The 144179-nt window shown below is 47.6% G+C and overlaps 1 protein-coding gene and 2 pseudogenes across 1 annotated transcript; all 3 read left to right on the forward strand.

Moving 5' to 3' along the window:
- The first annotated feature begins 998 nt into the window (after positions 1–998).
- LOC146177413 (neprilysin-2-like) lies at positions 999–66289 on the forward strand. The gene is made up of 6 exons (XM_084581554.1): positions 999–1031; positions 1713–1885; positions 30515–31574; positions 54907–55338; positions 60338–60523; positions 65388–66289. Exons 1-6 carry the CDS (start codon positions 999–1001, stop codon positions 65574–65576), a joined length of 2073 nt encoding a protein of 690 aa, XP_084437680.1. The 3' UTR covers positions 65577–66289.
- Positions 66290–89716: 23427 nt separating this feature from the next.
- Positions 89717–100436, forward strand: LOC146177414 (uncharacterized; annotated as a pseudogene).
- Positions 100437–127834: 27398 nt separating this feature from the next.
- The window catches only part of LOC146177415 (uncharacterized), an 18081-nt pseudogene continuing 1736 nt past the window's right edge, over positions 127835–144179 (forward strand).

A 144179-nucleotide genomic window follows, 5' to 3' on the forward strand; every position in this document is an offset into this window, starting at 1 on the left:
TTACTTTGCAGAGATTTAAAGCTTTCGGTTATGGTGTGTATTTACTGTCATACGGCCGAGAAGCAGACCCAGCAGACTGGTTACTTTTGGCAAAGACTGTACACCATCGCTCCTGTCGCGTGACGCTCCATGGCGCACGTTCAAGTGCGGGATCGCTAATGGCAGCAACGCTAGGCAAGAACACATCTCGCAGAATGTCGCTAACAGATCTCGCGCACACGAGATTTTGACCTTGAGCGAAAAAAAGGCTTTCGCCCTAAAATTTGACAGGTGGTAACAACTTTTATTGCCACGAAATGAAAGGAATTATTTCGGGCTGGGGCGAGTCTAGGGTGGCCTCCAGTCGGGAGCGACCTCTTGAGCTCGCGTGACGAGGGCCAGTTGCGTAGTTTTCCTTGGGCTGGCCAACAGCTTGTCCCATTCCTCCGCTGAGGGAGCTGGCAAGAGTGTCTTTGGAGGGGGATTGCTGGCGCATTCCCACAGTATATGGTCTTGAGTGGCCTGCGTCCCGTCACCGCAGTGCCGGCATGCAGGGTTGAATTCTCCGTTTGTAATTAACGATAGTCGGTAGGGGCTAAGAATGGCCTTTGTTTGTAGGCGTCTGAGTGTCGTGGCTTGCGCCCGGTCGAGGTCGGGGTGAGGGGCGGGGTACACATACTGTGACTGTTCTTTCCTACAAACCAGCAGACAGTCAGCGTGCGACTGTTGCTAGGTTGTGTAGGTGTCCACAGAAATTCGCAGGGAAGGAAAGGCGTATTGTCTGGTGCACCTATTTTTGTGGACAGCTGAAGGAGTCATTGGCATCGCTACTATAATCATAACTGTAGACTAGCAGAATTATGATGTGCGTTTCACGAGCCCGGGCTGGCTCGTGAAATGCACATCTCTACCGGGGATCTCAGAAGTACGATTTCCGGTGGAGACAAGGTTTATAAATTTATCTTATTCCATTCAGACAATTTAATTACGGAGCTGGTTACAAAAGAACGCAAACAATGATGTCGCGAAACGCAGGAACAGGCGCCAAGGAGGTGAGCTCTAAAAAAAGGACATCGTAGAATTAAAAAAAATGATGCGAATATGCTACCAGATATTACCCGGCGCAATAGCGCAGTGGTTAAGATGGCCGACTTCTGTTCCGGAGTGCTCGGATTCAGACAGGATCGCTGGCGGCTGCGTTTCGTTATAGGTGGAGCGGAGAGGCATCCTTGTGTTGTGCGATATCAGATTGGTTAGTTGGTTCACAGGAAGAGAAAGGCGCAGTATCTGTCACACTTGCTCTGTGGACACCTGAACCGCGCCGTAAGGGAAGGGAGGAAGGTGGAAGTGAAAGTGGAAAGAGAGAAAGGGGAGCCGTAGTGGAGGGCTACGGAGTAATTTCGATCACCTGGGGATCTTTAACGTGCGCTGACATCGCACAGCACACGGACGCCACTTCGTTTCGCCTCATGGTAAGATCCCCAGGTGGTCAAACTTATTTCCGCATCCCTCCACTATAGCACCTCCTTCTCTGTTTCTGCTTTCACTCCCACCCTCTTCGCTTCCCCTGCAGCGTAGGTCAGGTGTCCATGGGGCAAGTGCGATAGATGCAGTACCTTTTCTATCCTGTCCAATAATTATTTTTACCAAATTTGCCGTCCGCAGGAATCTGGCGTAACCACGGCTTACAGTTCACATCTCTTGCCTCTGAGGATGCGTTCTCATTTTTGCAGCCGTCGACCTCATCCAGGCTGCCCCGTCGCACTGAGTGGAAGTGGCCGCTTGATCCAAAGGTGGTTTGCATCGCACTATTTTGCGGTGCTATCTTCTGCGTCACCATTTTCCTGCTTCCACGAGGCCGCCAGACTAAGGGCCGGTGCCTGACCATGTCCTGCGTCTCGCACAGGTAAGGCACCAATATAAAGTTCTTTGGTCTAGGATGTAAAACAACCAAAAGTTCCAGCGGTCACATCCTCCTGAAATTCCGAACCAAGCTTCAGAAATCACATCTGACCATAATTTTCTCACCAGATGACATTCCCATTCCCAGCACTCTCCTCCGGTTCATGAACATTGTCCGCATTGTAATTTCTGCAAGAGGCTTAAAGCTTATATGCAAAAGGAATTCACGAAATACCTGCAAGGTAAGATGTCATCACTATGCACACGATGAAAATTCGAAAATAACACTTGCCTCAATAAATTATTTTGTTGCTTAATTTGACTGAAGCTAGGCTAGATGAAAACACATTTCTTGACATATATACCAAGTCTTGACCGTTTTTCACTTGTGGGAGAATATAACACCAGGCTCACACAGTTGTAGTGGCCACTGAACCAATTCTAACGGGCTCCTGGCTGATCACCCCCCGACAAGTCCACCACTGCATCACACTGCAGAATAGAAAAAAAAAAGTATCGTAACGCTAACGTTAAGGGAACCGTATTACCTAAAATAGACAAGAACTATTGTATGTAAGCAAACATACGATTCTTTGCCCTGGAAAGCAAAGTTTTCCGATGTGGTGAGGGTGGGTGGCCTCTCCGTTCGCCTACGCCGAATGCCTAGGCCATGGACTGAACATGTGCTAACTTTATTCACATTGTTTTGGGAAATAGCAAGTACCAATGCGCCAGTCCCAAAGGAGGCCGTATAGTCCCCATGTCCGAAGTCGTAAGGGACTCCCCAGCTGGTGAGGTCTGAAAGAAAAGCAGACAATTATGGCGAACCCACGGCCAGTTTTCAAACAAACCGAACTATGTATCCTTTGTACATACACGATTCTCCTCGTGCGAACATTCATACCCTTGGAAACATATATCAAACAACACCCAAGCGCCTCTGTAGAGAGTGTGGAGTCGGTACAAAAGTAGCTAGTCTTCGTCAACGTTGCGGAGACGATTGTGATATTTGGGCAGCCAAAATATATAATAACCGAATCGCAGGCAAGAAAACCTCTCACAGAGTATTCCATTTCATGTACGCACTATTGATGCTCCAAGTAGAGTAGAGCTAGACATTAAAAGAAATATATATTGCCATAAAAATATATTTTGGTTCCATTATAAATGCGAATATTTGGCAATAACGAAGATTATGCCACAGTCTTGGTATATTGGACACATTACACGCCATTGAACAAAGCTACGACACGCTTACACAATAGAATAGTTTTCCTCCAGAATGTGATCTGCATCTCATATAATCATCTCAGGTACAGTTCCCCCAAAACACAATGTGCAAGAAAGAAAACCTGGGTTTATGTTGAAAGTGCTGGAGTCAAGTGAAAGGGGTCGGGACTCAGACACCATCAACGTAGAGCAATACGCCAAAGTATTACATATTTAGGCGAAAAAATTATAAATGACAATATGGCGGCGTGAAATGCTTACGCCCATTCCTTGTGCACAGTTGCAGCGCACTAAGGATAGTGTTCATGCGGTTACCTTTGTTGAATATTACGGGTGCCGCCTCCGCGGTCTTCACTGCACGACATCTGGGCCACCCCACTGACTCCAGGGGAGGGACGTATACGGACTGGAATCGCCCATTCTTACCCAGGAGGTACGGCTGTATGCGCATGTGTTGTGTGTCGGTGGGTGGCGCGAGAGAGGGACGCTCGTGCGCGTGCTCCCTTCAAGTGTAACAGAGACTCGGCGTTTACGGAGCAGTGCGGTGCGGTAGTTCATGGAGACGCTCTCCGAACAGTGTCCATAGTGAGTGCAGTTTGAAGAATTAAAATTCATGTTGTTGTTGTTTTAAAAGTTCTCCCGAACGTCATGGAATAACGAACATATTTTTTGGTGCCGAAACCCGGGAGTAAGCGAAGAACAACGGCAACTTGAAACCAGCGTTCCAACTGCAACGGACGACAGCGATGGAGCGTCTCCAAACCAAGCGAGAAGTTGCGCGTGCCGAAACTCAACGAGGAGCTTGAGCGACTAACGACGGCTGATGACTTCGGCCCCCAGCAACAGAAACCTCCTCGCGGAAATACCAGATGGGTTGGACATTGTTTCGAGAGATTTGAAACAGCTAGATGCCTTGATTGAGCCGCATGTGCGTGACGAAGGGCTCGCGGAAGAATATAAAGGCGTTCGTCAGTGCCAAGCACTCATGACACGAATGCAGACAAAGCTTCGGCGTTTCAGTGAAACACATTATAACGGTGCAACAAGCGCATTGAATTCAGAAAAAACCGCGTCCGGATCATCTGCTGCCCGCTCGGGACAACTGAGATTGCCTAAGCTGGAGCTTCAGAAATTCAGCGGCAACAAGCTCGACTGGCAACCGTTCTGGCAACAATTCCGGCAAGCAGTCCACGAGAATAACGGCTTGACCAACATAGAAAAGTTCTTGTACCTGCGGACAGCGTTGACAGAAAAGGCGGCGGCCGCTTTGACCGGTGTCCAAGCGACGGAGAAGAATTACGACTACGCTGTAAAGACACTCCAAGAGCGTTTCGGGCGTCAGGACGTGCTCGTGCAAGAACACCTTACGCAGCTGTTAAACCTTCCCCAGGTTAGAGCTCTCAGTGACTTGAACGCGTTGCGACGCCTCCACGATCATGTTCAGCGAAACATCGCAGGGCTTGAAACATTAGGTGTCAAATCGGACAGCTATGGTGCGATGCTGTGCGCGGCTTTGCTTCGGGTATTGCCGGCCGAATGGGCTGTTGAGTACCATAAGGCCCACAGTGCAAACAAGGACGTGCTCGACAGTTCGAGTCTCCAAGCCATTCTGCAATCAGTTCGCCTGGAAGTGGAGAGCAGGGAAAAGGTGTACGGAGAAATCACGAACACTCCTCAGCAAACGCGATCGGACCGCGCCAGTGAACGGCGTCCCAACAGCGTCTACGGCCAGGGCTCAGCGGCCAGCCTCCAGGTGGGTGCCAAATTGACCAAGGAAAGATGCCCTTTCTGCGCTTCAGAGAGGCATGAGGTGGCAGATTGCGATGCTCCGATATCAACTGATGAGAAGAAAAGAAAACTGCGAAAGGAAGGGAGGTGCTACCGATGCGCGAAGAAAGGACACATGACGAAAGGGTGTAAGAATTGGACACTACGTTGCGCGAAGTGTGGCCGACGACACATCACCTCGCTTTGTGATCCGCCGGCACCGAACGCCGAGGGCGAGACCGCTACTGGGTTGCACTCAGCAGCGTCTCTTAGCAACAGCAATAAAAATGCCGTGCTGCTACAGACGGCGCAGGTGTGGGTAAACGGACCGAAAAGAAAACGCCTCGTTCGCTGTCTGTTTGACGGAGGCAGTCAACGATCGTTTATAACAGAGAAGCTCTCGCGAATACTGGATCTTGAGGTGATCGGTGAAGAGGAAGTGACCATTTACCCTTTCGGGGGCTCGACCAACGTTATAAAGAAAAAACGACGCCGAGTGAAGCTCCGGCTACGAAGCCAGTACGACCGCAAGGAGCACAGCGTCGAAGCCCTCGAAATTGAAGAAATCTGCTCCGACCAACTGCTGCTTCCAGAAAACGTTGAGATGAGTCAGGTAGCCGAGTTGAAATTAGCGGATGTCACCATCTCACCAACTCGCCTATTCACACAAGGCATCGAAATTCTAATCGGCTGTGATTATTATTGGACGTTTGTGCACGCAAAAGTAAGGAAAGTGCAAGGGGCCTTGGTTGCGCTCAAGACTGACTTCGGCTGGACCTTGCAAGGGCCGATACCACTGTCTGCTTCAGGTGTGTCGTGTTCTACCATTGCCGTTTTGCGCACCAGCGTCTGTGACAAGCACGCCAACCTGTCAGACGAACTTCGAGCGTTCTTGGAGCTGGAGAGCCTCGGTATCTTCTCAAGCAGCTGTCTACTTGGAAGCGAGGAGCAGCAGGTGAGAGAAGACTTTACTCGTTCTCTGACTTTGACCGATGGGCGATACGAGGCGAGCTTCCCGTGGAAGGCACTTGACCGAGGGCTAGCCAGCAACGAAGTTGTAGCAAGAGAACGCCTGGCCTGGTTGAAGCCGCGTCTGAAACTCTGCAAGAGCAGACTAATGGTCTATGATGCAACCATCCGTGACTACCTAGATAAAGGTTTTGCTGAAAAGGTTCCAACCGACGAAATCGACAGCACCTCGTCTCGAGTGTATTATATGCCTCGTCGTGCTGTTTTCCGTTCAGACAGCTCTACCACCAAAGTTCGCATAGTGTTCGATGCATCTTCGAAAGCACAAGGCTGCTTGTCACTTAAGGATGCCCTCAGCACCGGCCTGAATCTAAACGCCGACCTGCTGCGGCTTATTATGAATTTTCGATGCCACAAAATTGCATTGACCGCCGACATTGAGAAGGCCTTTCTTCAGATTGGCATAAAAAGTGAGGACGGCGACGCACTGCGATTCCTCTGGTATTCATCTGCGTCATGTGAGGGCTCATCAGAGGGTGGTATAGAGGTCTGGCGCATGACAAGAGTGCCTTTTGGCGCCACAAGTAGTCCCTTTATGTTGGCTGCCACCATACGACATCATCTGGCTAACGTCTCTGAGGACCTCTCTCACTCCGCACAGATCTTAGGCAGCTGGCTGTACGTCGACGATTTGATAACCGGAGTCAGCAACACGGAAGAGGCGACGAAAATTTATGAGGAGACAAAGCAAATAATGAGCTCAGCAGGAATGAAACTGCGAAAGTGGAGTTCTAACAACGAACTCCTGCAACAACGGTTCGATGCTGACGGCGTTGGAAATGCCTGCGCTGACACTGCGACGACGACTTCAGCCATGGCAAGAGTGTTGGGGCTCGAGTGGGACCAAGGAAACGACGAGCTGAAGTATTCCCTGAAAACGGCGCTGGAGCTTCTTACTGTCAACAGGAACACTAAACGCTTCGTGCTCCAAGCCTCAGCGAGAACCTTCGATCCACTCGGTATGCTGAGACCAGTGACGATCACAGCAAAAATGCTGTTTCAAGAGCTTTGGGAACTTGGTTTAGACTGGGATGGGCCCCTGTTGCAAGGTGTGAGTGAAAAATGGTGGAAAGGACCCAAATGGCTTGAGAGGTCACCAACAACCTTACCTAACACGACGGCTGATATTTCGACCGAGAGCCAACGATGAAAGGAAAAGTAAAAGGCTAGCGGTCAGCCATGTTGCAGAACAAGCACCTCTGCAGGTGATAGAAATTACGCGCTTCAGAAATCTTAATCGCCTACAGCGAGTCACAGCTTGAATGCGACGCTTTGTTCGCAACTGTGATCAGAAAAAGGATCGACATGAGGGCCTGCTCTGTGCATTCGAAATCCAACAGGCGCAGAAATGTTCGCATCACGGAGGAGTTTCCTGGGCCAGTTGGACGAAAGCTATCCTGTATGATGCGTTTACCAGGTGGTACTTTTTGTAGCCGTTGGAAACCAGAAATTAATGAGCTAGCGCTCATTCGGCGGGGAGGATGTTGAATATTACGGGTGCCGCCTCCGCGGTCTTCACGGCACGACATCTGGGCCACCCCACTGATTCCAGGGGAGGGACGTATACGGACTGGAATCGCCCATTCTTACCCAGGAGGTATGGCTGTATGCGCGAGTGTTGTGTGTCGGTGGGTGGCGCGAGAGAGGGACGCTCGTGCGCGTGCTCCCTTCAAGTGTAACAGAGACTTAGCTTTTACGGAGCAGTGCGGAGCGGTAGTTCATGGAGACGCTCTCCGAACAGTGTCCATAGTGAGTGCAGTTTGGAGAATTAAAATTCATGTTATTGTTGTTTTAAAAGTTCTCCCCAACGTCATGGAATAACGAACAACCTTCTACTCCACACAGTCCCCATTAAAATATATTAGAATTAATAGAGTCAGCAGGTTAAAGCTGTCGTCGACGATCGTACAGGCAGATATACTGGTGTGTCTGTCTGAATTAGATGCTTAATGACTACTATTTGCGAGTTCTAATGTTTAGCAGTTTCTAATTGCCGCAATGTTCATCGCTAGAAGACCTCTTTAGGAATTCCGCCTGCAATGCACATCGGTCACAGCCTTTAACTCGTGTGCCTTTGAATTAATAACATATAACCATAATTCTCATTGCTGGTTGTCTCCATGGATTTATAGACCGTTTAGAGAGAGTAGTTCCACTCATCCCTAGCAGGTGGCACCACTAGGACGGCCGTCATTGCTGGCCTTCGGAACGTATCGATGCGCAGTGCGGACTGCTGCGCTGTGCGTCTTGTGTAAGAATGCCGGCAGACTTTTAAACACTGCTGCTTTGATGTAGATGTCATCTTTATTGTATAAGTATTGTGCGAGGAAGTAGAGCTAATGACCCTGTTGTTTACTGCGGAATAACAGACTGTGTTTTCGACACAAGGTGCACATCATGGCCTAGCTAGGCCGCCGTTTTTCTCGGAGGTGTATCACGAGTTCATGTTCCGTTCTGGAAAAATAAAGCGCTTGTGCATTGTGAAGAAAGGCGACGCGCAGTGCGGACTGCTGCGCTGTGCGTCTTGTGTAAGAATGCCGGCAGACTTTTAAACACTGCTGCTTTGATGCAGATGTCATCTTTATTGTATAAGTATTGTGCGAGGAGGTAGAGCTAATGACCCTGTTGTTTACTGCGGAATAACGGACTGTGTTTTCTACACAAGGTGCACATCATGGCCTAGCTAGGCCGCCGTTTTTCTCGGAGGTGTATCACGAGTTCATGTTCCGTTCTGGAAAAATAAAGAGCTTGTGCATTGTGAAGAAAGGCTATACCTCACGCACCAGCTCATTTTAGTACCGGCAGTAGCCATGGGAATGTGAGAACGACCCTGACGTTTTCTGAGCAGTTGTATATTGCGCCATTGATGCCGCGTTATTTTCGCATGGCGTTAAGGAGTACCTTGACGTGGCTATTAATGTATATGCATTTATAAGAATTGATTGTGCAGAGAAGGAAAGTCAGTGTGGGCATGTCAGTGAATTTGGTACTGTTCCCAAGATATATGCGGTATCGAATCCCGGCCTCGGCGGCTGCTTTTCGCTGGAGCCGAAAACCCAGGCGCCCGTGTGCTGTGTGATATCAGTACACGTTAAAGAACCTCAGGGGGTGGGAATTTCCGCATCCTCCACTCATAGCTTCAGTCGCTTTGGGATGTTAAACCCCACAAACCAAACCAAACTTTAATTAGACAAGCACTGCTGCAATTGTAATTACTGCTGTTTTTTATGAAACTAATGCACGGACCAATGATAAAATTTGCCATAATAAGAGTTTTTATATCCCCACGTGCTTGGGCTGCCTATACAGTGGGTACTGAATTCCGATGCAGTTTCCAGTCACTTTCGCCCGAGCGCAGGTGATTGCCACTGAGCGCCTGATGCGGCCATCAAGCAGCGTAATAGTCTTTTGAAGCCAGGACGTTTACATGAGGTAAAATTATACCTTATCAATTGTCGGGGATTACACGCGCGTCTATATTGAGCAGTAAATATTGTGCACAGTGTTAAATGGTGAACATTAATAATGTGTCTCAGCCAGCACGGTCTGAACATGCGTTCGCCCTCTGCGCAAGAGAATAAGAAAAAAAAAAGGCTTCAGGGGACAATCAGTTTGTAATCTATTCAGTTTTACAGAAAATGTTTTCCACTGAGAGCGCAAGAGAGGGAATTGGAAAAAAAAATTAAAAAAAAAAATGAGCCGACGGCTGACGGTTTGTCGAAACGTTCTAGCCAATGCAGATAGTTAGGAGGATGCAATAAATGAAATACGTGGTTAAATTAAACATTTTTTAGCACCTACACACACACTATGAGCATTCACAGGAAGTTTTTCGGCTGTCTACAATCTCGTTGTTCCCAGCGATAGCGGGTACGCCGCACCGTGCAGCCGAGTACTAGCGCGCCGAAAGCCGTCAAACCAGAAGGCCCGAGGCCAGCGATGGCGGAAGGGTCACATGATCAAATATGGCAGCGCCCATGCGCTCGCGCTGTAAAGGGTCTATACTTGTCATACTCGCTTTGTTCTATTCAAATTAGCAGTTTAACTACGCTCCCTTCCTCTTCTCTCAATGTTCTTTTGCCATGTCTGTCGTGTTCCGCAATTGGAGCCGACTGTTCGGCATGATGGTTCACCTAGACTGAACCTGAAGATGGTGGTTTAATACCTGCTGCGGCGACCACGTTTTGAAGAACGCTAAATGAATGGCTTTTATGTAATATGCCATGTCAGTGAACCCTTAGGTATCTCAGACAGCCATTGTGGCTTTGCTCTTAGTTGGAGTCTCTTTGAGGTTAAGCCCATGTAATATAGCCGCGCGATAGGCCACGGTAGGAACGGAATGAAAGCACACGCCGGGAAGCGAAGCAGGCAAAACGCTGGCGTTTATTGCAATAGAGGGTACTTATAAATATTCCAGGAGAGAGAGTAAATAGAGAGGGGAAATGCCGAAGTAGAAAGAAAACTTCACGCTTGCGCAGTGTGTAGCCCGCACTACGACAGAGCGGCTGATACCGTACTTCGTCCTCCTAAAATCGATCAACTCGTTTCCTCGTCCTGGTCGAGCACCGTAGGACTTCAGCGTGTTCACATGGCACTATTGCCCCGGATAACGGAAGTGCCGGGAAGGCTCTGTCAGCATGATGATTCCCAAATGCAGGCTGGAAAGCGAACTCTTCCACTGCCATATCGAGCCGTGATGCATATTCCTCTCGCCTGAATGTAGCGCCGTCCATGCGCGCGACTTTCGAAGTGTCGGATAACTGCGTTTTTGTAGACCGAAGACGTACCTGGTCAACGGGCCGTCGAACAATTCTTCCAGGCGTTTCTACTATAACAACTCTGGTCCCAGAAGTAGATGTCACATGTCCTGATATCAATTTGTCTTCTGTCCCAAAGTTGCTAAGGTGCATAAAACATTTTAGTAGGGCAGCCACTCCAGGCTATCAAGAGGTGCGTCTTCATACCCTTCGGAAAACACGTATCTAGGCGCGATCTAATCTGGTATGGCGGAAGCATTTCTGATGGCCACTTCCCTCTGTTCTGAGGCGTCCTTATGTAATTGAGCAGTAGGCGCATAAGTCTGTGCTCCAGTTTGCCTGCCTTCCAACTTCTTGAAATCATCGTTCACCGGTCGGACAGCTCTTTCGACAGCCCCAATAAATTTCGGGTGGAAGGAGGCGGTCCTAACGTGGGACATGTGCTCGACAAATCTTGCAATTCACGACTAGCGAGTTGTGTTCCGTTATCGAAACAATCGTTCTTGGCACGTCAAATAGGCTGGACATGTCGCGGAAGCAGCGGATTGCAGCTGTCGTGGTAGCTTCCTTCAGAGAAAGTGCTTCTATCCCTTTTGTGTGCGAGTCGATTACCACAAGCATCATTTTGCCTTCAATCGGTACGGCAATATCCCCATAGATGCGCGTTCACTTCTCAAACGTTTGGAGCCAGCTTGCTGGTGAAGCCGCTGGCTGCATTGGCAAATTATTCATAGGTGCGTAGAATTGCTTAACTGTTGTATGTAAGCACGTCAAGCACGACGAACTTGTGCCGCAGTGCCTGACAGCCCGGCTTCACCCATTGCGACGCGAAGAAAACGCACGGCGCGGCCGCGTCCTTAGCTTTCTTTACAACATCATCAGAAATGAACGAAAACCGGCACAATGTACGGTTGCGTCCACAACCAGTAGGCGTAGGCTTGAAGAACCGGCTTAATTCACAGCGCTGCGTACTGAAGATATAAACTCCCCCCAGTACAGCACATGAACACAAGCATATATACACACCCAGCAGCCTGACACATGCGCAGAACAGACATGATGGTGATATCATTATATCTTTCCACACAGCGGCAAACGCACTTGTCGCACCCACGATACCGGCACAACACTTCCTCCGGTGATAGCGCCAACGCTCAGTGGGTCGCCTTTCCCGGTTGCTCCTTCTCAACGAAATGGGTACATTATCAGATGGCAACTGATTTTGTGGGCTGGGTCCAACAGGGTCGCGGTTTCGCTCTACGTTTATCTGCAGCCAGTTTCACCCTTTCGCTGTTCTCTCTCACTGCACTTGTCAATTTTGGTTTCAATTAAGGAAGATCTGGTTCGCAACTTTCTTGATAATAACAATTTAGCCGGTGTCTTTCCGGTGAAGGTGGGCGGCGGTGTTCGTAACAAAATAGGAAGTTATCTATTCTGTACTGCGAGGTTCTTGTAGTTCTCTTTTTTCTGTCCACCCGCAACTGCTTGAATAGTCTTTGCAGTCGGTGCAGCCAGCTCCGCCGACCCATTCGACTATAGGTGGTATGGAGGGGTGAATATGTGCTTTACTCCATTTGCTTCCAGGAAGTTTTCAATCTCAGCAGCACGGAATTGCGGCCCATTATCAGTTATACCTTCGACAGATAGACCATGGGCAGCAAACATGGATCAGACAATTTCAACGGTCCTAACGGCCGTCTTCGTTGTACACACCTTCACTTCAAACCACTGGCTATATGCATCAACTGCTAAACGGAACATATTTTCTTCCTTTTCGGTGAAATCGAGATGAACCCTTTCCCAAGGGTGCTCGCACACTTTCCAGAGAGCCAAAGGTACTGGGTGGGCTGCAGGTTGAACCATTTGACAAATGCAGGAAGTTCGCACCGTTTGTTCCAGTGATTCGTCGATACCTGGCCACCACACCATTTACCTTGGGACCATTTTCATCATTGTGATTCCAAAGTGCTAGTCATGCAGCAAGTTAGTACAACACTGCGCAAACGCTCCGGAACGATTAATCTGTTTGTCCAACTAAAGCAGCCCGCTTCAAAGGAAAGTTCGAAACCTTAAACTCAGAAAGGCTGCAGGTTCTGAGAAACAGATTTTGGTCACCAATGCCATATCATGTCGCGAATCATAGTTAGCAGCCAATCGCACGTTCTTTCAAGTTCAATGTATTTTGCTGTCAAAAGTAGCTCGTTAAGTGTAGAAAAATAAAGGTCTTCAGTCTGTTCTGACGTTTCTGGCAAAGGAAGTCTAGATAAGGCATCGGCATGGCCAATTTCCGTACCAAGCTTGTGCGCTATTTTATAGCAGTAGTTCGCGAGCAACACAAACCAATGGTGCATCCTAGCAGTTGTCACAGCACTGCTTTTTCTTTTCGGGTCGAAGAGTATGGTTAGTGGTTGACCATCTGTCAGCACCTTGAATGTTCAACCATAGAAGTAGTTATAAAACCATTTCATACAAAAAACAATGCTCAAAGCTTCTTTTTCAATTTGCCCATAATTGTGTTGTGCAGGTGAGTGACCGGGATGCAAATGCAATCGATTTATCTTTTCCAATCACGACGTGCGACAGTACAGCACCAAGACCATATTCGGACGCGTCACATGTTAGCTGTATTTCTTTTTTGACATCGTACAACTCCAGAACATGCTCGTTAGTCAGCATTTCTTTACAGGTCATGAAGGCAGAATCACATTGGCGCGACCAGTGCCATGCAGTGTCTTTGCGCAGCAAGTTATGAGGGGGTTCGAGAACTGTACCCAGATAAGGCAAAAAGTTTGAGTAAAAATATTCTAGCACAAAAAGGCCTTTAGCTGGGTCATGTTTCCAGGTTTAGGTGCAGTATTTATGGCTGCCACTTTATCACCTGTGGGATGTAATCCATCTCTGTCAATTTCATGGCCCAGATGTCGTATTCGTTGCTGGAACAGATTTTCTCAGGGTTGACCCTTATTTCATGTTCTCTTAGACGTATGAGTACCTGCTCCAATCGGTCATGGAACTGCTTTTGATCTCTCCCCGCTATGAGAATGTCATCTAAGTAGCAGGCTGTGCCAGTCAGCCCGTGTAGGACGTTGTCAATAACAGCTTGAAACACACCTGGTGCGCTGGTTACGCCGTATGGCAAGCGTCGGAAGCGGTACAGGCCGAGGTGTGTATTGACAGGAGCAGTTCTTGCGCTCGCTCGTCTAACTCCTGCTGCAAGTACACCTTCAGTTCAGTTCAGTCGTTCAATCGTGTCCGACTCTTCATGACTCAATGGAACGTATCACGCCACGCTTTCCGGTCTCTCACTATCTTCCTAATATTACATAACTTCATCTGCAGCGCCTCGAGGATGCAATCTAACCACCGCGTTCGCTGCCTACCCCTTCTCCGGTGACCCTCAACCTTTCCCAACATCAAATCTTTCTCCAGCGACTCCTCTCTTCTCATCAGATGACCAACGTAGCTGAGCTTTAAATTTAGAATTTGACCCTCTAGTGAGCAGTCAGGGTTTATGGTCGACAATATCGACTGATTTGTTCTTCTGGCAATCCGAGGAACTCTCAAGAGTCTCCGCCAGCACCACAATTCAAACGCATCAATTCTCCGGCGGTCACCCTTCTTCATTGTCCAACTCTCGCACCATATATCACAACTGGAAAGACCATAGCACGAGTTATACGGATCTTGGTTGGCAGACTAATGTCTCTGCTCTTTGCTAGGCGGTCAAGGCTAACCATTGCTCTCTTTCCCAGAAGCAGGCGTCTCCTAATTTCATGGCTGCAGTCTCCTTCCGAGGTAATCTTGGAGCCCAAGAAGAGAAAATCTGTCACAGCTTCCACTTCTTGTCCATTGATGCTCCAGGACTTGATAGGGCAAGACTCCATGATCTTTGTCTTTTTAATGTTCAGTTTAAGCCCAAACTTCTCACTCTCTTCTTGTACGCGCACCTTCTTGTACACCTTAGACAAATCCAAAACAGAAAAAATTGACCAGCTTTGTAACATTGCAAAAATGTCCTGTGGTAGAGAGAGCGCGGGTACTGGGCAACCTCAGTTGCAGGATTTACCGTGACTCGGTAATCACCACACAGCCAAAACTCCTCATCGTATTCGTTGGAACAACCACCAGCGGTGTCGCCCAAACACACTGGCACACCTTATATATGACCCCAGCTTTTTCCAAATTAGCCCACTCCTATTCGACCCGTTCTCGCAGCGCATACGGCACTGATCGCGCCTCACATATTACAGGGGTCTCGTTCTCCTTAACGACATTGCTCGTCTTGCACCTTTTTATCGCTCCGTAGCCAGGCGTGGGCACTTCGCGATATTTCTCAATGTAATCAAGGGCATTTCTTTCGTCTGTGATTGAACGATTGCGCAAGCATCACTTCGTTCCACCGGATTTTGATTTTGATCACCCAGTTCCGGCCAAACAACGTATGCATTCTGGCGTCTTTCGTCTCTAGCAATTGCTAGAGGCAAGCGAAAACACTGATCATAGTACATTACTTGAACATCTATTATCCCTCTGATATCAACCAGCGTGCCACTGTACGTAACCAGTTTGACGTCTTCTGACCTTAGCTTACTGTTTGGAAAGTGCTTCGCATACTCTGCCTCCGACATTACGGAAACCGCTGCTCCTGTGTCTAATTTCATGGGTACGTTTTCTTCATTTAACCGTACACTGACTGCAAACGCAGGACTGGCCGCACGGTTGTTGGCGTGGCAAATGGTAAGAAGTTCACTGTCCAACGGTTCCCGCTCTAGCTGATGCACAACTCTAGTTTTTTTTTTTCACATTTCAGCAACATGGCCTTTCTTTTCACATTTGAAACACACTCTTCAAGAACGGACAACTTACAGGTGTGTGCCGCGCACCGCATTGATGGCAATTCGGTGTAGTCCATTGAGTCGTAGCCTTCGTGTTTGGCTTGTCGGATGCGTGAAACCTGTGCGCCCCTTCTTCGGAGACCGGTCTGGCTTTCGACGACTTTCTCTGCCAGAAGATATCACTGCCGCATGATGAGTGCTCCCCACTGGTCTCCGAATTCATTGCCACTGTGTCTCTCGCTGCCATTTCCATGGCCGTAGCGACGCTGCAAACCCGGTCCCAGGTGAGCTCAGTGTCGGTAATGGCAACAGCCGGCAACGTATCGCTTCCGAGTGTAGGCCAGCATTTAGGTGGTCCCGAAGGGCTTATTCCAGGAAGCGGCCGAAGTCGCATGAGGCTGCCGCTTGTGCTTCACCACGAATTCCGCGACACTTTTATGAGGTTCTTGCTTTCTTTGTTTAAAATTATTTCTTTCACTCACCACGGACCCCTTCGGAGTGTAGTGCTTATGCAGAGCCGATAAGACTTCCTCGTAAGTTAATTTGCTGAGTGACTTTGGAAGAAGCAAACTTCGGAGCGTCACATACGCTTTTTCTCCTATGGAGCTGAGGAACAGATGCAGCTTATTTTCTTCGGCTACTTTATTCTCCGTGAAGTACAACTCGAAGCGCTCAAAGAAGATGTCCAAGTTTCCGCTGTTAGGATCAAACTTCGGTAGCTTGCCGACTGTGGATGCCATCCTCAGTTCGTGTTACATCCCATCCTCGTCGCCAGTTTGTTGCATCCACAATCAGTAGGCATAGGCTTGAAGAAACGGCTTTATTCACAGCGCTGTATATGGCAGTTAGAAAGAAGCTCCCCCCAGTACAGCACATGACACACGCATATATACACACCCAGCAGCCTGCGCAGAACAGACATGTTGGCGATATCATTATATCTTATCAAGCAGCGGCAAACGCACGTGTCGCACTCAAGATACCGACACCACATGTACCACTTTACAATGCACTGCTCTGCGGCCGAAAAGTCTGGGGTGGGATCATATGGGAAGAAAAAGAGAGAGGGAAACGCGCTTGAAGGTGAGCGGTAGTTAAAGCACGGAGGAAAGAACAAGCAGCTTCACGACGCAGCGAGCGGCTCAGAGTCGAGGTCAGGGAGCACCTCGCCAGCACGTCTGCTGTCCGTCAAGGCTGAGTGGTGATTAATACGAGGGGAGAGATGTCTAAGTTAGGACGCGCGACCGATACACGACTGCTCACTCCTGAGTAATGCACGCTCGTGAAACACTGCCCAGTGACGGCCGCAACGTCTGCAACTGACATGCCCCTGTCTCACTGTCTTACTCTCTAACTGGTTGTATCTATGCGGCCGCTCCGCCACCGCAATTCTGAGCCGCGCGACTCTTACTTTTACTCCGCTTCAAGTTTATGAAGAGAGGGAGAGTGAGCGGCTTCGGGCAGACGTCGGGGCGAAATCCGTGATTGCGGCTAGTAGCGCTACGCACTAAAACGTTCTCCCGGCAATGGCGCTCCATACTATGACGGGGTGATTGCAGCGGAAGCCTGCGGAGGGCAACCGAGTGCAGCAGTTCCTTCCGGGAGTGTACTGGAGTTCTTAACTATATCCTCTGAGATAGAGTGACCAAAGTTGAATGCGGGCTGCAGCCATAGAGGGTGTGGAGTGGTTGGCCCTTAGCAATTCGAGGAGAGGCCGGTGGTGTGTAACCAAGGTGAAGTCATGGGCCAAGGTAGTCTCGGAATCTCGTGACCCCAAAAACTAGTGTCACAGCCTCACGCTTCTTCATCGAGTAATTGCGCTCGGCTTTCGTGAGAGTCCTTGAACGGAATCCGATCGGTCTGTGGACAATTCCTCCTGTGTGAAACAGTACTGCGCCAATAGCGTGTGGGGAAGCGTCGTACTCTAGTTTCGGCGCCTTTAACGTGTCAAAAGGGGCAGGCACTTCGGCATCCTTGAGATACTGGTCGGCCTTGACAAACGATGTTTCCTGGAGGTGTTCCTCGGCCATCGCGCATTCGTTTCTAGTAACCGATATAATGGCGAAAGCACGGTTGACAAGCTCGGCGTAAACCTTGCCTAAAATGTTCGCATTCCGATACACGAACGCAGCTTGGTCACGTTACGAGGGCTTGGTGCTTTCATGATAGCTTCCACATTCTTCTCCGTCGTGTGAAGACCAAGACGATCATGTACGGTGTGCGAGATAAGTAACCGATAGCTGGCTGAATTGCATTTGTCGCATCGCAGCTTTACGACGTGCTCCGAAATAGCTGCAGCACCCTTTTTAGCAAAGCTACGTTGTCTGAAGCTTTTACACGCAAAAGCACCTTATCTAAGTATGCCTGCGCTCCAGGCAAGCACGCAATGGTATTCATCTTGCTTTGAAATGTAGTACGAGCAGATGAAATGCCGAACGGCAGCTCTTGGTGTGTATTACTTACAGCTTGCGTGAAGCTTCGTCTAGTGACACCTGGTTCTAGGCTTATTTCAGGCCGAGTGTACTAAAGTTTTCGCCACCGCTTAACGATGCGAACATGTCTTCAATCACCGGAAGGGGATACTGCTCAAACACACAAGCCTGATTCAAGGTGGCCTTAAATTCTCCACAAATCAGGACGGTCATCTTTTGAAGCACTGGGAGTATAAGGGTTGCCCGAGTCCCAATATTTTCTGGGTGTTAATATGCCAAGCGACACTAGCCGATCCAACTCTTGCCACTCTCTTGCGGAGCGCGTGCGGAAGCTGTCTCGCCTTACAAAACGTCCTAACCTCACCATCCCTCAGCACAAAGCATGTTGGAGGCCCTTCATCAGGCCCGATTCCTCCGAGAAGACATCCTCGTAGTTACTTCATAAGGGGTTCATGCGACTGAGGAATTCTCCCGCCACTGGTACATTACTGACTTTACATTTACTGACTTGCAGTACCGGAACTCCAGTCCTGTCCAGCAGGGTAGCAGGTCTCGCTCTCGCAGGCTTGGTCCGGTGCAGTCTAGTACAATGAGTGTGGAATGCAAGCACGCCTAATGCAAGCAGCCTTCCAGCGTAGCACGAAAGTTTGGATGTGAAGGGTTCGAATTTCGCCAGTGCTTGCAATCCTTATCAAAAACTTGGTACGCTATATGACACATACTGGTGATCCTGTGTCTACTCCCATTGCCAGTTTCCATTGCCAGGCTGACCAACTAGAAGGAAATCGAGAGTCGCCTTTTCCTATTGTCACGTAGCCGTTTAGGCCCGTAACCAGAAGGTTGGGTTTTAATGGGGGGTTGAGCTAGCAGGCGCAGAAGAGCAGAGTCGGAGCGCCGAGAGACGGCAGCGAACTCCAGCTTCTTCTCCAATGCCACGAGGCACTTCTTCGAGTTCGTGCACGAGACTCTCGATGAGCAGCCGCCTAGCGGCTGCTGTTGCACACGCTACATTACCCCCCTCTCTAAAAAAATAAATGTCAACTTGATGAATTCGAAAGCAGAGATAAAAAAAATAAAGCAAGAAACATGCGGTAGGCGGTGCGCTAATTTCCTCGCGAAAAGTACGGCTTCATGCGCACGACATGGACAACCTAGGATTTCTGCTGGCGACGAGTAGAAGAAAAGCCGTCCGGAAGCACTTCGTACGTGACGTCGCTCAGCTGACGGAGCACTTTGTATGGGCCAAAGTACTGCTTCAGACGTTTTTCGGATTGTCCCCGACGTCGAATCGGAGTCCAAAGCCACACTCTATCGCCCGGTTCGCAAGTCACTACACGGTGGCGGTGATCGTAACGCTGGGCGTCTCGACCTTGCTGCTTCCGGATCGTGCCCTCGCCAGCTGTCGCGCTTCTTCTGCGCGTTGAGTGAACTCCTCGGCGCCAACTTCGAGGCCACGGCCGTCGTGGGGCAACATGGCTTCGAGCATTGTCGAAACTTCGCGGCCATACAATAAGGAGAACGGCGTCATTTGCGTTGTTTCCTGCTGCGCAGTGTTGTACGCAAACGTGACGTACGGCAGGACGTTATCCCACGACCGATGTTCAACATCCACGTACATGGACATCATGTCGTCGAGAGTTTTGTTCAGACGTTCTGTTAAGCCATTACTTTGTGGATGGTAGGCGGTTGACCTGCGATGGGTAGTGCCGCTTAGTTGCATGACAGATTTCAGTAGCTTGGCAGTGAAAGCAGTGCCTCGGTCCGTTATTATAACTGTCGGGGCGCCGTGCCTCAGGACGATGCGTTCGATGAAAATTTCGCTGCCTCGATTGCTGTACCGCGCTAGAGAGCCTTCGTTTCAGCGTAACGCGTGAGGTAATCTGTAGCGACAATTATCCACCTGTTGCCCGAATCAAAAATTGGAAAAGGACCCAACAGATCCATGCCCACTTGTTCGAATGGGTATCTTGGCACTTGAACAAGATGCAGTAAACCGGCCGGTTTCACAGGCGGTTTTTTCCGTCGCTGGCATGTCCTCACGTAATGTCGTACTGCGGCCGCAAGGTTTGGCCAGTAATAACTCTTTTTAATTCGGGCCACAGTTCGAGCATACCGCAGGTGACCCACGGTGGGCTCGTCATGACATGCCTGTAAGATTTCTTCGCGAAGAGACTCTGGTACGACGAGGAGGTAATCTCTTCCCGTCGGAGCGAAGTTGATCTTGTATAAAACATTGTTTCGCATGCAAAACGAGGTATGCGTTCTGGCGAAGAGACGGGGAATTTCTGTAGAGCGCGCTTCCAGAAAATTGATAAGTGGTGCGAGAGCCGGGTCGTCACGCTGCTGTTGCGAAACAGTGAGCGCGTCGACGGCTGCGATAAGGGGGAAGTCTGGTTCTTCGTCTTCCCGCGCAGCCTCGACAGGTGAACGGGACAAGCAGTCGGCGTCGTTGTGCTGACGTCTAGACTTATGCACGATGGTCATGTCGAACTCCTGTAGCCGTAAACTCCATCGTGCAAGGCGTCCGGAGGGGTCTCGCAAGTTCGTTAACCAGCACAAAGAGTGATGGTCACTCACAACCCGAAAGTGCCGGCCATAAAGATAGGGTCGAAATTTCATCACCGCCCATACAACAGCCAGACATTCTTTTTCGGTGGTGGAATAGTTCGATTCGGCACGGGACAAAGTCCGGCTGGCGTATGTGATAACTCGCTCGGCACCGTCTTGCCGCTGGACGAGTACAGCGCCTAGAACCACGTTGCTGGCATCTGTGTGGACCAGAGTCTCGGCATTCGCATCGAAATGGGCAAGCACAGGTGTTGTCTGCAAGCGGTGCCGTAACTCGTCGAATGCCTTTTGCTCTTCGTCCGTCCAGGTGAAGGTGACATCATCCCGGGTGAGACGTGTCAACGGAGCGGCAATGCGCGAAAAGTTTTCAATAAACCTGCGGTAATAGGCGCAGAGGCCCAAGAAACGGCGAACTGTCTTCTTGTTACATGGAGTAGGGAATTTGGTGACGGCTGTTGTTTTAGCGGGATCGGGACGAACTCCTCGATGGCTGACGACGTGGCCCAAGAACAGGAGCTCTTCATAGCCAAACTGACACTTTTGTGGTTTTAACGTGAGGCCGGCAGATCTGATAGCCCGTAGCACAACGGAGAGACGTTGGAGGTGTTCCTCGAACGTTGGTGAAAACACAACATCGTCCAGGTAGACTAGACACATCTGCCATTTAAGACCAGATAAAACTGCGTCCATCATTCGCTGGAATGTCGCTGGAGCGGAGCACAATCCGAAAGGTAGGACTTTGAATTCATAAAGTCCATCGGGCGTGACAAACGCTGTCTTCTCGCGATCACGTTCATCGACTTCGATCTGCCAGTAACCGCTCTTAAGATCAAGCGATGAAAAGTAGCGCGCATGGCGCAGCCGGTCTAATGAGTCATCAATGCGTGGCAGCGGGTAGACGTCTTTTTTTGTGACTTGATTGAGCTTACGGTAGTCCACACAGAATCTCAAACTTCCGTCTTTCTTCTTAACGAGGACAACAGGCGAAGCCCAGGGACTTCTCGATGGTTGTATGACACCGTCATTTAACATCTCGTCTACCTGTTGAGCAATGACTTCGCGTTCCCGCGGTGACACTCGGTAGGGGTTCTGTCGGACTGGTCGGGTGCGGTCGTCGGTTATTATGCGGTGCTTGGTCAAGGGCGTCTGTTTAACCGCGGAGGCGGATGAGAAGCAGTCTTGAAACTGACAGAGTAGCCCGACGAGTCTGTCCTTCTCTGCCGGTGATAGAGCGGGATTCACATCAGGGCCGAAGTTGGGCGTTTGGCTGGCAGACGTGTTGGTGTCAAGAACAAAACAGTCGTGGGCAGCTTCTGCGACACCTTCAAAGTAGGCTACCGTGGTGCCTTTAGCGATGCGTTGCCGTTCGTTCCCGAAGTTCGTAATAAGCACGTGAGCTAGACCATTAGTCAGACGAACTATACCGCGTGCAACACAGACTCCATGATGTAACAGAAGCTCTGTGTTCTGTTCGGCAACTCCGGCAGCACAGAACTGGTCGTCGCACCTGACTGTGACAAGAGCAGACGAACGTGGCGGCATAGATACATCCGCGTCAACGATGCGTAAAGGTGCGTGGCGTCGTTCGGAGTCAGCGGTCGTCGTTGCAGGCGTCGAAAACGTGACAGTACGGCGAGGAACAATAATAATGGTCCCATGCTCACGTAAAAAGTCCATGCCGAGTATGAGGTCCTTGCAGCAGTTGGCAGGATAACAAAAACGGCTACAAAGGCTGAATCGGCGATGGTTACTCGGGCAGTGCATCGTCCGATCGGCGTCATAAGGTGACCGCCAGCAGTACAAATTTGCGGCCCCAACCATTCAGTTTTAACCTTGGAGAGTCTATCTGCGAAATTCTTGCTTATTATTGAAAAGTCTGCTCCGGTATCTACCAAAGCGGTTACTGGGTGTCCATCGACGAGAACGGAAAGGTCGGCGCTAACAACGTGATCGGCTTGAGGTTGACTGGGAGTTTCGGGTTCATGGGGCGGCGGAGGCATCGTAGTCACAGCATCGGGCTGAGTCGTCACGGGAGGGTCTTCGGGACATCGATTCCGTTCGTCAGCAACCTGCCCCCCTGAGGTCGCCGCCTTCAGTTTCCCCGGTGTGGGCTTGGCGACCGGCGCCTCGGCACATGATTAAACTCACGGCGGCCGGGTGACGAGTAGCGCACGGGAGAAGACTGTGTACTGTCGCTCGAAGAGGTTGCCCGGGTTGCCAGATATTCTTTGATTTCTGGAGGGCGTTCGCCGACCCGGGAACGCGGGGAATCATGAGCAAAACCCCGAAGACCGAGTTCCCGGTATGGACAACGACGGTACAAGTGGCCGGGTTCTCCGCAGTGGTAGCACAGCGGCCGTTGGCGAGGAGTGCGCCAGACGTCTGCCTTCCGAACCGGTTGCTGCATGACGGGGCTCTGCTGGGATGGCGGCTGGTAGAACAGTGGCTGAGGAGCGGACGGCTGCATGACGAGGCTCTGCTGGGATGGCGGCTGGTAGGACGGTTGGTAGAACGGTGGCTGCAAAGTGGGCGGCGGCTGTGCTTCGAAAGGAAGCTGTTGCGCAGGAGGCACTGCAGGCCGACGAAGAGCCGCTGCGTAGTTCATAGAACGCGGCTCCGACAGTGACTCAACCGGTGACAATGTCTGACGTATTTCTTCCCGCACGGCTTCGGTGACAGCCACGGCAGTCGGGTTAGGCGATCCAAGATTGAACATGAGGAGCTCCTCGCGAACTACATCGCGGATCAGCTCACGCAGAGAGTGATCGTCAGTGGACCTGTTCAATGTGGCGCACTGCTGAAGGGCTGACCACAGGCAGACTCCGTGCGCCGGTATCTTTGCTGCAGGGCTCGCTCAATGAGGGTAGCTTCATTGGTGAAGTCCGCGGCGGTTTGCGGTGGACTCCGAACCAGACCAGCAAAGAGGGGTTCTTTTACGCCCTGCATCAGGTGGCGCAACTTCGCTGATTCCGTCATGTCGGGATCAGCCCGTCGGCAAAGACGCGTCACGTCCTCGGCGAACATGGCCACACTTTCGTTAGGTAGTTGCACACGAGCTTCTAGGAGGCGGCGTGCGCGATCACGGCGGTCGTGGTTGGCAAAGGTTTTCCGCAGCTGCTGGCGAAAGGAATCCCAGTTTTGAAGACTGGCCTCCCTATTCTCATACCACATTTTAGCACAGTCTTCAAGCGCGAAATACACATTGCGCAGCTTCTGAGCCGGGTTCCACTGATTAAATTGCGCCACTCGCTCGAACTGGTCGATCCAGTCGTCGACATCTTCCCCAGTACCGCCATGGAAACTGGGGGGCGTACGAGGCTGCTGAAGCAGCAACTGATGCTGACTTGCCTGGGCCATTGCAGAAGTCTCTAACTGCTGGTCAGCTGGCGTCGGTTCAGGTAGAGGAGCGAATTCCAGCGCCAGACCCCAAAGGCGAAGGCTGCAGCGATGAACGGGTGTAGATACGAGCGGAAGCCGATTGGGACTCGATGAGCGGCTGCGAGAGGCCCGAGACATGTAGTTCAAGGCCTCACCTCCACCAGTGTCACGTAGCCGTTTAGGCCCGTAACCAGAAGGTTGGGTTTTAATGGGGGGTTGAGCTAGCAGGCGCAGAAGAGCAGGGTCGGAGTACCGAGAGACGGCAGCGAACTTCAGCTTCTTCTCGAACGCCACGAGGAACTTCTTCGAGTCCGTGCACGAGACTCTCGATGAGCAGCCGCCTAGCGGCTGCTATTGCACACGCTACACTATACTCCCCTCCATCTTTCACCTTCCTGTCTTTTATCCTACAAATCTACTGTCCTCCACTCTATTCTTGGTTTTTTCGTACTTCCTGGCGGCGAAGGTTAACCGTGTGTGGAGTAACTACCCTGCGTTGCCCCATATTAGGTTATAGTCATGGTGTATAGCCCTGGGAAGGAACAGAAGGAACGTTAGGTAGCGGAGCACTGGAAGTAGTAGGCGAATATGTCTACTTAGGACAGGTAGTGAATGCAGATGCGGACCATGAAAAGGAAAAACAAGAAGAACAAGATTGGGATAGAGCGATTGGCAAGCACTCGCAGATTGAGACTAGCAGCTTAACGATATCGCTCACGAAGAAAGTATACAACAGTTGCATCTTACCTGTACTAAACTATGGAGCTGAAACCTGGAGGCTAACCAAGAGGGTTCTACTTAAGTCGAGGACAACGCATAGGGCTATGGAACGAAAGATGGTAGGGGCAACATTAAGAGATAGGACGTGTGCAGATTGGGTCAGAGAAATAACTCAAGTTACTGACATTCTAGTGGAAATCAAGAAGAAGAAATGGGCAAGGGCAGGACATGTAGTGCGAAGAGAGGATAACCGATGGTCGCTCAGGGTAGCAAACTGGATTCCAAGGGAAGGAAAGCGTAGCAGGGGGCGGCAGAAAGTTAGGTGGGCGGATGAGGTTAAGAAGTTCGCAGGAGTCAAGTGGATGCAGATTTCACAGAACTGGGTTAATTGGAGAAATATGGGAGAGGCTTTCGCCCTGCAGTGGGTATCGTCAGGTTGATGATAATGATGAGGGTGTATAGCTGACGGAGCCAAGCCTAGATCGCAATTTCCTGCCCCGTCTTCTTGTTGGGTTCCATGGTGGGTGGCTGGCACCGTGGCCCAACAGCCTCCTCAAAACTAAATGATCGCTTTAAAAAGGAGGACCGAAGCAGCATCTGACTTTTCGTTAAGTTTTCATTAAGGTCTACATAATTCACAGTGAAAATCCAGAAAAGCAAGCCCGTACAATATCTCCATTCCTTGTGTCTAAGACTTACCCAAACCCTAGGACGAGGATACAAAGTATCTAAACTAGCCAGCGAAAACCTTCTACTCGAAGTCCAAGACAATGTCCAATCCTCCAAAATTTCACAGCTTGAGAATAACATTATGTTCTGTATACCTTGAACCCCATGCTAATGTCACATTTCATGACCTGGAATCGCTTTTGTCTCATTGTCACATTGTGTCTCAGATGAAGATTCTCGGCCTTCTCATTAACAAAGCACTTGATGCAACTGCCACCCTTCAACTCTTGCAAAGACAGACCAAGCAGGTTGCTGGACTAATCAGGCCTGTGGCTACGCGCAACCATTTCCTGTCGGAACGCGAAACCGTCATTATGACCAATGCATTAATCATTAGCCGAATCACATACCTCCTACCATATCATATACTCACTCAGCGCCAAACAGAGCAGGCGGACATCCTAATACGCATGGCCGTAACCTCCGCCCTACGTCTTCTGCGGACGGTTAGCACAGAACGTCTGCTGGCCACTGGTACTCGCAATACCGTGAACGAATTAATAGAAGCTCAACGCACAAACCAATTAATCCGCCTGAGTCGCACGGAAACAGCACAATGCCTACTGCGACAACTCCGTCTCAATCCACCCATCGCCACCCCAGCAAGTGCTACACCTTTCATGATCTCTCAGGGCACGCAGAATCACATATACCAGAAGCCCCTACCACGCAGCATGGGCGCTTGCCTTTATCAGGGAAGGCGGAAAGTTAGAGCCAGCTATTACACCAAAAGATACCACAACCGCTCTGATATCCTCTATGTCGACGCGGCAGGGAATTCTAAAGTAGGATTTTTCACTGCAGTCGCTGCCTACGAAGATGGCAGAGTGGGGGCCGCTGCCACTATCCGAACTAATTCGCCTGCAGGAGCGGAAGGAGCCGCCATCGCACTTGCGCTTGCCCATTAAGCCATTGACAAATACATTACCGAAATTTGTACAGATTCTCTGGCGGAATACCGCTACTACCTAAACGGCGTGGCAACACCGGCCGCGCATCATATTCTTGCCACCGCCACCTCTCTCGACCGAACGGTTAATTTAACGTGGATCCTAGGGCATGCCTCGAACCCGGTAGTGAGCGCGTTCATGCGCTGGCTCGAGAACTCTCTACCCGAGCCCCGGATTATCAGGCACCCAACTCCGCGCAGGAGGCCGCATCGGCCCTTTCTACATACCACCAAATCACCACATTCTACAAACACAACCGCATGACACTGCCACCACTCCACAGTCTTGTCATCCTTATCCAGTGCTACATGACGATCACTGCATACGGATTGTTTCATTTCAAGTTCAAGTTCATTACACTACACAAAATGCTTCTTAAAATACAAAACTTCAGCTGAAAAACAGACTGTCATTAAGGGGGAGTCGAAATGTACCTTACAACTCCTTGCTCTCAGTACAAGAAATACATACCGTTCTAGCTGCTGGTAAAAAGACGGCGCCTGGGCCGGACGAAATACGCTATGAAATGCCAGCACATCTATCCACACCTGCGATAGTAGGCCTTCTGGATTTTTTCAATAATATATGGGCGTCTGGAAACAGCTCAGAGGCACGGAAGAAAGCATTTATTCTACCTTTCCTGAAGCAAAGCAACCTACTGCAACGGACCAGTTAGTCCGCCTTGAAAACACGGTCTGTGAAGCATTCGTACATAAGCAGCACTGTATTGCCGCCTTCGATATGGAGAAGGCTACGATACGGCAACCTTCGCGACCTAACGGATTTGGGCATCCGCGGTAGTATGCTGAATTGTCTAAAAGACTTCCTTTCGAATCGTACATTTCGTGTGCGCTTAGGCTCAATTTTTTCAAGAAACGTTCTGCAGAAAAATGGGGTGCCACAAGGCTGTATTTTTACTGCCAAATGTTATGCCATTACCTTAGCTGCGGAAACGGTAGTACAACTCTCTCTGTGGTAAAATGAATTCTTTAAATAAAATAATCCCGAAATCTGTAATGTATTCACTGTATATCGATGGCCTAGAGATAGCATACACATCCTCTAATATATCAACATGTGAAAGACAAGTGCAGCTTACCATTAACAAGCTGGCGATATGGGCAGATCAAAATAGATTTGAGTTTTCACCACAAAAACAGTGGCTGCTATATTCTCTCTGCGACGAGGGTTACAAACCGACCCTAACCTGCATCTAAATGAAACAATACTGCCAATAAAAAACGAACGCAAATTTCGTGGTGTAACTTTTGACAAGAAACTCACTTTTGCACCACATATCAACAACCTCATAAAGAAAGCTTCCCGATCCCTGAACATACTGAAAGTTCTATCACACAAACGCTGGGGCTCTGAGAGAACATGTCTGCGTGTCTATCACTCAGTAGTACGCGCTTTCCTGGACCACGGGTGTATTGTGTATGGGTCAGCAAGACCCTCTAACTTAAAACGTTTACATCCTGTGCAAAAACTTGGCCTGCGGCTTACAACCGGCGCATACAGAACATCCCCCGCAAATAGCCTACATGTAGATGCAAATGAACCACCCTCGCAGACAGAAAAACAATGCTTACGTGTGCTTACGTGCTAAAAAATACCGTCCATCCCAAACACCTCTGCCACTCAATAGTCCCAAAGTGCCCATCTAGAACACGTTTTGACAATAAACCTCATGCAATAAGACCACTAATTCTACGTTTTGAGCATACATGCTAGAAACTAAACCTACTTGATACACTTCCATATATTTTCCATAGTCCCGAACAAATTCCCCCTTAGTACAGCTTCCCTACTGTGCGCGACCTTTCACTAACACAGTTTGGTGAAAAGCAGACATGACATCACCATATAACACAAGAGTTCCTAGCCACAGACGAAAAGTACAAAACCCACACTGCATTTTATACAGACGGTTCTAAAACAACGTTTTACGTTGGTATTGGGGTAGTAGAAGAAAAACTTGAAATACAGTTAGACTGCATCTGTGTGCAACAGTTTTTACTGCCAAATGTTGTGCAATTCCCTTAGCTGCGGAAAAAGTAGTAAAGTGTAACATTCAAAAAGTATAATCTACACAGACTCAGTTAGTGTGATCACAGCACTACACGCCAGAAATGCAACACAAACCGTATTAGGAAACATAATGCATTGCATGAGAACAGCTGAAAGACAGGAACACGAAATTAAATTCTGCTGGGTGCAAAGTCACCTAGGGTAAATGGACATGTAAGAGCTGATACATGTGCTACAGCAGCCCAGAATGCAAAAATAGAACGAGTACGTGTACCTCATAGAAATGTCATGAAATATATGCGAAGAAAATTGAAAGAGAAATGGCAGGATTCATGGGACAAAGACATCCAGAGTAGGTTACATGTACTGAAGCCCGTGGTAGAGGAATGAAAAACATGTAGCCACCGAGTGCGTTTCATTGAAGTGGTTTTATGTCGCCTTCGTATCGGTCATACATATCTTACACATAACTTTCTACTAACGAAACACAGCCAGGCTACTTGTGAAGAATGTGGACAGGTGGTCACAATCAACTACACCCTAATCAGTTGTACAAGACTTGTAGACCTACGACAGAAGCACTTCCCACAACTTCACAATAAGCATATACCGTTCAAACCCAAACTTACGTTTAGGAGAAAGGTCATTCGTTGACATTTCCTGCATATTTTCGCTCCTAAAAGAAGCAAAGTATTTAAACAAGTTATACAGCCTATTATAACTTTTTAAAGCCCTTTAGCCAAGTCCAGGTTTTAAACCTTGTTTTTGGCGCATGATGGCCTTAGCTGCCTATGTGCCATAAAACAGTACACAACGACATTATCGCGAGATGTCCGCATTCACCACAGTGACAACAGCGCGATTTGGCCCAGCTGCAGCTGTTAGCGTCAATTTTCAAGCTTCCACATCTGCCGTAGTGCCGAGATGCTGCATTTTCGGCTCTTTATCTCGGTGTTGGCCAGCGTCGCACTTGCATTTTCATTAAGGGTGTTACTACTGACAAAATGTTTAGCGCATCGTACTCCGCGGCTTCAGCAGCTATTGCTATCCATTCCGCTTCCTCTAGCTTTAGCTCTTTCTTTGCCAGGAGTTGTTTCCGTACTGCCCTTGAGCGTACACCACAGACACTCCTGTCTCGCATCATTCTGTCAAGGCAACTGCCGAAGTTGCAGTTGTCTCCGATGCGCGGATCTCGACGAGGAAAGCCTGAATAGATTTTCGTTCCAGTTAGCAACGTCTGAAAATTTTGCTGTTTTCCGAAATTGTGTTCCGTTTAGGGTCATAGTATTCATTCAAGGCTTTCATAACTTCGTCATAACTCAAACAGTTCGGCGCGCGTGGAACCACACTTACGGCAAGGATCTGGTTTATCTGCGTGCTCAGTGCTTCCCATAAGAAGTGCCGTCTTCTTACTTGACTCAGCGGTGCCATTTGTTTCCACTTACCTGTGCTTTCGTCGAAGCTTGGGAGCGTCTGGAAGGCCATGTATGTTGCTGACCGGACTGTCTTCAGGGCCGAAGTGTCTGAGTCTGCTTTTACGGTGTGGGTGTCGTTTTGACTCGTCGCCACTGTAACAAAGCCACTGCCAAAAGGCCACTGTAGGAACGGAACGAACGTACCGTTTTTGTCAAAAGTAACCAGGCTGCATGTTTTGCTTCTCTCATGTATTATAAAGCCAATAAGGGTTTCCAGAGGATAACAACTAGTTAAGAAATCAGGAAAGGCGCTCGCCTTCACGTTGCAAAGATTAAGAGGTTCAGACATGCTGTGAATTTACTACCACAAGGCTAAGAAGCAGATCCTGCAGCCTGGTTACTTTTAGCAAAGACGGTACATGTCTGGGAAAGAGGCAGCTAAAAAGCCGGGTTGATTTCAACGGAGGTAGGTTACAAGGAATCGTAGAGAGAGAATGAAAAAAGATCATGGCGAAGTAGAAAGAAAACTTCACGCTCACTAGTGTGTAGTACGCACTATGACACAGTGGCCGATACAGCAGCCCCATAAATGCAAACATAGAAACAAGCCTTCAACGATGGGTGACCAAAGATCACCTCCTTTGTCATACTCCTTAAGCCGTCCATTGCACATTGTGGCGTTTGAAATCACATTGAACGTTTCTCATATTCCCTCACTCTATTGGATGGTTTTCTGAAACTTCCCATGAGTTTTTGGATTAAGAGCTACTCTTTCTACTGCTGCTATTGCAGGGAACTCATCGAGAGGCAGCTGGACAAGAGCGTCGACCCGTGCTACGATTTCGCTGCGTACGTCTGCGGTGGCTGGGCGCCCCGAAAGGAGTTCTCCGATCTCTCAAGCTCAGCCCTTGAGGATATGGTCGTAGCGTGGCTCAGCAAGCTGCCCGATATGCTGCAAAAGAGCGGCGCCCGGTTGCCCGTGGGAAGAAAAGCGGCAGCCATGCTCGATAGCTGCACGACGGAGGCGGGCTCGCAAATCGGCATCATCAAAAAGTTTATGCGCGAGCGTGGCCTATTTTGGCCAGAGGACCGGGAACATAAACGGCGGCCTCTGCAGGTGCTGTTCGACCTCTCCTTCAATTGGCAAGTGTACCTATGGTTCTTGTTCAAGCTCCTCCCAACAACCGGGAACAGTGACTTGAAACGCCGAGTTCTCTTTACTCACAGCGACCGCATGCTGTACTGGAGGGCTCTCTTCAAACGAATACCAAAGGAACATTTTCAGAACGTTTACACCAACATTTTCAAGCTTTTTGTCAATGACACGAGTCGTTCGCCCTCTCCTAAAGCAATAGAAGATGCCTACAAGACGCTCCAATACGCATTCGCCAACTTGGTTCGCGCGTCCACGTGGAAGCCCCCTGTTCCCGCGGTATATTCATTAAGAGAACTAGGCGGCCTCTGGTGCGCCTCTAGTGCGAAGTACTTTGAGTACGTATTTAACACCACGCTAGGAACCGGCCAGTCGTTCACCATGGAAGACTTGGTGCTCTTTAGCGACGTGGCTCTGTGGGACGGTCTGCGTTTGATTTTCAGCAATACAGACAATCGCGCCGTGCTCCACCACCTCGCTTGGCTGTTCCTGTTCGCGTACGCACCCGTAGCCAGCCCAAACGCTGCCCTGCTCATCCTGCACGGAAGCAACCAGCTAGCGAAACAAGAGCGGCTGCCCTTCTGCTCCCGCCAGGTCGAGTCCAGTTACACCCTCCTGGTGGCCTCCGCCGCGGCAGTAGCACTATTCACGGAAGAAGAACGCCACCGCATCGAGAATCACCTAACCGGCGTTCTTGAGGTACGTGAACTGTTTGTAGGTACCTGGGACACATGATCAGATTGTTGAGTAAACAGAATAAATCACCTTGTGACGCGATTTGGACGCTGTGGTATTTGCGGAGCGTCAGAGGTAGTCCAGTGGAAATCCAATAAAATGAGCTACACACGTTGCCTATCATACTCAAGCTCATTGTTAAATATTGCAAGGCATGCTTAAGGATAGCTGCGGGCGAATGGCAAAAATAACGCTAATATCTTAGTAAATAATGAGAACACACAGGTTTTTTGGGACAGGTTTCAATGATTGACCACATTACGTTCCTCATCAGGCTGTTGTGAAATATTCAAATAGTGCCGTCAAATATCTGTTGTTTTCATGGATATTCAAGAAGCGTACCATCCGAGTCGTCGACGTAGAAATGCAATTATGCACTGGCCCTGCTCTTAATAATAAAATTAATATTTCCACCTAGATTTACTACTGGAGAGGTGCGAAGTGTGTGAAAAAGTAATAATCCTTCCTGCTGTGGAACCTAGAGTTCGTTAAGATGATGGAGACTAACCACAAGAATAAAGGCGTCAAGTAAGTGGACAGAATGTCTATAGCGCTTGAATATCCGAAAAGGCGTAGACTTAAATCGATGGAACTTCCCTGTTTAAGCAGAAATATCAAGGCACATTGCTTTTATGAGTTGCGAAGGTATCGAACTTCCATTGCGCAAATAAAGATTTTATTAGCGTGAATGGACACTGAAAGGCTGAGTGTTCCATTCGTCCAATTATTACGTCGTCGTCATCATCATGAGCCGCACTGCAGGGCCTCGACCTCTCCCATTTTCCTGTACTTAATCTGGTGCTGTGCTAAGTGCGTCCACTTCATCCCTGCGAACGTCTTTTCCTCATCCACTCAACTAATTTTCTGCCGCCCCCTGCTACGCTTTCCTTCCCATGGAATCCAAATGATTACCTTTAGCCACCGTCGGTTTTTCCGCTCTTCACAGTGCAAGTGCTGGCAATGCCTATTTCTTCCTCTTCACTTCGACCGTATCAGTAACTTGAGTTTTTCTCTGACCAACTCTGCATGCTTACTATCCCTTAACGTTACACCTACGAATTTCCGTTCCATAGCCCTCCGCGTTGTCCTCAACTTAAATAGTTTTTTTTTTCGTTATCCTCCATGTTTAAGCCCCATAGGTCAGTACCGGTACACACTAAACAATTTCTCACCCTTAAGGGTGAAAATTGGCTTGTCCCCAGACGCTCACCCTTTCTTACCTAAAGAGTGCAACCAATAGGGTGCTAAAAATAGGGTGCAGATACCGCACCCTTAAAGAAGGGTGCCCAGCTTAAAATTCTCTAAGGGTGCACGTTTTCTTTTGCACCCTTACAAAATAGGTGGCAAAGGGTGCACCGCATAGATTCGCCCTGAAGCAGTAGCCTGGGACTGATATGCGGCAGGAATTGTAAGCATAAATATAGAACTCTGTGGGCCCATATTCTTAGTTTGCATCGTTTTCGCTCTCAACAGATTGGTACAAACACAGGAAATCCTTGTCAATGCTGACTGGCAACCCGACAGACACTTTTGAAATGCTTTAACCATTGCAAGAGAATGTGAAAATGACACTTGGGACAGGTCAAGGGTGCATGAAAACTCATATTCAAAAGTTTTCATGCACCCGTGATCTGTCTGAAGTGTCAGTTTCACTTTCCCCTGCACTGGTTAAAGCATTGCAGAGAAGTCTGCTCGGTTGCTAGTCAGCATTGACGAGGAGTTCCTGTGTTTGTATCAATAAGTTGAGGGCAAAAACAATGCAACTAAGAATATTGGGCCACAGAATTCTATATTTGTGCATGCATTTCCTGCCACACATCAATCCCAGGCTTCTGCTTCAGGGCGAGTCTATGAAGAACATCCTATAAGCATCTAACACAAATACTTTCCATGTTTAGGTATATGTAATTTTGATCAGGCACAATGACATGTATACTGCTCAATTTGAAGGTCTGTCTGTGCATGTCATGGAGATGCTTGGCAACTGTTCAGACAAGCATACTGAGCAAAAACATACCAAAAATAGGGCACGGAGATTCTTGAAATAATAATGGGAAAAAGATTGTGCTGCAAAGTTACTCAGAGGCAGCTTTACAATCATATACAAGTGACACCTACAGTTTTGGTAGCAAAGTTTATTCACACTATCAGCAAGTTATTTGGCTGGCTTATAGTGTTGGACAACTCAAAATTACTTAGGCTGGAGGAATGTCTACAATTTATCACAGTGTAGTATCACAACATAATGACATGTCAGAGCAAGAGCAAAATATTGCATCACTTATTTAGTGCATGGCACCCTCTCCTACACAAATGGCTAAGAAATGTGTAGATATCCAAAAAGGCATGTATATTTATGGCAAGACAGCAGAACATACAACTCCTAGCACATGAAAATTGAGATACTTTAGGTGACTGTTCAAGAACTTGGTAGCCACCACTCTAGGTACAATGCATAATGAAAGAAGAGGCACCTAGAACATTTGTTGAATAGCTTGCAGTCATACTGAATGTTGAAGACCATGTTGGCGGACACAACCGCTGCCAGTCACTCCACCCACTTGTCGCAGAGAACAGCTTTTCACGGTCCACCTGGATGCGCAGCAGGTCGACATCTTCAATATTTTCCCCAGAGTATATGCTGACAGGAGTAGCTGGTACACGTGTCCTGCAGTGGCAATAAAATATTACATCAGTGCCGATTGCTGAAGGGGTATTCTTGCAAAAGTTGAAAGTGCACAGGAAGACACACTTGAGTAAAGACGACACAGGACACGCACTGTCCCGTGTGTCCTGTGTCGTCTTCATTTGGGTTTGTGTCTTCCTGTGCGCTTTTACATTTCGTCAAGTTGCAATGCATCATCTAGCCCATCTTCAAGATTTGTTAAAGTATTCCTTCAAACCCACTTCTTTTATAGCTACTCAAATGCTACAAATTATCTCACTATAATACAAATAATGTTAACAATACAAACGGCTTGTTTGATATTGCCACCTGACGGTTCGAGGTAGCGCTTGAACGACAAAGAAGTTGGAGACTCTCGCGCGCTTCGGCTAGTTAACCCCTGTGGACTCTTGAGCTTGTGTCTTCGTGCTACCGTTTCTCGGGAACCTCTTTCTTGACTGTGTGTATCTGCCCCTGTTGCCGGTACCCATAAATCCCTGTCTTCGTGACAGTTTTGGTGGAGGTGCTGGGTAATTGTCCTCTCAATGTCGCACACCCCTCCGCGAACCAACGACACCGAGCTTTTGCCTGTGGACACGCCAGTTCATCGCGTCAGCCGGAGGAACCTGGGCCTTCCTCCCGAACACGGGCCCTTGGAGTCCACTTCAACGAGCCTCCGGCCAGCCACGCAAAGCACTACGACAGTCATGCAAGGTACTCCTGTTTACGTTCAAAACCCCCGAGTGCCGAAATCGTTCCATGGCACTGCGCATGAAGACGTTGAGGATTGGCTAACTCAGTTCGAACGAGTCGCATCCTTTAATCAGTGGGACGACAACTTAAAGCTACGGAACGCCACTTTCTGCCTGGAAGACCATGCTTTGACATGGTATGAGAACCGAGAAGGCACAATAACATCATGGCCTCAGTTCCGCCATCTTATCGTAGAGGCGTATATCAGCCTGGATAAGCGCGAACGAGCAGAACGTGTTCTACAATCTCGAAAACAGATGCCAAACGAGTCCGTCATGATGTATGTTGAGGACATGACGAAACTATTTCGACGTGCGGATCCCAACATGTCTGAAGAGAGAAAGTTGCGCCACCTCATGCATGGGGTTAAAGAACAGCTTTTTGCTGGTCTTGTACGTAGCCCACCAACTACAGTTACCTCATTTTTAACAGAGGCGGTCACCATGGAAAAGATCCTACACCAGCGCCGCTCGGCGGTCTACGACAGCCCAATCCTCGCTACGACTGCTGCCGAGCCTCTTACAGCTGCTGTAAGAAATACTGAACAGCTCCGAGATCTTATTCGTGCGATTGTACGCGAGGAACTGCAGAAGGTCTGTGGCACGTTCCAACCCAGTGGTGATTCTCTCGCACATATGATCCGCGAAGAGATTCAGCAAGTCACGCAGCCATCTCTGCATGTTGCTGAAGCTCAAAGTACCCCTGTTCCTGATTATTCTCGTCCGACTTACGCTGACATTCTCCGACGCCCAGTTCCCGTCCAAGCTCCGTTGTCTACGTTACCACCAACCCAGTGCATGCCCGTCGAGCAGCCAATGCAATACATTCCTGTACAGCAGCCTACGCGGTACGTGCGGCCACCGCGATCAAACTTTCGACGAACGGACGTCTGGCAGGCCCCTCGGAGCCGCCGCCTTTGCTACCACTGTGGGGAACCTGGTCACATTTTCCGGTGGTGCCCTTATCGGGAACTCGGCCCGGAGAGTTTTTACACCAACGCACCTAGACGCACTTTCGGACAACTACCTCGTGACATTGGAGACAACCTCGCACAAGAGAGCCTCCGGATGGCACGCCGACAATCCAGGTCTCCATCCCCACGTCGGCAAACCGCTTCAACAACTGGTAACTTCCCGCGAGCACCGCCTGGTCGCTCGCCAAGCCCCCACCGGGAAAACTGAGTAGAGCGACCTCCGGGGGCGGGGCCGCTAAAGATCAGCACAAAAAAGTCCCCCCAATGAGAACAGATATAGATTTTGGAGCAGAAACGACAGCATTTGGTTCACGAGACCGGCTATCGCTGGACATCCCTGTGTGCATCGATGGTCATAATGTCAGCGCTTTAGTGGATACCGGAGCAGACTTTCCGATTTTGAGTGGGAAACTGGCAGCGACCCTTAGGAAGGTTATGACACCATGGTGTAGCACGCAAATACGCACGGCTGGGGGGCATGTAATTACTCCTATTGGACAGTGCACGGCTAGAATCCAGATTCGTACGCCAACGTTCGTTGTCAGCTGCGTCGTTCTCCGGGAATGTTCTCGTGATTTGATTCTCGGTGTGGATTTCCTGCGGGAATATGGCGCCATCATCAATCTCCGACAGCGAACGGTCTCGTTCTCAACGGAGAAAGCGGCTGCCAGCCCCACCGATGGCCAACGTACGTGCGCCCTACGGGTTTCAGCCGAGTGTGTTTCAGTGCCTCCCCGCTCCAGCGTGTTTGTGAGTGTTGTGTGCGACGGGCTTCGTGACGGGCCGATAATAGCTGAAAGCAACCGTTCTCTTTTATTTTCTCATGGCATCTGTGCAGCTCGAAGCTTAATTATTCTCAATAATGGTCACTCTGATCTTCTCGTCACGAACTTCACGAATGAATCTCGCCACCTCTATCGCTCTACTGCCATCGCTTTCGGCGAACTGTTAAAGGAAGTTTCTGAATGTTTTGCGTTTGACGTTATTGATACTCCCAGTGTTCTAGACCGCATCATCATGCTTTGTGTTGGCTAGCTAGTCTTCGAGATCCATCAGGACGTCTTGCACGGTGGAGCCTTCGTATGCAGGAGTTTGATTACTCTATCGTTTATAAATCCGGACGTAAACATGAAGATGCTGACACACTGTCTAGATCGCCCGTGGAGTTGGCCCAGGACAGTACGGATGAAGACGCCCATTTTCTTGGCATTATCAGTTCCTCTGATTTAAAGGCCCGGCAACGGGCTGACCCAAACCTCAAAACTGTGATCGATCATCTGGAGGGTTTCGATTCTACAGTATCTCGACTGTTTGCTAAGAACTTGTCATCCTTCTGTACGCGCGACGGAATCCTCTACAAGAAAAGCGCCGGCAACAGTGACCGAGCCTATCTTCTAGTCATCCCTGCAGATCTCCGCGATGAAATCCTTCATGCTTGCCATGATGAACCCACCGCTGGACACTTGGGCTTTGCACGCACTCTTACCAGAGTGCGCCAGGCCTACTACTGGCCCAAACTTACCGCCACCGTTCATCGAAATGTTAGAGGTTGCCGCGAGTGCCAGCGACGCAAGACACCGCCATTGAAGCCAGCGGGTTTCCTGCAGCCTATTCCCCCACCGCTAGTACCATTCGACCAAATTGGTATGGACTTTCTTGGCCCTTTTCCTCTATCGTCAGCTGGCAATAAGTGGATTATCGTGGCTACAGATTATCTGACACGTTACGCGGAAACTATGGCGGTGCCACGTGCAACATCCTCCGAAGTGGCACAATTTTTCATGACGCAGATTGTCCTCCGCCATGGCGCCCCTTCATACGTCATTACTGATCGTGGCAAGGCATTTACGGCGCGTCTTCTTGAAGAAGTTTTCCAACTAAGCCAGACACATCACCGAAAGACTACTGCTTACCATCATCAGTCTAATGGCCTTACTGAGCGACTAAACAAAACAATAGCGGACATGCTCGCCATGTATGTCGATGTCCGGCATAAAACATGGGACGAGATATTGCCTTATGTCACATTTGCATATAACACGGCCGTCCAAGAAACAACTCGATTCACTCCGCTTCGCCTAGTATACGGACGCGATGTACAGACCATGCTCGACGCTATGCTGCCATGTGTGGCTGACGACCAGCTGCTTACCGCTGACGCAGAAGAATTCACCAACTACGCTGAGGAAGCTCGCCAACTCGCCCGTAATCACAGTACAAAACAGCAAGCAGCAGATGCACGCCGATATAACGACCGCCATCGCTATGTCGTGTTCCAGCCTGGTGACAAAGTCTGGGTGTGGACACCTGTCCGGTGCCCAGGCCTGTCAGAAAAACTTCTCAATCGTTACTTCGGACCCCACAGAGTGTTGCGTCGCCTCTCAGAAGTTACGTACGAGGTTATTCCAGACGGAACTGTACCGACTTCTAGTCGTCAGTGCTCGTCTGACCTGGTGCTTGTGCTTCGCATGAAGCCGTATTTTACCCGCTGAAAGTCATATTTGCCATCCGGAGCAGTTTTTTTTTTCTGTGAGCTTGCGGTTTTTTTTTTTCGAGGGGGCGGAATAATGCCACCTGACGGTTCGAGGTAGCGCTTGAACGACAAAGAAGTTGGAGACTCTCGCGCGCTTCGGCTAATTACCCCCTGTGGACTCTTGAGCTTGTGTCTTCGTGCTACCGTTTCTCGGAAACCTCTCTCTTGACTGTGTGTATCTGCCCCTGTTGCCGGTACCCATAAATCCCTGTCTTCGTAACAATATTTATGCACACAAAAGGTGCTTAAGCCAAATGTAAATTTGTGGGCAAAGGCCAGCAAATCTACAATGTCTAAATTAGCAGCTTTCGTTTTTTTGTAATTATTCCAAATTTACTCAAGTCAATATGTTTGTAATTTAATTAAACACTGATAAAAATACACATGACGCAATTTCTTTGCCAACTGTAATCTGCAAGTTATTTAGAGATGTCATTAAAAATTCGTTATGAAACACAAAAAAGTGGCACGAGTGCAGGTGGAATGCTGACAATAGGTATGTGTGTGAAGACTGCACATTTTAAAACTTAGCGTTTAGTTGAAAGCAGCATTTGTTTTTTTTCATGTTGTATGATTGGGAAACTGCTCCACGTGCAGACACAATGTGCCACCTGCTCTTGCTCACAGTTCTAGGGCTGTTTGATGCTTGTGTTGCTCTTTACCGTCATAGCTCTAAAGGAATTATTTTCTTCTGCACAATACAATTCTAAATGCTACATGGTAAGGCTTATAACAAATCCTGAAGACAGTAAGCTATGGAATGAAAATGACATTCAGCAGCTCTCCATAATATGTTTTTAGGCCTTTAGATCACCTTTTATTTATTGTTTTACTTTGCATGTAGATTGACAAGACTACTGTTAGTCTTTCAGATTATAGACTCCCTTTTGGGCAGTAGATGCCCATAGAACTGGGGCCATTACCTGCACATAAACATACTACTTGTTATAAGATGATCCAGGATAGAACAAGAGCAAGGTGACTACATAGCATGAAAGAGAATTGAAGGGTAGCAGAAAAGCTTCAGTCTGCAAGCCAAGCCAAAAGTTTGAAAAGGTGCTTGTCTATCTGGACACCATGAGCATCACTGGCAGGGAAGAATCTTTTACTTCCCAAGAAGAAAACTGAGAAAGGGAGGGAGGGGAGAGAAAGAGGGGCAGAGCGAGAAGTGAAATTATGTTTGCCTGGGTATTAACTTCTTTGACTTTGGTCTGGGTGGTCTATCACCAGAAAAACAAAAAAAAGGTGGAAGTAGCAGGGAAAACTACAGTATGGGGTAGAAAAGTCAGCATCTAAAGCAGGTTCAACGCTGGCACATGTTTCTTGAAAGGAACCGGCAATACAGCTGCAGTTAAATAGTTGTTAAGAGCTATTTGGAAATGGTTAAGTACTAGCATAAATGAAATGCTGAGGAGAAAGGACAACTGAAAAAATAAATTTTAGTAAGCCTTACCTGCCAAAAAAGGAATTATCAGAGGAAACATTCAAGGGGTAACCAAAGTCACCAGTGATAAAGAGGAAATGTTTAATAAACATGTTGAGCTTATGCTAGTGGAGATACACTTGCTGTAAATACATTGCACCATTAATGGTGCATGTGACTGCCTTGCCAACTTCTTATGGTGTGGGGGGATTGTATTTAAGGGATTCAAACGTTCCTTTCGACATATTTATTTTGCACTGCTCTAAATTCATGGATTATAAATGGCTCCCTATAGTTGGTTTTTGTAGAATTAAAGCTTACTCGAGATAAATACCCTAATTTCATCAAAATTATGGCCAATTTCATTTAAAGGCTGTATACTGCATTCAGGAAGGTTTTGCTTGTGCCTGCCCGACGACTATTTCATGTTATGCTCATTCATTGCCCTGTGTCTCCAATTTTTGTTTATCTAGACAGTAGGTAATGAATACTTTTTCTAATGCATGACTCAACGTGTTTACCCAAAGTTCTGTCTTTTTATATTTTTTTCTTCTAGATAATGTTTGATAATTTTTCACTATTCACGTGCGACATATAATTCTTTTTCTTTATCACTACACTCCTGGACACCTAGCGCTAATATATAATTCGCCACCACCGGAATGCTTTTCAAAAGTACTCTGCGGCTGCTGCTGTAGCCCAGCTCAGAGAAAACTATTTAAAAGATAACATTCTCTTAACCCTTAGCTCTATCCTCCTTCCCTCCTCTGCTTTCTTCTTGTAAAACAAAAGCATATGCAAGCTCCACAACTGATGACCACACTGCCAAGATGAGGACAAGTACCTTTATTGAAATGCTAGCTTCTGGACTCAGGCTCACGCTCAACCCTTGCTTAGTATTCTTGGAAACAATGTGTACAGATAATGCAAAATACAAAGGATAATCATTATTTTATTGTTTTTTAAGGTCCTCTAGTTGAAGAGAGGTAACTTTGAAGAGTGGCAGTAGTCTTACAGTTTAGATACTTCAGGCACCAAGAAAGAAAAGCCATATACACCTTTAATACACTCGAAAAATACAAATAAAAGGCAATGAAAGGCAAAATTAGCATGTGCTCATTCTCCAAGTGAAATATAAGCTGCCGACTGAACTTGGAAGGGCCGCATTTAATGAGAGAGTGGTCCAATATAATGAATTCTTTTCATCAGTGATAACAGGAGAACTCCATGTGAGAGCTGCAATGATGCTCATAGGTGGTAGTAGAATTATGTCCCGAACAGCAGAAAAAAATGGTTATAAAATACCTTTAAGTGAGAGATTTCTCTTCTATGTACTGTTGTGAGCAAAATTAAGATTATTTATTGATCTTATTTCTGTACTGTTTGCCAGGCATGGGTAAAAAAGTGGTAGTAGTAACTTTCCGAAAAGCAAGCAAGGTAACCTTATAAAGGGAAATAAATGTTGTGGTTCCGGTTACAGAAATAAGCCTAATGCATAATTGCCTTAGCAGGCTATGTGTCATAATTCCCAATACACCACAACATTGAAGCCGGTTAAGCAGCTTCATGATTTACTGAAATATAAAATAGCTATCATTGAAAAAGCAATCTACAATATCTTATTGGCGTATTCAGATAAGAACTGTAATTGAGGTCCTATGACCAATTTTTGTTTTCAGTGAAATTGATATATGTGGTGGGCAATTGTCTCTGCACAAATATGGGTTTAGTTTTGCAAGGTGTGGTGTAGTCTTTTGGGGAAAAAGTCGTATATCGCTGCATGTGAAAAATGCAGTTGTGCTATTTAAAAATGTGGAAAGTTTGGAGACTTGCTTTTAGCGTACTAAAAGCTTGTCAGCTATTCTTTTTATCCACTAAATCTATGCAAATTTTACTTTTATGGGAGTTATTAAAATCATATTTTGTTGTTGCATTTGATGAGTTGATGTAGCAAAAAATCCGGAACTTTGTTCCAGAGGCACTACGCTACAAAAAATCCATTTTCAACCTTAAATAAGGGCATGATGATCATATTTTTATCAAGCCTTTTTTAGTTTATAACTCTGATAATTTCCTTATTTTCAGGCAAAACAGGGAGCTCTAGATTGCCCTGCGTGTTCTCGCCAATGGATAAAATCTGCCCAAGATTTGAAAACCGCAAAAATGCAAAAATTTAATTTCAACTTTTTTTAAATGTCATTGATTTTTATGAAAATTCCTCTCAAGAATCCTCAGTACCTAATGAATATTACAGCTTGAAGAAGGGTTGCATTATATTGTTTAACATTATAAAAAACGTTCAAAATTAAGCATTGGTTTTGAAGCTTGTTAATATTCAACCCTACATTCTGGCACAACTAAATAAAGTGCTGCCACTAAACCCCTTTCTACACATTATCCTGGCCTAGTTCTCTATTTCTAAAAAAGTTGAAAGTTCTACACTTGCTTGTTATTCCTCCATATTATATTGCAATTGGCGAAAATTTGAAACTACAAAAAAAAAAAACAGACAACTGTGACTTGAATTTAAAACACTACAGCATCTTCTTTTTCATTGAACTCCCATAAAAACAATCCTTAGTACTTTATAAACATCTGGTACTAAACTGTGTTCTGCTATGTAAGCTAAAGGTATAAAAATAAATATAAAACTGAATGCATGTTGTCTCTGTAGAAATGCTTATGGCTTTCTCTTAAGAAGTAGGAGTCAAAAGTTCAATTTTTTTTTATTATTGCTTTTTGGTGCGCTACAGGAAAATAGGCAGGCACTGCTTGGACCCATAGCCAGCGGCTAGTAAAGGGTCCAATGAAAAAAGTTCATAGGTTGCAGGCACCCAATCGTCAAAGTAGAGACATCAGAAGCAGTTAACTTTACAATAAACATAAGAAAGTTAGTTATCGCTTATACATTCGTAAAGCTACCAATGAAGAGAAGAAAACATAAACTAAAACCTCACAAATCAAACAAAAGCGCGTAGAACTTATACAAGAATTAAAGCAAAGAAAGATGAATGCATAATGTCACCACACTATAACAATACATAATATCACATGTCGCGGAGAAATAACGCATCAGATAAAATACAGGTATATGTAGGGGTTACATGGGTAATACCAGGCGAACAATGTAAAGTTACAGTAGGCAAGTGCAAGTTTAGACTCAAAGTGTTTCATTCATTTGAAGGTAGTATTCTTTTATTGCAATGGAAAAGTTCTTGGCAAGCTTTACGTCACAGGGTAGAGAATTCCAGATTTTGACGCCCGTAAACAGCAGCATACGCTCGCCATAAACGTTTCTTTTTATGGGTAAATTAAAATTTCCGTAAGTGTGGCTTCGGGTTGCACGTGACGGGATGTTAAATATAGATATATCGAAGGGGAGGTTGTTACTTACTATTTTGTGAATGCATTCAGCAGTGTTTTTCTGACGAAGCAGGTCAAAAGGCAGCACGCGTAGTTTAATAAATAGTGGTATGCTGGGTCTAAAGTAGTCTGAAAACGAGATTATTCTAAGTGCTCGTTTTTGTGAACGTCTAATGGGTTCTAGGTAAGTATTGTACGTCCAACCCCACGACTCAATGCAGTATGACAGGTGAGTATGTACTAATGTGAAGTAAAGGATTCTCAGAATATTGACATCAAAATATTGACGAAATTGATGCAGAGCATAGCAACCCGATGCAATCTTCGTGCAAATGGAGTCAATCTGATGTTGCCAATGTAAATGGTTATCTAGGGTCACTCCAAGGTACGTAAAGACAGTGGTTGGTTCAAGCTGGGTCTGACTGATAGTTAATCTAATATCACTCGAGTCCAGTGATTTTTTCCGTGAATGGAACAGTATGTATTTAGATTTCTTAGTGTTCAATGTTAATTTGTTCGCGAGATACCAGTCTGCAATTTTTTTCAATTCTGTGTTTGCGATGCTTTCTAGTTCGGCAGTATGACAAGCAGTAACGATAATGGCAGTGTCATCAGCATACATGAGAGCACTGGCTGAGGATAATATCTGAGGAAAATCGTTGACGTAAAGTGAGAACAGTAACGGACCGAGTGTTGACCCTTGCGGTACTCCTGTGTATAAGCACCGCACATTTGATGTTAGGTTATTCATTGAGACAACTTGTTTGCGATCAGTAAGGTGACTAGAAAAAAAGTCGAGCACCCTATCACGAAATCCATATATTCTTAATTTATTAAGCATGATGCCGTGGTTCACTGTGTCGAAGGCTTTTCTTATATCCAGAAATATAACAGCGGCCAGCTCATTGTTATCTAATGCACTGTTAATTGCCTGGGTGAGTGTAATGACTGCTGAGCTAGTAGAGTGCTTTGGGCGAAATCCATGTTGCTGGGGGCAGATAATATTATATTTCTCAAGAAAAAAGAGAATACGTTTGCACAGATTTTTTTCAAATATGTTTTTAATAACGCTAAGTACGGAAATAGGCCTGTAACTAGAGGGGTCAGAAGGGTCACCATCTTTAAATACGGGGGTAACTCGGGCTACATTTAAGGGTGATGGGTATGTGTAATTCAGCAGGGAATGATTGAACAGCCGGCATAGTATGGGCCCTAAGATATCAATATTTTCTTTAATAAGCTTTGCAGGAATACCGTCCAAGCCAGCTGCCTTGTTTGTTTTCAACTCCATGACAACCAACAACACCTCATTGATTTCAACTTCGTGCAGAGCGAAAGAATTAACAACTGACGCTGGAAGATTATTGTCTGCACTGGCATCAGGAAGCTTTGCAGCTAGATCTGGACCGATACTTGTGAAAAATGTATTGAATTCATCAACAGTTTTTTCAGTGATATTAGAGGGAAGTGTGGGACATCTTTTCAAGTTTTGCGTGACCTCATTGATAACTTCCCACATTTTTTTTGGATTTCCAGCAGAACCTTGAATTCGGCTAGTAAAATATTCTTTTTTTCGGGCTCTCATTAAGGACACTGATTTATTACGTAAGCATTTGTACTGATACAGATAATATTCGTTGCCTTTATGATGTAGCCATTTATGATACCAATAGTCCTTTCTTCTTAATATGTTCATTATTTCTTCGGTCATCCAGGGACAAATTGGTTTATGACGCTGGGAAGACGCTACACTTTGGCTGCTGCGATTTATAAGGTCAACCAGAGCGCTAATCAAGTTAGAGAACTCTATATTGACATCTTCATGATATATTAAGTCAGTATTGAGAAATAACAATTTGTTACGGAATAATTCATAATTTAACTTGGTTGTATTTCTTGGTTTCATACCTTTTACTTTTGTAGGTGTGTCTACCTTAACAAAAATTGGCAAGTGGTCCGAAATTGGTGTTTGGTAGACACCAGCATGTACACCGGTGTCAATATTTGTCAGTGCATGATCAATAGATGTTGCCGAAAGGGTGGTTATGCGTGTCGGAGAAGCAATCAAGTTGCGGAAGTTGTATGATTGAAGAAGGTATGTGTAATCTGGGGCACTCGTGGAACTAGTATCAATATTCATGTCACCAACGATAATAACTCGGTTTTTGTAGTTTTTAGTTAAAGAGGACAAGATTGATTCCAGTTTATCAAAAAAATCGGCAAGATTTGAATTCGGAGGTCTGTAGACTACGCCCACTATAAGCCCGCATTCAAGTTTTACAAATAATGCTTCAAGTTCGGGTGAGCAACAAGAGACTGATGATAAGATAGTGTAGTGAAGGCTTTCTGTCACGAATAATGCCACACCGCCACCGCGAAACTTCGTGTCCCGCGGGCGTGATATTGTTGCATAGCCGGGAATTGATACGTGTTCATGTTTCCTGAGCCACGTTTCAGTGGTCGCTATGATTTCAAAAAACTCTCCATTGCTGACGATAAAAGAATTTAAAGAGTTCAAGTTTCTGTTTATGCTGCGAACGTTACTGTGAAGTACAGATATGCCTTTTCTGGTAGCCATCATGAGCTAGAGTCGGTGTAGCTAGCATCGTTTAGTAGCTGTTCGCCAGAAACATTGGCTATTCTTTCCAGATCTGCTTCACAGGTAACGTGGACTACTTTCGATTTTTCGGCTTTCCTCATTAATATTTTTCCGTCGGAGACCCAAGCAAACTTCCAGCCTTTAGCGCGTTTAGTTTGAATTGCTTTTCCCAACAGTATCTTATTTTCTGGGCATAGGTGTTCGTTGACGAATATAGGATCCGTTCCTTCAAATCCAAGCATCGATGTGTTCAGTCGCGTTTTTTCTTTACAGAGTTCTTTACAGAGTGTCTTTACTTCGGCCCTGAATTCTTCAAAGTTCTCGTTGATGTAGTTCATTCCTGTTCTGACCGATGTGAGTTCTTCCTGTATAGCTGTGTTTGATGACTGCAGCTTCTTTACCTCATTCTTTAGTTCTGTCATAACTTCCACGAATCTAGAAGTCATATTAGTCAAAACTCTGACTATTCCTTTTATACTACTTGGTGTTTTTCCGGCCAGTGTCTGTGCAAATTCGGTTAAAACATCCCTGGTTTTGCTTCCCATCGTTGCAGGGTGTACCGCTTACAGCCTGTGCGAGAGTACAACACTGGCAAATTCAGAGCAGCCCAGCAGCCATAAACTACAAAAACAGAACAGATAATAACTTCGCTTTCCCACCTGCAACAAGCGAGGGCAGCGATTTAGCAGAAGTGGTAGCCACGGCTGCCAGTACCGCTCTGAATGTGCCTTGGTCGATGATCCATGGCTTTATATAGGTGAAGGTGACGCCTCCAGACGTTGGGCCGCCGCAGTAGAAAGGCACGTGTCTTGATGATGACGTCCGTTGCGCATGCGCGTAGCTCCTGATGTCCTTGCTGTTGACGACCGTTTCTTATCGGATTTAGTTTAGTTTCATTCTAACATATGCAATATCCAAAGCCTTCTCAACGCTTATAAAGTCACTTTCTGCTTGTTGGCAGCGTTGATTGCTTGAAATGGATTAAATTCGCTATTGCTTAAAATTTCATGGCAGAACGCCAGAACGGTTTAAATTGATTTAACTTTTTTTCTATATCATATTTTATTTGATGAGCTCCCAATTTTGCATGAAATTAAGGAAATAAGCAAAGAATCTGAATAATAAACAGAAAAAGATTTTAATGCTAACGACATAATACATCGTGCCCATATATATGTTTGAAAATTGACTTTTTTGTACCGCGCTGTTTCTGGAGTAATGTTTGCGATCTTTTACTAACTCAAGTGCAACAGAAAAGCAGGTTTTTAATCATTCACATGGAGGTAAAGGTTTCATAGATTCAGTGGGTAAAAAGGGATGGATGAAAAAATTTCTGTACGCTAGCAGCTGGTCTCCAAAGTTGCAACTTTCTGAAAGGGCAAAAATGGCATTTTCCACCTGTAGTGATTTACGATGTTTTTTCCACAGAAAACTACACCATATCATGCAAAATTAAGGTTATTTTTTTTTGTATCGAGACATTTGCCCGCCACATATAAAGATTTCATTGAAGACAAAAAATGGCCATGGAGCCTTGATTACCGTTCTTATCTGAACACACCCTTATCCTCATCATATGTGCACATTTCCTAAGCTTCTCATCAGTGTGCCGAATGAAACAGGTATTCAATTTGCCCAGCCTTTTTTAGTGCGCCAGCACAAATGGCCAACAGCCACATGTACCTTCAATGTTTCATAGAGCAGGAAATAAGAGTGAATTAAGAGAGGATTTTGTATTCTGTAAGTTCCAACTACAATAAAGCTTTTCAGATAAATTGTACGGAAAGCAGGCAGGCTACTATGTGTGGTCTAGGGTTTAGTTCCACGTCTCCTGATAGGCCATGTAGGTGCATGAATTATCCTAATCGGCAACAAATGTCAAAGGAGGTGATTCATAAAAATTAAGAATTGTTTACCAGTCTCGTAACTAACCTGAGTTGAAAACGTGACTGCATGACTCCATTCTCTCTAGTTGCGGGCGGATGATGGCTTGAATAAATATACCAGAGCTCACAGGGCGTGCAGCAGGGCAGTCGAAAGGCAAGAAATAGTCTGAAGCTGGATCCACAGAATGCACTGCAGCTTGAGCCACCTCGTCCTTGTCAGTGATGGGTGGTGACAAAGAAGAGGGTTAAAAAGTAGGTGCAGGTAAAGTAGACAAGCCTGTATTAAAAAAGAGTGATCAGCAGTAATAATGGCTTTGGCATGCCCTAAAGTGCAATCAGATTTGGCAAAAAAGTATTTTGAAAAATGTAAAAGTAAGTTGCATATTCAGTTATATAACCACTGACTGAAATATACTTCACAAGAGTTCGGAAAGAAACTGGAGCACATTATGCAGGTTTTGATGCACCATTCTGCACAATATTGCTCCCTTTACTAAAATATTACAAGAGATAGCTTTTTGATTCCCAGAAAAAAAAAATCAGAAATAGTATTGGTCAGGAATTCTGCTAACTTTTAGCAGGCATTTTGCAGCTACATGAGTGCCAGTACAACACAGGCATTTCCAGAGTTCTGAAACATGCAGATCTTTGTATACTGGCCCACAGAAAGAATGAAAAAAAAAAGCCTATTGAATAAATGGTGTTTAAGAAAGTTGTTTTTAAATATCTTGGCAGAAACTGTGGAAGGAAACCAATTGATGAGATGTCATCCATTAGGTTCAAAAAACAATAATGACAGCATAAAATTCAAATGTGAAACCTAACTTTTGGCACCAAAAAAAATGGAGATGTGAATATCGGACGGTATGAATGTGATCCAAAGGAAATTTAGCAAGGGCCACTTGCTAAATTTCAAGTTTATGGGGCTTAGTATATTTCCTTTAGGAATCCGGTGTGTACCTATTTTTGTAAAATAATCTTTCTTTATTGCAAGGCTTACTATCACACGAAAGGAAGAAAAAAGAATGCGAGCCATAAAATTCAGGGATTGAACAAAAATAAAAAAATATAGAGAATATGCAATCTTTTTTTTTTTCTGCTTCTAGAGCAGTTTGTCAATTTTAATCTCATTTTGCTCGCAAGACTCATAAAGCAATGTTTTACTTACTACGAAATCCATAGCTTGTGTCGTGCAAGAACAGCTCCAGGAAGAGGCCAATTTGAAGCCATGACTGCGATCGATCGGCCTGTGCCCAAAGCAAGCACAGTATGAAAACAAAACAAAAAGAAAATGCTGATTCAAAACCAAACGCAGAAACTAGAAACAAAGAAACTAGCTGGCCTACATAATGGCTATTGTAACAGGCAAATAGAACTGCTCTAAAACGTAGATTTAAGGAAAAGAGCGAAGAAAGTGAACATTTGGTCAGAACAAAAAACATAGCAACACTGTCACAGCAACTTACTGCACGCTTTTTGGCCTAGAATCCAAGCTGTCAGCATCTACTTGAATGCAGAAGCATCACCTGCAAATATCCATTCATTGTAATGCCCACTACTGACAACACAAATATAAAGGACTGTAGTAAGCAAGTGTAAAAACCATAAGAAAAGCATCACAACCCAAAAGCGAGACTTTACTCTCCAGGCAAGCGAATACAAGACCCTCACGATAAAATCAGCTCATATTGCGATTAAAAATGCGATTAAAATAAAACAACCGGCGGTTCCTACAACGCCAGGGCATTTGCATCGGTTCATGTGTAGCGCCAGTCTTATGTAACATCTTTCTCGCATCTATTGACAACATTTTGGCATCACTAACTGACGACGGAACAGTCATAAAGATTTTTAGGTATGTAGATGATTTTTTAGTGATTTTAAACAGACATGACACAGGCCGCTATGAGGAGACTGCCATGAGAATATTAGAAATGTTTAAGCAACATGGAAATCGGCTCTCATTCACATTTGAGCTTCCCGAACAGGACTGCCTCCAGTTTTTAGACCTGAACATTAAGCTGGGGGACAGAAGTGTGTGCTGGCGCTACCTTCCTAGGGCTAAGAAAGATTTCTTGCCATTCGATTCGGCCCAGTCAAAAACTGTAAAGAGGGCTATTGCCGCCCTCTCTATGGAATCTGCACTCCTCAAGTCGTGCTCTCACACGATGAAAGCGAGCTTCCAGGGTGAGGTGAGCAGACTGCGCAAAGCTGGGTTTCCCGACCATGTTTTGGCTAGCGTGACCGAGGCATTGCTACAAAACCTCAAGGGCAAGCCAAAGGGGCAACGGCGAAAACAATCCTTTCGTGGAGCCAAGCCAGTGGTGATACCGTATATGCACAAAGTATCCCACAATTTAAAACGAGTTGGCAACAAGTACGGAGTCGCCATGGTCTTCTCCGCCCCCTGCAAATTGGCCAAGATGTGCCCCAAGGTTACCAGTAGGGCTCAAACAACATCTGGGTGTGGAAAGAAACACTAGTAGCCCTACGTAAAGTGTGCCACGGGAGTGGTCTACGAGATCCCCCTTACGTGTGGCAAGGTGTACGTCGGTCAGACCGGACGCTGCGTTAACGAGCGTGCCGGCGAGCATAACACGTCTTTAGGGAACGCATCAGACTCGTTCCAAAACCTACCCGCCCATTGCCGCTCTTGCCTTAATGAAAATAAAAAATTCTGTGAACCACGATTTGGAGAGATTAAAATTCTAACCAGAAGTAAAGACAGATTAGCTCGTGAGCTCGCAGAAGCCTTTTTTATCAAAGAGAGGGGGGGTAAGTGTGTCAGCACGACTTCTGTATCTTTACGCGAAAGTGAACACAGATTGTTAAAAAATACGAGATTATGAGAAGGTTTTTACCTAAGGGTGTTTTTTTCTAAGGGATTTTTTTTTCCTTCTTACTTTAGGGACATGCGCAAGCGTTCACTGTCTTCGGGTTATATATGTGCACATGAATCTTTCAATAAACTTAGTTGGAGTTAGCGCCTGTCCCGTCCGTCTTTCTGTGTGGTTCGTCTAAAACTTAGCGCTGTATTTCCTTGGTTTAACGCAATGTCACACCAACTAGCCCAGCAAGAGATACTGCTAAAAATGTAAATCCTGTTGGGGAAAAATAACATCGGTTGGGCATAGTAGCCGCTCAAAATAGTACTTTGTAAATTATGCGGTTTACCGTCCCGCAGAGGCAAATGGGATATGACCATACGGGATGGCTAAAGAATATTTTTAGACCTCAGTAAATACGCTACACGCACTCCCAAGGCACCATACCATGCGCTTCTCTATTTCACCTCTATTTAACCTGCTACCTAGGGATGATTAGAGGAGCGGAAAAGCCGCGATGACGGATGGGAAAGTGGTTTGAGTTCCTACGTCCGCAATGTGCGGTTTGAGTTCCTACGTCCTACGTCCGCAATCTCGAAAGTCAGCTAAACATTTTATGTACCAACATAGTGCGTTTCCTTTACTTTGCCCCATAACGAGAATTAGCACTAATAGAAACGAGCAGAACGAGGCCGAGACTTTGACAAATCAGCGCCCATCACCCAACTTCCATTCGTGAACCTCCTGCGCGCAAGGCAAGAAAGCCCAGCATGTGTATTTTTTTTTAAGGAAGGAGTTCTATTTTCTAGCAGCAAATTTGCGAAAATAATCACCGCGACATCCAACTTCATGAGCGTTATTTTTGCAGCCAGCAGAAATCAAGCGCGTTTCGTTCCAGCGCGTTCTGTCACGTTCCCAAACAAACGACAAACAGTGTAGCAATGCGGTAGGCCATTGTTACTGTTCCCGCACTGCCCGCCTCGGAATGTGATTGAGTATGCTTACCTTTACAGACGATTGCGTAAGCCGTCCAGAAAACTGTTCGCCTTCCAACAAGTGGGTTCAGTTGGTCACGCAGAAAAACATTTTCACGCATTCTTCCTTCGAACTTCTCACACTTGACACAATGAAACAAATCAATACGCTTGAGCAAAGCAAAGAGCGCGAACACAGAAAACTAGCCGGCACGATTTATGGCCGTTTGTCCGAAACATCATCTATCGATGGCACTTCACAGGCGTACACACTTCTGCAACATTTATGCACGCGAAACGCAGCACATTTCACGACGATTCGCAATCGATGCTGCAGATTAACGATCGTCGAAACGTGGTCAAGTCCGCAGTGTGCAAGCAGCCATGTTGGCGAGAGGAAGGTAGCCTGGGTAGCTACCGGCGGCCGCCTGGCGGTGAAAGGGTGAAAGCATAAAGTATAGTTCGTTTCTGTTTCAGTTTCGTTACAAAAATGAAGCTTCAGTGTTTTCTGTTTTTTAGTGTTATTTCTAGTGCCTTATTTTGGAATTAAGGCATATTGACCGCAGCAGAAATCGGAGCAATACCCAGGAAATTGCCAGTTGGGGGCAATGTGAAATAACGACCTGTTGCTTGCTTTGCATTGAGTTTGAAAAGTGCACTTGCCCGTTCAAATGACATCATTAATACGATTCTCATTTTCCGGTGGTGGATCAGCAAAGCCGAACAAAGTGCACATGAAATTTTGTTGTAGAAAATCAGTAGTTTCGAAAACGAGGCAACTGTCTAAAATATATAATCGGCAGCACAGCAAATGAAGCAGCAGAATTGGAACCCGAGTAGGAAGTTCGTTGTCTATTGTGCACAGAAGTGTCTCGCTATGCGTGCAGATAATACGGTGCTGAACAAAGCTGCCTGGTAGATGTGCTGACAAAGATCAGACGACGCAGATAACTTTCTCTTTTTCTCCTTTCTAATTAGTGCTGCGCGTCGTTTCCTACGCGTTTTAAAGGAGTATAGACACTTCATTTTTCAATTCGTGTTTTATCATTTGTAATAATGCGTAAGACATTAATGTATATGAATCGTCTTAGGATATTCGCTTACGCTCGCTGTGTAATTTATAATCGAATTTCTTTTATCAACAGTTTTGGTTTCGCTTTCAACAGTCGATTGATTGATTGATTAAAACTTTAATTTCCATCGATTTAGGAGGCCCCCTACTCCCCGCTCCTGGCATGCAGGCCTGAAGAACGGGGGCTGGAACCTCCGCGACTAAGGACTAAGGCGTCGAGCTATGGCTATGACGTCACAGTCAAGTATAGGTCACGTGAGGCATGAATAAAACAGCGATAAAATCGCTCCAGTGCTCTTTTAATTCAGCAGAAAACTAAAGCCATCTTTCTTGGAGGACAATAATTACAAAAGGTGAAGAGTCTGCAATTATATTGCTGTTTTTTTTTTTCAGATCGAGCGTCGCGTAGATTTGATTGTGATATCACAGCCATCTCTCAGTTGCTGAAACCAAAACTAGCAAGAAACGCAAAAAAAGAAAATACTGAGTGGTCGTAGGCAAAAGCCGATTGGTAACCCATATATAGAAATGTCTTGCGCACCTTAACAAAAAGAAAAATGCCAACATTTAGTGTCTATTGTCCTTTAAAAGTGCTTTATTCGATGTGGTGTAAGGAAATCAAATGCAGCTTTTTTAAAAACATCTATGCAGTACGTAATTCGAAGAGGTGCCGTACTAAGGTGCAAAGGCTGCAAACTCTTCACTTGTACGCAGTCAATGTGTTGATGAAATGTAGGCATTCTCTGCGGGGAACGTGTGTTACCGAGAACTTCGCAGAATGCCCATACTCAGTTGAATCTCTGCAATATAAAACCATGTTCGGAAGTGGGGGCTCGGTGCTCACATTCGCTTGACAGCTTCAACAGAAAACGCGCAAATATGTAATTATACAGAATTTTCAGTCAGCTGACTTAGTTTTAAGAGTACCTTCACACATTATATCTCCTCACCCAACCAAGATTCGGTTTATTCATTGTTGATTGTCATCCAACTCTAACAACCCAAAAATCCCAAATTTTCTTGCATGAACCCAACATCCCTCCAATATGACAATATTTCTATTCTCCCAAACAAATTTCCCACACTGCCATCAATTTTATAATCATAACAATTTTTCATGCACTCTCTAAACCAGTACTGATAGTATTTTGGTGATGCAAAGGTCATGTGAGTGATATGTGCATGCTAACTGCAATAAATTTGAAAAAAATAAAGAAATTGAACTAATCAACTTTCCTGACAGATTATATATTGTATACAAACGTTCAATATTTTCTGTGGTTACCGTCGCTTAATTCCACTTTATTTTTTCGTGATACATATTAACAACGACGGTATGTGACGTGTACACCATTCGAATATATACTGTATCTTGCAGCACTCATTTGTTGCCGCACCCTTTGGCGCCGTCGTTTGCCCCTTTTGGCAAATGCCCCATTCTGCATCCTTAATATAGGGCGCATCGGCCGAAATAAGGTGCTATTTGTAGCGCACCCTTTTTCTCACCCTTAAAGGTGAGATTATGCAATAAAGGGTGTTTGAAGGGTGCGCCATGGGGTGCAAATACGCGGCGCACCCATTTTCCCACCCTTAAGGGTCAGAAACTGTTTAGTGTGTAATATGCAACTGATATACTCTTTACTCTCGAGCGATACCGGTAAACTGCTAGTCATTATATGCCATTATATTAAAAATTAGTTCTTTCCCAAACCTATTCAATTGATTAGGCTTCGGGGTCCTGATGTGGGGTTAGTACCTGTCTTGAGAAGGCATATTCGCCTACCACTTCCAGTGCTTCTCTACCTATTTTAGGCTGCGTTACCTTTCCCAGGCTGTTCACCATTACCTTAGTTTTTTTCGATATTAATATTTAAGCCTACTTTACTGCTTCTTCTCTCTAGGTCAATAATACTTCGTTGCAAGTGTTCCCCTTAGTTACCTAGCAATACAATAACATCAGCTAATCCCAGATTTCAGAGATATTCTCCATCAACCTTCTTTACACATCACCTTAGATATCCTTACATATCGCGCGCAGTTTGCCGCGAATAAGGGCTGTAACTATGAAGTTTTCTTCTCGTTATTTTGTGACTCATGAATGATAATATTGCTGTTAAAGTAGATCTACCTACGCCTTTTCTCCTGTCCGGAACCTGGTTACCCAATGTTCTCTAGTAAATGATTGGTTTTCCTACAAAGCATACACACTATAGACACGGATTGTTCGCAGATGGCCACGGAAATGTGTCTCGCTGCGTCGTGGCTGGACAATCAGACTCAGCATGTCGCCGCCGAGAAGCTAAGGAATATGCGTAGGGTGCTGTGGCCAGCCGAGATGTTCCTCAAGGCCGAGGTGCTCGAAGAGGCGTACGCTAATTTCCCCGACAAGTCGCCATCGTTTGCGCATTACTGGATCGAAACCAGGCACTCGTGGCGCGCTCGCCTTGGCTCAGTCGCTGGCTTGGAAGAGCTGCGAATCCCGAAGAGCTTCTCGGAGCCATATATCCAGTACGAGCACGTGCTGAACCAGCTTTCTCTGTCATTGGGTGCCCTGGCGCCGCCTCTTTACTACAAGGACGGCACCAAGGCGATGTTGCACGGTGGCTTGGGGTACTACTACGCCAAGGAGCTGATCAAGGCTTTGGACGTACAAGGCTTGCAGGTAAACTTCGTACGGGCGTGGCATGGCTGGTTCAAAGGCTGCACCAGAAAAAGCAATTAGTGTAGATTAATACAAGTATCTCGTTTTAAGGATAACATGGCACTATGACTGTAAGCTGCAACAGAGCGCCTTATTGAAAGGTATCGAACCGAGGAACGTGCAGAATTGAACCAGTTTGAAAGCGCTTTTTGTGTTTTAATATAAATGCTGAATGTTCAGATATATAAATGCAGCTTCTTTTTATTATTTAAGGTTGCGGAAATCAATTATTATTAATAAAATTATCATTATGCGGAGTAACCAAAAAGGCTTGAGACGATGTACAAGCTGAATTCCTACAAAACACTTCTAGATTCCTCCTGATGTTTTTGTTAAGCAAACGACAACCCGTGATGTCAAACAGACGCGGTAGCACTGGCGAGATATGTCCCGTTTGTTATGTATCCAATATACCTGAGAGGCAGCATTAGATTATGCCACGCTTGTTTGTGAGTATATTTAGCGGTTTTATAGGAGGTTGAGCTGCGGGCAGATGTGCTGCAAGCCACAAAAAGATCGGCATCCGTTTCCCCCGGCTTCTTGTAGTTGGATAAAAGGGAAAGACATGGGCAGTGGCCTTGCAGCGCGCCAAGCATACCTCTTTCGAGATGGATTCCGTTCGCTTCGAGAATATCACTGTTGAAACTTATCAGTTGAAACATGATTAGTTCTTACGCATAGCTGCGTTTGGTGTTGCCACGACCAGAGAAAGAATAAATTCCAGCAGCTTGTTCATGTGTTCTCCTCTCAACAACAACGTTTAGGCATGATATGCCATGTGAGTGTGAACCTATTTGAGCTGTTGTTCCGGTGTAAAAGGACACAAACGTTACTTCCAGCCACCTTGAGCGTTCACACCATCCGCTAAACGCGATTTTGCCGAAGTCGAACAGGTGTTTGGAATTAGCTAAAGCTCCGCTTACATCTAACTCCGGAGCGGCGCGCACCACCAATGGTCGTAGCTGCGTCCCAGAGGAATACATGTAGGCATGGCGCTCTGTGAGAGAATGTTCGACAGAATTCCTGTTAAGGTTGTGTCCGCGCAGCTTCCCTCAAACACCTATCGTGCCTTTTGAAATATATTGTTTCCAAATGTCGCCGCATATTTTGCCACAGTGCTCTTCAAAATTTACGCCTACTGTGAACAAACGGCCACCTACTACGCAATGAAACGAAAACAAATATTCATAAACCTTTGTTTTCATGCTCATCTCAATGCGTCGCGTTCCTTTCCGGTTTCGGCCGCCTGTATGTATATGGGTATTATGTATGCAGACTGCCCGTAGTATGTATCGCGATGCTTTAAAAATACTTTGTCCTTGAAATGAGGTATCATATATATTTTTCTCCGCCATTTTAAGGGCCTACGTGACTTTTCTTCACGATAGGAAGGCATCGCATGTGCACTATGTAATAATAAAAATGCTTTCAAGGCTTTTCTGTACAGCCTTTGTCACAAATTTAGGGCTCACTGTGAAGCGCGGCGAAGCCGGCTGCACGGCCGAGTGGCGATGCTGCCTTGACACAAATGAGCAGCTAACAGGAGCCGGTAACTGTATCGTGTCATGCATTTAAAGGCGGGCCTTGAATGTCCGGTTGTTGGTAAGGTTTCCTTTTCACCCGTATAGTTTCTATTTCATCCTTGTTGTGCTAGAACTGCTATTTACAAAAAAGTACCTTGGAAACACACCTTGACCGCCAAAGGTTTGTGCCAACTTGTCTTAGAGCCTCGCCGTCAGTGCTTTAAGGCTGCAAAGCATCTCTACGCGGTTTGAAAATTTTGTCACTGTATCTTTTAACGGTGCGTTAAAGGCCTCGTTCACCGAAAATCCGGTGCCGGTGTTGTAAACTAAAATCACGAGCTTGGGGCTGCAATGGCGGTAGCTAGCAGCTGACATGGCCGAGCTCTGAGTGGGCGTAGGGTTATCTGGCGTTACATATGGCAGGAGCGGCCAACTTTGAACTCAACTTTAATATGACAGGACGACATTAGAATCGGCCTTGCAGGACTCCCTTTCACGTTTCCCTAAGTCACGCAGGCACGTTGATAGAAGTTTGTTAAAACGGTGCTTTATTTGTGGGCTGGTAGCTTACGCTATCGCGTCATACTTAAAAAGGTGGGTTTATTGTCCCCCGTAATATTTTATTTGTTATGGGACCCTTGCCAACAGTGTTGTGTCTCTAGAGCAAAATACTCCTACGATTTCAAGCAAGTACGACTTATGTGTGATAAGGCGCCGCTAATGGAGGCAAAATATCAAAACTGACTAAAAGATGTATTCCTGGTGCTGCTATTCAAACGCCCTATGAATTTTCGGGTACTGCATATGCTAAGAGTTACGATCATGTGCAGACCTGATCTGAGCCAGTTTTAAAGGCCTCTAAACGCTCGTGTAGCTTCTAGAACAGAACATTTCTTTTCTAGAATTTTACTTCATATGTCGCAATATATAATGCAGTGTTTGCGAAGACGAAGTAAGGGACGACATGAATAGAGAAACGAGAACTGCCTGTGCGTTTAGAAAAACAGCCTGCTTACAACGGCACACGACTAGAATTCTTGGGCATAATTGTGTTTTTTTATCTTCTAAGCGAAAAACAGCGAGATAGGCAGAGAATAATGAATCTGAAAACCTCCACCTGATGTTATTGGAAGCAATGAAGCAACCGGAACTGTTATGTTGATAAATGTCAGGCAGAAGGTATAGGCGACCTATAAAGAGAATGTGGGGTAAAGTAACGACGCCGTTAAATTTCATCAGTCTCAGCACGCGCTCTGATTTTGTAAGAGCTAAGAATGGATTACACTTATAGGTGTTACAGTCAGCACCGATAAATGCAAAAACGAATCAGTGCCAAGTTTCAGCCATCATTCAAAAAATGTGTGATGAGGGTGACTATTAATGTACATGTACGCATCCCTCCTCCCCTCCCAATTACCCTATTCCCACGCCCCCGTTGCGAACGTGAATCTGCCTAGAATTCCGAGGACAATGAGAAGGAGACAGACAATGCAGACGCTCAAGTACAAGCGTACATCAATTAAGTCAGTTGTTTATCGCGATGCAGTTGGCGCTTACTAGAGCGATATTAGCAATATGCAAGTTGTTCCAGATTGAAAATCTACCTGATCAGCAGAGATGCATTCATGCGTAGGTTGGAACATTGAGTTCAGGAATGGTTTCAGCGTTGAGTAAGGAACTAATCTGAAACACCTAATAAAGAAATAAACCGCTTTGAGGGTTTCTGAAGCGATATATATTCAAGGCAAGCAGGAAGCGAAAACTATCCAAGGCGTTCTTTTCAAGCGGGGCACACATACTTTGGTTCTGAAAATTCTTGGGGCATCATTAGGGGAGTTGTGACAGATGACTGGAGGAAGCATTGGCAACGTATGCCCATTTTATTACGTCCCTCCTACAACCTCCCACAAAGTACAAATACCGCACGTCGCTTACGAATTGGTTGTAGATTTGCCATCCAGGTGGTAGCAACAGTCCAGGTATATTTAGACACGTATGTCAGCCTTAACGCTCTGTTGTTCACTTTGACTACTCATAACTCAATAGCCTATGCAGAGCGCCAGCCACGCTCAGAAGTGTGATGATCGAACGCGGAGCTGAATATCATGCGAAGATGAAATTCGCCAACTTTAGACCGCACTCTCAGTTCAGAATGGAGATATTAACCTACCCTACGTCACAGACACGGTCATTTTGCGGTGCAAGAAACCGGCGAAACGCTGCAGGTATATCTAAATCGGATTATGGTCATCTTTTCTGGCTTGCACTGCTGAAGCTGTGCTCTGCAAAGCATAATAGCGCCAGTGACTTCATTTCAATCCCTACCATTCAGTAAATAATACAAGCAACAAAACAAAGTTACTTACACAAGGTAAGAAAAGCACAACCACACTGAGAAACGTGATCAGCAAAAACGAGAAGCAGAACAATCTGCCGTATTTTCCATCTGCATGAATCTTGCTCTTCTGTCTCATTTTGGTACTGGGACAAAATTATTTTTTAACGGAGCCGAATAAAGACTAGTCTTAGTTGAGAGAATCGTAGTCGAGATTTTGTAAAAGAACCAGGATCCTTACGGTTTGCAGGCAATTTAGCTGCCCTGCCTCACCTGCAGTGGTGGCCGCCGTAATCATCCCAATAATTGAGTGGCGCGGAGGCCACTAGGGTGTTCTAGAACCATGAAGAAAACTGGAGCGCATGTTGCCTATAGGAGACAATATTGACCTGCAGTGGACACTACTGGGTCGCTGCTCCTGATGATGTTGATATATGTACGAGAAATCGGTTTGGTTTTCTTAGTGTGGTTTAACGCCTAAAAGCGACTCAAGCTATGAGATGCCGTAGTTGAGGGCTCCGAAAATGTCGACCACCTGGGGTTCTTCAACGTTGACTGGCATAGCACCGCACATGGGCACCATGCTTTTCGCCTCCATCGAAAAGTGCCGCCGCAGCCGGGATTAGAACCCGCATCTTTGGCAACAGCAGTTGAGTACACTAACCACAATACCGTCACGGTAGAGCTGTTCCGAGAAATATGTGCATCTCAGATCAGCATTTGAAAGCAGTGATGGAGCAGACATTTAGACTTCGCTGCTGTTAACAGCGACTCTGGCGATGATCATGAAAAAGATGTAAAGTGCATGGTTTGAAGGGGCAAGTTAACATCATGGCCCCTAAAACCGATATAAGATCCTAAGGTAACCTCTATTTCACCTCTCTTTATCACTTACTGGACACTGCGTGTTACTCGAGCCCTTTCATGACAGTGAGATATGGCCGCTGCGTGTTTGCGCTGTATCAAACTGATCAATTTCTAGTTTTTACTTGAGATAAGTACACTTGAGGTTAGATTGAGAGCATGTCGGTTTTGCACCTTTAGTCCTGTCTGCAGCCATATAGCGATGACGTACTATTAAATACTGCTTTTTCGCCGACAGGTTGACCCTAAAGGAAAGATAGTGTCATCTTGGCTCAGCGGGACGGTGAAGCATCGCTACGCGGCACGCGTTCTTGGCTGTCTGACCAGCGCCGATTCCAGCATCTTTCCTGAAGTGCCTGCCTTGGAGGTGGCATACGCCGCTTTCAAACGGCACACTGACGAGAACGACACTCAGATATCGGAGGTATGCAAGGGATAATTCACCGAAGCGTCACTCAAAGGGATATACAACCTGTAAATTCGAATAACATATCATGTTTCAATGAGATAATTATCTGCAAGAACGCGCGAGATGACCGAGGGTTGAGTACATATATTGTGCGACTGAATGTTACTTGTTTTGGTACTAGAAGCAAAGTTGCTTTCGAAGATTACTCTATTGAGCTCTACGTAAACGTGCCCTGATTGCGGTGTTCATGTTTTAAGCATCATTTTAAACGACATCACAGAACACAACAACACCGCAGACAGACGTAGAAAAGGATTATGTTAAAGTGACAATTTGCTGTCGCTCTAAATTCTAGCACATTCTTATTCATGCCACAAGCCTGCTGATATTCAGGGGGCGTCCTTTATGCGGCAGCTACAAAGCTGGTGTGCTGGCACATTAGCCACAAGAAGCCCTGGTAGGTCAAGCATAAACAATCTTCAAGTCAGCTTATATTTGATGTCTTACAATATCAGCACATTATGAGGTGCAGCTGAGATGGATCTACCATGCTCGTCCAGCCACAGTAATTCTCTGTCGCCGTATATGTTTTTACGGCTACGAAATTATTATTACGAGGACTCGTATACAAAGCAACCTTTTCATCTTAGACGCGAAATTGTAAACACAGCAACATCTCTTTCGGTTCGCGCTAATTAGTGTTTCGAATTATTGCTGATCAGTGCTCTCTTGTTCAGTTGCTGACACATCATCCTGTTTGTGCTATATGATTGCCTCGCAACATGGAATTCTGATAAGCAATGCCCTGAATGCAATTCGCGCAATATATTTGGTGCACGATTTGTTGACTGCACTTTACTTCCTGACAATCCAAACGCTCACACGTTTTCTACCCTGTTTGGAGCAACTAGAATCATCATAATATATTTTCTTTTTCCATATTTTATTGCTGTGGTTCACGTCATGGAAATAGCGCACCGCAGGAAGCTTCTTTTCATAGCATCACGGGGTAATGTTTCCGCGGTCATCAAGGTGAAATAAAAACGAATTCGGATCTTTAGAACAGCACTAAACAAGGAAACAAACATCTTTACGCAGGTGAGTGGCCTCGGTAACGATTAAACATGCCAAATAGCACAACAAAGATCGTCCCCTGAGCTCTGTCGGGAAAATCTAGCACCAGCCTCAGAGTGTACTGGAAAGACGGTGAAAATGCAAGAAGCAAAAAGTCGGTCGTGAGGGTTTCTGGTGAGGTTCACCGAAGAAGGAGGTTGATAAGCAGCATCACGTTGCCGGTGTTGTTTTATTGTTATCTGGTGTGTTATTGCTGCCTCTTAAAATGATTCTTACAATGAAGCTCGCCGCGGCAGCATGACTTTGAGGGTCATGCTGAGAAACAATGAAAAACAAGTAAATTGTGTTCACACCACGAATCGATCCCCCCAACCTTCTATGCTCTAACCGAGGGCACTAGCAAGTAAAAATCCTGATAACGAGTCAAAAAATCTGCTTGTATAGAGTAAGGGCATCGGAGTATGTTGAAAGCATTGGTTCTACGAGGGTAGAGGTCATCAACCACCACGGTTGGAGCGTCCGCATGCCCAGTCCCGATTAGCTGTCACCCCGTGCGCACTGAAAGACGTCAGTGCGCTCAACATTTTATAGGGAGGAGAGATCCGCATAAGCGAAGCAATCCTCCAAGCTCATAAAGAGACATTTATTGAACGTAGTCCTCCAACGATACAAGCAGGCATCGGGTCCCTTGAGGTTGCGTCTGATGCATGCACAAAGTTACCAAGATTGCGCGCCGCAGGCACCCAGTGTCATGCTGCGATCTCTCTCACCGGGACTGTAGGGCAGCCTTTTGGAGAGGGTAGGTGACCAAAGCAAGGTGTGCCTGTGAGGAATCGCTGAGATGCGATTGACAGGCTCGAGCTGAGTTTTAAGGTATGGCCCCTAGCGGACTAGCCCGAGTGTTGAAAGATATACACGCATAAAAGCCGCCGGACAAGAACATAGCGTATGCACCTTGAGATATATCGGACGGTCCTCTCTCGACCAAAGGCGCTAAGCAAAGAGGCTAGTGGGACACCGGGACGGAGCTGTGGCCGAAGGACACAAGTCTTCAGCACACCTCTACACGTCGTCAGGCAGCAGAAGGGGATATAGGAGACTACCACTGGAATCAGAGGTGGCCGAGAAAAAGGCAACGGCGGGAAGTCCGAATCCCAAATCCCCCGCTCCTGAAATGCCCCATTCGTCGTTAACATAAATGAAGTTTTTAAATTCTCTTTCTTGGTCGCCAATGCACTAGACATTTAACGTTAAAAATAGGTCTTTTTATCTCGGGAAGCTTGCTTCTGGCAATGCACATTTTAAAAATAGCGTCATAAGGCGTTATATTGTCGCCTAAACGATAGGCTATGCTTATAAGGCATTTTAATTTGCACGTCGCATAATTCCAGGTGTCTAACCTAAAAAAAAATGTGCATTTCTGGCGTTACATACCTTTATCTGTAACTACGATAGACAGTAAAACAAGACAAAGATGACTACACAGTATGAAACAACACTGAACAAATGGTGATTCAGTTTGCGAGCCGAGGTAACGTTGTCGACAAGCGGACTTATCGAAACGTTGGCTCGACTTGTGAACTGAGACTAACCTTCAAACCTTGTTCAGTGCTTTTTAATATTGCTGACAAATGCAATTTAAAGACTGGACGCGGCTTTTCTGTTGACGGCGTTAATAGTCTTAATATAATTTAGTCCCTCAAAGAAAACAAATAAGTTAATTTGTGAATTTTAGTTGCTTAGTTGCTTATTTAAGGAGCTTTTTCATGTACAAAGCTTCCGCCTTGGTCTAAAATTGACCTGTGTAGACGCTGTTGCGCAACACACACTGGTTTAAAATAACCTGTAAACAATCCAAATAACCCCCAGTACAGACATGCCTGCAAAATTCTTTACATCAGCATATTGCAAAAGATTTAGCCAGTTTTACTTGACATCTGCAGGTGGTTCGCATAGTTCCTGTGGTAGCCAACTCAGACGTCAGTAAAGATTGTAAATCTGAAGAAAAATTTGCTTGCATTTGTGATGCACAGTAAGAGCTAAGATGTTGTAATCCGGAATAAACCTTAGTCCCTTCTCTACGGCTTTTCTACATCGAAATCTATCCACCTGTAGACTAGCCGTGGTGTTGCACGCTGGATCCCATTCGCACATTATGCGAAAAGGCCGCCCCATATAGACACAATGGCCTTTAACCAAGCCGTGTGGACGAGCCTGGGCAGTATAGGAGTGGACTGTGACTCAGGGTGCAATTCTCCCGGTCAACTCGGTTTTCATCTCATCCTCCCATTTCATTGTATCTGCCCATGTTTACAGCCCCTGGTACGTGATGTCATCTTGTGACGTCATGCAATCCGTTGGCCTCTCAATGTCCGTGATTGTCGCCTACCAACTACCTCCTGCGAGATATATATCGGTTATTGTGTACACATATACTCCAGCGTCATTTTCTGCCGGAGTGGCCTAAGGTAGCGTTGCGGAGACGTCTCTTAGACTGAGCTTTCCTCGCGACCTCACTCTAATAATTGCGCTTTACAGTATTTGTTCCTGACATTGCTGTGGCAGAAAAAGAGCGAAGCATCACATTGTTTTCGTGATATCTAGTAGGTGGCAAAGCAGAGACATTGAAATTCCTCTCATATTGAGTGAAGAGGGAAAAGCAGAGCTTGAAAGGCAACCGTTGATTTTGGTTATGACCAGAATAAAGGAATGCGCATCCAGGATGTTGTTGCCACGAAAAGAAGCCAGATGTCCACTGGCTACCATGGACAAAGCGTATGATGGGCTAAAGAATTTACAACTCGTAGGGTACTGTTACTAAGAGAATCCGTGGGTAGTTACTGTGAGGAAAAAAGGCTATGGTGAGAGTGGAAGAGGAGAGAGCGCAAGAGGAGGGCGTGAATGAAAAATGGACGATACTTACTGGTGGAGAGAGAGAAGGAACGCAGCAAATGAAAGACACGCGAAACGAGAAGATGAAAAAGTGGAGGATTGCGCAGTGAGGGAACGCTGAAGGGGTGGCACTAGGCAGGTGTCGCCTGTTGAGTAACATGCGGCGGTGAAACATCTTCGTTTGTTATTTAGGTTTGGTTTGGTTTGTGGGGTTTATTGTTTCAAAGCAACCCAGGCTATGAGAGACGCTGTCGTGGAGGACTCTGGAAATTTCGACCACACTGGGTTCTTTAACGTGCACTGACATCGAACAGCACATGGGCGCCTTCCTTGGGTTAGAGTCGCAGCGGCGACCTTTCTACCTAGAAGCAGTGAATACGGCGGACATTTTGGGTGGCCATTACGGTCCAATGGCTGGTTACATAGTGTTCCAAACGATTCATCGCGTTGAGACTATGCTTTTATATAGAGATAAGCCCCAACTGCAAATTTGTGTGAACCCCTCTGTTAAATTCTTTATCTGAGACTATCGCAGGACAAAAACACACAAAGAGCTGCCCTTAAATTTCGCATGCCGCTTGCCGCATTGCTCTCCCATGGTTTTTTAAATGACATGTTAACTGCTGCGGGAGGCTTCCTGTTTGCGAGCTTTGCTATGTTTGCTATTACAGGGGTCACCTATTTAGGTCTACTGATATATATTTTTATTCCTGTGTCAAACCTTGCCATAACTGATGCTGATAAAGGATTAAAATTCTTCATAGTAAGCTCGAGCTGATTGGAACACAAGATAAGGAGACAAATTAATGTGTTAAAAATTGAGCCGTCGAAATAAATGCAGCACCTCATTTTTCAAAGAGCAACGTTAAAGATCAATGCATTTCCCAATCGTTGAGTACTGGATCTTTCACAGGAATTGACTGAAGAGAAGACATTCTTCATCACCGCCTGCCTCTTCAGCTGCGCAAAGAGGGAGGCTGATAACCTCTACGGCGGGGACTGCAACAAGGCGATGGCGAACTTTGCACCATTCGCCAAAGCCTTCAAGTGCCCAGAAGGCTCCGACATGAACCCCAAGAAAAAGTGCACTTTCTTCAGATGAGCTACAGGCGTCCTCATTCCACACGGTTCTCCCCTTTCTTCCCTTCCCATGCTTCTATCATATTTCCTGTGCTCCGTCCACAGAACTGTGTTATGTGATTCACCCCGTTCTTCAGGTGTCATTTGTTTGTTCGCGCCTCGAGTGTTGTTACTTGGTATTTCTATTAGGCTTTATTGGAATCATCTTTAGGACTGTATATGCTTCAGTAGACCTGTAGGCTCATTTTGGGGTATGTCTTCCATAACAGTGGGGTAGCATAATATATGTGGGCATTTCGGTGGTAAACAGACCCAACGTATACCTCATGTTACATAATACAACCTGTTTCTTGGTTTTAACGTGCCGCTTGGCTATTGAGACACTGTCCGTTTAGGAAAGCTTGTTATTCTTGAAACGATGTTTTGCCCCAGTGCGTTTCAGAGTTTCTCCAGATTTCCTTTTTTATTATGTCGACTCATATTACAGTGCCGAATACCAGCTGCGTTGAGCACTTCACCTGTATCCTGGGGCTGAAGGATAGAAACACGATAGTGAGGAGAACTGCTGAAGTAGCGAATGTCATTTGAATAGCTAGCGTGACGAAAGCAAAGTGTGAATCGCCTAACTTAAAACTGTTTGTATATCGCAAGTGTATGTTTCTTCTATACGAAGACCACGCGGGTCGTACTTTGTTGATAATTTGGCAACACTGCAGCGCCTGCGAGACTGTTTCGATAATGGTGACTGGTAGCAATATCCATGTGATTGAACAGCAAGATAGTCATGCTGGACTTGAAGTTATCTCATTGCTGGCAGAGAGGCACGGACTAAAGCGTGTGTTTTCAGTGTGGATAATGATTGTGTGCTATAAAGCGGCATGTGCTATGAGGTTTCATATTATTTCACTGCTCAGAAAAAAAAAATTCGATTTGAGCGGCTAACTTGTGTTGTTAATGCACCTCGAACCGCACACCACATTTCTTTGCATGCCGGTTTTCACTGCTGTTGGTTAATGTTGCAGTTATGGAGTAAACCCAGATTCTGTGCAATCGACTGCGACGGTGAAATGGCGCAACGTCCAGCCCAAGAAAGCGCTGTCTCCATGACAGAAATATGTTCATGTTTCCTATATGGCTGGAATCTTTCTTACGGCCTCATACAATACCTTCTAAGATGAGCGAAAGTTTTCAAGGAAAATCTATGAAGTAAAGCAGATGAATGGCTCACATGGTGGCTTCATGCAAGCATCTATTGATACACTTTTCCACTAGATTAGAATGATTTTAGGCATGGACGGTTACGTGACTGCAAAATGTCGCCCGTTGTAAGAACATTGTTTAGTTCGCGAATGTAGACCGCGAGTGTGAGTCTGCGTATTCCTTTAACACCGATAATGCCTCCAGAAAATGGACGGCTGGCGTTGCCGGCGTTCTAAGTGAAAAAGTATGAGCATTCGCAAGCTGGGGGTCGCTGGTAGCTGTCACGGATGCGCACTTATATGACGCAGGAGCTGCCAACTCTGGCCTCTCCTTTCAGATTGTCACGTAGTGGTGACAAGCCCGTAAACACCAAAAGAAGGCACAGCCGTGATGGTACGGAAATTAATTTTTATTGGGCTGATTTGCGCCCACAAAAGAATTAAGCAACTCGGCGGCGGCGATAGCAGCAAAAGTGTTCGTCGATCGTCTAACCAAGAATGCCCGTCGCATTCATCTACGCTCAATTTGAAGGCTGCTCAGAGCCATCTAAATAGCGTCGCAAAATGCTACTTGCACAACCTGGAACATTGTAGAAACATAGGCCTGTGACTGGAATATTCGAGACAAATCTCGGCGAACCTTGCACAACAACGAAACTCATAAAGTTGCGTCTCGTGACATCGAGCATTAACAAACAAATGATACAGAAGTGATACGTCAGCCAGAATCAGAGTGATAACGCCGCATTGCGGCGGCTGCTAAAAAATAAACAGCAAATACATTTTTGAAGGTATCGCGGCGTTACTCCCTCCTTAAACATCGCCCCGATGTTTCAAATTAAACCAAGCAACTTAAATAGTAACATGTACAAAATATAAACACCACGGATTCTTTAACGCGCGTAATAAGGCTTTAGACGAACAACATGTACGATGTTTGGGCGCGCGCATCGCCGTTTGATGCTGTCGTACCACCGGGATTGACTTCATAATCGAGTTGCCCCACGCGGCGAAGAATGTTGTAGGGCCCGAAGTATAGACTCAGCAAAATTTTCACTTAGTCCATGGCGGCGAATTGGAGTCCAAACCCATAGGTCTCCTGGATTGTACTCTGCGTGGCGTCGCCGTAAGTTGTATCGTCGGGGGCCGGTGCTCTTTTCGTCTTTAAGACGCAGCCGTGCTAGTCGTCAGGCTTATTCTGCACACTGCAGGTAGGCCGCGACGTCAACGTTGTCCTCGTTGGTTACGTGCGGCAGCATTGTGTCGAGTGTCGTCGTGGGCTCTCTGCCGTACACAAGCTTGAACGGGGTCACTCCAGTCGTCTCCAGACTGCCGTGCTATACGCGAAGAGCACGTAAGAAAAGATGGCGTCCCAGCGTCGACGTACATGGCGATCATGTCCGATATCGTTTTGTTCAGGCACTCCGCAAGTCCATTGGTCCTGGGATGGTATGCAGTTGTTCGTTAGATGACTGAATGATTGTATTCTATAATGGCTTGCGTCAACGCTGCCATAACTGCCGTTCCCCTGTCCGTGATGAGCACTTCTGGGGCGCCGTGTTGCAAGAAAATGTGTTCGACAAAATATTTGGCGACTTCTGAGGCGGTACCATTGGGTAGTGCTTTGCTTCGGCGTAACGGGTAAGGTAGTCAGTGGACACGATTATCAACTTGTTACCCATAGACGAAGATAGAAAGGGGCCGAGGAGATCCATCCCAATTTTTTGAAAGGGCAGGGTTGGGAGCAGAATCGGGTTTAGTTGTCCAGCTGGTCTGATCGGCGGCGTCTGCGTCGTTGGCACTCGCGACACGTCTTCACGTAGTGGGCAACATCGGCAGGCAGTCGCGGCCAGTAGTACTTCTCCTGGATTCGACGCTACGTGCGTGCAAATGCAAGATCGCCTGCTGTAGGCTGATCGTGCAACGCCTGCAGAATTTCCTGCCGGAGGTTTTTAGGCACTACAAGAAGTTTCGCGCTTGTGTTGGGTGCAACGTTCTTCACGAGGAGGCCATTGCTTAACGCGAACGATGATAAATGTCGCCTGAACACACCAGGAGGGGAACCGGTCTTTCCTTCTAAAGAATCGGCTAGCGCTTTCAGCTCAGGGTCTGATCGCTGTTCTGCGAAACTGCTAGCGCATACCGGTCCCAAAAAGGCGTAGTCATCATCGTCCTTCGGGGGTGCGTCGACGGGAGCGTGTGATAAGCAGTCTGCGTCGGAATGCTTCCGGCCGGACTTATAGACTACAGTCAAGTCAAATTATTGAAGTCGTAGGCTCCATCTGGCAAGGCGGCAGGAGGGATCTTTCAATAGCCAGCCGGCAGAGCGCGTGCTGGTCGCATACCACCTTGAATGGTCCGCCGTATAGGTATGGACGAAACTTAGAATTGGCCCAGATGGTCGCGAGGCATTCCTTCTCGGTCGTCGAGTAATTGACTTCGGCTTTTGTGAGGGACCTGCTAGCGTAGGCGATTGATTACTTTCTCACCGTCGAGCACTCTTTTGGATGAAACCGGGTCTTAGGCCTACACTGTTCGCGTCGGTGTGAATTTCGGTCTCAGCGTTTTCATCAAAGTGGCCTACCACAGGAGGGGACTGCGCTTACGTTCCTCGAAGGCTTCTGCTTGTGGTGCTTCCCATTGAAATGGCCGGTCTTCTTTTGCAAGCTGCGTCAATGGTTCGGCGAGGTGCAAGATCTTGACGAATCACGGTAGTGTGTGCACAGTCCGAGGAATCGGCGCACAGCTTTCTTGTCACCGGGCTGTGGAAACTGTGCGATCGCAGCCGTTTTCTGCGAGTCAAGGCGAACTCCCTCCTTGCAGGAGATTGACCAAGAAATAAATCATTTTCGTAGGCGAAGTCCCACTTCTCTGCTTTCAATGCTAAACCTCATGACTTGATTGCATCAAGTACTGTTCGAAGCCTTCTCAGATGGTCTTCAAAGTTTGACGAGAATACAGCGACGTCGTCCAAGTATACCAAACAAATATGCCACTTTAAGCCAGCCAGAACTGTGTCCACTACTCGTCTAAACGTGGCTGGCGCGGAGCAAAGGCCAAATGGCAGCACCTTGAATTCAAATAGGCCGTCCGGTGTGATGAATGCGGTTTTCTTGCCATCTTTCTCTTCGACCTCAATTTTCCAGTCACCGCTCTTCAGGTCCATCGATGAGAAGTAACTTGCATTGCAAAGCCGGTCCAGTGTGTCATCGATGCGAGGGAAGGGGTACTGTCGTGACGCTAAGACTAAGTCGACCGGGCCTTCACTTGGTAGCGTGCAGAGACTTGAATCTTCGAAGTAGGTAAGATATATACAAGCAGTTTTAATGACACTTTGAGAAAACTTATTTAAATGAAAAAGGGTATATCAGCAAAATGGCAAGCGTTAAGAGTTCATAGCGAGAAGAGTCTGGATGAGCCGTTTACCCATGGCTCAGAGCCCCATTTCGTGTTCTGCAACGTCCTTAAAACCCCTTATGTCGAGCCCCTCTCTGAAGATGCTGACCAACCAGTTCCAGGGCACGCCCCTCAGATATCGGCATCCAATAGAACACATTACTGCACTGATGGTCTGATGCACTGACTGGTCCGGTATTGTTTCGTCGGGCGTTATCACTTGTTCTCGGGTAGAGCTTGGGAACGGTGAGGAGGTACATTTCTATTCTTCTGCAAAGATCCGATATGGTGGTTCCGGCAAGTGGATTTCCTTCTCAGAAACCGAAGTGTACGTGCGCGCCACGAATACTGCTCCCAGCATTGTCCCTTTTCGGAAACTGCAACTCCTTCCTGCATTCCCGGGAAATCCTCTAATGGCCGTACTCATCATGCTCCTTTCTTCTCCTGTAAGTCAGCGGACGTGTCATTCCGATCGTCTCCTTTGGACAATAGGCATTCCTCACTTTACAATAGCGCCTCTCGACGGGAAGGGTGAACAGTTGAACAAAAGCACTGCCGGCTATTTCCCACAGGGCGACATTTCTTTGTATTTTTCTTGACGTTCCCTTGAGAGGGCCAATTTGGCAGTTGCAGGGTCTAGACAAAGCAAAGCAGGCTCACACAAAAATATTCATGGAAACAGGCTCACTTAGAGCCCTTGCACCAACAGAACATATCAATACCATGCCCACAGGCGAACAATAGTGCGCTCAAGCGCGGACCATGCACGGTCACAACAGCCTCCTCCTCCGCCAGAAGAGTCACGGAGGACAGCAGTCGCAGCTGCTGCATGAAGAGACGACTTAACGGCCTGCACATGAACGCTTGAAGCTGGCTTTCGCCTGCCGAGTTGTCTTGATTGTCGTAGGCCAAATTGCTTGAGCTGTCTCTGAAACTCAACCACATGTCTAAGCAAGCACTTGGCTCCCGTCTGAAGAGACCAGGTCAAAAGAAAGCTGCCATCGTTGTCCGAGAAAAGGCCACACTCAAGACGCTCAGGACCCAGGTATGCCAAGAAAACCAAACGTGCTGCTTTACATAGTCACATATATACAAGCGCACAGAAAAAAAAAGAACCTGAGTATCAATTGGGATACATGGTGAGGAGCACCTCGGACCGCTCAGAAACAGCCGCTAAGCGCGTCCGCATTCCCATTTACCTTCCCCTTTTTGTAATTTTATTTCAAAATTGTACTGCTGTAAAATCAAGCTCCACCTCAGAAGGCGACTGTTCTTCGATGTCGGAGTTTGCAGCCAAGCCAGGGGACAATGGTCCGTCTCTTTGAGAAGCTCCTGAGCGTTGCTTTCTTCTCCGCTGAGGCAAATTAAGTTGTCACCCATCTCCTCGGGAAGGTTTAACGTTAGGTTTAGCACGGCTTCCCTTTGCACATAAGGCTTCATAAGATTGCAATGATAAATGCGCACTTCTTTACGCCTACCGGGGATTTTCACTGCGTAGTTAATGATAGAAAGCTTTGCAACGACTTCAGTAGGTCCTTCCCACTGTATTTTGAGCTTATTCGTCCTTGAAACTCTCAGCAACATCACCTGGTCACCGATACGAAACGTCCTTTGACGGGCTGACATCATAGTACACTTTGGAACGAGCCTGGGCTGACTTCATGCTGGGCTCAACGCGTTCCTTAGTGTTATTTAAGCGATTCAGGAGGCTCAGAATGAATTCTACTACTGTTGGATCTTCTCTGCGCCCCTCCCAGGCTTCGCGCACCATTCGCAAAGGTGAGCGCAGTGACCTTCCTTACACCAACTCGGCTGGGCTAAATCCAGTGGATTCGTGCGACACTGACCGCAAAGCGAAAAGTGCTGCAGGCAGGCAGGTATCCAATTCGCGCTTGTTTTCATAGCACAGTCCCCTCAGGACGCGTTTGAGAACAGAATGCCATCTTTCTACGCTGTTGCTCTGCGGATCGAGCTATGCACTACCTTAATGCCGCATCGCTGGAGAAATGAGGTGGTGAGGACACTTGTGAAAACGCTACCCTGATCACTTTGGACCTCGGAAGGGAATCCAACTCGTGTAAACACTGACAGCAGCGAATCCACTACACCCTCGGACGTCACCTCGCGCAGCGCAACAGCCTCTGGAAACTTTGTGGCTGGGCATAACATAGTGAGAATATAACGGTACCCTGACTCTGTCACAGGAAGTGGCCCAACTACATCTATTACTAACCGGTGAAAGGGCTCGGTAATGATTGCTATAAACACCATCGGAGCTTTCGACTTACCCGCTGGCACGTGTCGCATGACCTTACAAAATTTTCTGTGTCCTTAAAACATCCAGGCCAATAGTATTCTTGCAACAGCCTCTGCTTTTTTTCCTTATTCCAAGGTGACATGACCACGAGCTGCCATGGGAAAGTCGCAGTATGTCTTCGCGGTACTTTCGTGGAACGACTGATTGGTCCCGCTCTACTCCTCGCTTATCCGTGAATAAGCGATACAGCACTCCTTTTCTCATTTTGAAAGAAATATTTGCTGTCTTAGTGGCGCGGTGGCGCTCCCTTATCTCCTGTATCTTGGGATCATTGGCTTGCTTTAGCTAAGTCCTCTCGGGTTCCACTTAGAAGTGTCGTGAGATTACTAGACACTGGCAGCAAGCGGTTACTCTCAAGAACGTCCTCATTCCGCATCTCATCAAGCTCACTTTCAAGTTGACTTATCTGAGATGCCTCGCTCTCAAAGTTTTCTGACCCGCTATCTTCCGCATCGACCACTGTTTTAACTGCCGTTTCCTCCGCTGTGGAATTTTCTGGAATGAGCAGTGTAGCTAGTTCTCGCGCCTTTGAACGTGATAGGGCTTGTACAACTCTGTCTCCGAAAAGGATGCCCTCTTTCGCAGCAGCATGTCCGATTTGTTGGAAAACAAATACGGATAGCACTTAGGAAGCTTTCCTGAAACGGCAGCCTCGGTTGTTAGCTCGCCGAAAGGGCGCTCGATGACCACGTTCGCGATTGGCAAGCACACACTCTGTTCCTACACTACCTGGCGGATCCATGCACACTGTCCTGTAGAGTCGGAAGGCGACATATACGCTGGATGGACAACATCCATCGTTGCGGCCGAATCGCGCAGCACCTTGCAAGGCTTCCCGTTGACTACTAGGTCATGCATGTCATGCACGAACGCAGGAACGCGCATCTCTTGAATCATGAGCGGCAGAGAAGAGCGGTGCCAAAGTCTGATCGTTGCGTTGTTCTGTCTGGAACAGTTGAGGGTCAGGAAACGTTGCCGAGATAGGTGCCAGGTAGTCATCAAAGTTGTCATCATCACTACCAGTTGATGAAAGCGGCAAGCGTGACAGACAGTCAGCGTCAGCATGTTGGCGGCCGCTTTTGTATGCCACAACTCTTGCCACCGCAATGCCCATCGAGCGAGCCGGCCGCAAGGGTCGCGAAGATTTACGAGCCAACAGAGCGAATGGTGGTCAGTGACAATGGTAAAAACATTGCCATATAGGTAGGAACGGAATTGTTGCACCGCAAAAACGACTGCGAGGCACTCTTGTTCAGTAACGGTGTAGTTGCACTCCGCCTTGCTCAATGAATGACTAGCATAAGCTATCACGTGCTGATCGGTGCCATGACGCTGGATGAGCACAGGACCAACGCCCATGCTACTAGCGTCGGTGTGAACTTCGATGGGGGCAGAAGGACAGAAGTGACGTAGGATAGGTCCTGATGTCAGAAGGAACTTCAGGTGGCGGAAGGCAGAGTCGCAGTCAGTGGACCAATTGAACGGTGCATCTTTGTGCAAAAGGCACGTGAGCGGGTATGCGATGTCAGCGAATCTGGGCACAAAACGACGAAAATAGGAACACAGTCCTAAAAAGCTCCGAAGCTCCTTCACTGATTTCGGTGCTGTAAATCTGGTTACAGCCGCAATCTTCTGAGGATCCGGCCGAACACCATCCTTATCGACCAAGTAACCAAGAACAATTGTTTGGCGTTCGCCAAAGTGGCACTTCTTAGAGCTGAGGACGAGGCCTGCTCTCTCAGTGCAACCAAGAACGATGTCGAGGCGGCTATTGTGTTCCTGAAAGGTCTTGCCGAAGATCACAAGATCACGTCGTGCAAATAGCACAAACACATTTTCCACTTGAGTCCGCGCAGAATGGTGTCCATGAATCGCTCGAACGTGGCAGGCGCATTGCACAATTCAAAGGGCATTACGTTGAACTCATAGAGACCATCGGGGGTCACAAATGCCGTCTTTTCTTTGTCGCTTGGGTTCATCGGTATCTTCCAGTACCCCGATCTCAAGTCTACCGAGGAGAAGTATGACGCCGAATGAAGACAGTCGATTGCATCGTCAATACGTGGAAGTGGATATACATCTTTTTTGGTGACGGCGTTAAGGCGACGATAGTCCACACAGAAACGCCACAAAAAGGACTTGAAGATTCCTGGATAACGCCACATTGGAGCATGTCATGAACTTGTTCGTCAATAAGCGGACGTACGACCGGAGACACTCGATAGAGCTTCTGTCTGATCGGGCGAGAAATTCCAGTATCAATCGAATGATGGATGCGAGAATTTGGAATCGATGGCTGATGATCTCTGGCGAAGTCGAAGACTGAAACATGCTTGGAGAGCAGGTCTGTCAAAATTTGGCGCTCCTGCGCTCCCAACGCTGTGTTTATCATTGCCTGGATTCGAGACTCTGCAAAATGAGATGTTTTCGCTTCTGGTCTTTGTCACGCAACAATTCTTCCCGCACAATCCGGCGTATCAGATCAGCCATGGACTCCGGAGCACTGACAGCAACGCTCGCAACAGATGTGACGTTGGTCAGTCGCCCAAATTTAGGAGTGATACGGCGCAACTTCAAGGTTTAGAAAGCGCGGCAGTGCCTGATGAAGTAAGCTGTAGAGTTCAAATTGTCTTTGCTGATAAGAAAATTATAGACATCTACAGCGATACTTTTTAGCAAGTGCCCCACTTTATCTTCCTCGGACATCCGGCGGTTTACCACATTGCACAATTTCACAATATCCTCGATATATGCGGTGCATGTCTCGCCAGGTACCTGGGCCCGCTGCATCAACGTTTGTTCTGCGCGTTTCTTCTTCGCGGATCCGTCGCCAATGCAGTCCTTTATCTCTCCTGTGAAACAATCCCAGCTGGTAAGCGAGTCTTCATGATTATGAAACCAAACTAGGGCAGTGCCTTCCAAGAAGAACACTACGTTTCCTAGTTTCACGGTCGCGTCCCAACGATTGTACCGGCTTACCCGCTGGTAGTTGGTTAGCCACTCGTCGACGTCCTCGTCAGATTTCTTACCGAATGTGCGCGGCTCGCGGTAGTGCTGCCAGTTCCTCACCGCAGGTGTTGTTCGGTCAGAGTCGCCGTCTTGAGCCATGTCAGATGGTAGGGGTGGCAAACCAGCGAGCCGGCGGCTTCGTCGAAGACAACTGGGATCCGTGTTGATCAACACCGCAAACTCCACCACAACTGTTACGTACCCAGTACGTAACGGGGGTGTTTATTGGTAGTCTAAAGCGCTGCGAGTCACGCAAGGAACACCAGCACACACCACTGTGTCTTCCGTTTCTTCTTCTCTCCAGCCTCTTCTTCCTTTCCTGATGCCGCGAAGCACGTGACACTATTTTCATCGCAGTCACTGACATACGAGAAAGCAATCGTTTCTTACCGGAAGCTGACGGCAATGTGACCCTGCTCATTACACCTAAAGCATGTGAGCGGCTTCCTAGCCTCAAGCTTGTTGTTTGGTTTCTGCGCGTTGATCACTTCCCCACTTTTCTCACTGCCGTCCTTTCTAGGGAGTTTGCCTGAAGAAGCCTTCCTTTCTTCGTTTTCAACTCTAGCAAAGTGCCTTTCCTGACGGTTATTCACACTCAACTTGGGATTGCGGGGCCTATCCACTACTGGGTTGCTGAATTGTCGATGCGAAGCATACTCCTTAATGAGTTCGGCAGCTTCAGTTGCCGACTTAATGTCGCCTCGGTCCTGTAACCAATTTTTGTCTTTTTCTTGGAGGGAGTTATAAAACTGCTCCAAAAGAATTCGCTCGACTACAGCGTCCCTATCACAGTAGGAATCAGTGCTCTTTAGGCACTCGCCCAAATTGATTCTTAAATTGCACAAGAATTCATGGTAACTCTCGTCCCTGGACTTATTAGCGTTCCGAAAACGATGTCTGTACGCCTCGACGCTAAGCCTATACTTTCTCAGAAATCAAGCCTTGACCTTCTCGTAGTTGTCCGCGTCCTCCTTGCTTAACCGCGCGACAACCTCAGCTGCCTCGCGGGGCAGAACCGTCAATAATCTCCGAGACCAAGTGTCTCGCTGGAAGGACAGTTTTTCCCAGGTTCGTTCAAAGTTAGCCAGATACAGACCGATATCACCTGATATCACATTGGGCTGCATGTACTTTGACATCTTGAAATCTGTCTTCTTGTTGGGAAGAGGTACCGCTAGCTGGGGACAATTGCCCGACCACTTGCTCAACTCTACTTCTAATTTCCGGAGCTCAATTTCTTGCTCCAGCCTTTTTGCTTCTCTCTCAATTTCACGCTCACGCCTCTTTTCCTCTTTTTCCCGCTCTTTCTGCTGTCTGAGCTGCTCCTCCTTTTTTTGTCCGATGAGGTTCCATGCTTCAGTGAGCTCCTCATCATCGGTTCCCAAATCAGTGATAGCCTTTAAAATCAAGTGTTTTCGTGCCAAACCACTTGTATCAATTCTCAATTCCTCTTACAATAGCAACAGTTCCGGTTTCTGCAGCTTTTTTAGGTCCATGATCGTTCCGAGTGTCGGCTGCTTCCAAAACAACTGTGCAACTACCAAACCTAAAGGCGTTTCAACACTCTTTACCAGTTCTAAAATCTAACCCTGTTCTAGAACCTGGTCCACATCAGAAGAAAAGCCAAGCACTCACCCACACATGCGATCGATGTTCCGAGCTGCTCTCTTGTTGGCTGATTGTTGCTCCTGCTTGTTGCTTGAGATGCCACCTCCGATCACCAGATGTTGTGGCTTGTAGCTTCAGATGCCACCTCCGATCACCAGATGTTGTGGCTTGTAGATTCCGATCCACCTCCAATCACCAGATGTTGTGGCTGGTAGAGTCAGATCCCAACGCTGGTCACCAGTTGTCGTGACGCTGGGACTAAGTCGACCCGGCCTTCACTTGGTAGCGTGCAGAGACTCCGGGTTGATGAAGGATTGAATCTTCGAAGTTGGTAAAATATATACAAGCAGGTTTATTGGCACTTTGAGAAAACTTATTCACATGAAAAAAGAGTATAACAGCAAAATGGCAAGCGTTAAGAGTCCATAGCGAGAAGCGTCTGGATGAGCCATTTACCCGGGGCTCAGAGCCTCATTTCGTACTCTGCAACGTCCTTAAAACCCCCTATGTCCAGCCTCTCTCTGAAGATTCTGACCAACCAGTTCCAGGGCACGCCCCTCAAATATCGGCATCCAATCGAACACATCACTGCATTGATGGTCTGATGCACTGACTGGTCCGGTATTGTTTCGTCGGGCGTGGTCACTTGTTGGCGGGTAGAGCTTGGGAACGACGAGGAGGTACATTTCTATTCTTCTGCAAAGATTCAATATGGTGGTTCCGGCAAGTGGATTTCCTTCTCAGAAACCCAAGTGTACGCGCGCGTCACGAATACTGCTCCCAGCGTTGTCCCTTTTCGTGAATTTCAACTCTTTCCTGTATTTCCGGGAAATCCCCGAATGGCCGTATTCGCCATGCTCCTTTCTTCTCCTATAAGTCAGCGGACGTGTCATTCCGATCGTCTCTTTTGGACAATAGGCCTTCCTCACTTGACAATAGTGCCTCTCGACGGGAAGGGTGAACAGTTGAACAAAAGCAATTCCGGCTATTTCCCACAGGGCGACATTTCTATGTATTTTTCTTGACGTTTTCTTGACAGGGCCAATTTGGCAGTTGCAGGGTCTCGACAAAGCAAAGCAGGCTCACACAAAAAGATTCATGGAAACAGGCTCACTTAGAGCCCTTGCACCAACAGCACATATCAATACCATGCCCACAGGCGAACAATTGTGCGCGCGAGCGCGGACCATGCACGGCCACAACAGTACACATCCTTCCTTGTTACACTAATTAGGCGGCGTTAATCGATGCTGGAACGAAGAGTCCGGTCTTTCTACTTCACGAAAACGACTAGTGCAGCCCAGGGGCTCTTCGATGGCTGGATGACGACATCACGAAGCATTTCCTGAACTTGATCGCGTATGGCCTGGCGCTCTCACGGCGATACAAGGTAGGGGCTTTGACGAAGCGGTCGAGCGTTTTCGTACGTGATGTTGCGATGCTTTGGCAACGGAGTTTGCCGCACCTTCGACGCTAAAGAAAAACACTCACAGTAGTTATGAAGAAGAGTGCGGATCCGGTCCTGTCTCTCTCTGGGGAACGCTGGGTTGCGGTCGAAATTGGGCTGCTTCGATCGGATGGGTGCATCGTCTTCAAGTTGGCTGGTAAGGGCGAAGACTTCTCGGGTGCCCGCTAGCTCATCAAGGAAAGCAATCCTCATGCCCTTGTTCAGGTGCCGGTATTCTTCGGTGAAGTTTGTGACGAGCGTTTGAGCTTGTCCATGACATAATCGGAGGATGACTTGCGGTGCCAAGTCCTCTATCCAGCAACAACTAAGTGCTTCCTTCCACAACCCCGTCCGTGATTTCGACTTCTTTTGTAAACACAGAGACCATGACGGTTGATCGGGCCGGTACGGTCAAATCTCCGTCGAGGACGTTGAGAGCGACGTGATGCGTCGAAGTTCTCGTAGCAGGTATGGCTTTGTCCGTCGAGAGCTTGATGAGTTTGGATGGGAGGTCTATCGCTCGATTTTCGTTCGGAAAATCCAATCCCGGAATCACGTTGCGGGAAGAGTGCTGTAGGACGACAGCGCTGGTAAGGTAGGTACGTCCATTTACTGTAACCTTTAATGTGGATCGCCACAACGGCGTAATAGGGTTACCACTAGCATTGCGGATTAACAGGCCGCCCCAGCTGGTCGTCACTTTCTTTAGCTGGGCGGCGAAAGTTCCACTGAAGACAGAGTAGTCGGCTCTGGTGTCCACTAACGCAGTAACCATGCGTCCGTCGACAGCAACCTCAAGGTCACTTGTTCGCGTCCTAGTATTGCAGATTGGCTTCGGTGTTTGATCTCTTGTTTGTCTCGTGCTGATGTCGCGGTAGGGGCACACCGTCGTCATGAAGTCGCTGGGCGGCGATGTCAACTTGAAGTCTGGTCATGGTCTCGTCGACGTTGTCTTGTGGACCGACGATGTTGTGGCTTCGTCGTCGTCACTCGTCGTCGGCGATAGAGGATATTCGTGTTTTCGCCGTGAAGCAACCTGATCTCCAAAGTTTCTCCTGCGCTGGCTTGGGGACCTTCCGCGCGCACTGTCATCGTATTTAAGGCCTTGCGACGGAAAGCGGGCCCTGTACGGCGATGGGGACCTGAACCGACGGCTTGGCGGCGCAATTTCACCGCTACGCTGAACGGTGTCGATCTCTTGCGGTCGTTCACCTGGGCGTGGTCGTGGAGCGTCGACTGCAGATCCGCGGAGGCCGATTCGTCGGTACGGGCAGTGGCGCCGCAGCGGAAGCATAATAGCCAGTTGTTTGCTGTCCTCCAGACGTCGCACTTCCTGGTGCTTGGAGATCATTGGCCGGCTTGGCAGGCGGGGACCAAGGGGCGGCTTTCAGGAACAGGACGGTAGCGGCGAGGGCTTGGAAAGTCATCACGTCGGGGCACAGGGCGACGCAATGCAGCAGCGTAGTTCAAACACTGTTGCGTCTTGTGCTGGAACCGTCGCTGCTTTCGCTTGAGGAACGCCCAGCTCCTGCTGGACTTCTTCACGGACGACGTCCGCGAGCGTCGCCACCTGGACTTGTTGGGATGATGGCAGCAATTGGTGGTGCTCCTCTCGCACGATCTCCCGGATGAGGGCCCGAAGGTTCTCTCCGCTTGCAGATGCACTGTAGTGGCTTGAGTAGTCCGTTTGAATTGGTCGCTCGTAGTGGCGCATCCGGGTGTCTAAAGTCTTCTCGATAGTATATGCTTCAGTTTCGAATTCCGCCACGGTTTTTAGCGGATGTAGGACAAGAACTACGAAAAGCGACTCTTTAACGCGCCGCATTAAAAATTCGACTCTCTCACTTTCGGTCATGTTAGGGTCGGCACGGCGAAAGAGGCGCTTCATCTCCTCAACGTACGCCAGGACTGGCTCGTTAGAAGTTGAAGTGTTGATTTAATGAGGGCCTGGGCTCTTTCCTTTAGGACGACGTTTGAAAAGGCAGTGAAAAACTTTCTTCAAAATCTTCTAATCCTTTAAAGCTGCCTGATGATTTTCGAACCATATTCGGGCAGATCCATCAAGAGAAAAGTAGGCTTGCCTCTGCTTTGGTTTGTCGTTCCAGACGTTGAAAGTTGCTACGCGTTCGAACAGGTCAAGCCAGTATTCCGCATCCTCGTTCGGTCGTCCATGGAAGCAGGGCGGCTAACAGGGCTGGACGAAAATACCCGTTGCTGTAGGCTGGGCCATTATCAGTGTTGATTCCTTCCTAGATCTAACGGAGTCCAGCAGCAGACCGTGTTCGGGTTGGAGCCCTTGAAGTCGGGGGCTGGCTCGCTGGCCTGTTGGCTAATCCCCCCGGATGACAAGAACAGGACTGATGCTTGGCTTAAAGGAGTGAACCGGGGCTCGAAGAGCAACACCTCCACCAGATGTCACGTTGTGGTGACAAGACCGTACACATCAAAAGAAGACACAGGCGTGATGGTGCTGAAATTAATTATTTATTGGGCTGACTTGCGCCTCAAACAAACTAAGCTACTCGGCGGCAGCGATAGCGACACAAGTGCTCTTCGATCGTCGAACAAAGGATACCCGTCGCACTTGTCAACGCTGAATTTAAAGGCTGCTCAGAACAGTCTAGATAACGTCGCAAACTGCTACTAGCACAACCTGGAACATTGTAGAAACATACGCGAGTGATCGGAATCTTTGAGACAGATCTCGACGCATCTTGGCGACAACGAAACTGATAAAGTGACATCGCGCGACATCAAACATTAACAGAGAATACAGAACTGATGCATTTTTTTTTTGCTTTTCTTGTGCAGGCTTGGGAGAAATTCAGATTAAAATGAAGAAAAGAAATCTACCATGCCGCAATGCATCTCATATGTTTGTCAAATGTTAGCTGAGCGACAGTGTTTTATACACAGACTCGGTTCAAGTGTGTTGTACGCTGACGATATGCTGCTGCAGAATGTACCTTCCGGGTTCTTTCATTTCGGGGCTGCATTCACCACGAAACAAGCGAGCGACAGCGCGAAACCAGGCAAAAGCCACCCGGCGCCGCTGAAGTAGATGCGGAGCGAACAGTGAGCAGGTCGCGCCCCTTGTTGCGGCGGAGAGCGTAACTCAAGGAGAAAAGTTCCCATGTCTCCCGCCGCGATTGAGAAGGCCTTAAGGAAGAGCGCACGCTCTCCCTCGAGACCGGCCGTGGAATGAAAAAACGACGCTCTGGCAAGTGTAACGTGCTCTTCAGGGATTCGCAAGAATGTGATTTGAGAACCACGAGCCTGTTGTGATGGTTTGGGACTCTTTAAAGGCAGAGCTATTGAATTATTTTACTATCAGCATCAGAAAAAGAGCCCAATCCCTCCTTCAGTCAAGAATTCAGCTCTCTAATCAGTCATTGCCCAATTACGCAGAAGAAAAAAAAGCTGCTATTTCGCTACACAGACCCTGAAATGACTGAGTAAAAGAAAGTGAATTTTTAATACCAGGCCTCAAAGAATTAATTTTCGCGTACCTCGAGTCATAGCCACCACAAACAGTGGCTGAATTCGAACGAGAAGCATCCTTAATATAACGGGCGTTAGACGGCCCAGATTCAACAGTACAACCAGCCTTTCCAAATGTTCTCTGCAAACAACTGTCACGCCGCTACAAGTGGGGATAACCTACGTGAGATAATCCATGAAGTCGATCGAAAAGAGCTGCGCCGACTCCTTCATCGCCAACGCAGACGCAGGTTGCGTAGCTCACGAACGCTATCCTTGAGGAAGTACAGCAAGCATTGGGCGTTCCTAAAGCCACGGCGCCGACAGCTCGTAAACAAAAAGCAACAGCAATGAGCTATAGGGATCTATTGCGATGTCCTGCACCCAGACGCGACCCCCCAAGCATTCCTCGACGCCAACAAGCTGCACCTGAACGCCGTCACTTGGCTTCCGCCCGTCAAGGCTGCGAAGAAGATTCAAGCCCTAGGAAGAACGACACCTGGAGGAATTCAAACAACTACCCAATGCGCCGCCACTGCGGTGAGGCAGGCCACATGCTACGCCATTGCCCATACAGAAGCATCGGAGGGCGCGGTATCAGCATCGCCGTCCCACGACCCCGCTGGCGAACGACCACAGGAAATTGACCCCTACCTGCGAAAGGCGGAGCACAGGTTGTCAAGCCGCCTGTCCCGCTCTCGATCACCGAAATGCTCGCAATTTGCTTCGCCGGGCTGCAACTACGAGGTACGAGGGTCCCGTAGCCCCAAAAAGAGAAAAGAGAAAGAGAAAAGAGAACCCTTAGAGGTGGGGATGCTACACGGCGAACTAGCAAAGGTCCTCCACCGCCGCCAACGAAAAGTGATGACGCTTCAACGTTTACACCACCGTTTCGCACGACGACAGCACCTCCGACGATGCGACAAGTTCACACCGCCGCCCAGCGAAGTAACGAAGGTGTGCCCCTGCTGCGACCACAGCACAAGACGAAGTAGAGATTGAATATCAAACCAACATGCACTACGAAGAAGCGAGCAAATGACCTCAAAGTTCCTGTCGACGATAGCCAAGTTACCGCCTTCGTAGACACCGGAGATGATTATTGTATCATTAGCGGAGCTTTCACCGCCTAGCTCAAAAAAGGGACAACCACTTGGGATGGCCCGATGATCCGCACCGCCGACGGCAACCTTATTAAGGCGTCACAAAATTGCACCGCAAGAAGAATGGTGAATGGACGCACTTATCCCATCATATTTGTGGTCTTTCAGCAGTGCTCCCGCGACGTGGTTTCGGGCATGGCTTTTCTGAACGAACATTGGGCGATCATCAAGCTGTGATGAAAGCTCATCAAGCTTTCGACGGAAAACGCAATGCCTACTACGAAGACTTCGACGCAGTCTGCCGCTTTGAGCGTCTTGGATGAAGAATGGACCATCCCGCCTTGATCAAGCGCCGTAATCTGCGTGGGTAGCGCAGACGTCGAAACTTCCGACGCCGTCGTGGAAGGAAACGCCCTGTTGCTCTTGGAACAAGCTCTAAGCATTTCAAGAGGCATCGCCAATTTCTGGAGAGGAGAAGCTGATGTGCTGGTGACGAACATCACTGAAGAATACCGGCACCTTAACAGGAAGACGATAGCTTTCCTCGATCCACTAGCAGTCCTACCCGACCGGCCCGAAGATGACGCACCCTCCCAAGGAAATCTGCCGACGTTCGACGTCAACCCAGCATTACCCCGGTATAGACAACACCAGATTCGCATTCTTAAAAGATACATCAAGTATATTTCGATAGCGTCGCAGGTCCAATTCTACTCCCAAAACACCGTATTTTTACTGACGGAGATGCCCGACCTCTTCTTCAAAGCTCCTATGAAGTATCACTGCGAGAACGCCAAGCCATCCGCGAGAAAGTCGAGGACATGCTTTGTGACGACGTCATCCAGCCATCTCAAAGCCCCTTGGCAGTTTCCGTCGCCCTGGTGAAGAAGTAAGAAGGAACACTTCATTTCTCCGTTGATTAACTCCGCTTGAACAGCATACCGAAGAAGGATGTCTACCCGCTTTCCCGCATCAATGACACATTTGACCGGGTACGTAACTCTTACTAATTCTCGTCTGCGGACCAAAAGAGCGGGTACTGGCAAATTGAGGCCGACAAAAGTGACCGCAAGACCGCGTTCATCACACCAGACGGCATTTTCTGGTTCAAGGTAACACCAATCGGCCTCTGCTCGGCACCACCAGCGAGTTATCGAAAGCGTACCGGTTGGCTTGAAACAGGAAATATTTCTGGTATACTTAGACGGCGTTCCTGTCTTCTCTTCTAACTTTGAAGAACATATGAGAAGGCTTCGAACAATGCTTGATGTTATCTAGTTGTCGGGTTTAACATTGAAAGCTGAGAAATGTCACTTCGTATACGAAGAGATTTTGTTTCGTGGTCAATTGTATACGCCTGAAGGTCTTCATGAAGGTAAGGGTGTCAGAGACGCCTTGTCAGCTACTAGTCTCTCGGCTCTGCGCCCGCCATACCAAGAAACATCGTTCTCCAAAGCCTCTAGCGCTTCATATTCTCTGTGGCCGTTACAATATCCTTGTAATTTGACAAGGTCGTGGTCTACAAGTCTGATTCGAAGCATTCCGACGCATACTGCTTTTCCCGGGCCCCTGTGGACGCGCCCCCACAAGACGTCGACGATGCCTTCTTGGGACCGGTAAGCGCCAGCAGTTTCACACAACAGCAACGTTAGGACCCTGACTTGCGAAAATCTGTTCGATTACATCGAAGAAAAGACCGCGTCTCCTCCTGCTTTGTTTAGGCGTCAGTTGTGATCTTTCTCGTTAGAAAGTGACGTCCTCATTAAGAGGAACTTTGAGTGCAACAGGACCGCACACAATCTTGTTCCTGCTAACCTTAGAGAGGAACTTCTACAGGGGCTCCACACTGAACAAACGGCAGGGCATCATGGCCTTGCACGCATGTTTTACCGAATCCAAGAGACGTAGCTAGCCACGTCGCCCATTACGACAAAACGTGCCCCGAGTGCCAGCGACGCGACACCCCCACTGACGTCTGCTGGGCTACAGAAGCTCATACCACCGCAACTAAGCTATTTCAACAAATAGCTATGGACCTTCTCGGACCCTTCGAGACTTAGGCGACGAGAAATAGTGGATCATTGTGGTCATTGATTAAAGGACCTGCTTAAAGGTTCCGCAACAGAAGTCACCTATTTTTTGTCGAACATATTTTCCTCCAACGCGGCGCCACAGAAGTGCTTATCAGAGACAGGGGAACATCCTTTACGGCAGAACTGACGCAATCTATCTTGACTTACAGTCACGCAAACTACAGAGATACAACGGCGTACTGGAGAAGGATTCCAGCCACGCGCTTGCGTTTCTACAATGATCCACGTTATGCTTGTCATCATTCCCGGTTTTATCTAGATGTTTATTCTCCGCTTTGAAATTGTACGCTGACGAGTGAAATGGACATTCGTAGATCGACGACCGCTAAGCTCGACTGTTGCTATCGCGCTGCTGATTGCTTAGTTGTTTTTGTTTTGTGGGCACACGTTAACCTAATAAAAAGTTGATTCCTGTGAAGATCAATTCTCCTCATTCATTGCCAATGGCATGGTCACCATCACGTGACAATATTATTCACAGAAGTATAACACGTCAGTACATCAAACGACCCTGTCACCGCCACTTCAAGATGCCAAGACAAAGGTTAGCAATTGCTAGACTCAAGTAAATATGATTGTTCCAGGTCAAGTCTTACTAGATGAAAACTCCTGAATACTTGCAAGAGGAAGCTGTTTTAAATGTTATGACATGTAAAATCGAGTAAAATATTTGTTTCCTTGCGTTTCGAGTTTTGTGCATGAAAATAAAATGTGGCTTATGGTGAGGTCCTCTCCGAATTCTTCCCACAGGGGTTTGTTTTCTTCTTATAGTAAAAACGTTTTGTGCATGTGTGTGTGTGGCTAATGCGGAGACGGCCAAATTCCACGTCCACGCAGCTTTCCTGATGACATGATTTCCATCCCCCAAAGTTTTCTTTACCAACCGCAGTTTATGATTTACATCTCTACTCCATGATTACTACCATTTTACCATTAGTTTGTTGTGCAATAGCGGGACGCAGTCTCTGTGCGGCACACGTATGTTTTTGACTTGTCTTTCAAGGGCTTGATCAGTGCAAAATTCTTGTTGCCCCCAATGCCGACATGACTTGGCACCCAGCAAAAGGCTATGTCCTCGAGCAGACGTTATTGATATATTGTGCATGATATCGACAAGTCGTGGTGAAACTGCGTTTTTGTGGTGAAGGGCTGTGAGAACACTTAAGGACTCTGTGTATATAATACTGTTTGTGATAGCCTTATTGACTATTTTTATCACAACCACAGCAAGTGCTTAGTATTCAGCAATGAAAGCACTAGCATGGTGAGGTAGTCTCATCGTTATTTCCCCTTTTTCGTGTATTACTGCGCTACCCACATGTTGTGTTGTCTCGGAGCCATCCGTATCAAATGCTGTGCAATTCTCATATTTTTCTTTAAGAGCTAGGACTTCTTGCAGGATGGGATCATGTGGTGTTTTCTGTTTGCAAAACTAAGTTACTGTAAAATCCCAAACACCAGGAAGGCTTGTACAATTGTGACATTGGAACGTGTCTCGATGTCATATCAGTAATGGTATTAAGTACTGTTAGTCCTTAGCATTTATCTTCAAATCAAAATAACAGGACTTTGATTGACTAGGGACGATTGTTGAAGAGTACTTGGAGGCACACTTATCGCGCGTTCGGTTGGGGGGACAACAGCAGAGGCGTCGAGCATTGCAGAGCAGTACAGGGGCGCATCGAGCGAGGGTGTAACTGTCCTCCCACGGAAACGTTCTCTGCGTGTCGAGAGCAGCGCGTCACGACCACGTGACCGCACTTCTCTTGCCTGCATTCTCCGCCCGCCCGCAGTAGCGTAAGTTGCAACCCGAGGAGATGCTAACACTCCATGAAGAACCGCTTGTTTTGTATGCCTTTGCTATCAAAGCGCCGCTATTTGCTTCCTTTGTCCCTTTCGATGCTACCAGCTACTCTCAAACATGCATATAACACCCGAACAATGATTTCCGCTTCTTGATTCAGAAGAGCTCGCTGAGCGCTGGCGCTCTGCATCCGCCATTTTGAGCGTCGCGACACAAGAAACCCAAGAGGACCCCTTTGTTATCGTGCCTGATCATTATCGGTAAACATCTGAGTTTTTTTTTTTAGTCCACGATGTATTCCCTGCTCGCTCACATACCTCGTACAGTGTTAAGTGACCGGTTCTGGCTAACTGTAACTGCTATTTCTCTAAACGATTTGACTGCACTAAGCTTTTGATGTTTATAGTTGTAGAATAATTCTAACAGCAGGTCCCTGTTTCCAAGTGTCTTTATCGTATATAATTGGCCTATGGCGCCAGTCAATGTTCTTGACAACACAAATGGAGACACAAGTCGTGAATTTACTCTTCGGTCAGGATGGCGGCCACCCACCACGGAGCCCAACAAAGAGACTGAATAGGAGCTTCCAAGAATGTCCTGCCCACGCCAGCCGTACAACATGACTATAACCGAATATAGCATGATGCAGGGTGGTTATAGCAACACGAAGGTAACCCTTGCCACCTGGAAACGGAAAAAATCTAAACGAGAAGACAGGACAGTTGAAAGAAAGAAGATAGGAAGGCAAAAAATCGAAGGGAGGATGGAAAAAGGAGACTGACGATTTGCCCCGGTGGGTCATGCCGTAGGTGCCGTCAGGGAAACGTGCGCCAAACTGGTGTGTTGCCTTTGCCGAGAGGCCTTAAAAGTCCAATCACTCGGCATTGGCTAGACCTAAAGGATTTCCATTTTCCCCACACAGTGATGCCAAGCACGGGTAAGCGTGGGTGCCCGGGGCTTAGGTGTCGCACAGTTAACGCAATCACCTGCTTTAGCAGATGCCCCTTGCGGGGTAACACGTTGGTCTAATACGTTATCTTGCATGCCTTGCGTGTTAACTTTCTTCCACGTGGGTGTGATAGGTGCTTGTGTGGTTCCATTTCATACTTGTTTTGTCTATCTTCTGCATTAAAACTTTGAGTCAGTGCTGGCAGTGCCTCCCGTCTGATGCTCTATGTTGTCCAAGTGTACACTTTTTTATCATAAATCTTCAACACGACCGAATACATGCTTTGCTACTGTTAATTTGTTCGTCAGCAAAGTTATTTTTTTTATGTGAGGCAATATGTCTAGAGCAAACAGTCTTTAATACTCAGTCCCGTCTCTTGCAATCCCAAGGTAGCCTGAAGTTTCAACTTGTATGTTCTCCTGGTCCTGCTTGCATTTTTAGCATTTTTCTTCACTTATGTTGTTCAGTGCATTAAAAGCACTGTACACAGCGACAAGAATTGGATCTCTTCGCAGTCTTGTGCCTGGTTCTTTATACAGATGCATCCTGTTTTCAATGCCCACAGGGCAGCCTTCAAGAAATACATGAGTGATTAACCACTTTTTCATGCTGACACTGAAGGTGTCTTATGGGCATCTCGTAGCCTGGAGCCTTGTAGTGTCAAGGTATTTGCAGGTTTTATTGCGAAACCAATACTACGTCAGGTAGAACCGTTCTGCACGGTAGCCCGTGGCCCATTGCGCCGCAAGCCATTTGACTTTTAGCCACCGCCGAGCATAATAGATGGCGCATCGTCGCCATGGCAACGCCGTTGCCGTAGCAACGCGATGACAGCGATGACGTTCGCTCGCTCGCTCAACTTTCGTCCTTGCGTTCGCTTCCCGCCGGTTTCGCGGATGACGGGGGGGGGGGGGGGGGGGAGGGTATGTGTGCTCCGCGGGCAGAGGAGAGGAGGTGATAGGCTCTCGAGGACGGTTTCAAGGAAAGCCAGTAGTCTTAAGGTTTCCATGCTCTATGTGGGGGACTATTTCAAGACTAAGTCCCAGCGCCTACCGGAGAGTAACAAGGAAAGAGGGTTGTGGTGTTTTCTTCAGCCATGTACTTCAGCCATGTACAAAAAAAAAGACTTCCAAGCCGTCAGCAGGAATTTCGTTTGCACGTGACACAAATCCGCCAAGGTAAAGAAAGCTGCCGTGTCCCTGTGTTCCAAGCTTGAACTGTGTAAACTTGCCAAAAGTATAGCTGATAGCAGTGAAACTAGCCTGAAAGTATGTTTCAGGGCTAAAACCCCTAAATTGAAAGTACCTTTCCGCAGTATTGTAAGTGAACGAGACGCCTGGCAATTATTGCTTAGCAGGTATCTCTTGAAGAACCTGAATACACCGTGTGGTAAAGATCTATTTGAAACCAGGACCTCACGTGATGTAATATGTTTTATGGAGAGCAATACAGGTTGGCAGCATATTCTCGATGGATGTGGAAGAGGTATTCTATTCTATCCCCCACCAAGAGCTGTTTACTTCTGCTCTTGAATGTATTGAAAATAAAAATGAAGTTGTAGCCTTTTAAAATGCCACTGGTATAGCCGTTGAAAGGTAGGTCGATCAGGTTTTTCAGGTAGCTTGTTATCCGGACAAGGCATCCTGCATGGTAATGCTTATTATATTGAAAATGCATCTTGAAACTTATTTGCTGAAGATGTCTCTCGATATTTTTTATTTATTGCACAGCTTTTCAGAGAAAGCACTGCAGCGGCGATGGAGTTTTACAGCAAACAGGAGGAATGTAACGAGCTCCATCAGTCACCTGCTACATCAAACTTTACGAGAAAGATGAACAAGTAGTCCGACACTCTGAATTCTCGCAGGCCAGAACATGTGCAGTATCACGAAACAAACCATATTGCTGTGAGCATTGTACCTCTTTCATAATAACTAGTGACCTGCTATCTGAAGTTGTCTTATGATTTCATTTCAGACGTTGAAGGAAATCATTGCCTGGCTTGATGAGAAGAACATATACGTCCAAGCACTTCCCATGCCCAGGCAGGCCTGATTTTTCACCAAAGCATTGAGGAATTAAAAAGTGTTTTATGTGCAGGTAAACAAACTGCACTCGGTCCTGACCGATTACATTATAAAATCCTCGCCAATTTATCCGAATGTTCAAAAGAAGCACTTTTGAAAATATTTAACAAAATATGTATTGGCGGAATAACGAAGGCGATAATTGTACAATTCCTAAAGCCAGGAAAACCAACGACATCGAAAAGCAGTTATAGGCCCATTGCCCTCACCATCTGCCCAGCCAAATCCTTTGAAAGCGTTCTCAACATCAGAATAATGTTTTCTCTTGAATCCCGTGAACTTTTAGCCATCAATCAATGTGGTTTTAGAAAAACATATTCAACAACAGACCATCTGGTTCGCCTCGAAAATAGTCAGAAAGGCTTTTATACGCAAGCAACACTGCCTCGCCGTTTTCTTTGACCTAGACAAAGCGTACGACACAACCTGGAGGTTTGGGATCCTACGTGACCTAGTAGACTTAGGGATCCGTGGGCGAATGCTGAAAGTTCTGAATGATTTTCTTGCCAAGCGCACATTTAAGGTGCGTCTAGGTACTGCACTGTCAAAAACCTTTACCCAAGAAAATGTTTTAATACCGTTTCACTGGCTAGTTGGTTCATGTTCATATGTATAGGGTCTTGCGTGGCCCCGGTTCTTTGCGACATCTTTTTAGCAAAGATGGACAAATCTTTAGTTAAATGTTTGCGTGCGGGCGGGGGGGGTTTACATGTTTTTAGGTAGTTTGACGATTTTTTAGTGCTTTTAAAAAAGCAGACTTCCATCACCTACCCCTCTACAGTAGCTGATGTTTAAATGTTTTTGACAAACATGGACTTGGGCTCTCTTTTACCCATGCACTACCCGACACTAACGTTTTACAGTTTTTAGACTTGAAACTAACCTTTCTTGAAAGACACGTTTGCTGGGGCTATTACCCAAGTGCTAAAAAAGATCTTTTGCCTTATGATTCTATGCATTCGAAAACTGAAAAGAGCAATAGCTTCGCATTGCTTAGAGTCTTCGCTCAGGAAATCGTGCCCGCATCAGTTGCAAACCAGCTTCCATAATCAGATGAGCCGGCTTTCGGCGGCTGGGTTCCCCTGCTCTGTGTTGGTTGCAGTTTGTGAGACCCTCCTTCAAAATATCAAGAGCGGAACACGAAGATGTACTGGAGAGGATAGACGGAGGACGCAGAAGCCGCTTGTTGTGCCTTACATGCACAAAACCTCGCACAACCTGAGGCCAACAGGCATGGCGTGAGTGTCGCTTTTTCGGCTGCCAACAAGTTTGGAAAGTTGTGCCCCCGAATTTGCAACCCAAGAAAAGAGGGTTGCCAGATAAAGCACGACTCTCCGTTTACAAAGTGTTCTGTTGGAGTGGTCTATGCTATTCCCTTGACGTGTGGAAAGTTGTACGTAGGCCAAACTGGCCGATGCATCAACGAGCGTTTGGGGGAACATGCACGAAATTTGTCAGATTTAAAAGACAAGTAAGCACATTTGGTTGCGCGCGTAATCAACTGCAACGAATGCGGTTCCAGGTTGGATGAGTCGAAGATTCTTGGAAAGAGTAAGGATAAAACGGCAGGTGTTAGTTTGGAGGCTTTCTACATTAAGAAGTTTGACAGCAGGTGTATCAGCATCCCCTCATTATCTCTTCTGGCCTCCGAAATTAGGTTTTTAGATTCTGTTATCCATTAACCGAGTTTTTCGTTCTTTTTTTTTCCTTGCGTTCTCGATGGTCGTTTGATGATTTCCCCTATCTTTCTCCCCATCCTTCTTTCCCTTTGGAAACGTCGCCTATATAAGATCAATCGTGGGTTTCAGTAAATTCAGTTGTGAGGAGCGCCTTTGTCCCGTCTTCTTTCTTGTGGTGTGTTTAGTTCGGGGCCGTTTTTCACAGTACAAGAAAATGTTGTTCCGCGGGGATGTATTTTCAGCACCACGCTCTTTATAGTTAAAATGACTTCCATTTCCAAAGTAAAACCAAAATCTATTATGTACTCGGTCTACGTCGACGATCTTCAAATAGCCTGCACCTCCTCAAACGTAGCAACATGTGAGACGCAAGTGCAGCTAACTATTATTAAGCTAAAGACATGGGCAGACAAAAATGGATTTCAGTTTTCTCCACCGAAAACAGCGGCAGTTATGTTTTCACTCAGGCGTGGAATACAAACCGACGCCACTGTGCACCTGAACGAGACCGAATTAGCATTTAAAAATGAGCACAAATTTCTGGGGATAACTTTTGATAGAAAACTCACATTTTGTCTCACATCAATACTCTTAAACTGAAAGCTACCAAATCTCTAAGTATACTCAAGGTCATTTCAAGAAAACACTCTGGGTCCGATCGAACATGCCTTTTGAGCATTTATCAGTCTGTTGTACTTCTTGTTTGGATTACGGTTGTGCAGTGTACGGGTCTGCAAGAGCGTCATACCTAAAACGACTGGACCCTGTGCACAACCTGGGTTTGCGTCTCGCATCTGGCGCTTAAACAGGCTATGTTGAAGCAAATGAACCCTCCCTCGAATACAGATGACCCATGCTTACAATTTGATATCTCCTCAAAATACGCTCATTACCGAAACATATATGCTACCCTCTTGTTACAAAGTGCCGCTCCAGAATGTTATTCAACAATAGACCCTTGCTACTCCGGTTCGAGGATAAATGTCATTAGCTGGGAATACTAAATTCCCTCCCTGATATTGAATCAGGGCACGATCCACTACCAGCATGGTACAGCCTCCCCCCCTCCCCATTGTTTGTGATTTCACATTGACTCAGTTTTGTAAACAGAAAACACCACATGAACATATTTTGCATAAATTCTTAGCTCTTAAAGAAAATACTCAAACTGCACACAGTTTTATTCAGATGGTTCCAAGACAATCAAGCATGTTGGAAGTGCAGTAGTGCAAGGAAAAGGGGGAAAAATAGTAAGACAACCTCAGTGTACGAGCATTTTTACCGCTGATTGTTATGCACTTGCTATGGCAGTAAGAAAAATAGCCAATGGAAACATCACAAACAGTATTATTTACAAAGACTCTCTGAATGTCTTCACAGCCCTTCACCACAAAAACGCAGCTGCTCCACTACTTGGAGACATCATACATAATATATCAGCAGCCTCTGATCAAGGACATAACATTTTTCTGAGTCCTGAATCACGTCGGCATTGGAGGCAATGAGAGAGCAGAGGTTTGCGCTGCCCATGACAAACAGGTTAAGAACATAACTATTCCATACAGAGACTGCATGGCGCTAGTGCGCTGTAAACTAAAGGAGAGATGGCAGTCGTCATGGTGTAGCTAGGTAAATAACAAACTGCAGTTGGTGAAGCGTATTTTAGGAGGATGGAAATCATGTTGTAATCAAGAACGTTTCATAGAAGTGATTTTATGCCGACTCCGCATTGGCCATACACACTTGACGCATAATTTTGTGTTGAGAAAAGAAAACAAACCATTGTGTCAAGAATGTGGCCAGGAACTCACCATAAACCATGTTTTATTGTCATGCACAGGACTCGAAACACAAAACAAAAAGTAATTTACTTGATTTTAATATGAGCACATTCCGTTCCACCAGCATTGATTTTAAGTGAAAATGACCTTGTTGATCTGTCATAGGTTTTTAGCTTTCTAAAGAAAGCAAATGTTTTAAAGAAACTGTAGAATGAACACATATACTATACTAAACTCAAGATACAAGGTCAGTTGTTGGGCGAGTTGGTGACGATGTTCCATATCTACAGCGCGATAAACGGGACAAGAGAACACAATAACGACAAACACAGCGCTGACTGAGAATTGATTTTTATTGCTTGTCCAGCCGGAATATATAATACCTCACCGGAAGGCAGAGATAGAAATCAAGACACACAGATCATGAGTACACACAAAATTCACACTACAACAGGGTCGCATTAACATTCGCATTCGAGATACGCTGTTTCTTTTTCTGATACTGCCACAGATGGTGCACTTATACAACTTTCCGAGAGCCTCGCTATCATTTGTGCTTCCACCACCTCTCTAGTCAACTGGTCATGATGGCTTCCTAATATCATACACTCATTGTACAAAGGTTGGCAGGCACTCCTATCGCCACCTTCGTCACCTTCCTTGCAGCTGCTGCAGTGCTTAGCCACGTGACCGGTAATAGGGACATGCGTAACGTTATAATAATGCTCTTTTAATCTTTCGTTTTAATCTTTCGTTTAATCTACTCAATGAACAATGGCTCTTTTTACGAGCTTTGAATGAGCAGAAGCATACGGAAGAATCGGTTTCAAAGCTCGTAAAAAGAGCCATTGTTCATTCAGTGTCTTACAATGCTGTAAAAAAGACATGTCAGCACAGGCTGGAACTTAGCTTCAAAAACCAAGTGTGCCGCCTCACACAGGCCGGTTACCCTTCTGACGTTCTGACTTCTGTGGCAGAGAAAGTACTGAAAAAAGTGAAAGCTGAGATGAAAGGCGAGAAAAGACCAGATAAAAAGAAGATGAAGTTTGCTGTGGTGTCATATATGCATCAGGTATCACATAACCTGACAAGGATTGGCAAGCATGCCGGAGTCGACGTTGTCTTTTCGGCTCCTAACTGACTCTCGAAACTGGTCAAAAAAGTTAATTCGGCTAACGATGAAACAGGCGGCTGCAGAAAAAGACACGCCAAAAAATTTGTGAAGTGCCAGGAAGGTGTAATATTCCCTGCCGCTATCATGTGGGAAGAGTTACATCGGCCAGACTGGCCGATGTCTTAACGAAAGATTAAAAGAACATTATTATAACGTTACGCATGTCCCTATTACCGGTCACGTGGCTAAGCACTGCAGCATCTGCAAGGAAGGTGACGAAGGTGGCGATAGGCGTGCCTGCCAACCTTTGTGCAATGAGTGTATGATATTAGGAAGCCATCATGACCAGTTGACTAGAGAGGTGGTGGAAGCACAAATGATAGCTAGGCTCTCAGAAAGTTGTATATGTGCACCATCTGTTGCATTATCAAAAAAAGAAACAGCGTATCTCGAATGCGAATGTTAATGCGACCCTGTTGTAGTGTGAATTTTATGTGTACTCATGATCTGTGTGTCTTGATTTCTATCTCTGCCTTCCGGTGAGGTATTATATATACAGGCTGGACAAGCAATAAAAATCAGTTGTCAGTCAGCGCTGTGTTTGTCGTTATTGTGTTCTCTTGTCCCGTTTATCGCGCTGTAGATATGGAAATCAAGATACAACCTTGTGCCTGGTGCATGACAGCCTGAGCCGCTTATGCGTCACTAAACGCAATACAATACAATACAATACAATTTATGACCAAGCCAACATATTGCCGCGAGACCTTCAAAACAGTATTTGTTGTATTTTAACAGCCGCCGGCATACAGGCTTATCACTCTGATTCTGGACCGCGTATCAGTTCCGTAATCTTTGTTTGTTAATGCTCAATGTCGCGAGTCACACCTTTATCAGTTTTGTTGTAGCGCAAGATGCACCGAGATCTGTCTCGAAGGTTCCGGCCCCTCGGGTGTCTTTCCACGATGTTCCAGCCCGTGCTGGTAGCTGTTTGCGACGTTATCTAGATTGTTCTCTGCAGGCTTTAAATTGAGCGTTGCCGAGTGTGACGGGCATTCTTTGTTCGACGATCGGCCAACACGTTAACTGCTATCGCCGCCGCCGAGTTGCTTAGTTCTTTTGCGGGCGCAAGTCAGCCCACTGAAGAGTTCATTTCCGTACCATCAAGCCTGTGTCTTCATTTGTGTCATCGAACCTTGTCACCACCACGTGACATCTGGTGGAGGTGCTTCCCTTGATCCTTCAAGCGAAGACCTCAGCCTTATTCCTGTCGCCTTGGAAGACCAACCTACAGGTCACCGAGCCAGCCGCCGACTCCAAGGCCTACAACCCGAACACGGTCTGCTGCCTGACCCCATTTGATCTCGAAAGGCATTGACGCTGACAATAGCCCAGCCTACAGCACCCGTTGGTTTTGTCCAGCCCCGTGAGCCCCCCTGCTTCCATGGACAACCGAATGAAGATGCGGGAGACTAGATGGACCTTTTCGATCGTGTGGCAGAATTCAACGGCTGGAACGACGCCGCGAAACTTAGGCAAGTCTACTTTTTTCTTCAAGGACATGCCCGAGTTTGGTTCGAAAATCATGAGGCAACTATGAAGGATTGGGAGACTTTAAAGGAAGCGTTTCTGATTGCCTTTTTAAGCGTCGTTCGACAGGAAAGAGCCCAGGCCCTCCTTCAGTCAAGACTTCAACTCCCTAACGAGCCTGTCCTGGCGTATGTTGAGGAGATGAAGCGCCTCTTTCGCCGCGCCGACCCTAATATGACCGAAGGTGAGCGAGTCAAACTTGTATTGCGAGGCGTTAAAGAGTCGCTCTTTGCGGGTCTTGTGCGAAATCCGCCAAGAACTGTGGCAGAATTTGAAACAGAAGCGTCTACTATCGAGAAGACGTTGTACAACCGGATGCGCCATTACGAGCGACCACTTCAACCGGACTGCTCAAGCCACCACCCCAACGCATCTACAAGCGGAGAGAACCTTCGGGACCTCATCCGGGAGATCGTGCGAGAGGAGCTCCGCCGACTGATGCCATCATCGCAACAACCGCAAGCGGCGACGCTCGCGGACGTCGTCCGTGAAGACGTCCAGCAGGCGCTGGGCGTTCCTCAAGCGACGGCTGCGACTGTTCCGGCACAAGAGGCGACAGCGATGAACTATACTGGTGCATTACGTCGCCCTCCGCCCCGACGTGATGACTTTCCGAGCCCTCGCCGCTCCCGTCCTGTTCCTGAAAACCGCCCCTTGGCCCCCGCCCGCCAAGCCTACCAACGGCCAATAAGCCCCAGGAAGTGCGACGCTTGGAGGATAGCGAAAAACTGGCCATTATGCTTCCACTGCAGTGAGGCCAGCCACATTATGCGCCACTGCCCGTACCGACGAATCGGTCTCCGCGGATTTGCAGTCGACGCTCTACGACCACGCCCAGGTGAACGACCGCAGAAATCGACAACTATCTGCGTAGCGGTGAGATCGCGCCACCAAGCCGTCGGTTCAGATCTCCATTGCCGTACCGGGCCCGCTTTGCGCCGCCAGGCCGTACCTATGATGAGAGTATGCGCGGAAGGTCCCCAAGCCCGCGCCGGGGAAACTAAACAGAGCAACCTTTGGAGGTGAGGTTGCTCAACGGCGAAACGACGAACATCCTCCGCCGCCGACGGCCACTAACGCGACGCAGCCATTTCACCGCCGCACCACACGACGTCATCGACGACAACACGACCAGAGTGAGAGCAGACACCGCCGCCCAGCGAAGTAACAACGGTATGCCCTGGCCATGACCTAAAGAAACGACGGAGCCGAGATCGGACACTAAGGCCCACGTGCAATGCGAGGACGCGAACAAACGACCTTGAAGTTGATATCGACGGTCGCAGAGTCACTTCCCTATAGACACCGGATCTGACTATTCAGTCATTAGTGGACCGTTAGCCTCTCAGCTCAGAAAAGTTACCACCGCTTGGGAGGGCCCGCTGATTCGCACCGCAGGTGGCAACCTGGGCCCGCTTGCACAAAACAATCTTAAGACTGTCTTAGCTAAGTCCAGACTTAACTGGAGTCTAAAGAATAGGCCACTAGCATGGCCGCTTAAGACTGGAGTCAAGACTGGGCTTCAGTCCTGACTTGAATAAGTCGCTTGTATGATTAGGACTCTAGTGATGTCTTGGTTAAGACACAAGGACGCCAGGTGTCTAAGTAGAGAAATTAGGGAAAGACAGGGATGCGCTGGCACTGTCCCTGCTGTAAGATGTACACATTCCGTCAATTTTGCGTTGTGTAAAATCCGTGCCATTGCTTTTTGCGGCTTAAGATTGTGTTACGAGGAAAAATGCCCCAAGTGGTTGCTGAGGCCGTTCTGGGAAGCCACTCTGGTGAACATGAACCCGAAGCGTTCGACGTTCGGAACACGAGCCGTCTTAAATAAGCTTGGTCTTTCTAAAGACACCATTTAAGTCTGGACTTAGCTCAGACTTTATCGTGCAAGCCGGCCCTGATTACTCCATCGGCACGATGCACTGCAAGAATAACCGTAAATGGGCGTACTTACCCCACCAGCTTTGTGGTCTTGCAGCAGTGCTCCCGCGACGTGATTTTAGGTATGGACTTCCAAATGAACATAGGGATATCATCGACCTGCGACCGAAGCTCATCAAGCTCTCTGCAGACAAAGCCATTCCTGCTACGACGACGTTGATGCAACACATCCCTCTAAACGTCGTCGATGAAGAATTGACCGTCCAGCCCCGATCAAGCATCGCAGTCTGCGTAGGTAGCGCAAACATCGAAACCGCTGAAGGCATCGTCGAAGGAAATATCCAATTGCTCTTAGAACGAGGTGTCGGCATCGCAAGAGGCATCACGAAATTCCGGAGAGGTCAAGTTCAGGTTCTGGTAACAAACTTCACCGAAGAATAATGGCATCTCAGCAAGGGCACGATGATCGCTTTTCTCGACGAATTAGCGGACCTCAAAGAAGTATTCGCCCTCCACGACCAAACGCTGGAAGACGCAGCGGACCTATTCCGTCACTCCACATTTAACATCAACCCGGCATTGACCCACAACAGGAAAGACCAGATACCTACGGGGAGTGCTTCTCATCGTCATCGAAGGTACGACAAACACCACTGGCCAAGCACCGCATAATAACGGACGAACACGCCCGACCTCGACGCCAAAGCCCTTATCGTGTATCGCCGCGAGAACGCCAGGCCATTCGCGATAAAGTTGAGGAAGTGCTGCGTGATTACGTAATCCAGCCATCGAACAGCCCCTGGGCGGCACCAGTCGTTTTGGTGAAGAAGAAAGACGGCACACTTCGCTTCTGCGTTGATTACCGCCGCTTGAATAGCATAACGAAGAAGGATGTCTACCCGCTTCGCCGCATCGAGGACACTCTCGACCGGCTCTGCAATGCAAGGTACTTCTCATCGATGGACCTGAAAAGCGGATATTGGCAAATTGAGTTCGACGAAAGAGATCGCGCGAAGACCGCATTCATGACACCGGACGGTCTTTTTGAGTTCAAGGTGATGCCATTTGGCCTCTGCTCCGCACCAGCCACATTTCAACGAGTAATGGACACAGTCCTGGCAGGCTTGAAGTGGCAAATTTGTTTGGTATATTTGGACGACATTGTTGTCTTCTCGTCAAACTTTGAAGACGACTACAGACAGTGCTGAAAATTATCAAGTCATCGGGCCCTCAAGAGTACCTTCCACAGTATAGTTGCACTTATTGAAAGTCCGCTCAAATCAGATTTCGCTATGTACTGATTGGAAAGTTTGGCCAGGATTCTATAAAGGTAAGTGTTTTTTCTAGCACTTGTTCTTCCACTGAGAGTTTTGTTTTCCTTTCAGAGGTTCTTCGGTATAGTGCGCCATGTAACTGGAGATGAAGGGCAGCCAACCGTGCAGCATTTTCTGTTTATATATCGGATGTTGTCGGTTGAACAACCTGGTGCGGCCACCAAAGCGGGCTTCAGTTGATGCAGACGGGCCAAAATTGCTCCTCAGGCTCCAAGGCCTCTTGGAGAAGCCAATGCCTTCTACATCTCAGGTGCAGTACCCTCTTTAAAGTTCGCTGCGAGATAGAAACGTGTGCCTCAATTCAAATCCAATCGCTTCTTAGTGAGGTTAGCTTCAGCTTTGCATGCTCCAGAAACGTTTTATAGAAATAATATGACAATAAATAGCCTCTCATGGATGTTCGCCTGTTGTTTGCTTTGTTTTAATGTTTTGCTTTTAGGCTTCCTGTAGAAAAAAATAGTTGCATTTCAGATTGACACCTTGACAGTGCTCCTTGATGACATTTTTTGTCGAGCCTGATGACTTCAACGAGCATGCTGCTAAACTTGGCGGTGGATTAGCGATAAAATATTGCATCCTTGACTGTTTTACTGGTTATATAGTTGAGAAGTTTTCAACCATGGCTTGCTGCAGTTATGTACAAACAATGAAGATCTTCAAGCGGGAGCCAAGCGCTTTGATACTCGCCAACTCAAGAGACTTCCTCCAGGTGACATCAAGCCGGTTGCTCGGCCTCTTGAAAGTTGTCGAGAGCCATGTAGAGGAATTGACTGTGAACGTAGTTGCATGTACAGATGTGAATAAATGCATTATTGAGAAAGTTCTCATTGCCAACCGCACTGTCTCGGTTGGTGTTGGATGCGCATCACATTATGTGAGCACCACAGCAGAGGTGGTGCACGTTTTCTTGAGGTAAGATTGCACGTTTTTACACGAGAAAACAACAAACAGGTGCGGGCAACAAAGCGGTCTGCATGCCCAGCAGGCAGTGGCAGGAAGCCTACGTAGTAGGAGCCCCTCTAAGAGTTTTGAACATGCGAGCGTCGCTGCCACCTTAATTTTGTTTTCTGTCCTGAACGCATGATTGATGTGTCTGAGGACCATGTGTTTTCTGCATTTGCTGATGCGAATCTTGCATATCTTCATAATATTTCTGTATGATTACATTCGCATTTTTTATTTCATGGCTTATGTATGCATAATAAATTTTGTGTGTTCTACAGAGATTTGTATGGCATCTTATTTAGACTTCTTTGTAGGAACCATAGGCCTTTGTTATTACATGTTGTTCCTTAGTGTCAAATATATTTTTCTTTTGCTATGAACATGTTGCCACATATTGAATAGAAGGTGGGTTTTTCTCAGTATATTTTATATTGACCGCATTATCAGTTATATTTTAAAGAATCATGCACACCTGTAACTCGATGTCGCATTGTATGCACGGTAACTCTTCTTTGTGCCTATAGCTTTTGCCAGCGTCATGTTTTACAGCGTCCTGCGCTTATGGCACCGCCCCCGGCTTCGTCGTCGTTGCAGCGTGATAAAGTAAATATATATATATATATATATATATATATATATATATATATATATATATATATATATATATATATATATATATATATATATATGGCTCATGCAGCCAGTCTTAGCATCGGACTTTGCCAACTCTGCAAATATTAGCAAAACAAAATCAAAGCACTTTTAAATGGCGCTCTCAAAAGTGCGGGTGCCTTCGTCATGTTATCGCTTCTGTAGCGCTCCCTCCGGTCTTCAGATGCTGCCATGACTTCTTATTTCCGTAGCAGTGAGAATGGAGTTTTTGTTTCAAAGTAAGTGCCTGGCGTAAGGATGGGGTAGCAGTTATGCACGAAAGCAAGAATGGCCCAAACCGCCGCAACCCAGGCCCATATAAACACGTTACTGACCACGACGGTAAACCTTCTGGAGCGACATTGCAGACAAGCAGTGGTAAAACAAATGTGAGAAATACAATACGACTCATGTACCCAAATCAGTTTCATAAGCAACGAGGAAATACAGGCGCGTTTCGTCTGAAAATGGCAGCTAGCAGAATTTACTAGCTGCCAATCGCACGCATCTTCTTGCTGTAGACAAGCTTTCAGGTAATCAGCAAAGTAGTGTCCATGAAAAGTCCAAATACCAACGCCCAAAAGCGCGAACACCAAGAGAAGGGCAGCCTGTTGGCCGGAAAACAACGCTGAGTATACAGGGCCCGCGCGACCATTTCGTGCCTGCTCTACGACTCCCCTATATGAAACTTTGACCGGCGTTTCGGGACCATAAAAAGCATTAAAGGGCTCTTTCTTAATTTAATATTTGGTAATTTTGGTAAACAAGGTCCATTAGGTAATAAAATAATGTCATTTAGTAGCTCCACCAATATACAACTGGTTTGCTTTGCCTGTTCATGAAATGATATTTTTTGCTTAGGATCAAGTCAGCTAGGACACCCGTTATTTGTGTAATGTGATATACACGATATTTCAATCGAATTCAGGCTTTTTCGATGACTACGGGACCTCCGCACTGATCACACTGACGATCGGCGTTGTAATGATCTGAGTAAAAGCCTTTTACAGGCTCACTCTAAATATCTGGAAAATATTAATTTAATGCATACTGAAAACAAGTTAGGTTTTTTGTGCATTTTCTAACATCTGCGAAGAGGGCGAGCGTGCCCTTAAGGAGCTTAAGGAGCAAAAAGAAAAAGTGGAATCTTCACCCCAGCCTAAAATCTGTAAGCAGGTATATATGGTCATAAACCCCACAACCTTGAAGGTAAGTGCTACTCGTTGTATTACAAAATTGCTTGGCATCTTTTAATTAATAATGGAGTGAGTGAGTGAAAACTTTATTGGATATTTCAAGGGTTTCGCGGTTGTGAAGTCTCCGTCGTCTTCTCTGGCGCTGGCGACTTGAGGCTTCTCGTCAGCAAGGGTGGGCCCCTATTCCAAGGCTCCACTAAGTCGTGCTGCATCAGTCGCGTGCTGCACTAAGGCCCTTTGGGTCGCGAGCTCGTCGCTGGTGAGCCGACTCTCCCATTGCTCCGCACTCGGGTCTTCGTTTTGGTAGAATGCTTTGTTGCGTTCGCATTCCCACGTGATATGATAAAGTGTAGGTGTGGCATCGCACCAAGGGCAGGTGTCTCTGTATTGTGTCGGGAACATTTTATTAAGTATGTGTAGGTTAGGAAAGGAATTGGTCTGTAATCTGCGCCAGCCGACCGCTTCCTCCTTTGTTAGCGCTTTGTGTGGTGGTGGATATCTAATTCTAGCTCCCCTATGCAAGTACAAGATCTCTGCGTATCCCCCCTCGCAAGCCTGTAGGCGGAGCTCCGGAGCATTTGACTGCCCTGCTCGGAATGCGTTACCTCGAGCTAGGCTGTCTGTCCTTTCGTTCCCCCTATGGAGAAAACTAGTAAACAAAAATGCTTTTTTGAACCTGCCTTTCTTAGAGGCCAGCCTTTTAAATGAAGCTCCTTACGCATGGATCGCTTTCCACCTACCCGAAGAAGTTCGTCACTTATACAAAAGCAATTATACAAAGTTAAAATCAGAGTCCGCTTCAAGCAATACCTGCGTAACTAAAAATGTTCCCACAACAGCCATTTACGTGCACATTCGAACTGCGTACGATTCACGGTTTGACCAGGAACCATGCATGAATAGACTGAAGTCCAGAATGGGGTAAACCACTGCCTTGCGGGCACCACATTTGGCTAACTCGGGTCGTAGCTAGGTTGTGTATAGGTAACCTGTGAGCCATGTATGCTCTAAAACTAGCCAGAAGCTAGCCAAGTCGCCAATATTTGTTTGCCTGCAACCGGCTGCCGCTGGTCGGCAGTACTAATGACAATATAAATCACCCGCAGCGGGACAATCTAGGCAACCTAGCTTGTCTCAATTTTTGGTTGGCCAGAATAATATGAGCCGAGCACGGCCCGATCATAGGCTTGGCGCTTGAAAGTTGCAGCTAAAATGGCAGCTTCCCACGGTTTTCGATTTTTCGGTAGTACTGTAGCGATTATTAGTGGGTGGCCGCTTCAGATGGCAAGGACGGACTACCTCGAAGATAGATAACTTTTCCGTCTTTATAGATTGATTACAGTGAGGGTGTGAATAAAATCCTTTCCGCCTCTTTGAGGCTGCGTTCGTTTCTTTTCTACTCTGATAAACTGCACACACCCACGAAAGGTGATTGGCCAGTGTTGAGTGTGGACTGCCAAATCTACAGGAGATACTTAAATAGTGTAATAATTCAAACATAGACTAGACAAAGACTTCGGATTTAGCATCATAGAGCTTAATGGAAAAAAATACCTTTGCGGCAATTGACATCATTTCAACCTTGGCAGGTGTCCGCGAGCTGCTCTCGCAGAAGAAGAAACAAGCGGGCCACAGCAACATCGTTTTCGAATACAGCTTTCTTCCCCATGACGACGCCGCAAGCGCAGATTCCTAAGGGCGCCCAGCGCGGTTCATCTCGCGTTGCGGAGGAGGCGGACCACCACATGGAGCCCTCTTTCGTGGTTCCCTTCCGCCAGGATTCTACACTTGCCCCGTTGGCGACTCTGCCTGCGCCCAAGCGCAGCTCTTCTCGCGTCGCCGTGGGCGGAGGACGAGACGCGGGTACCTCGTCCGCAGGACACGATGCGGGCAGAGCTTGCGTGGCCTCGACCAGCCAGAATACTCTGGCTGCTCCATCGACGCCTCTGCCTGGAGCAGCACAGAAACCCAATTCGAAAGAAGATCGATCGAAGCCAGACATTCGGCGTGCCTCCAGAAAGGCCCAGAGCAAGCCTGCCACAAAGGGCCTGTCTCAGACGTCAGCAAAAACGCCTTCTTCCGCTGCTTCGCCCACGGCGAGCACAGGCTTGTGGACGCTGCATCACGCCGATCCCTTGGAGAAATCACCGTTGAACTCGCCTTCAGGCACAGCGCAGGAATTGTCTAGGACCGCGCAGAGACCGGTAAATTGGCATTTCATGTTTTAGAGCGAGCTGTCTGCGTCAACCAGCATCGCCCGTGTATATTTATTGCATGATAGCTTCGATACAGTATAATTCCACTGGACTAATTCTAAGTGAACTCTGCGCTATAGCATTGTCATATATTGTCGGGAAACTAATACCGGTTTCCATTGGGCGAACAGGAGCACATTTAGCTGCACTAAAAGTGCTCTCGCGAGTTTCCGCGCCTACCAGTGGTCGAACAGGAGCAGTAGTGTTGTGTTCTATTGGCAGAGGTGGCGCACATTTGGGGTCCCGAGAGCAGCCGAGAGCAGTCCTCGGTGCCATCGCCAGCGGCGGAGTACAGGGAAAACGGAGGAAGTCAGGTGACCTTTTTGACGTAACTTCTGGTTATTCGCCCGGAACCCGGGCCCCGGGCACGACGGTCACGCCTGGCGTCACGCGCTCCCCCTCGCTATTCTGAGCAGCGTGAACGTGAGCACGGGAAAAGTTTGATCACATGACGCCTGACGTCACGCGCTCCCCATCGCTATGCTGCACTCCGAGCAGCGTGAATGTTCCGTTAGGTTGACGAGAACGTGCGTCCCCAGTGCTCTCGTGCGCTGCTCCGGCTGCTCGTTGCTCTTTCTCCTGCTCGCCCAATGGAAACTGGTATAAGTCGAGTACGTTTGTACTGCAGTAATAACAGGCCTTAATTACCTACCATTATTTATTTCACGCACTCTGATTAAAAATTGAGCTTTGTTACAGCATTAATGTGTAAAACTTAAAATGTCTCTCTGTGGTTATAGCGCTATATAAGATTCCAAACACACAACAAGGGCGAAATCAGTCGTTTAACTCGGTTCAGGAATAGTTACACTACCCTGACAATTTTATTACGTTGTATATTTTCACAACTTCAATATCTTTCGATGAATAAAATTTCGGATGGCTTGTTAAATGCTTAAACCTAATTGATAGAATACAGCACTGTACAAGTATACAACATTCACTTAAACGTTTTTGGCACCTTAAGAGAGCGACCTGAATGATTCAAATTTCGGGGCGCTTGACGGCTCATCGCAAGGACAAAACTACAACTACGCCTGCTTTTCACTGGAGGAAAAAAACAATATAGGTTTAAACTGCGATGTGAGTGCCCTAAAAGCATCTCAGGTGATATAATAAGTTGGAGGCCTACAATAAACGGTACCTCATAACCTCCACTACAAAATGGCGAACCTCCATATACAAGACTGAACAATATAATTAAAGGGACTGAACATTGACCAAAAATACGATGGGACTATGGTGGACATAAAAATATGTTGCCTCGTATGGTATAGACTGACCGCTACAATATCCAAGAAACAAGAATGTTTAATTTATTTTGCCTTTGAAAGTCGTATGATAACGACTGATGTAGCCTCCCGCGGCGAAACGCTCTATTAGCTCACGTGACCACATCTTGGGAAAATGCCACTGGTTTTCATAAGTGCTCAGTGTGTTATTTTTTACGAGTGCTCGCGTTGTTTTAATATATTTTGGACTCTCAGCTGCACTCGTCAGACAAAACTACTTTCCTTTCGCATTGCCTTTGATGGGCTTGCAGCGTTTCTCACTAGATGACGCCAGAGTGTTGATTTTTGGATATAGCGGTTAACACTGCCCACTAAAACTTATGTCGATCATGCATACGCTTCCGTGGCGTAACGTCCTTTGTTGTAGAACCTAAACTTAGCTTTACTGTATGCTAAAAATGTCTACTTACTGTCTGGCTTGTGAAATTACGTAAGGTTTCGGTACATCACTTTTGCCGCCGCGCAGTCGTCGTTGCAGTCGCTACTCATAGTTTCCAGCATCGGACTACAAAAAAACTGGCCGTGCACGAATCCAAAGATTCACGTTAAACTTTTTCCTCAGGGTATTTGGCAAAACCACTCTTTAGCACGTAGGGGGTCTGTTTGTCTAGAAGATTTGTTATTCAAATAGCAATTATGGGCACGCAAAGCACCCCTGCGGGATCGCTCAAGTGTGTGGGATGTGATAACCGCGCTGATCCGTGGCGACGCCCTTCTGCATCGTAATAAGCACATTTTGCTGATTTGTATTTGTCGTGTTCAATACAAACGGAATATTATGCAGCGTAAAAGCCTTGACTTCTTGCGCAGTGTACCTAAACGTTGTTTAGCATCAGCAGCTTTCCTCGGCATACATTGCGATGCGTGAAATAAGTGGCGTAGGTAACCCAGCTAGGCCTAACCAAAGTTTTATTGCAACCCTTATTGCCATTGTGCACAGCGCCCTTGAGTTCCCTTCAGTAAGATAGTGAAATTATTACCTGTATGCGGCGATATCCATAACATGTAGAATGAATTAATTGAAACCATGTTTCCCTTTGAAAGAGTTTGAATTTTAAGTTATTTTTTCCAAATTTATTTTGCGGAAAGAGGCGTAAGCTTTCATCGAGTGAGGAAGAAGCAACATTGCCTTCATTTTGAAACAGAGTTCCATATAAAATTATTATACCGATCCGTATTAAACGAAACATTGAGAGGCTGTTTACACTTCGCCCAAAAAGTTGATGCAATACCGTCTTTAACACAGCCTTTTCATTCCGCGAGGACCGGCAAAGGCAGCCAGCAAACGCATGGTGTTCATGCTGTCTGCCCATATTCTTAAAGTAGCTTAAATACCCACAGTTTATAATTCTTCCCGAGCGCCGTGTACAACTGCGGTGGTTTTTTGATACAAGGGGCTGCATGCGCTTTCGTGTATAACAACATTCCATACTGTTCAGGGTAGACGTATCACGTCCCGGGGCTTAAGCTATTTCCTTTCTCTAAACCTCACACTTCGTGGTATCTCTATGTTTAGATACGTTTAGGTTCGTGAACACGTTGGCGTCCTCATAATGAACGCCACATGCTGACAGCATTTGCCCACCACGTGCTTGTTTCCACGCAGGGGGCGGAAACCAAAGAAGCGGCCCAGCATAACGGTTGCAGTGACGTGCCTGGCCGCCCACCTCTAGCGTCGAGTCGGCAGGAACATCCAACCAGCGCTGCGTGTTCGCCGCCGTCTCGTTCCCAGTCGTCTCAGGCCAGCAGTCCAAAAAGCGGCCAGGAATCGATCAAAGCGCTCAGCGACCTGCTCTTAGATGCCGGGACAAAGGAACCATCTGCGTCGGTGAGCTGCTACTTATGGTGTTGGAGAGTCGGCTTGGATATGTGTGTAATGGCTTTCAGTGCAATTGAATGTGAGAAACAGAGAGTATTTTGTTTTCCGATTGGTCCCTAAATGGTCGCAAACCGTTAATTTAAGGCAAATATTGTTCACAATAGTCGACAGCTACCTCTCTCTTACTACCCGTTCTTGGCAACGTAGAAAGACGGGTTAGTTGGTCTTTTAAGAGTAATGCATATTTTTTCAGCGCAAAATTAGAGACAGGACAAAAAGAGAACACAGACAAGGAACGAAAGCTTAATTTCAACTGATCGTTTATTGGAATCAACATCAGTATATACAAAGAGTGTACAACGCCATCTCTAAAAGCACATTACCTTCGCCTCTGCTTAATCGTACAGATTAGGGCCTCACTAGAATGATCTATGGTCACGTGTCATTCAACTCCTCACAAATTCCAGCTCTTTGGGTGACAACCGAACTACCGCTGACACAATTATCACCTTGATTGTGACTCTGAATGGCCTCGAAGACCTCCCTGCTCAATTGCTGCTTGAAGCTGAGCAGCACACGTGTGTAGCTCAACGCCGGAGTGCATGATGGATTGGTAGGGCTAGGGCAGCGGCTGCAGTTCAAGGCCACATGGCTACTCTTTACAAGGGATCCAACTGCTCTTCGGCGCTGTCGCAATCTGTCGTTTATGCATCGGCCAGTCTGCCCGACGTAGGTTTTTCCCACACGACAGAGGAACCTTGTATACTACCCCCGTTCTACAGGGCACCAATCAGGTTTCATTCTTCTTCGTGCATGCATCAATGCCACTCTTTTGCCACACCATTTTTTAGTAGCAGTTCGAGACCTCATTGAACAATCACGTCCTCTCTAATTCCGGAATTCTTCAAGTTGATCTATTGACGGCTTCATGGAACTCCTATCATTTTATTGTGCTTCCACTTATATAGGTTATACCGGTAAACCTTTCATTCAAAAGGCGGGAGTCTGCATTGGTCCTTCCATTGCGCCTGCTTTAAGCACAAACGTTTTAGCCCAGTGAGAGAAGCGTATCGACATGTGCGTTGACGCAGCTATAATAGCTAAGATTTTTAGATATGTTGACGATCACCTAGTAGTTGTCAGGGCAAGTAAGTTTCAGTATAGGTAGGTCGTGGTAAGAACCGTGCTTTACGTGTTGCTCGAAAGGACTTCGTTTTACTTTTATATTGCCTGTAGGCACGAGACCTCAGTTTTTGGATGTTTGTTTCCTGTTCCGGGAGGCGCAAGTATGTTGGAGCTGCAGGCCGCGGTCGAAACAAGAAGTGTTGAGGGATGATTGGGCCCATTCAAAATTGGTAAAAAGAGGAATCGCTGTTAACTGTCTACGCTCAGCTCTCGCAAAGTCGTGTGCACACTTTAACCATTAGCGGGCAGGACCAGATCGAACACCCGAAGGCCAAGGGCTACCCGAACGAACTCCAGGCTTCGGTAGCGAACAAGCTGTTGCGGGAAGTGGAGAGTGAGGAATGAGGGCAGTCCCAACAATCTAGAAGCCAGGAAGCAAGGCCTGTTGCCGTTCCCTACATCCATGGATTCTCCCACCATCTGAAAAAGGTTGCAGAGAAGTGCGGCGTTTCTGTCTAGTTCTCTCCTCCTGAAAGGTTGTCGCGGCTTTACGCTGAGGTAAATGGGCAAAAGAGTTGATGCATGCACAAAGAAGCATGACACCTGCTTCGTCGCCTGTAGAACGGGATACCTCTGTCGTGTAGAAAAACCTACGTCGGACAGACGGGCAGATGCATAAACGACAGATTGCGAGAGCGCCGAAGAGCAGTTGGATATCTTGTAGTACTCCCAGTTGGAGTAGCCATTTGGCCTTGCACTGCAGCTGCTGCTCTAGCCCTACCAATCCATCATGCACTCTGGCGTTGAGTGGCAACATGTGCTGCGCATCTTCAAGCATCAGTTGAGTGGAGAGTTCTTCAAGGCCCTAGAAATTCACAATCAAAGTGATAATTGTGTCAGCAGTAGCTAGGTTGTGTTGCCACCCTAAGAGCTGGAATTTGTAAAAAGTAGAATGACACGTTGCCATAGGTCATTCTGGTGAGGCTCTAACCTGTACGATAAAGCAGAGGCGAAGGTTTGGGGTCATGCGCTTAAGAGATGGCGTTGTACACTTATTTGTATATATTGATTTTGCTTCCAATAAAATATTAGTTGTTGTTAAGCATTCGTCCCTTGTCTGCCTCTTCTTTTCGTCCTGTCTCTGATTTTGCGCTGAAAAAATATGCACGGTTCTTGGCGAACGCCTTCGAATGCAATGTTTGCAACAAAGCTGTTCTGGGCTGAGCTTCAGAGCACCTCCACGCAGAGGATAAATGAGGCAACAAAAGCAAAGCACATATCTGACGTGCTTTGCTTTTGTTGACTCATTTATCCACTGTGCAGAGCAACGCCTGCAGTTATAAGGCACTGCCGATAAAACGCGAGTAAACCATATGCAACGTATTTTCTCGAGGAGTGAATATCGGCAGACATTACGGTAAAGTATTCGCATCTACTCAAAGCATTACTGATTTGTGAACGTGCGTGTTGTCATAAGGAGGTATCTGGCGTTACAGGTCCACACGTACGCAAACGAAAGTACGCCAATCTGATTAACTGTGGGCCTCGTATGGCAGAAACAGTTCCCATGCAGTTATATGTCTTATCAGCATAAACCACAATTCGAAGGTAAAAAACAAGTTGTAGAAGAGAATATAAAAAGCAACATGCAGAAGATGTTCTTCAAATCAGTAGCCCTTAGAAAAGAGTTAAAGAAGTATAATTTGTTAAAAATGAGAACTTTGTTTTGGCGCCGTTCAGTGATGAAAGCTCAATGAAGGACGAGATGACGCTTCTTGGAAGAGGAATGCTTTATGCGTGTTGCACGCAGTTTTGTGAGCCGGTTACGCCGATGCAACTTCTTTGGCACTTTTTTTATTTGGCTTGTAACTCTTGTTCGGTTCTCTGATATAACCTTTGCTTATTGCACTAGATCACGTCTTGTCGCACGCAGGGGTCGTATAACTGTATCTGATTGCCGCAATAAGACAAATGCACGCAAGACAGCCATGACAGAGCTTAGGAATATTCATAGCGAAGGGGGGGGGGGGGAGGGGGGGAGGACGGCTTTTCTAGTACGCCACTTGTGTTTCTTATTATACACCAGTAAGTTGTTTCTTTTGCTCTAAGGTCAGCGTTGTCATGTTAGCCTAGCTATGTCATCACAACTTGCCGGCCTCGGCGGCCGCTTTTCGGTGGAGGCGAAAAGCCAGACACCCGTGTGCTGTGCGATGTCAGTGCCCGTTAAAGAACCCTAGGTGGTCTAAATTATCGGAGTCCTCCACTACGGCGCCTCTCATAGCCTGAATATCTTTGGGACGTTAAACCTCACAAACGAATAACAAACGAACCAACCAGCCGTTTAAACTGGTTTTGCCGGCAGGGTTGGCGTGTTTGCTCAATTTCTCTGAATGCTGACATCGATGTGCCAATAACGCTTGTGGAAAGGAGTAAACCATCGAAAAAAAAATTGCCGACGATTACGTTACTTACTAATGCGATATTTGAGCTCAGCTCATGAGCTGTTTCACCTTTCGATAGTTTAAGGCAAATATTTTGAGCAAGACGTGTACGTACAATTACAGACAACTATTATAATTTTTCACACATATTCCTTCCAGAAACACTCCACTAACAGTTCTTCACAGTCTTGAAGGAAGCGTTGTGGTTTAAGAAATAAAGAGAGCAATTAAGTTATCGGGAGATTGCGGGAGATAGCACGTGGGCCCATAGGAACGTTGCGTGGCGAAGAGATAGAAGCTACTGACTAATGCCTCTGACATCGCTAGCGGTTCAAGGCCACGTGGCTTTGCGTTTCGGCTTGGGATTTACGTACCGTGATCCGCTGATAACGAGCCGGCGCTTCGGCAACCGGAGAACACCGTCACCGCCACGCTGGAAGAGGGGGCGGGGAGGAGGCATACACGCTGTAGCGACCGGTGGTGGCAGGAGCGCGCGCAGCAATGGGAGTACACGCGCAGGGCGCCGCCACGGAGGAAGAGGGGGACTGAGCTGGGGGGCTGAGAGCGCGGCGGAACTGGTTACGAGGCACGACGCCGACTGTGATCACGACGCGAAACGCAAGAACGGGTGCAAAAGAGCTGCGCTCTAAAATGTAAGTCTATAAATTGTTTCAAAGTAGTGAAAGACTCGGTATCTCTTACACATCTCTGTGGACACCCAACCCGCGCCGTCAGAGGAAGAGAGGGACGTGGGAGCGAAAGAAGGGAACAAGCGGGGCCACATAGGAGGTCTACGGAGTAATTTCAACCGAAACCGTCCACTATAAACGTTTATAGATGCTTCCGAGTTCAGTGTATCTCCTTGGGGCGCCTGCAGGGAACAGGCGGCCCGCCCACTATGTCCCGCCGCTATTCTCACCACCGCGGCGCTGCTGTCGACGTTTGCAGGCAAGAGCGTCGTCTGGTACAGACGCTCGGCCTTCCATCGTTCTTCCAAAATGTGTTGAAGCATAGTGCGTGCTTCGTGTAATTTTATCTGCGCATTTTAGTTTACTGACTTGAGTCCCATTGGAGTAAGTACGACTAATACTTAGAGAAATGTGCGCGCCTGCGACAAGTATTCGCTTAAGGCACAACAGTTACTTTCGTGCGTGTGCATTTCGCTATTTGGTTTTAGGGGCCTTTAAGGTAATAAAATGACATGCCTGCGCATGTATACATGTATGCGTATAGATTTTAAGCGATAGCTGACACAGCTCCTTCGCTCGAAAAGCCGTCGGCTTAGTAGTAACCGCCACGGCGCGTCGGAAATAATCGGGGGCTGTGTAACGTCGCACCATGGTAATATGCTGTTTTAGTGAGGGATGGTTTGTAATAAGAGAGGACGAATTATGGAAATGATAGTGATTACTAGAGTGATGAATTAAAGAAACAAAAGGGAAAAAATAGAAAATGGGGTTCATTAGTTTAAAATGATTAGAATGAAAAGCCGATGCTTAGTAATGCAAATGCCATGCATTCTTTAAACTGTTTGGCAGATTGAACATAGTGTTTGCCTCTTTGTGCATGTGAAGGAATAGCTTGTACACGAAAGCAAACCACCGTCAGTCTGATATGTGTTGCATCGCAATCAAAACGCACAACTACAGGACACGACGCTGACACTGGGTGACGCAGTGTCATATCCATCGGGGACTCAGCAACGCTTCCTTCCGAAGTGCTTTTCGCTGTTGGCTGATCTGACGACATAGCAGCCTCCTCCCCCTTTCCAGTCGTTTCTGCAGCGGGTTCACTAACTTGCGTCTTCCCTCCGCCGGTGGTATGTTCCGGCTGTTGGACATCAGGTCCCTCTCCGGATCTTGTAGGGGACAGGGCTCCAGCGTTCTCCAGTTCCTCCTGGTCCATGATCAACTCGCTCCTGTCGTCTTGAGGGGGCACAATACCCGTGGCCACACGGGCATACGTGCGGACGCATCCCTCCTGGTCGTGCCCGAAGATATGACACGAACTACATCTCGGAGTGCGGCAATCACGTTGAATTTGGCCTGTCTTCTTACACCTTAAGCATATTAGTGCCAGTCCAGGCACCACCACTAACACATGCCCTCCGTGAAACGTGTACATGTGGGGCAAATCATCGATCGAAAGCCCCTGTTTGAGCACTATTTTTACTAGCCGAGTTGTCGATTCGGCCTCTTCAAACCCCGGGCTGTTCCACTGCTCATAAGTGACTTCTTTCACATCTCCAAAGTCTTCGAACGCCCTCTGCACCGCTTCACTCGAAACGTAGAAAGGCATCCAGAGCACCTTGAAAACCAACTCACGCTTGTTCGGGTCGATGATCGCACAGTAGCGTCTCTTCACTTCCAGCGCTCCTTCTTTCAGCAGGCGTTCCTTCACTTCCTAAGTCTTCATCTTCAGCATTAAGATATGAGACATTTGGAAGGGTCCAATGCCAGCCACATAGGGTAGTACACCGGCCTTTTCCAACGGCTCACGAAAATCCTGTATGCGATAAGGCCGGCCGGCAATATCACAGGGAAGGAAAACCGTTGTCTTCATTGCTTCTCCCGAAGGAAACGTAGGTAGAACCTTGCGATAGCCCAGTGGTGGGCGTCGTTCGCCGCACCCTCGGCCAGACATGACCGATACCGAGGCACGCTCAGAGCTTGCCATCACACGTCCGTCTCCTACGGACCACGAGACTACGAAAAGGTACCAGCTGCAGAACGGGAACTGCGTCGACTAGAAAAGCAGTGGAGGGTGGAAGGCGCTAAGAAAGGCAAGTTAGCCTTATCGCAAACCGCGTTGCGTTCCTAGTCGCTCACTCGCGACGAGAGACTGCAGAAGTGAGCCTTTAGTCATTGTTTGTTAGCTGAGTTTAGAGCACGGCTTATTGGAAAAAACCGCTAAAAGTGTGCACTCTAAACGTCTGAGGGCTCGCCTCGAGACGGAAGCAAGTGCAGTTGAACCGTTTATTGAGCGAACTAGATTTAGACATCGTAGCCATACAAGAAACAAAGGTTTAGGATGAGCAGCAAACAGATAATATGGTGTTTGGTTTTCGGCCACGTTTCAATGTATGCGTAAGCCATGCAGTCGGTTTGTCGGCAGGTTGCTGTCTTTTCCTGAGGAAAAGTGTAGGCATAGCAGTGGAGCAAGTAATAACTTGTGCAAGGAGGCGTTTCGTCGTGTGCGACATCAATTACGAAACCTGTGCGGTGAGGGTGGTGGTCCTCTATGCACCAACGACACAAAAAGAACGGCGCGACTTTTTTGAGCAGTTGGTGCCTTTGCTTGAATGCAGTCGTGCGCTTATATTTTTAGGAAATTTCAACTGTGTTGTAGACTCTAAGGATTGTTCGAATAGAAATGTTGGAAAAGACCAAAGTGTCGAATTCCTGAAGTGTGTCCTCAATGAGTACAGCTTAGAGGACGTATCAGTCCTGGTGAATGGTGAAAAAAGTGTGCATTTCACACATTTTCAAGCTAGTAGTCACGCGCGACTTGACAGAATATATGTGTCGCCAGAGTTTTCGCCTACCTGTGAACAGTATGAAGTGAAGCAAGTGTCATTTAGCGACCATTGCTTAGTTACGGTCACGCTGGGCGGAACAAAGCAGTGTAAATAAAAAATGAACTGGGACTTATGGAAAATAAACTCGAGGCTTACAAAAGACGAACTATTTTAAGAAAAGTTAAGGAAAACATGGATATTTTTTATGAGAGCGAAACAGGCTGTATTGAATCCTGGGGCCGTATTACGGACCGCTCTATAATTGAGAGCGCTCTAAAACGCCCGCTCCTATTGGTCGCCGTCGCCATCTTGAAAAGTTGCGTCACGGGATGCTGCGATTGCGTCGCGGAGGCGAAAAAAACAGATGACGTCGCGCACCTAATTATGCCCGTGGTTTTAGACTATTTTTGTAGAGCGCGATGAGACGGTCTAAAACGTTTTAGAGCGAGTTATAGAGGGAAAATGGCGGCGGTGGCCGTGATGTATTGGTGGTTGAGGCGGAGGCAGCGTCGGCGCCAGCAACGACGAAGGACAGTATACGAGGATGCGTTCAACTTGCCGGACGAGCTTTTCCGGCGGCTATTTCGACTTGAGAAGGACACAGTGAAGTGGTTGTGCGGTGAACTAGCGGACGAACTGCGAGGCGAGCGGGCGCACGCATTGTCAGTGCAGCGGCAAGTGTTGTGCACGCTCCGTTTTTTGGCTTCCGGGGGTTTCCAAGTGTGCGTAGGGAACGAGCAGAACGTCGGCCTCGCACAGCCTACAGTAAGTAAATGCGTGCGCCGTGTTTCCGAAGCCATCTGCAAAGTCGGCGCGCAGAAAGGGTGGGTGCAGTTCCCAGCGCAACCGGAGGAAAAGGCGGTGGCCAAATCCACCTTTCAACGAGGCAGCATCCCCGGCGTCGTCGGCTGCGTGGACGGTACGCTGATTGCGATTAAGGCGCCGAAGGGTGACGCTGGAAATCGGGCAGCATTTTGGAGCCGCAAGGGTTTCTACGCCATGAACACTATGATCGTGAGTAGCCTACGTCTTTGACTTCATATGATCGTTCGTAACCGGTGGCCCCTACGCCGCAAGTTCTTGATTGAGATGGTGTTTTTTTTTTTAGATCTGCGATGGCAACATGAGGATCCTTGCGGTTGACCCACGCTGCCCGGGATCCTGTCACGACGCCTTTGCCTGGCGCTTCTCGTGGCTGCGCCTCGAGGTGGAGCAAGGCTTGCTGGAAGACGTGGAGTTTCTTTTGGGTAAGGAGCCATAAAACGCCGTTATTCGTAAGGCTGCCTCAGTGACATATATTAAGCAACAGTGCTGCGCACTGACTCGTACCTAGCTTCAAGATTAAGCCGGGCTAGATGTTACAATATACTAAATAACTGAAAGATATGTGACAACAACATCCTTAACTGCACGTCATATTTTGTCTGTGCAGGAGACAGTGGATACCCCTTAGAGCCTTGGCTCCTGACACCGGTGCCGGGACATCCTGCATCTCACTCAGCAGAGGGGCAGTACAACGCAGCACATGCTTCAATGCGAAGTGTCGTCGAGCGCTGCATTGGCGTTCTCAAAAGCCGCTTCCGATGCCTTCAGAGGTACCGGGCTCTCCACTACGAACCGGAGAGAGCGGTTTTTATCATTGGAGCATGTGCTGCGTTGCACAACATCTGCCTGAGGGAGTCCGCAGTTGCCGACGACGTAGACGATGCTGAAGATGACAGCAACGGGCCACCTCTGCCTGCCGAGTACCTGACAGGGACAGGGTCTCGAATGACTTACCTGCGTGGTAGAGCCATACGGGGCAACATCATTGGCCTCTTTGGCACAACGCGTCCACAGAGGCAGGCACACCTACGGATGGTGCGACGGCAGCTTCAGCGGCAACAGCGACGTCAACGGCAGTAAGCTGCATACCACCTGAGGGTTCTTCGACAAGCACTGACATCGCACAGTACCTGGACGCCTTGGTTTTCATCTCCATGGAAAAGCAGCCGTCATAGCCAGGATTCATTCGCGCATCTTTCGTACAGCAGTGGAGCGCCCTAACCACTGTGTCACAGCAGCGTAGGACATCGCCTAGTGTTGGTGTGTGAAGACCTGTGTGATGTGCGCTTGGCACAGAGCAGCTGCATCCTAGTATTCAAATTATGACTTTCCTATGTGTGCTTGAAAGCCAGCGGTAGCAAGGAATGTAATGCACTTAGCAGTTGCCTCTTCATGGAAAATGGTGTTCGCCAGCATGCCTCTCAGTTCGTCATCAAGTTTGCCGCTCCGTCATTGCACTTTGTCCTTCTCAAGTCGAAATAGGTGCTGCAACAGCTCATCCAGCAAGTTGAACGCATTCCCGTACACTGTCCTTCGCCATTTCTGGTGTCGACTAGCCTGTTCATGATTACAATTGTGTGTGGTCACTGTGTGTGTATGTGTGTGATTGCAAGAAACACGAAAACATTTTTTTGCACCTACTTTATTTGTGCAAAAATAAACTGATTTGGCCGTAGCATTTTATATCACTGTTCGTAATGCAAAACACACCAAGGAAATAAAACATAGTAGCATATGCCCTGGGAAGTTCTGCAACAAACTCTGACTTAAAATTTTTAGCAGGAGCAGCTTAACCCTGAGTGCCATAAATACCAACAGATTAGAAAGCCTGCTATGCAGAGATTACACAAAAACACTCGCATTTTCGACAGAAACCTTGAATGCTAGTAAATTAAGATGTTCAGAATGGTATGCACATATAGAAGCCTCAGTTTTGCACATAACTGCACTAAAATTAGTTACATAGGCAGTGGAATGTATAAAGTATTTCATTGAACATTGCTGTGCATGGATATTACAAAACTAGAAAACCATGTCACTAGTACAAGACATGAATATCACAGATGACGACGCCAACAAGGCTATGTCTGAAGGAATGAACAGTATCAGGTGGTGTAGCAGTTCTAAGCTCAATATTGCAGCCTGATTGCGTGCTGCATTCATCACATGTAGAAAGGAGCTGTCAACTCAAGCAGCCCCTTTTGAGATTGCAATGAAACCTTCCGAGGCTCTTGGTCACTCAAACATGGTACTGCTCAGCCACACAAGTACGTTCATACAACTTGGTTAAAACAAGCTTAAATCAAGCTGTCTTTCACATAAGGCGGTACATTGCAACTGCAGTGCGCGTAAAAATTGGAAGTATTAGAAAAATGACTCTGTTTCTCAAACTTCTGCAGTCCTTGAAGACCAATAATGTAAAAAAGTTTGGAAAAAAATATTCTCCAAAAATCTTGCCCTCCTGACACAGCTGAATTGACAAGGAAAACAAAAACCAAAAAGTGTGCGTCTGCACCTGGCAAAGCTAACAATAAATAATTGTAAAAAACTATATGCTGCATTTGCACACAGCAGAGCTAACAATAAATAAATGCGAGTGACTATATGCTGCGTCTGCACATTGCAGAGCTATAAATATAAGTAACTGTGAGAAAACTGCATGCTGCGTCTGCACCTGGCAGAGCTAACAATAAATAAATGCGAGTGACTATATGCTGCGTCTGCACATTGCAGAGCTATAAATATAACTGTGAGAAAACTGCATGCTGCGTCTGCGCCTGGCAGAGCTAACAATAATTGCGAAAAACTATATGCTGTGTCTGCACATAGCAGAGCTAAATAAAATTTCACTCAAAAACAAAAAAACTGTATGCTGTGTCTGCAGCAGAACAAAACAAAGATAAAAACAAATCTAAAATTTATATTGGTGGTTGAATCTGATTCCTTAAAATTAAAGTCAACACGCCAACAGCTTGCACAAGCAGTTCCTGCTGTGCGCCGGATGCTTGAACTGCAGCTGTCAGGTTCTACATGGCCTGCACATAAAAGAAATTTATACCATTGAATAACTACCCATAGTTTTTGGTGTGAAATGTTAGGTATTCAGGCATCTTGGACAGGATATGGTGGTAGAATACTCATGGCAGTGCTATAAGCCGAGTTGTCACAACCAATTTCCAAGAAGTAGAGGAATTGAAAAATATGTCCACATACATTATGCTCAAAGTAATGGTTTCTACTTCCCAAAATGTGGTCGGTACTGTGAGTACACACCTCTAACATGTTGTGCTGGTATGCAGCATCTTGTGCATTCCGAGCCTCCACCAAATCAGCCAGACGCCGAGTTTCTAGCAGCGCCTCCCGCATCAGGTCCTCGCCGCTGTCAAGCCTGCTGCGCCTCCTCCTGGGCTGCGGTGCCCTAGGCAAGGGCTGCGGCAAGGCCTGCGGCAAGGGCTGCGGGGAAGGCTGGGGGGAAGGCTGGGGGGAAGCCTGCGGGGAAGGCTGCAGGGAAGGCTGCAGGGAAGGCTGCGGCGAGGGCTCTGCTGCAGGAGAAGGCTGCGGCGAGGGCTGTGGTGACGGGTGAGACGAGTACTGCGGTGACGGGTACGGCGAGTACTGCGGTGTGGCTGTTGGAGAAAGAAATGTCCTCATGATGCAATGCTCTATGCAGTGGAATGTGGAGCAATTTCTTACGTTACTGCTGATGCGAATGCACTGAACACCAGCAACAGAAGGCACAATTGGTGGCCAATAGGCAATGCTGTTGCAGCATATTTCATATCAACATACGACAGATTGTTATGGCCCATCACAACTTCATTGTATAGTGTGACAATGTCAGAGACACAGTTATAATGATGCATTATCACTGCACTTTTACTGCTAGTGCTACAAATACTATTACTCCTCATGCATTTACAACAAAGTGTAGTGTGGAGTATGCATAATGGCAGGCCAACTCATAAGCTGTGGGGCCAGGCAGATCCTGTTCCTCTGCACAGGCTTCCACAGACTGCGCCGCATCCCTCGAAGTACTCGCACTGGGGTGCAATAAAGACTTAATTTGTAGCAGCAAAAGACATACTGTCAAAGTTAGGGTGAGATAAGCAGAGTGCACAAGTCGTAATGTATACAAATCACACATTGAAAGAGTTCTCCCACCTGCTGCCCACGCTGCCACTCGTCCGCGCCCTGTCTCCTACGGACACCCTGCTGCCTCCACTCGTCCCCGGCCTTTCCCCCGAAGACACCCTCGGCTGCTGGCTGCGGCTGGCGGCGGCTGGCGGCGGGCTGGTACGCCTGTTAAAAAAACCATAACGCCACACGTTCGCACACAACTGCATGTATGCTCATGCAAGCAAAGTATGCGTCAAACCACGAAGGACACTTACCGCACATGCGAACAATGGAGGCCCGACTCCGGTGGCACTTGCCGTACCAATTAGGTTGAGAACCCGGCCCCCCAGACCGCCAAGCTCGCCGCCTCCGGTTTGGCTGCAAGAGAATGCGGCGAGGCACGTTGAAATGACATTTTACAAACTGATGTTCACGGACTTACCGGCACTCTTGCTTTATGCGGGCTGCTTCCGCGCGCTTGCGGCAGCACAGCACGTGCCACAAATGCCGCCAACCGTCGGCGGTCTTCTCGGCCGGGCCCTCATTATTTAACAGAGCCGCCAGCTCTTTCCATAGTTCACGCTTTTCAGCAGCCGTATACGAACTTGTCAGGTCCGCGGAGCTGCGTGCTAGCAGAGGATGGGTTTCCATGAACTCTACTAGCAGCAGCTCTAGCTCGCGCGACATCCTCCGTTTAGGCGCCATTTCGACTAACGCGTCAAAACTTTCAGGCAGCAACTGGCGGCGAAAAAAAAGAGTCCATAGTTCTTGTTGCGGTTTCGATGACGTAGCAACATCAAACAGCCTTTGGCGTGCAACAGCTAGGATTGCGACTGGAAAAGCAGGAACCATAACGTACGATTTATCTTTCAAAACGAAATAGCAACAGCAAAGATTAGTTATTTTACGGTTACGTATGCAGGCGCAGCGCTGAAGGAACTTGCGTCGCAGGATAAGAACGAACGATAACTAGTACGGTTGGTAGCGAGCGCCCAACCGTCCCTGTTTGCTCGTTCTTAAATGAATGACTTCTGTGTTGGACGATCATACAGCCATGATAGTTTATTTTTTCCAAATAACCGTGTCTCGTGGTCCCATCTCGTATCTCCTAAAAAAGAAACGGAACCACAATAATGTACTTGGCGCATATCACCCTTACACCACTTTTTACATCCATGTAAACGCTGGCAGATAACACAAAACTTACCTCAGCAGGTTGTCTTCGTCGATTTTACAGTCCGTGAACTTCACTGGCTTCGATCACAATTTTCCGTGCACTTAGGACAACCACACAGAACCATGCATTCAGAGCCGTGGAATCAGCTGTTTTCTAGGAGGCCGCCATGTTTATTGTTTACCTCTGCAAGCGCGCCTTTACGGCGACAAATGTTACCAATAAAAAAGTTTAACTGTACAAGTGTAATTGTTCCTTTTTGTATTTGATATAATTGAACTTTAAATACAGTTTCTTGAAAAACAAAAACATTATATATTTTATTCACTGCGTTTATATGTAAAAAAATAGTAGACGGCCCCTTGACGTGCACATAAATTTCTTGCCGTAAAAATAAGCGGTCAAGGGGCACCACGGCGAGCATTGGTTGATTCCGATTTTCGTCACGCGTTGACGTCTCGCCGAGACGTCACGGCGTCGTCATTTTGACGTCACGCTCTATAACTTTAGAGCGAGAACCGTAATTCGGCCCCTGGGAACGATTTAAACAGGAGGTTAAAATGAATGCAATTGAGCGCTCTTCCATTATTAAGTATGAGGAAAAGAAAGAAGAAAAGCAACTGCAAGAGCTCCTAAAATATTTAGGGCGTGAAGAAGAACGAACGCCGGGTATGTTCATGCATTATATAAAAGGCATCAAAGTTAGGCTAGAAGCTTTGGATGCCCAGAAGTACAGATGCGCTGCAATAAGAGCGCGCACGGAACAATGGCTCGGTGGCGAGACGCCAAAAAAATGCGCCCTCGCTGATGAAAAGCGATATGCGCGCGCGAAAGAGATAACGGTTATTGAATACAAGGGGCAGAGGCATGATGAGCAAGACGGAATTACGAGCGCCTTCGTGGAACATTACCGTGAGCTGTTTTCGAGCAAAGCAATAAGTGAAGGAGGGTTTAGGGATAACGTTTTGCCTCTGATGCCAATATTAGGCAAAGAAGTTACTGAAGAGTTAGAGAACGAAATAAGTGTGGAGGAAATAGAAAAGGTCATTGATGAATGTCGAAAAGTCCCGGGATCCAGATGGTTTGAGTGCGGCCTTTTACAAGAGCCTTAAAAGTGAGTTATCTATCATGCTCTATAGGCTTTTCAAGGAGTGCTTTGATGTGGGTTATCTGCCACCGTCGTTTAGCAACGCGCATACGGTCTTGGTTCCCAAAACTGAAGAGCCAGCCATGCTTTTAAAAGTTACAAGCTATAGACCGATCACGTTAACAAATGTTGATTATAAAATTCTGATGAAGGTGTTAGCTAAGAGATTGCCGTACATTTTAAAATATATTGTTGGACGTCATCAAACATGCGGAATAAAGACCAGAAGCATATTTAATAATATTCATGTAGCGCGTAGTGTGTTCGAGTGCTGCGATGCTCTAAACAGGAGAGTGGCCATGATTCAAGTGGATTTCGAAAAAGCATTTGATCGTGTGTCGCATTACACACGATCAAGGTACTGTTTGTACTGTTGGCACTGAAGGTACTGTTTCTTGGAACATATTGGTGTTGGTGCCATTGTATTGAAATGAGTTAAATTGGCTTATGCATGTTGTTCTACACGCCTTATGATTAACAAAGTGTTTTCTGAAAGAATTGATGTAAAAGCATCTGTGCGGCAGGGATGTCCACTGTCTCCTCTCCTCTTTGATATTTGGAACCACTGTGTAGAATGGTAATTGCTAACGAATACATCCATGGTTTTAAGCTGGGAGTATATGAAATGAAAATATTGGCATACGCTGATGATGTGGCGCTTTTTTGTGAAGATCGTGAAAGCGTTTCGGAAGCAATTTCAATTTTTTCATTTCGGAAGCAAATGAAAAAAGGTTGGCTGATGCAATGAAATCGAGGAGTGAACGATGATGCGGTCCCAGTGTCCAAACAGCATATGACTACTTTATACTGTGAAGGCCCAGGGTAAGATGTGCTCAAACGAGTTAAAAACAGGACTGTTGCTCCGGGCGTAAAAACATTCTTTTTTAAATTGCATACAGGAACCCTCCCAGTGAAAACATGGATGGAAGAAAGGTCCTTTTTGTACCTTGGGGCTCAAACTGTCTACTATGTAGGAAACCTAAAACAGTTGAGCACGTGTTCCTGGATTGTTGGGATGCGGTGTTTTACTGGGATGAGTAACAAGGGACACCTAAAAAAAAAAAAACCTGCCATTGACGCCACGTGGAATTCGGTACTTGACAACTATTAATATTGATTCTCAGTATGATCTCATCATGCTACTGGGCCTTCACAGTATTTGGAGGAGTAGGATGGCTTATAGACACTGTGATGTCGATGCACGATCTGTATGTGATTATTTTGTTTAACAAGTGTATAAACTAAAAGAAACTTTGAAGCAGCAAGACGCTGCGGAGGAGGTCTTGAGTCCCTTGAAGAAAAAAAACGGGGTGGCGCAATGGTTACGGCACTCGACTACTGTTCCCAAGGACGCGGGATCGAGTCCCGGCCTCGGCGGCCGCTTTTCCATGGAGGCGTAAAGCAAGGAGCCCGTATGCTGTGTGATGTCAGTGCACATTAAAGAATCCCAGGTGGTCGAAATTTCCAGTCCCACTACGGCGTCTCTCATAGCCTGAGTTGCTTTTGGACGTTAAGCCCCACAAACCAAAGCAAACGTTAAAGCTGATTGATGTATTAGCCACGCAGCGTTCTATCGTTTTATTAAAGGGCCCCCCATTCCTTGCTCGCAAATAGCTGGTTCACAGGAAGGGCAAGGCGCAGTATCTGTCACACTTCTTGCTGTGCATTGATTGACTGATTGATTTATTGGAAGGGAAAGGCGCGGTAACTGTCTCACTTGTTTTTCTGTGGACACCGCAACCGCGCCGTAAGGAAAGGGAGGAAGGTGGGAGTGAAAGCGGAAAGAGAGAAAGAGGAGCCGTAGTGGAGGGCTACGGAGTAATTTCGACCACCTGGGGATCTTAAACGTGCGCTGACATCGTACAGCACACGGACGCCTCTTCGTTTCGCCTCCATCGAATGAATGAATGAATGAAAAAAAATGCCCACGATTATGTTCCTAATGCGAAATTTGAGCGCAGCTCATCAGCTGTTTCATCTTTTCGATAAATTGAGGCAAAACGAAGAGGCGTCCGTGTGTTGTGCGATGTCAGGGCACGTTAAAGATCCCCAGGGGGTCGAAATTACTCCGTAGCCCTCCACTACGGCTCCCCTTTCTGTCTTTCCACTTTCACTCCCACCTTCCTCCCTTCCCTTACGGCGCGGTTCAGGTGTCCACAGAGCAAATGTGAGAAATACTGCGCCTTTCCTTTTCCTTTCCCGTGAACCAATACAGAAAAAAAAGATGCAAGGATTTCGAGCAAGGCTCATAAGCACAATTACGTACTTCTTTTTTTTTAATTTTTAACACGTATTCCTTCAAAAAACACTCCACTAACAGTTCTTGGCTGTCGTGAAAGAAGCTTTGTGGTCCGAGAAATGAAGAGAGCAATTGAGTTATCGGGAGGTTGCGGGAGGCAGCGCGTGGGTCCATGGGAACGTTGCGCAACGAACAGATAACACGACTCGCTGACGCCGCTAGCGAGTGAAGCGAGCCTGGAAGCGAGTGAGAACGGGATGCACGCACCGTGATCCGCCGCTGTACGGTTGCTATCTACGGATGAAGGATGCGAGCGCTATTGTATCCCCCTTCGGACCGGTCGTCTCGGTGCGCCCGCATACTTGCGGAGCGGATCTGCGTTTCCGCAACCGGAGAGCACCCTTGCCTCCACTCAGGAAGAGGGGGGGGGGGGTCTCCTCTTTCTGCATGGCGGCGACGGTGTTCTACGCAGCACGTTGTGTTGACTAGCTAGCGACGTCAGTCAGTCGCTGCAAGCGCTGCCTCCGGGGCGTGCCTGCTGCAGTGACTGCGAGCGGACGCATGCCACATCGGCTCCGTCAAGTTTCGCTAATTATTGCGGCGTATCAACTCGGGCCCTCTTGAAATTTGTGCTACTGTATTCCTAACATCATCAGGATACTGTGAACGCCAAATATTAGCACCGAGAAGTTTGAGTGGCGCCCTCTGGCGGTCAGCCCGACGTGACGTCACGGCAAGGAATGCCTGCGCCGATCGCTCTGGCTTCTCCGGGTTTCCGCGTAGCTTCGAGTCTGCGGCCTCGGTTGTTCTCATAACAACAGCGTTATGAAAAACGCAGACAGCACCGATCGAGTGCCAGGAAAAAAAAGTATTTAATCATGATGCCTCTTGCTTTCAAAACACGAAACATGGGCTCGTCGCGGTGAGCGCAAGTCCCGCGTGTGCCCGAGCGCTCGCCGCGACGGGCGCAGCTGGTGCCGTCGCCGTGGCAGGAGCCTTTCGTGCGTCGTCCCTTGAAACTGATGATGTGCGTGGAGTCACTATCTTCATGATTGTATTACGAATGTAATACAACCATGAAGATAGGTCTATATGCCTGCGATGAGATAAATTTGTACCGTTTTGCTGTGGACGTTGCTTCGAGCGCGCATTATGGACTGCGCGCTGTGAAATTTGTGCACGGATTTTTATTTAAAAAAGGCTACTGATTAAAACTTTCTTAGAATCATCTTACTTGTCGAGCATTTTTTAGAAGCAATTACGCATGATTTGCCACGAGCAACGTGCATTTTGATGGCCAGAAATATGAGTTATTAACCATGTCGTAAACATTTCCGTCATTCCGTTCGCCTCTGCCTATTGCGCCGCAGCCGTTCGCGCATGGGATGTCTTGGGGACGCTGCTAATTTGCAAATTTCTTTCCAGTCTCCCTTTCACTGAGGAGCATAAATTCCTACGTGGACAAAGCGTGCGAAACAAGTCGCTGCCTTAGTGAAGCAGAGAAATCACTTTCAGCAATGATTTTTGCACCCGTTAATAGCTGTTTTTGCTTGAAGATGTCATTCGCGCTGAGCTGAATTCCAGCGTCCTTGAAAAGCTTCTGAACCTTCATGGTAACTCCTGAAAAGAAAAAAGCGCAAGCTCTGTCAAAAAAAAAAAAAAAACAGCTGCAGGTGAAACAGGCAAACAGTGTATAAAACTGTATTACCTTCAGAACTTCCTGTGGGTTGGTTAGAGCTGTATGTTGGTCTTTGAGAAAAAAAAAACGACAATTATTATGCCAACTAAACCACTCTTTACAGATACAGAGATATCACTAAATTTCCGTCACGCATTGAAAACGTTTTTCGTTTTGTTAAATACTACAAACAGCTCATTGAATCCATATGTGAAGAGGATGAAAAATGGGTCTTGTTTAAACAGGTCAGTCCTTCTCTGTTCTTAGGGTAACATCATGCTTAGAGTGATAAGGTTGAAATGCAGTATTTTCATGTACATTTGGTGACGTGGCTAGATAAAAGAATATTCCTCGTGTATTTACGGATGACTTGTGGTTTCATTACTTCATTTTTATGTTGTAACAAGCTCGCCACTCGAATTAACTGCAGTAATATAGAGATTGTTTAGGGTAATAATTGTTTGTTTTGATCAACAGTAGTGGCGAGGAAGTAAAAGCTGATAATTTATCACGATTCTAGCTTACTCATGTATTTCAGTTTCATGGTCAGAACTAAAGACAATGCGGGATATATAAATGTTTTTCTTTTTCCTGAATGCTTGATAAAAATCATTCACGACAATGTGAATCATCACAAAGGAATAGTGGCCGCATAGTGTATCCATAGGTAAACATACCGTCTCAATCTATAACTTCCACCTCCTCTTCTACTCGTGCAGCATCGTCCATGGGAACGGCGCTCGAATTTTCACTACCGTCCCCATTCTTGTGTGTTGTCAAAGCCTCTGCGTGTGCGCAGAACTGGTACGACTTTGGGGGAACGCCTCTTTCACCTGGAATCAGATAGAGTGATTCAGGCTACAACCTCAAAAAACACTGAAACAAGGCCTTAACGAAGTTCGGGCATTACCTCAGAAAAGCGCAGAGCAGCTGCACATCACGTGCACTTTAAAGCCACGCTTGTTGTATAGCACACAAGCATGAGACGTAGCTAAGGCAGGGCTTCACGGAGCCCAGAAAAAAAAAAAAGAAACCCTATCACAACCCTTACTGAAGTGCTGTTTTTAGGAACGCGTTGCATTGATTCTGCGCCCCATGTCTTGGAAAATTTGGAAAATATCAGCATTCAAACAAAAAGACCAGCACAGCTGTGCGGGCTGTGTCAAACTTCGCGGCATGAATGAACACGAGAACACCACTGCCGTGAGACACATTTTAAACAAAAACTTAAGCGGGGTCCCAGTTGACTCAGCTTGGACATTCCGCTACTGAGCAAAATGTCTGAGCGCTCACTGACACAAAGATCGAGGAAACGAAAGTTTGAGCAATGGCTGATTTACTTACGCCGTCGCTTCGTCGATCCCGGGAGCGATCGCCTTGCATCGCTAGGACGCACGGGAAGGTTGACGGATGGAACAGCGTCTGGCAATAGCTCAGTTCTTGTACACTGAAAATTAAAAAAAAAAAAAGACTAGTTGACAAACAGCCCGTAAAAGCGTCGCTACACGTAGGGCTCACCTAGTATCTTGTATACCGGCTACACAGTCTTCCTTTTTGAAGTGCTTACTGCACACTAGTGGCAATGCTGACGGTTGCTTCCCCATTCTTAACTTTATCAATCTAACCTCCTTCATTTTGAACAACTTTGGGTACAGTGGAAGCTTACACTGGCTTTCTTCCGTGATTTTCACGGCGCACTGAGCAATAAGTCACCATGATTATTCGAGAGCGAAAACGAACGAAAGGAGCCCATAGAGGAGCCGGCATCGGCCGGGAGGCTAGCAGCAGCCCGGCTTGCGGAGTCCTTGCCGTGACGTCAGACTGCGGCGATCGCAGCGGCGCCAGTGTTCGCTCTCGGGGTTAATAGCCAGGTGGCCCAATTTTCATTTAGCGAGGGGAGATTTTCACTCTGCCAGAGGAGTTGGCGCTAGGCCTAACGGCTGCGTCGCTCCCGGAGGCAGTGACTCACCCTCGTCACCTATCAAGATGGCTTCTCAAGCTTCTCTGGGGGGATACGACCCTTCCGAAATGGTCTGGAAGACTGTTTCGACTGTCCAACCTGAAGCTGTGACGGAACCTGCCCGTTTCAAGCACGAGGAGCTCTTTCAACTTGTCAGCCGGCGTTCCAGAGCCGGCTTCAACACAGCGGCTGCCACACCGGCGGCGTCCCAAACCAAGCAGCAAGCGCCAGCGCACGAATCTGCCTCATCGCTTCGAAACCAAGCTAAGCCGTGTCTGTGGAAGCTCCGTCCTATGCCACGGGTGCACCCTCAAGACTATGTTGTCATCATCAAGCCCAGGGTCACCGCGGACCTGAGGAACACCTTCCGACGCGGTGAGCTAGGCAAGGCACTGAACTCGCACCTTGGCATTTCTGCTGCCCACAATGTTCTCGACATTGTACCCGCATGGGAGCAGAATCAGGTTGTTGTAGGGACACGAAATCCAGACCTCGCCGATCGCCTCATCGGCGAATTTAATTTGCCAACTGGTAAAGGCCCCCTACCAGTGCACGGGAATTTAAAGCTTACCGGAGACGTGTGCCGCGGTATCATCGGGGGCATCGCCGACGATGAAACAAGCGCGACGCTCACTGCCCAAATTGTCTGGCGAGGAGGCCAGATCGCCAGCATCCGCCGGCTCGGAAAATCAACCATCGCGCTCATCACATTTGTGGGAAAGGTGGTCCCGCGATACGTCCACTACAACGGGGAACTTACACCCGTCCGAGAATATAAGCGAACTGTGCCGGCATGTGTAAAGTGTGGTGCTGTGGGACACCGCTCGGACATTTGCCCCACGCCGAACTCGCCAAGGTGCGGCCTTTGCGGCCAAACTGTGACTGTGACGCAGGACGGTCCTGCGCCACACGAATGCAACCCGACCTGTGCAATCTGTGGATTAGCCCACCCCACGGGATCGAGAGATTGCACGGCCAAATTTCGCCGACTCCATCTTGCCGGAGCCAGACCTTCACAACCTGAAGGACCTGAGACGCCAGCGTCTGAAAGCAAGCAAGGTCACTCCACCGGCAGAGCCAATGGCAGAGCGCCACGGTGCGATCCTACCACCGGCTCACACCAAAGTGACGTGAACACACTCCTCCTCTCCCTTACAGTCGTCAACTGGGAAGAAGGGGAAGAGGAAGAAAAAAAACAAGAAAAAGAAGCAGACGCCGCCACCGCCCCCCAACGGAGACGATGCTAAGCACTTCCCCGCCCTCAATCCAGATGGCGCTGCCGGATCCCGGGCCCCGGCGCAGCAACAAAACGCTCAGGTGAGCAGCTGGGCGCGGGCCGCCTCCTGCGTTCCCTCATCCTCACTCGCTTCCCCTTCCTCACAGGGCGTTGATGTCGAAAGCCGCAGGCAAAATGAGCAGCTTAAAGCGCAGATCGGGCAACTGCTCGCCAAAATTCAAAATTTAGAGGAAAAACTGTCCGCTGTGACGGGTGTCTCGAGTCCCGACGCCATGGAGAGTGAGCCCGAATTGCCGCCCGCGTTCGCGTCGGCAATGGCCGCGATGGAGGCGCGCCTCACCTCCCATTTCCAGAAAATGGTAGAAGCGGCCATGGGCTGCTTGGAGACCAAATGTAAGGCATCGGTCCCTGCAGCCATCACCCGCTGCATGAAATCAACCACCCGAACGAGCCATCGGCTCGAAGGGATCCAAGCCTTCAACAGGCACAAGAAAATTGTCGTCAGCCCACAGATGCGAAATCAGAGGACTCCAAACCCGCACCCCCACCCGGTGCTGGCTCTGGGTCGGAGTCTCATAACCCCCCATCTATCATTTCCGTTCCTAATCATGGCAGGACGGCTTAACACGCGTTCCTCTCCTCCCAAAGCTCACAATTCCATAACCGTAACGCAGTGGAACTGTAGAGGCTTTAAGGCTCGGCAGAAACGCGCGAACCTGCGTCTCTACCTCGAAACATTCGAGGCTTTGCCCGCCGTGGTCGCCCTCCAAGAGCCAGGAGCGGCAGCCAAGTTGACTAATTACGCGACGTTCCAGCATGACCCTTTGTCGTGTCTCCTCGTGCACAAATCATACACAGCCACCGAAATTGACCTCGATCTCAACATGCCCTATTCATACATGATGGTGAGGATCCTCCCTTTTAGGCGATCGGATCCTGCCCTGCACGTGCTTAACTTATACTGCTCCCCGAAAATAAAGCGAGTGACCTTCGCGGGCCTCTTTAGCCGTGCGCTTAAAGAGGCGGGTCGTAATCCCCTGCTGATTGTGGGTGACTTGAACGCCCCTAGCCAGCTATGGGGCTATCGTTAGGAGGAAGTGCGTGGACGCATGCTGGCAGAACTGGCGTCCACATTGGGCCTCACCCTCCACACCGACCCAGCATTTCCCACCCGTGTAGGCAACTCGGTGACCCGAGACACATGCCCGGACCTCACCTTCACTCGCAACATAAGACACGCAGACTGGATCAACACCGAGGAGACCCTCGGTAGCGACCACTGTATCCTCAACACAACCATTTACACACGCCCCCTGAAGCGCCCCGCAACGAAAGCCCGCATCCCCGATTGGACTACCTTTCGCCACAATTTCCCAACAGAAACTAACACGAACATCACAGAGCAGGGCTACACGACCTGGTCCCAGTCAGTCATGGCGCACCTTCACTCTCATGAAAAACAAATACAGCTCACAGAGGTAGTTACGGACGTGGACAACCACCTCCTGCATCTCTGGGAAGCACGCCGTGGCCTCACGCGCCGCTGGAAGCGTCAGAAACAAAACAAGAAGCTGAAAGCTCGCATTGCGGATCTCACCAGGCAGGCAGCAGAGTACGCGGCCCAACTCGCTGACTCTAACTGGGTGGACCGTTGCAACACGGCGGTGAGGCAAATGTCGAGCCGCAACACGTGGCGGCTCTTCCGAGCCCTCATCAATCCAACACAGACACGCACGGAAACGCAAAAACACCTACACAAAGCCATGCACTCATTCCAAGGAAACACAATGCAGCTGGCAGTGGCGCTACGCGATCGCTACCTGTGCACAATTCAGGACCCCCGCGGATCGGCCTATTCCTATGCAGGCAGGGAAAACTCGGAGTTGGATAACCCATTCCGGCTCCACGATCTGCGGGCCAGTCTGGCCAAAATGAAGAAGGGCACTGCGCCAGGCAGGGACAAGGTCACCGTTAAACTTCTGGCGAACCTCCCTGACACGGCGCACCAGTGCCTTCTTGACTATATTAATGCAATCTGGACAGGGGAAACGCCCCTTCCCATTGAATGGAAGACGGCTCTCGCCACCTTTATTCCCAAAGCTGGGAAACCAGTCGACACGGACAACCTCCGACCCATCTCTCTCACCTCGTGTGTGGGCAAATTGATGGAGACGATGGTGCGGGATCGGCTGTCTGAGTACCTTGAACAACACAACACTTTCGCGGACACCATGTTCGGATTTCGCCCACACAGATCCGCACAGGATGTCCTGCTTCAACTCGACCGCGAAATACCGAACCCCATCACATGCACAAGAAACGACAAAATCGTCCTCGCCCTGGATCTCAAAGGGGCATTCGACAATGTAACACACGAGGTCATACTCACGCACTTGAGTCAAACGCACTGCGGCACGAACACTTTCAACTACATCAAACAATTTCTCACAGACAGACTGTCTAATATCCGAATACAGGATCAAGAACACGGACCTTTTTTGCTCGGCACGAGGGGCACTCCGCAAGGCGCAGTGCTGTCCCCTCTGCTATTCAACGTTGCAATGATGCGCTTGCCTGCTCTGTTGGGTGCGGTCGAAGGTGTGCAGCACGCGCTGTACGCCGACGACATCACCCTCTGGACCACGCAAGGGCGTCTGGGGGACATGCAGACAAGCCTGCAAACGGCTGCTAGCATAGTGGACCGCTATGCCCGCGGCCGCGGCTGTGGTCTCCAATGCTCACCGCAGAAATCTGAATTCGTGCATCTGCGCCCCTCGCGCTCATGCTCGACTCAAATCAATCTCACCTTGCAAAGCGGTCCCATTCAAGAATCTAAGGAAATCAGAGTTCTTGGGCTCTTTATACACAACCAGAGACGATGCGACACAATACTCGCCAAGCTCCGGCAGGTGGCGGACCAGGTGGGCCGCTTGGTCCGCCGGGTTTCCAACAAGCGCGGTGGGTTACGATGCAAGGACGCCTTGCGGCTGGCGAACGCATTCGTGACCAGTCGAATTTTGTATTCGACTCCCTACCTCCACCTGCGGAAACAGGAGGAGGATACTCTCGAGGTTATCCTCTGTAAAATCATGAAACGAGCACTGGACCTCCCGGTCTCCACCTCTACCAGCCGTCTCATGGCTCTGGGTGTGGTGAATACTTTCAAGGAGCTTCGGGAGGCCCACCTCACCAATCAGTACACGCGTCTAACAAAGACAGAGTCGGGTCGCCGTCTTCTTGCCCGACTTCACATCCAACACACCCAACTCACAGAGGAGAGATGTCGCATTCCCGAAAAATGGAGACGCGCCCTCCATGTGCGGCCTCTCCCCGCCAACATGTCCAAAGATGACCATAATGGTCGGCGCCTGGCGCGGGCGGAAGCCATGGACCGCCATTATGGAAGCAAACCAGGAGTTTTCTATATGGATGTCTCCGGCCCAAACCCTTGGGGTTGGTACACAGCCGCGGTCATCCACAAGGGCAAAACAGTAGATGGCCTTACGTTCAAGGCCCAGTCACCAACACACGCAGAAGAGGTTGCCATCGCCCTCGCAGCCTCTGACTCCTCCTCCAAATACATCATAACCGACTCGCGAGGGGCTTGTCGGAACGTCCAGCAAGGGTGGACTGCTCCTCTAGCTTACCGCATATACAAAAATTGCAGTCGAGATTCGGATCCCGCGTACCGATCTCTCGTTTGGGCTCCAGGTCACCAAGGTCTCCAAGGGAATGAGGCAGCCGACGCCGCCGCCCGCGCGCTTTCTCTCCGGGCATTTCCCACGGGACCCGACGCGGACCGGGATTTTGATTTCAGCCCAGTGTACAAATGTAAAGAAATATGTGAATATTACAGATCTACGCACCAAACTCTTCCCAACCCATGCAAAGGGCTGGGGAAGGCTAACGAGCGGGTGCTCCTGCGCCTGCTCACCAATACAATGTTGTGCCCGGCTATCCTAAAACATTTTGATCCGCAATTCGACGGGCTGTGCTCGCACTGTGGGGAGGTGTCTGACATCTACCACATGGTGTGGGCCTGCCAAAAAACCCCATCTTTGCCCCCTATCCCCAACCCCACCCGAGAGAAATGGGAGGCGACCCTGTCCGGCTGCTGCACCCTAGAGGCCCAAAAGGTCTTAACGCAGCGCGCCCGGGCTGCGGCAAACGCCAATGGAGTGCCTGTCTAGGCATTCCACCCAGTGTACATACCTATATGTATTATAATAATAAATGTTTTCACCACCACCACCACCCCCTCCGGCGACCCCCTTTTTTTTCCTCGTGTGCTCCGGTAGCTGCGCGCGCTCCTGCCCCCATCATTCGCCGCTGAGTATACCCCCCCTCCTCCTGCGAGGCTCTGGTGGCCAAAGCGCCGGCTCGAACGGGGGGGGCTGGAAGGGGGGCGGAACTGGTTACGAGGCCGACGCCGATGCCGCCGCGAAATCCAGGAACGGCCGCCAAAGAGCTGCGCTCTAAAACTTTATTTACACAAAGCGAGTTCTCCCGGCGTTGGTGGGGCCCTCAGTCCTGGGTCCCAGTGGCCTTTGCCGCCTTGCGCGCTCTGTCAATCAGCTTGAGCTGGTCGTCAGGCGTCAAGCAGGACAGCGCTGCCTCCCACTGCTCCGGTGTTGGTGTGGAGTTTATTGGTGTTACCTGGGTTTTTGACAGGCCCATGTAACATGGTAGAGTGTAGGGGGTTCTCCGCATAGTGGGCATTTATTTTCATATGTAGTGGGGTGGATTTTACTGAGTAGACTCAGATTGGGGTATGTGTAAGTCTGTAGCTGTCTCCAGGCAAAAGACTGCTCTCTATTGAGGTCTTCGTGGGGAGGTGGATAGATCCTCCTTAAGGCTCTTTGATGTTCAAGGATGGCTCCATAGCATCTAGTGACTGTGTCCGGTTCCCCGTCGTTGTGCGCGCCCCGGCTGGCGTATGCTCGGGCATTGGCGTCGGCACGTTGGTTACCTTTGACAGTCTCATCGCCTGGTGTCCACGTTATGAAGCATCTCGTAAAGCTGATTTTTCTTGCCTTGAGTATGCGGATGGCCACAGTGGATATGCGTCCGCTGCTATACCTTCTGCATGCTTCTTGCGAGTCCGTAATTATTTTTGTGGTAGCCTCCTCACTCTGGTGGGTGATAGCGAGAGCGATTGCCGCTTCCTCAGCCTCGAGAATGTTGTTGTTCTTGATCGAGGCGCAGATGACTTCTTTAAGCTGGTGGCCAACCACACTGGCTACCGCTCCGCGTTGTTCTTTGTGGTCGCGTCGACGTACAATATGTTTTTTTTTCCCTGCGAGGCTTCTTTCGTGTGCCTCAGATCTTGCCTCTCTTCTGGCCTTGTGTATTTTCGGATGCATGTTTTTCGGAATCGGGTTGACCTTATTGATCTCTCTTATTTCTTTCGGTATGCCGCCCGTGCTGCTTATTTCTCTGCAAGCATCTCTCATGCCCAGTATAGTTAGCGTGTTCCTTCCCATTTGCTTCTGCATGAGTCTTATTTTCTGCGCGAGAAGGTGGGCCTCGATGTGCTCTTGCACTGTGTTGTTTATGGCCAGTTTATTGAATTATTCGGTCGAGGTGTTGACCGGTAGTCCAAGAGCGCATTTGTAGGCTTTCCTCAGGATTGCCTCCAGTTGTTCTTTTTACTGTTCGAGCGGAATTTGGTAGGGGACGCCATATACAATTCGGCTTACAACGAGAGCCTGTACTAGTCTACATGTGTCCTCCTCGGACATGCCTCGTCTTCTGTTGGAGATTCTTGCTCATTCGCGTGATCTACGCGGTGGTACTTGCTAGCTGCCTGATTGTTTGATCTAAACGGCAGTTCCTTTGTATCCGCATGCCTAGGATTTTTATTTGCGACACTTCCGGGATCTTCTTTTCCCCTATGTAGATGTCTATGGAGTTGTGCAGATCGTACCCTCTTCTGTGGACTCTGAGCACCTCAGATTTCTCCGGAGAACATTCAAGGCCGCAATGTCGAGCGTATGCGTTGACAGCGTCTGCTGCTCTCTGCAGACAGTCTTGCTTTTCTCCTAAGGAGCCCCTGGTCACCTAGATCGTGATGTCATCAGCATAGATAGCATGTCTGGCTCCTTCAATTTCTTCGAGTTTTTTGCTAAGCCGATCATAACAATGTTAAAGAGCATAGGGGATATCACTGAGCCTTGCGGTGTTCTCTTTTTGGGGGTCGGGAAGGCGTCTGTCCTGATGCCGCCTATTCCAATGGTGGCGGTTCTGTTACTCAAGAAGGCTTTCACGTAGCTGTGTATTCTCTGCCCGCAATCTAAATTGCAGAGCCCGTCTAGCACTGCCCTGTGACTGACATTGTCGAATGCCGCTTTGAGGTCGAGCGCGAGCAAGATGTTTTCTCCGTATTTCGGGACCGTGTTAAGCACCTCCTCCTTGATCTGCAGGAGGATGTCCTGTGTTGATAGATGTTTTCGGAATCCGAACATAGTGTGCGGCATGAGGTCATTGTCCTCCAGGTGGGTCTGCAACCTCTGAAGCACAATTCTTTCGTATACCTTTCCCAAACATGATGTCAATGAAATGGGTCGTAGATTTTCCATGCTGGGAGTTTTTCCGGATTTAGGAATCATTACTATTTTCGCATGAGACCAGTCTTCCGGGATGGTCCCCTGCTCCCATTGTGTGTTGATGAATTCAGTAAATCTGTGGATTGAATTCTCGTCCAAGTTCCTAATCATGGCGTTATTAATGCCATCCTTGCCTGGGGTGGTGTTTTTTGTGGCAGACATAACAGCGTGTCTGACTTCTTCTATAGTAATGGGTCCGTCAAGAGTAGGATTTGCTTCTCCCGTGTATGGCGAGCTGTAGTCGGCGCCCGTTTCGTCACCGATGTATCGCTGCTTGATGTTCTCTAGCAGTTCCCGGTCTGTACCTTGGAATTAGTGCGCGATCCTTTGAATTGTCTTATGGTTTTCACAATTGGTCTTAGTTGGGTCTACGAGAGCCCTTAGCAATGCCCACGTCTTGGCCAAACCTAGAGTCCCCTGTAGATCGTTGCATTTCTGGTGCCAGTCCCGTTTTGAGAGCTCCATCGCATATTCTTCGGCTTGTTTTGTGACCTCGGCGATCTTTAGCTTGAGCTTTCTGTTGTGATTCTGCCTTTTCCGTCTCTTTAGCAACCCCCGTCTAGCATCCCAGAGGTGTAAGAGATGTTTACCCACGTTTGGCGTTTTTTTGGTGAGAGTGACCTTCTTAGTGACTTTTTTCCAGTCGGATTTGATACCCTCTACCCAATCCTTAATTTTCTTGATCTCTGTATCCTCGGACTCCGCTCTGGTCTTTCTATAGGCTTCCCACTGTGTGATTCTGGCTTGGCCATACTTTTCCTGATCGGTAGAGCTTCTATCTGGATGCGCAAGATGCAGTGGTCACTGCCTAGCTTCTCCCCGTCGTTTTCCCATCTTGCCTATCTTATTCCTTTGACGAACGCTAAGTCTGTGCACAAATCGCGGTTGATGCTATTTCCCACTCGCGTTGGCTTGGTGTGATCTGTGATTAGGCTGAGGCTTCTGCGATCAGCTTCTCTGGCTAGATCCTTGCCTTTCGGAGTTTCTGTGACGTAGTTCCAGCTTTTATGCCAGGCATTAAAGTCCCCAAGGATGGGAAGACCCCTCTTGCCTGCTGCTTGTTCTGCCTTGCCCAGCAGGTAGCTGAAGCTAGCGTTCTTTTGGCTGGGCGGGCTGTATACGTTAAGCAGGAAGATGCTTCTTGGCTTCTCTTTTGGGTAATGACTTCGATAAGAACGTGGTCAATGTCCGTTCCGTCAATGTCGTGGCTGATTGCGGTGATAGTTTTGGCGACCAGCGTGGCGACCTTGCTTTCCCCCTGCCCCTCATATGCTGAGTAACCCGGGAGAGTGGGTGAGCAGCCGGTTTCCTGTAGGGCGATTATGTCTGCCGGTACTGTACAATTTGTGATAGTATGTTGTTTAAGAAGACCCCGCTTTTTGCTGCTCCCGCGGCAGTTCCATTGTCACATTTCAAGGGTTTCGAACTTGACCGAGCTCTTATGGTGCCTCACCATGCTCGGTCAATGGCAGAGGGTTTGGCTCTGGATTTCATGCTCGTGAATTGTACTAGGCGTTCTCTATCTCTTTGCGCCTCTGCTTGGATGTTAGAAATGAGATTATTAAGATTAGCTAGTGAGTTGTTCATGGCTGCCATGGCAGTCGCGAATTCTTGCCGCCCTATGGTGGCTGGCTGAGATTCATCTGTTCGCGCGTTCGTGTCGGTCTGCCCTGTTCTCTGGGCTTTGAGCTCTTCTATAAGGTCGTTAAGTTTCTGTCTCAGATCAGCATTTTCCGCCCTGAGTGTCTGAATGGTTTTTCTTAGCTCTTGCACTTCGTGTCCACTAGTGTTTTTACTGAATTGTGCCTGCGCGTTCGTGTTCTTTGGAACAGTGGGAGAAGTAGAGAAAAGCTGCGCTGCCCAGCTCAACTTACCCTGTTCCTCCTTTTTTATCTTCTTCTGCTACTGCCCCTTTTTTGTTTCTGGTGGCTCCCTTGGTCCTTGATCTCGAGCGCGACGCCGACCTGGACCTGGATGGCAAAGTAGCATCTGAGCTGAACCAGCGTTTCCGAGCCCGGCCGCGACCGCCCGTGCCGCCATCGCCATTTGCTGCGCTGTCGGTTTCCTCTTTCGTTCTGGTTCGTGGACTCCTCGGTTTTCTTAGGCGTTGCTTGCACTCCTTTGCCCTTGTGGGATGCGCTTCCTTGGACAGCGCACACCTGGGCTCACACGAATGACCGTCCTCGATGACTGGTTCACCGCAGTTCGAGCACACAACGGCGTCAGGTGTCGGGCATACGTCCGCCCTATGCCCAGGCTTGAAGCATATATAGCAAACTTGGCGCGATGATCGATAGAGGTAGCAACGCGTCTCACCACCGTAGTAATAAACGTAGCGGGGAACGATCTTGCCTTCGAATGTTATGACGGCGCTTTGAGATTTTCCTAGCATTCGTGCATAAAGGATTTTCACTCCTTGGGTGCGTACACCAAGATGGCACTGCAATTCGGTAGGTGTTGTACCGACATCCAGTCCGTGGATCATTCCTTTGCATGAATTGTCCGGCGCGGCAACGTAAGCCGTCACAGCGTAGTCTTTTGCACCGAAGCGTAGTCTCGGAATGTTCTGTACAACGTTGGCAGTCTCGTTGCTCGGCGTGCTGATTATGGCGATGTTAGATCCGTTGTGCAGCCGTATAAGTAGGCTGCCTTCGTTGCAGATGTCTGGCTGTCCACATGCTTTAGTTATAGCCCGGGCCATCTGATGCGTGCTCAGCTGGCTGATGTCGAGCCCATTCTGTGGTCTAAAAATGATTTTCAAGTCTGCTTTCGGCAGTGGAGGTAGTTTGCTTTACGAATAAGATTTTCCTTTTGTTTGGGCTGGCTCGGTGGTGGTTTGCCTGCCGCTTCGGTCCCGGTCTCCGGAACGGCAGTCAGCCTCGATTTGGGGTATTTTGCGACAAACCATCCTCCGCTGTCGAGTGTCTTCTGTGAGTCGTTGGTAGCGTTCTCTTCGTGTTTTGTCTCTTGAGTCGGTGTCGTGGCTCCGGTCGATGCCGCTGCGTTGTCAGCAGCCATCCTTGGAGGCTCCCGCGTGAGCTTGAGCAGTGTTTCGTCGGGCCGATGGCCCAAAGCTGCTAGGCTTAGCGCGGCGTTCTCCGCTTCGGATCTGCGAACGGCCAGAAGATGGTGAACTCTGGACTTACAGATGAAAATCTGTTATCAGCAGATTCAGCTTGATTAGTGGAAAGCGATGAAGTATTCCACTTTCTGCAGCGTTGAAGTTTTCCGGGTGAAATACGGCGTCGAAGCAGGAGGTCATGTGGAGCGCGTCCGCTCTATCTGGCCCCATAGCGGTGTCTCCATCGAAACGCAGCCGCCGAGGTCGGGTTCGAACCTTTTCTGTGGACACCTCGAACGCGCCGTAAGGGAAAAGGCAGGTGAAAGTGGAAAGAGAGAAAGAGGAGCAGTAGTGGAGGGCTACGGAGTAATTTCGACCACCTGGGGATCTTTACCGCGCTGACATCGCACAGCCATGGACGCCTCTTCGTTTCGCCTCCATCTAAACGCAGCCGCCGAGGTCGGGTTCGAACCCGGGTACTCCGGCACAGTAGCCGGGCGTCTTATGTTTTCTGTGGACACCTCAAACGCGCCGTAAGGAAAGAGAGGAAGGTGAAAGTGGAAAGAGAGAAAGAGGAGCCGCAGTGGAGGGCTACGGAGACCACCTGGGGATCTATACCGTGCGCTGACATCGCACAGCCACGGACGCCTCTTCGTTTCACCTCCATCGAAACGCAGCCGCCGAGGTCGGGTTCGAACCCGGGTACTCCGGCACAGTAGTAGGGCGTCTTACCACTGCACCACCCCGGCGGGGCTTTTCTGTAAACACCTCAAACGCGCCGGAGGGAAGAGAGGAAGCTGAAATTGGAAAGAGAGAAAGAGGAGCCGCAGTGGAGGGCTTCGGAGTAATTCTACCACCTGTGGATCGATCTTTACCGTGCGCTGACATCGCACAGCACACGGACGCCTCATCGTTTCGCCTCCATCGAAACGCAGCCGCCGAGGTCGAGTTCGAACCCGGGTACTCCGGCACAGTGCCCGGGCGTCTTACGTTTTCTGTGGACACCTCAAACGCGCCGTAAGGGAAGAGAGGAAGGTGAAAGTGGAAAGAGAGAAAGAAGAGCCGCAGTGGAGGGCTACGGAGTAATTTCGACCACCTGGGGATCTTTACCGTGCGCTGACATCGCACAGCCACGGACGCCTCTTCGTTTCGCCTCCATGGAAATGCAGCCGCTGAGGGTTCGAACCCGGGCACTCCGGACACGAGTCGGGCATCTTACCACTGCACCATTCTGGCGTGGCCTTGCTCGCAAGCGTGGGACGCTTGGAAGCACACTTCAGGGCGAGAGTGCTTCAGTCAAATGGCCGCATCAAAGCGAACCGGCAGCCGAAGGGAAGCATCAGCTCTAGGTCGCTCCACGCCTACACCAATTTGGTTTTATGCGTGCTGCGTCAAACACACGCACGCACTGTCCATCCGTAGAGCATGGCTCCATGCACCGCAAGCAGCGTTTTCAACCTTAGAGTAGACAATCATCTACAAACTGAATGATGCACCGGCACGGTTGATTTAACACGCAGGTCAAGTTAACTAAATGGCAAAGGCCGCTCTAAAACATAGCTCTGGAGCCTACTTTCTAATGATGCAAAGCTCAGCGAACATACCGGCTGCTTATTACGGGCAAACATCGCGTCGCAGTCAAACAGCCATTGTATTGCAGTCCTGACCTATTCGCGGAAATTAAGGGGGCAAAACTACTTATTCATAGTATAAAGAAAGACCACATAGTCATGGCGCACGGCTGTTTTAACATACAGAAATCACTCACTCCGCGCAGTCAGGTGTTTTCCGCGGACATGAAATTCTTCAACCCGATCCTGTGAAGCCATAGCTTCCTTCTGTTGCCATTATCGCCACCGCGCAGAATGGAAATAAATTTTTCCCTTCTTCCGCACGGTTCCGGCAGCCGAAGGCACAGGAGCCCGGCATAGTCACAGGTTAAGCGTAAGCTGCAAAAGTTCAGTTCAGACAGGTAATTCTTGCGTCCGTTTAAACATCAAATACTGCATGTACACTCCTAAAACTGCAATAGAGGCGCGCGAGTAATTTTTGCTTACCTAATCAGCCAATATAAAGCTCGAAAGTGCAGACTTGCATGCATTTCAGCGGCGCAACGAATACTGCTGGACACTTTGGGCAGAGCTTGGTGGCGAAGAGGTCGCGTGCTGCCAACTAGCCAATCACAGAGAAGGGCGGCTGGATCAAGACCTGTTAATACCTTTAAAAAAAATAGAGGAGCCTTAGTATTAGCGAGAGGAGCAGCGGCACCGGAGCGCTAAGCTTTCGGATCCCATGATCTCCTAATTCTTAAACTTAGCATGCATAACATTGACCCTAAAGTACTCAACTGCATTAAAAGTTTCTTATCAAATTGTACCCAATATGTATCTGCTAACGGCTGCTCCTCCTCTCGCACTTCCGTAACATCGGGTGTACCACAAGGATCGGTACTGGGTCCTCTTCTCTTTCTAATATACATTAACGGCCTTCCTGAATGCATTTTTCATTCTTCTATTAGGCTTTTCGCAGACGACTGCGTTATCTATCGCAAAATATCTAACCAAACTGATTCTATCTATCTTCAGCATAATCTCACAAGCATATCTAACTGGTGTGATAAATGGCTCATGCGACTAAACATTAATAAATGTAAAACAATGCATGTATCGCGTTGCACTAGCATCACTGACAACAAGCGTACTTATATTCTTCACGTCATTCGCCTTGAATCTGTTAACTCTTACAAATACATAGGTGTACATATCTCACGTAACTTATCATGGCATAGACACGTCGAACATGTAACCAATAATTCCAACAGGATTCTTGGATACTTGCGTCGAAATTTCTCTACCGCACCTCTGCCGATAAAACAAACCCTTCATAAAACATTAGTACGACCAAAGTAAGAATACGCATCTGCAGTTTGGGATCCTAATATTATCACACTGATAAACACACTAGAATCCATTCAAAATCGTGCGGCACGTTTCATCTTATCTAACTTTTCCCGTCACGCTAGCATTACTTCCATGAAAAACACACTTGCCTTACCCGACCTTTCTTCGCGCCGAAAGTGTTTTCGACGGTGTATTTTCCAGAGAATGTATCATAACCCTCTGTTAAAGAATCATCTTTTTGCGAGCCCTTCATACATTTCATCCCGTTCCGATCATGTATTTAAAGTTGGTGTTCCATTTTCGAGAACAAAAATGTGTCATTATTCTTTTATTCCTAAACCTAGCGTTGACTGGAACGACCTTCCTCCCTCCATCGCTGCCATTACTGATGTTGCAAATTTCAGGAAAACTGTATTTTCCGCCATCATTTAACTTCATTACTGTATATTTTGTTTTTGTCTGCACCACTCCTTTCTGTAATGCCTTCGGGCCTGGAAAGTATTTAAAATAAATAAATAAATAAATATTGCATATCAACACAGATTAATAATATCCCCTTCCTCTAAGTGTTTTGCACACCATGCACGGTCGCAATAGTTTGCCTGTGAGGATATTGTTATCAGATAGTTGCAAAAGGACCGACCATCGAGCGGTAGAGAGAAATATCTCTTCTCCCTGTTACGCTGGTTCCTGCTAAAATATTTTGGCTTAAAACGAAATGGAATATGGTTGCCCGGTCTTAACGTTTTCTAAAACAATTAGGGCAGATTACATCCTTGTTTAAGTCCGACGACACAGCGATGCTGTTTGCGCTTGGTCGACTCATTTGGTTGCACACACGCTTCGCTCGCTAACACGGCCTCGGAAGTCGAATCTTCTTCAACTCGCTGATATCCTGATGTTGACGCATATAGCGGCGAGCTAGCTTCGCTGGGCAACGCGAATTCGGAACTCGAAACTTTTGTTGCAACTCGCTGACATCTATACGCATACTCAGCAGCACGATATTTTGAATTAGGCCGAAAGCATCACATCCATTCTCGAGCAGAGGCCGCGCGATTCCTCTTATTCGAGAGAGACTTGTTTTTCTGCGGCCCCATCTATCTTTGTGGGAGGTACGGTCAATTTTCGCCGGGCGCCGAAGAGCAGCTCCTTTTTAGGGCGATATACTTTATAGGCCCATTAGTGCCCATCCGTGCCTAGGCCCAAAACCCGGTTGCGTTTGTAGGCGCAGTTGCAAAACAAGAGGAGGAGAAGGAGGCAGCAACTTGAATTGGCCAAAAGAAATGGCACTTGCCTCTACCCTCTCAGCACTAGGCCAGGGAGGCAGAAGGCACCGCTTTAGATGCCGGCGAGAGGTCTTCCATCCCGGCTGCCTCTCAGCCAGCGAGATGACTCGGAGCTGGTGCTCAGAGTCCGAACTACGCAGCAAGGTCTCCCAGGATCTTTTAGAGTCGATGTTTACCGCCCTCCCAGGAGAATGTAGGCATTATCGGGACCCTTAACCGGCATTGTACGCACTCACCTAATCTTACATCCAAGAACATCTGGTTAGCCAGGATCAGGTGTGGGTACGTGTATGTTTGGAGTCGCTCCACATGACTGCCTCCATATTAATTAACAACGGGTCTGCTAAGGGTATCAGCCTGCGTCCCAATCTGTAATTTTGAACAGAAAAGGATCTATAAACAATATCCACTATGCCGTATTCCCCAACCAGAATCACTTTGATGTGTTGAAAGAACATAGGGCACTTTGCCATTCTAACGTGCTAAAGCCTTTGCCGCGCCACTTCGACTGGAAATGACTGCCAATTTGTTGCTTTTGGTGGTTGCTTTCTGCCTCTCTAGCTTTCATTCCAGGCGAAGCATTCCGCCGTAGCAAACGCTTTTGTTCCGCATCTCTCGCCTTAGTCCCAGCAGAAGCCTGGAGCCGCTATTGACGCATTCGTTCATTGATCTCCCGTCGTTTGGTTCCAGGGTAATCCGCCTTCTAGCGCTTATCAAAACCGCTTGGTGCGCTTGACTCTGCCGCTTGGGAGCCATCTGACTCAGTCTCGACTGCAAAGACATATCTGACGAAGGAACGCCGTCGCAGCACGTACTCGTTCCGCCTGCCGGCGCTGGCGACTTCACCATTGCTATGCGCAGCTGCGCATGCGCTTCGGCGCCATCACCTGTCGCCGAGGAGCGAGGAGGGTGTGCGTCGTTTGCCTAGCAACTCGCTGTTGTTGTTTCGCTCTACCAGGGTGGCAACTACATTGTTGTTGTCACCTAGAGGTACCAGATGATATAGCGTGTCCACCTGGTAGGCTACAAGAGCAGCCTCCAGACACGGTGTTTGGTTTTCGACCACACCTTGCGGCCTCCGACATCGTGCTCTTGCTCAATTATCAGGTACTGACACATAGCACTCTGGACACCAAAGTCATAATTGGTCTAAATATCGCGAAGGCCTTTGACAATTTCCGGCACGAAGCCATTCTGCAGAACATCCAGACCCTAGGGGTGGAACAACGAACGTATGCATATATACGCGGCTTTCCCACGAACCGCACAGTGCAACTTG

Source organism: Amblyomma maculatum, chromosome 10, assembly GCF_055883805.1.
Source record: "Amblyomma maculatum isolate TAMU_Amacu chromosome 10, ASM5588380v1, whole genome shotgun sequence".
In the NCBI taxonomy this organism is placed as follows: Eukaryota; Metazoa; Arthropoda; class Arachnida; order Ixodida; family Ixodidae; genus Amblyomma; species Amblyomma maculatum.

Excerpts from the sequence above, each read along its gene's own strand:
- LOC146177413 (XM_084581554.1), top strand. The coding sequence starts at position 999 with ATGTCGCGAAACGCAGGAACAGGCGCCAAGGAG. Across the intron at positions 1,032-1,712 it reads CAGGAACAGGCGCCAAGGAG|CCGTCGACCTCATCCAGGCT; the intron begins GTGAGCTCTAAA and ends TCATTTTTGCAG. Across the intron at positions 55,339-60,337 it reads TGGACGTACAAGGCTTGCAG|GTTGACCCTAAAGGAAAGAT; the intron begins GTAAACTTCGTA and ends TTTCGCCGACAG.